Source organism: Eucalyptus grandis, chromosome 5 (genome assembly GCF_016545825.1).
Source record: "Eucalyptus grandis isolate ANBG69807.140 chromosome 5, ASM1654582v1, whole genome shotgun sequence".
Lineage (NCBI taxonomy): Eukaryota > Viridiplantae > Streptophyta > Magnoliopsida > Myrtales > Myrtaceae > Eucalyptus > Eucalyptus grandis.
The window spans coordinates 60,017,966-60,159,098 of NC_052616.1; the positions used below are offsets into that span (position 1 = coordinate 60,017,966).

General features: G+C 39.9%; 11 protein-coding genes and 2 non-coding genes across 20 annotated transcripts; 4 read left to right on the plus strand and 9 right to left on the minus strand.

Annotated features, from left to right (window-relative positions):
- Positions 1-2,934: 2,934 nt before the first annotated feature.
- LOC104445619 (inositol transporter 4) lies at positions 2,935-19,743 on the minus strand. The gene is given in 8 exon segments (XM_039313040.1): positions 2,935-3,612; positions 3,722-4,327; positions 6,091-6,198; positions 6,280-6,504; positions 6,506-6,616; positions 6,700-6,770; positions 7,401-7,586; positions 19,727-19,743. Coding segments are annotated over 7 exon segments (1,728 nt in total). The 5' UTR covers positions 7,534-7,586; positions 19,727-19,743; the 3' UTR covers positions 2,935-3,138.
- On the minus strand, positions 10,468-19,755 carry LOC120285860 (inositol transporter 4-like). The gene is made up of 7 exons (XM_039313041.1): positions 19,727-19,755; positions 13,917-14,102; positions 13,225-13,295; positions 12,807-13,142; positions 12,618-12,725; positions 11,203-11,808; positions 10,468-11,094 (listed from the first exon to the last, which is right to left on the minus strand). The coding sequence occupies exons 2-7, from the start codon at positions 14,047-14,049 to the stop codon at positions 10,621-10,623; spliced, it is 1,728 nt and encodes a 575-aa protein (XP_039168975.1). The 5' UTR covers positions 14,050-14,102; positions 19,727-19,755; the 3' UTR covers positions 10,468-10,620.
- Positions 19,756-21,761: 2,006 nt separating this feature from the next.
- LOC104431570 (inositol transporter 4-like) lies at positions 21,762-26,117 on the minus strand. Its single transcript, XM_010044182.3, has 7 exons — positions 26,002-26,117; positions 25,290-25,486; positions 24,563-24,633; positions 24,145-24,480; positions 23,956-24,063; positions 22,510-23,115; positions 21,762-22,402 (listed from the first exon to the last, which is right to left on the minus strand). The coding sequence occupies exons 2-7, from the start codon at positions 25,420-25,422 to the stop codon at positions 21,929-21,931; spliced, it is 1,728 nt and encodes a 575-aa protein (XP_010042484.2). The 5' UTR covers positions 25,423-25,486; positions 26,002-26,117; the 3' UTR covers positions 21,762-21,928.
- Positions 26,118-32,401: 6,284 nt separating this feature from the next.
- LOC104445618 (inositol transporter 4) lies at positions 32,402-46,009 on the minus strand. 2 transcript variants are annotated; one of them, XM_039311983.1, is made up of 7 exons: positions 45,939-46,009; positions 35,923-36,119; positions 35,203-35,273; positions 34,785-35,120; positions 34,596-34,703; positions 33,163-33,768; positions 32,402-33,055 (listed from the first exon to the last, which is right to left on the minus strand). In XM_039311983.1, the coding sequence occupies exons 2-7, from the start codon at positions 36,053-36,055 to the stop codon at positions 32,582-32,584; spliced, it is 1,728 nt and encodes a 575-aa protein (XP_039167917.1). In that variant the 5' UTR covers positions 36,056-36,119; positions 45,939-46,009; the 3' UTR covers positions 32,402-32,581. The 2 variants fall into 2 exon arrangements, with proteins under 2 accessions (XP_039167917.1, XP_010057828.1); XM_010059526.3 differs by lacking the exon at positions 45,939-46,009 and adding an exon at positions 36,640-36,936.
- On the minus strand, positions 41,698-46,067 carry LOC104445616 (inositol transporter 4). The gene is made up of 7 exons (XM_010059524.3): positions 45,939-46,067; positions 45,305-45,503; positions 44,581-44,651; positions 44,163-44,498; positions 43,974-44,081; positions 42,564-43,169; positions 41,698-42,456 (listed from the first exon to the last, which is right to left on the minus strand). The coding sequence occupies exons 2-7, from the start codon at positions 45,435-45,437 to the stop codon at positions 41,983-41,985; spliced, it is 1,728 nt and encodes a 575-aa protein (XP_010057826.1). The 5' UTR covers positions 45,438-45,503; positions 45,939-46,067; the 3' UTR covers positions 41,698-41,982.
- Positions 46,068-49,385: 3,318 nt separating this feature from the next.
- On the minus strand, positions 49,386-49,466 carry TRNAL-CAG. The gene has a single exon. It is a non-coding gene; the product is annotated as a tRNA-Leu (tRNA).
- A 1,083-nt stretch (positions 49,467-50,549) lies between these two features.
- On the plus strand, positions 50,550-53,736 carry LOC104445615 (ras-related protein RABA5a). 4 transcript variants are annotated; one of them, XM_010059523.3, is made up of 4 exons: positions 50,550-50,774; positions 50,855-50,970; positions 52,166-52,586; positions 53,031-53,736. In XM_010059523.3, the coding sequence occupies exons 3-4, from the start codon at positions 52,247-52,249 to the stop codon at positions 53,366-53,368; spliced, it is 678 nt and encodes a 225-aa protein (XP_010057825.2). In that variant the 5' UTR covers positions 50,550-50,774; positions 50,855-50,970; positions 52,166-52,246; the 3' UTR covers positions 53,369-53,736. The 4 variants fall into 4 exon arrangements, with proteins under 4 accessions (XP_010057825.2, XP_039168118.1, XP_010057822.2 ...); XM_039312184.1 differs by having other exon boundaries at positions 50,855-50,963; XM_010059520.3 differs by lacking the exon at positions 50,855-50,970.
- Positions 53,737-57,627: 3,891 nt separating this feature from the next.
- LOC104445614 (heterogeneous nuclear ribonucleoprotein 1) lies at positions 57,628-62,213 on the minus strand. The gene is made up of 4 exons (XM_010059519.3): positions 61,744-62,213; positions 61,233-61,455; positions 59,173-60,340; positions 57,628-58,181 (listed from the first exon to the last, which is right to left on the minus strand). Exons 2-4 carry the CDS (start codon positions 61,452-61,454, stop codon positions 58,168-58,170), a joined length of 1,404 nt encoding a protein of 467 aa, XP_010057821.1. The 5' UTR covers position 61,455; positions 61,744-62,213; the 3' UTR covers positions 57,628-58,167.
- Positions 62,214-66,601: 4,388 nt separating this feature from the next.
- LOC120294184 lies at positions 66,602-66,693 on the minus strand. The gene has a single exon (XR_005551675.1). It is a non-coding gene; the product is annotated as a small nucleolar RNA SNORD96 family (small nucleolar RNA).
- Positions 66,694-69,463: 2,770 nt separating this feature from the next.
- Positions 69,464-72,685, minus strand: LOC104445611. 4 transcript variants are annotated; one of them, XR_005550733.1, is made up of 7 exons: positions 72,483-72,685; positions 71,475-71,794; positions 71,174-71,338; positions 70,841-70,948; positions 70,549-70,694; positions 70,340-70,444; positions 69,464-69,835 (listed from the first exon to the last, which is right to left on the minus strand). XR_005550733.1 is itself a non-coding variant. In XM_039311804.1 (6 exons), the coding sequence occupies exons 1-5, from the start codon at positions 72,545-72,547 to the stop codon at positions 70,579-70,581; spliced, it is 774 nt and encodes a 257-aa protein (XP_039167738.1). In that variant the 5' UTR covers positions 72,548-72,685; the 3' UTR covers positions 70,196-70,444; positions 70,549-70,578. The 4 variants fall into 4 exon arrangements, 1 of the variants encoding a protein (XP_039167738.1); XR_005550734.1 differs by having other exon boundaries at positions 71,475-71,807; positions 72,483-72,684; XR_005550735.1 differs by having other exon boundaries at positions 71,475-71,901; positions 72,483-72,684.
- A 7,745-nt stretch (positions 72,686-80,430) lies between these two features.
- Positions 80,431-83,653, plus strand: LOC104445610 (scarecrow-like protein 13). The gene is made up of 2 exons (XM_010059515.2): positions 80,431-80,516; positions 81,559-83,653. Exon 2 carries the CDS (start codon positions 81,762-81,764, stop codon positions 83,397-83,399), a length of 1,638 nt encoding a protein of 545 aa, XP_010057817.2. The 5' UTR covers positions 80,431-80,516; positions 81,559-81,761; the 3' UTR covers positions 83,400-83,653.
- A 17,525-nt stretch (positions 83,654-101,178) lies between these two features.
- On the plus strand, positions 101,179-103,176 carry LOC104430540 (putative calcium-transporting ATPase 13, plasma membrane-type). Its single transcript, XM_039314008.1, has one exon. It carries the CDS (start codon positions 101,179-101,181, stop codon positions 103,174-103,176), a length of 1,998 nt encoding a protein of 665 aa, XP_039169942.1.
- A 14,309-nt stretch (positions 103,177-117,485) lies between these two features.
- Positions 117,486-121,199, plus strand: LOC104430675 (calcium-transporting ATPase 12, plasma membrane-type-like). The gene is made up of 2 exons (XM_039314009.1): positions 117,486-117,869; positions 118,260-121,199. The coding sequence occupies exons 1-2, from the start codon at positions 117,486-117,488 to the stop codon at positions 121,197-121,199; spliced, it is 3,324 nt and encodes a 1,107-aa protein (XP_039169943.1).
- The last annotated feature ends 19,934 nt before the right edge of the window (positions 121,200-141,133 follow it).

Below are 141,133 nucleotides of genomic sequence, written 5' to 3' on the forward strand. Positions count from 1 at the left end.
CTCTCTAAGAAACAATCGAAAATTGGCTGCAGTTTTCCAGAAAGGAGACTCGAAAAATGACCACACTCTTCTTTCCGAAAATGACAAGTATTTATATGAAACGGTCTTGCAACTCTTCGTGAAAATTGCGAACAAACACGTCTTTAGAAAATTGTTCGGATAAACAAATGCGACTCTTCGGAAGAAGTCGAAAAACGAATGATTGCAATCCTTCGGAAAAATTAAAACCGAATAAGTAATTTTCCAAAGGTTGTCTTGAAAAGACACAAATAAAATTCGGAATAATTATTATTTTAAATAGAATTTCGAATTTTCATTTATATTTCATTTCCGAAATTCTCAAGTTAAAAGGCAACCTTTGAACTAAAATATAAAATAAAATAAAATAAAAATAAATAAATAAAAAGCAAGGGATTAATGCTTAATTAAACCGCGGGCGCGCAGGCGTGCAAAGTGCTAAGTGCGCCAAATAATCGCGCCAAAATCGCGCAATTATCCGCACACCCGCACGCGGGTATGGTGGGTCTAGCCCCACCTAATCACTCATTTAATTACAAAAGGAAATTCCTCATTAATAAACTAATCCTCCTGCTCTCACCTTTTCTATACGGGACAAAGTAAAAGGCACTTATTTTGTTTTAACAAACAAAATTCCAACAGCTTCAACAATCCATTTCTAATTCGGACTGCAATTGAACTCCTCAACTACCATTTCCTACTTTAATCGGGGCTTCACTTTCGTTAATTTTCCCAAATGTTATGCTTCGCTTTAGAGCAGCGGTATGTATTGTCAATCAAGTCGATAATCAGATTTTCAGAAAATGTAGAGGCACTATCGATCCTTGAACTTTTATCAATTGGTTCAATTTAATCCCTGATGAAGTTGTACGGAAAAAGGAGGAAAAAGAATCAAAGATATCATTCACAGCTTAAACTTAGGTATACAACATCTATATATGATGTACTTTTATTTGGGCTAGGCTGAAGTGTCATCTGAGGCAAAAATAAAGCACCAACTAAAAGATGGCCTTAGCCACCTAAAAAAGATTGGTAGATAATGAAGATGATTATATTTTGTAGTTAAAAGATTGGCCAACTAAAAAGATTCCGTGAGGGGAAAAAAAAGAAAAACAAAGACCAATTCGAGAAGAAATGAATATATCCTAAATAAAAAAATTTGCTTCTAGAGAAGTACAAGGAAAATTTGGATTTAAACATATTTATATCCTAGTAACCATCATAATTTTTTTTTTCTGGTATGCCGATCCACTATCAGAGCGAATGAATGAAAACATGTATACATAAATGAACCTTATATATATAAAAGGAATTTAGAAGTCAAATTAGCTATGAACTCAAGACTGATGTCGACTAGAAAAATTATATATATGTCATAACTCTTTAATAGTATCTAGATAAAATTAAAACAAAATGATTGACGTTGAAATTACAACCACATATCTCAATTTTTATGTTGAACCGAATCAAATTTGAATATATCTATATTAGAAGTATAATGGTAACGATCAAGCTTACTTTACGAGAGAGAGAGAGAGAGAGTACAAGCCCAAGTTACAAGGAATCAAAAGCCCATAAACTGTTTCTGGCCTTTGTGACCCACTTAAACAAATCAGCAGAGAGAGAGAGAGAGAGTACAAGCCCAAGTTACAAGGAATCAAAAGCCCAATGATTAAAAGCCCATAAACTGTTTCTGGCCTTTGTGACCCACTTAAACAAATCAGCAATCGGGATCCTCTAGACAATTTGAAGCAAATGGAGACATTAATTCGATAGGATGTATCAATCTTAAATATGTGCAGTGCTAGACATATTAAGATTTTTAGAAAATTATATACAAAGTAATCTTACATATCCCATCAGACCTTGAGTATGGTCCACTTATTTAAAGCTCATATGATATTTGACACCTTACTTAATGTATTGAGTTTTTAGACAAGTCGCCTCCAAAGAACATAATAGGTCACTCTGTCAGTCATCCTTCGTGCCTTTCATGTATCTTGTGTGTATCGTTAATGAAAATATGGAATTCCTTCCCTAATCTAATCATCACTAACACCTAAAAAATTCATCTAATTCCCTTAAAACGCCATTAGCCCGGGTCTTAATGTTGGCTCAAGCTTTTTTTGGTCTCGCAAAAGAAAAAAATATCCATTTAAAGCTCCGGTTCCAATCTTTGTAATAACTTTTTTTTTATCTGATAAAAAAAAAATCAAATTTCAGTCACAACCTAAATTTGACTCCTCTATTAGAGATGTGACTGTGTCATTTCATGTGTAATCGATATCTTATCTAAGAACTTTCTCTACTTTCAGCGTCGTTGATTACAACCTTCAGGTTCTGTTTTTCTTAGTTTCCGGACATATTTGCATCTTGCCAATCACCCGCTTGTGTCTCATTTTCCATGAGTAAATCATTTCTTCAATCCACACTTAAATGTTCAAGCTTCCTCCTTGACTCGAAACTATTTAAATTGGAGCGGTAGCTTCGGTGATGAGAACCGTGAGTTCCCACGTACATGTGAGACAACACATCGCATCTTTAATGTCATCATTGAAAAGAAACCAAATAGAGTCACATTCAAGTATCAACTGAAAGTTTATACTTTTTTACGAGATAAAGAAAAAAGAAGTGAAAATTGACATTTTTGATGAGACATAAAAATTTAGGTTAGAATTGACACTTGAGTTAAAATCATTATTTTTTTAGGCCAAAGCTTGAATACTTATTATAGTTACCACTTCTTAAGAGAATTGGGCCTAAAATACTTCCATTGTTGAAAGTTGCACGGGTTCATAGAAAATCATTATCTCAAAATGCTTGCAATGACCAACAAGGAAGACCCTATAATCAGAAATGGTTTCCGAAAAATTTGCATTACGATAGCAATTACTTCAACTAGAACTACGAAAGTACTTGAAGGAGACAAATTCTACACTTGCTAAATTACCATAAAATTGAAATACCACGATTTCAACTAAAGCTATAGAATTTTACACCTTCCTTGCTAAATTGGATATTATTGTTCATTGACTAAAAGATGAAGAGATTTATTCTAAGAAGTCCAAACCAATACACTCAAGCTAAACTGCTCTTGATACAGAAGAAGAAGAGAACAATTCAAGAAGACCCTTCAAATTTGGATTTCCTCTTTCTGAAAGCCTTAGGCTTGTATCCCTCTTGCAACAGCTTCTCAATTTCCTCAATATGTAACCCCTTGGTTTCCGGCACCAAGAAGTAAATGGCGACAAGCCCGAGAAAGGAAAACCCGGCGAAAAGGAGGAAGGTGCCGGCCGAGCCAAGAACCTCTGTCAAGGTCAAGAACGTCTCGCTCACAACTAAATTCGAGCACCAATTGGCGACCGCTGCAATCCCTCCTCCGGTGCCTCGATACCTCAGTGGGTAAATCTCTGAATTCACGATCCATGGCACGGTTCCCATCCCAGGTGCGTAAGATATGATGTACAGCCCAAGGAGAAGGACGGCGAAAATTCCGAACTTGCTTGGACAGCCATTCTCAAACCATGTCCGTTGCTCGCCTCGACACATGCCCCTTATTCCTTTGTCAGAAATCAGGCATGCTCCAGGTTGATACTAAATAACCAACGAACAAAATGCGCAAGCTTAGCTTATGCAATTATAAAAAGGGACGAAAATGGTCGGGACAAATTGCATGAAAAGAATAATTGAAGCAAACTTTTACCTCATTTGTACCATCCGCACAAAATGCACATTTAGCATGTAAGCAAGACATGCAGTTCCATGAGGCTGCATCTGGAGCCGAAAAATAAGCAGGACATGTAGTGTTTCCACCAAAGTGGTTAGATCCCAACTTACTAACGGCAGGGGCGTGTAGAGACGCTTGCCAAAATAAGACGGATAACACAACCAAGCAAGAGATAATGCCAAACATGGAAACGATCATCAACCTTCTCCGTCCATATCTATCGACAAATGCCATGCTCACAACAGTACCAACCACATTGAGGCCGGAAGTTATGAGGGAGAGAGCCAAAGCGGTCTTGTTCGAAGCAAACCCAGCAAACTGAACTATCGTCGGACTGTAATACATGACTGTGTTAATTCCCACAAACTGCTGAGCCACTTGAACCGTAATTCCAGCATATAATCCTCTTCGAACTACCGGGTTACTCCAAGCACCCTTCACTTTGGCAATCATACTCTCTCCCACGATGCTCTCATCGGCTTTTTCAGCTTCAACAGATTCTTGCAAGGCATTCATTTCGTCCTCAACCTCATAGGCAGGATAAATCTTGGCCAAAATACTCCTAGCTTCATCGATCTTGTTCTGTTTTGCAGAGGATATATGTATATCAGAGACAATATAATGTACCAGCCCATGTCGTAGACACATGACTTTATGTTAGAATACAGAAGTAGGAAAATGGATTAAGTCATTCCCCATAGTCCGGCTAATTTGACAAAACTCTATTGCATAATATAAACATGGCTCGCATCAAAAAAAGTTCCAAGACGAACTCTCGACTCAATCACGACATGCATCTTATTTAAAAGAATCAACAACTGAACTTGATGAACATACCACCGAGATACATAATTATCAACAATGGATCAAACAACAAAAGGCACATAATTTTTTGGGTTCATGCTCCAAGTAGAGAAATAAGGGTTTGCATAGTGATGTTTCTATTTCTCCAAATTTTTGTTCTTTTGTTTCTCAGAAGAAAAAAAGAACAGAAACATATTTGATAATGCCAACTTATTTTTCTATTCCCGGAATAAAAAGTGGCTGGTAAATAGATTTGGAATAGAAACAAGAAATAAAAAAAATAATTTCTTGTTTTTGGAAATAAGTTTTTTTTTTTTTTAATATTTTTCTTTTGTTCTTCTTTCTTGTTGCGGCCACCGCTAGCTACTTGCCAACCATCGATCACCTCCGCCGCCCGTGGCAATTGTCGGCAGCCAAACACTGTGCCACCCGTAGCCCACCGATCGATGATGCCGCCTGCCACCGCATGACCGTCGATTGACGCCCCGATTGACGCCGCTGTCGCGGGCAGATTGCCGCCACAGTCCACCGGCCATAGGAGGTGGCCGCCGCCCGCTCTTGTGGCTGGTGGGCTGTGGGCTATGGCGCCACCGCAGATTGCCGCCCATAGCCCATCGGCCGTAGGAGAGGGCGTGGCCACCTCTCGTGGCCGGTGGGCTATGGGTGGCAATCTGCGGCGGCGATCAGCCGCGACAATTGGCGGCAACGTGCGCGGTTGTGCGATGGAAGTGTAGCCGTCGTGCAATCATGCGACGAACATGCAGCCATCGTGCGGCGATGTGTGGTAGTCAGCAGTCATCGGTAGTCGACGGTCCGTGAGTAAAAGAAAAAACAAATATATACAAAAATTATAAATTTTTACCAAACATATTTCTATTATTTTTCTATTCCAAGAATATAAATTTTGTATAATTACTAAGAACACCTTATTTTTCTCAGAAATTGTTCTTGGAGTAGAAATAGAAAAAAACTCTCTATTTCCCTGAAAATCGAGAAATAGTTCCCTGGAATAAAAACGTTACCATGCGCACCTAAGTGTCTAACATACAAACATTTGCAAGATGAAGCCTAGATAATTTTTGGAAAACTCAACAAAGTATATAAAACTGAAAACTGATAGTGAAAACAAAATGGAAGTCAAGAAAATTATACCAGGTCATGTCATGTACAATAGGGACTTCCCAAGACCTGCAAGAACATGAATTAACTGAAAACTAGTCCCTCTACACGATCTCAAATGGTAACCCCCAAGCATTTAATTCTCCACAGTTTGTCTTAATGCATAGCTAGCAAAACCATTATTCAAACAAGAAAATGATGCGTGACTTAACTACTAAACAACATGAAACCAGATTCCTAGTTTTAAAAGAAACTAAATATTAATCAGTAAATCGATTATGCCTCCAAAAGCTATGATTGTGATGAAAAGACTAGAATTTTCAATCAACGAATTCTCGGTGTACATGTCAGCTACTATTACAATCAAATACCGGACCAGTAGATACTAAAATGTGAAATAAGTTAAGAGCTTCGACCCTTACCTTTCTGTAGAGCCACCTTGGAGACTCTGGCAGAAATAACATGAGGATGAATTGAACGAGGGCGGGTAGTCCAGCTACCCCGAGCATCCAACGCCAAGTCCCAGGTACCTAAAATTCAAAGAGGCCAACTTATTCGCTTATCTTAAATCGCTAATATAGGAGAAGAATATTATGTTATATTACGCATACACGAGTGAAGGCCAGATTGATGAGATAAGACAAGAATTGCCCTCCGGTAATGAGGAAACCATTTGTGCTAACTAGCGCACCCCGTATCCTGGCAGGAGAAGCTTCGGAAATGTAGAGAGGCGCGGTCATGGAAGCCATTCCAACGCCTAAACCTACGAGTATTCTTCCGATGATGAGCATCCATGGAGCTACAGAGGTGGCCATCACAATCGCACCAATAAAAAAAAAGGGCGTCGGCCAGAAGTATCGATATCTTCCTCCCGAATCTATCGTTCATCCACCCACCAACAGCAGCCCCAACGATAGCTCCAGCAACAGCCATACTCACGATAGTTTCCTTCGAGCAGACAAGAACTTTTGAGAATTAACGTACTCAAAGAAACATAAGCAATTTACAGGAAATGAGGAAGAATCAGTTACCTGTAACCATGTTTTCTTGTCGACGACTTCGAAGTCCTCCCGAATATAGAGCAACGCCCCAGAAATGACCCCTTCAACCAGAGAAAATGAGGTATTCAGGTTTATGTACTATTCGAGGAGCGTTCGTTCCTCTTAACAGGTGATGCTTTTCTATTGTATGCCAAATCTCAATTAATAAAGAGGCAGACACTTAAAAAGGCAAAAGAACTGATTACTTGCTCCAACAAGCATAAGGACTGGGAGCATGTACAACAGGCATCGATAAGATTATCAATACTACTAAAGACTGAGTTATAGAATCTCATGTACATTTTGTCTTAAGTCATGGGGTCCGATTCTAGGTTGATAAGTGAACTAGGATGGAGGAAAAAGTAAAAGAAAAGGTTAAAAGAATTTAAAAGTCAGGAGACTACCCATTCTTCTCACTGGAGGTTCACAATAAGAGAGCAAAAAACTTGTTTCATACCTTACTAAGAAAACAATTAAATAAAAAAACAAAGTATTTTATTCACAAGTTTTTTGGCAAAACTCAGTGATTGGAACAATTCCGCTATCGCGACCTCGGAAAAGAATTTGATAGAACAATAGCGCCATGGCGAACTGCCAATCATCCCGATCAGGCTCAAACTTTCCTCTATCCACTTTAATTAGCTGTAAATCGTAGCAAATGGAAATAAAATCAAGGCAAGAGCTTGATCTACCTGTGTCATAGCCAAACAGCAAGCCACCGATTCCAGCCGACAGTGCGAGCCTCATAATATATGGCGTCTTCCATGTCGTGCGCCAACATTCGGTGAACTCCGTTTTATCGGGTTTGGTGTGACCTCCCTCCATCTTATCCCTTCCTGGCACACACACTTCAAAAAGAACCTTAAATCTAGGATTTTCTGCGAAAAATCAAAGAAAGAGTCACTGATCTACTTACCGGAAATGGACAATACGCGAAAATGATCGAAAACTTTCGCTTCCAAACATGAAAAAGGCGCAATTTTTTTATTTATCATCTCTTTTACTACACGCTATATTACAACTTTCAGCAAGATAAAAACATAAATCAGTCTTTCGACACTACGCTCCAAAACTTCCACCTTTTCGTCCGGCAACTTCAATTATTCTATTTTATCGAGTTTCAGCAAACAACACGCCAGGTAAAAAACTTTAAAAATGAAGCCCATTGATCCCGCCGAATCTGATCGACTGAACTCTCCATGAGGCACTGGAACAGAGAATCACAAATCCGAAACGACATGGACCCAAATATGGCGCTGAAATCCTGAACGCACGACAAAGAAACTGGGAAAAGCAGAACGAGAACAGAGCATACCCAGAGGAGAACCAGGAAAAGCCTCCTTTTCTCCTCCCACTCTCTCTTTCTCTCCCTCTCTCTGCTTTCTGGGTCTTCTGGACTCCTGCAAACTATGAATAAGATGGCGGATGAATGATGATTCAATCCAACACCGACGCAGTCTACACGTCCATATATAGAACCGGGTCGGGGGAGCGGGCTTCAGGGCCAGAAAAGATCCTGAGTATCTGTCGTGTAGATGTGGTCCTGAAGAACACCCCTACCTCGACACTTTTGCAAAAAAGCTGTGGCCACAGGCGAGAGCAGGGAATTACTCTGTGATTTCCAAGTAAAGGGTGGATGACAACAACCGAGAAAAAGGCGAGAGAAGTTGGAAAAGAACACAAGGGAATCAATTGAAAGATAACATCTGAGGGAAAGAGAGTTCAAAAGTCGAAAGCTTTATCCATTAGTCTAATCGGAAATTATCCAAAGCGGGGCCCACCAACCAAATCCATCGAGCGTGCCGTGCAGGGACATTAAATTGTTCACGGTTGCCTAGGCTGACTATATTCAGTGTTCAGTCTATGATTCGGTTTCTCCCTCTCTCTTTGATGCCTGGCACGCCGGCAAAACCTCCCCCGACTTCCTCCTCATCTCCAATTTAAATTTTGAACCCAAAAAAAAAAAAAAAATCTCCAATTTTGAATTCCTTTATATTATATCAGAAGTAATCCAATATCCACAATATTGAATTTGTACCGGACTGGATTAGATGTACTCTTATCCAAATGATATACATAGGAATTTGACAATTATGGTAATATCCTCTCTTTTTCTCAAAATAATTTCCTCAATTAAGCCATGTAAAATAGAACGAATATCTAAAGAATATTACTGTCAAGTTATCCCTTATGATATTTCTTTTAAGTCTTTTGTGTCAAAGTGTCATTATTAATTAATACCATATTTGTGAAGCCAACCATGAGTCGCCAAGTACACATGAAATGGCACACCGCATCTTTAATGACATTATTGAAAAGAAACTAAGGGCCTGCATGTAAGTTTTCATTTCTCCCGATTTCTGTTCTTTTATTTTCCGAAAAAAAGAGAGAATATAAATTAATGCTAACTTATTTTTCTATTCCGTAGAATAGAAAAGTGGCTCGGAATAAATTTGGAATAGAAACAAGAAACCAAAAAAAAAAAAAAAAAGTGCTTCTTATTTTTGGAAACAATTTCTAAAACTAAGTTTTTCTTTTTCTTTTCTATTTTTCTTTAGTTCTTCTTCTTTGTCGCGGCCACCACCAGCCGCCTGCTAACCGCCAAACACCTCCTGTCACCCGCGGCCATCGTCACAGCCGACTACCAGCGACTGCCAGCGATGGCTGCCACCACCCATAGCCCATTGACTATCACACACAACCCATCGGCCGACGACCGCCACCGTCCGCGAGCAACTTGTCGTTGCCAACCGCCGCATGACCACCACCTACCGCCGCACGACTGCCGATCGTCACTACCGACCGCAGTCGCAAGACCACCACCAACAACTCACCAGCCACTGCCCCTTCCCACGACCAGTGGGCTGTGGGTGGTAATCATGTGGCAATAGTCGGCGGTTGTGCGGCAATCGTGTGGCGGTTGCATGAAAATCGTGCGGTAATCGTGCGGTGGTCGTGCAACGATCGTTCGGCAATCGTGTGGTGGTCGTGCAGCGACGAGCGACGATCAACGGTCCGTGAGTATGAAGAAAAAACAAATAAATACAAAAATTTATAAATTTTTATCAAACGTATTTTTATTCTTTTTCTATTCTAAGAATAGAAATTTTGTATAATTACCAAATACCTTATTTTATTCAGAAATTGTTCCCAGAGTAGAAATAGAAAAAAACTATTTCTGAAAGGAAATAGAAAAAAATATTTTTGAAATGAAATACTTTCTTGGAATAGAAACGTTGCCATGCACACCCTAAATAGGATCACAATACCATATTTGTGACGACAATTGTGAGTTGCTAAGTATACGCGAAATAACACGTCGCATTTTTAATGACATTGTTGAAAAGAAACTAAATAAGGTCACATTCAAGTATTGAGTGAAAGTGTATGCTTTTTTATGAGACAAGAAAAATGAAAATTGACGTTTTTGATGAGACACAGTAAAAAATTTAGGTTAGAATTGAGACTTGAGTTAAAACTATTTTTTTATGAGATAAAAAATAGTTTAGACCAAAGCTTGAATCCTAATTATAGTTACCACTTCTCAAGGGAATTGGGCCTAAAATATTTCCATTGTCGAATGTTGCATGGGTTCATAGAAATCATTACCTCAAAATGCTTGTGATGACTAACAAGGAAGACCCTATTATCAAAAATTGTTTCCAAAAAAATTGCATTATGACAGACCAACTATTTCAACTAAAACAACAAAAGTACTTGAAGGTGACAAGATTCTACATCTCAATTGCTAAATTACCGTAAAATTGAAATACTATGATTTCAACCAAAGCTATGGAATTTTACACCTTCCTTGCTAAATTGCCATATGATCAATGTCCAATTATTGTTCATTGACTAAAAGATGAAGAGATTTATGGTAAGAAATCCAAACCAATGCTTGAAGAGAACAATTCAAGAAGATCCTTCAACTTTGGAGTTCCTCTTTCTGAAAGCCTTAGGCTTGTATCCCTCCTGCAACAGCTTCTCAACTTCCTCAATATGTAACCCCTTGGTTTCCGGCACCAAGAAGTAAATGGCGACGAGCCCGAGAAAGGAAAACCCGGCAAAAAGGAGGAAGCTGCCAGCCGAGCCAAGAACCTCTGTCAAGGTCAAGAATGTCTCGCTCACAACTAAATTCGAGGACCAGTTGGCGACCGCTGCAATCCCTCCTCCGGTGCCTCGATACCTCAGTGGGTAAATCTCTGAATTCACGATCCATGGCACGGTTCCCATCCCAGGTGCGTAAGATATGATGTACAGCCCAAGGAGAAGGACGGTGAAAATTCCGAACTTGCTTGGACAGCCATTCTCAAACCATGTCCGTTGCTCGCCTCGGCACATGCCCCTTATTCCTTTGTCAGAAATCAGGCATGCTCCAGGGTGATACTAAATAACAAACGAACACAACACACAAGCTTAGCTTATGCATTATAAAAAGGGACGAAAATACTCGGGACAAATTGCTCGAAAAGAATAATTGAAGCAAACTTTTACCTCATTTGTACCATCGGCACAAAATGCACATTTAGCATGTAAGCAAGACATGCAGTTCCACGAGGCTGCATCTGGAGCCGAAAAATAAGCAGGACATGTAGTGTTTCCACCAAAGTGGTTAGATCCCAACTTACTAACGGCAGGGGCGTGTAGAGACGCTTGCCAGAATAAGACGGATAACACAACCAAGCAAGAGATAATGCCAAACATGGAAACGATCATCAACCTTCTCCGTCCATATCTATCGACAAATGCCATGCTCACAATAGAACCAACCACATTGAGGCCGGAAGTTATGAGGGAGAGAGCCAAAGCGGTCTTGTTCGAAGCAAACCCAGCAAACTGAACTATCGTCGGACTGTAATACATGACTGTGTTAATTCCCACAAACTGCTGAGCCACTTGAACCGTGATTCCAGCATATAATCCTCTTCGAACTACCGGGTTACTCCAAGCACCCTTCACTTTGGCAATCATACTCTCTCCCACGATGCTCTCATCGGCTTTTTCAGCTTCAACAGATTCTTGCAGGGCATTCATTTCGTCCTCAACCTCATCGGCAGGATATATCTTGGCCAAAATACTCCTAGCTTCATCGATCTTGTTCTGTTTTACAGAGGATATATGTATATCAGAGACAATATAATGTACCAGCCCATGTCGTAGACACATGACTTTATGTTAGAATACAGAAGTAGGAAAATGGATTAAGTCATTCCCCATAGTCCAGCTAATTTGACAAAACTCTATTGCATAATATAAACATGGCTCGCATCAAGAAAAGTTCCAAGACGAACTCTCGACTCAGTCACGACATGCATCTTATTTAAAAGAATCAGCAACCGAACCTAATGAACATACCACTGAGATACATAATTATCAACAATGGATCAAACAACAAAAAATGAATAATATTTGGGTCCATGCTCCAGGTAGAGAAATAAGTGTCTAACATACAAACATTTGCAAGACCAAGTCTATATAATTTTTGGAAAACTCAACAAAATGGAAGTCAAGAAAATTATACCAGGTCATGTCATGTACAATAGGGACTTCCCAAGACCTGCAAGAATATGAATTAACTGAAAACTAATCCCTCTACACGATCTCAAATGGTAACCCCCAAGCATTTAATTCTCCACAGTTTGTCTGAATGCATAGCTAGCAAAACCATTATTCAAACAAGAAAATGATGTGTGACTTAACTACTAAACAACATGAAACCAGATTCCTAGTTTTAAAAGAAACTAAAAATTAATCAGTAAATCGATTATGCCTCCAAAAGCTATGATTGTAAGAAAAAGACTAGAATTTTCCATCGACAAATTCTCAGTATACATCCCTGCAACTATTACAATCAGATACATGACCAGTAGATACTAAAATGTGAAATAAGTTAAGAGCTCGACCGTTACCTTTCTGTAGAGCCACCTTGGAGACTCTGGCAGAAATAACATGAGGATGAATTGAACGAGGGCAGGAAGTCCAGCTACCCCGAGCATCCAACGCCATGTCCCAGGTACCTAAAATTCAAAGAGGCCAATTTATTCGCTTATCTTAAATCGCTAATATAGGAGAAGGACATTATGTTGGATTACGCATACATGAGTGAAGGCCAGATTGATGAGATAAGACAAGAATTGCCCTCCGGTAATGAGGAAACCATTTGTGCTAACTAGCGCGCCCCGTATCCTAGCAGGAGAAGCTTCGGAAATGTAGAGAGGCGCGGTCATGGAAGCCATTCCAACGCCTAAACCAACGAGTATTCTTCCGATGATGAGCATCCATGGAGCTACAGAGGTGGCCATCACAATCGCACCAATAAAAAAAAGGACGTCGGCCAGAAGTATCGATATCTTCCTCCCGAATCTATCGTTGATCCACCCACCAACAGCAGCCCCAACGATAGCTCCAGCAACAGCCATACTCACGATAGTTTCCTTCGAGCAGACAAGAACTTTTGAGAATTAACGTACTCAAGAAACATAAGCAATTTACAGGAAATGAGGAAGAATTAGTTACCTGTAACCATGTTTTCTTGTTGACGACTTCGAAGTCCTCCCGAATATAGAGCAACGCCCCAGAAATGACCCCTTCAACCAGAGGAAATGAGGTATTCAGGTTTATGTACTATTCGAGGAGCGTTCGTTCCTCTTAACAGGTTATGCTTTTCTATTTTATGCTAAATCTCATTTAATAAAGAGGCAGACACTCAAAAAGGCAAAAGAACTGACTACTTGTTGCGACAAGCATAAGAAATGGGAGCATGTACAACAGGCATTGATAAGATTATCAATACTACTAAAAACTGAGTTATAGAATCTCATGTACATTTTGTCTTAAGTCATGGGGTCCGATTCTAGGTTGATGAGTGAACTAGGATGAAGGAAAAGGTAAAAGAATTTAAAAGTTAGGAGACCACCCATTCTTCTCACTGGAGGTTCACAATAAGAGAAAGAGCAAAGAACTTGTTTCATACCTTACTAAGAAAACAATTAAATAAAAAAACAAAGTATTTTATTCACAAGTTTTTTGGCAAAACTCAGTGATTGGAACAATTGCGCTATCGCGACCTCGGAAAAGAATTTGATAGAACAATAGCGCCATGGCGAACTGCCAATCGTCCCGATCAGGCTCAAACTTTCCTCTATCCACTTTAATTAGCTGTAAATCGTAGCAAATGGAAATAAAATCAAGGCAAGAGCTTGATCTACCTGTGTCATAGCCAAACAGCAAGCCACCGATTCCAGCCGACAGTGCGAGCCTCATAATATATGGCGTCTTCCATGTCGTGCGCCAACATTCGGTGAACTCCGTTTTATCGGGTTTGGTGTGACCTCCCTCCATCTTATCCCTTCCTCGCACACACACTTCAAAAAGAACCTTAAATCTACGACTTTCTGCGAAAAATCAAAGAAAGAGTCACTGATCTACTTACCCGAAATGGACAATACGCGATTCACTTCCAAAAATGAAAAAGGCTCAATTTTTTTATACCAATCCAAAACATTAAACTTAAGCTAGTGGCCTCTTATCATCTCTTTAATACGCGATTCACTTCCAAAAATGAAAAAGGCTCAATTTTTTATACCAATCCAAAACATTAAACTTAAGCTAGTGGCCTCTTATCATCTCTTTTACTACATGTTATATTACAACTTTCAGCAAGATAAAAACATAAATCAGCCTTTTGACGCTACACTCCAAAACTTCTACCTTTTTGTCTAACAACTTCACTTATTCTATTTTATCGAGTTTCAGCAAACGACACACCAGGTAAAAGACTTTAAAAATGCAGCCCATCGATCCCGCCAAATCTGATCGACCGAACTCTCCATGAGGCACTGGAACAGAGAATCACAAATCCGAAACGACATGGACCCAAATACAGTCTTTGCGCTGAAATCCTAAACGCATGACAAAGAAACTGGGAAAAGCATAACGAGAACAGAGCATACCCAAAAGGAGAACCAGGAAAAGCCTCCTTTTCTCCTCTCCTCTCTCTCTCTTTCCCTCTCCCTGGGTCTTCTGGACTCCTGCAAACTATGAATAATGTTGCGATAGAGCGAGTGATCGAACAATAATATAGATAGAAAAAAAAAATCGGACACCAAATTTACTGGGTTCAATCTTAAGGACCTATGTTCGTGTTTAACCCAAAATTCTTCAAGAAATAATCTCTCAATCTCACGAATGAATTACACGCAAATCTTACCACAATATTTAATTGGCTCGAACACTAAATCTTCTTGGATGCAATTTACGAACAAGAACGATAAAGAAAAATACCTTTCAAGCACTCGACGACTAGACGGCGCTTCAAAACCAATTCTTCATAATCAACCTTCTTCTATCCATGGCCACAAGTCTATATATATAGTGAGACTTTTATTCAACTGCCAACTTCTCATAGGATTATATTTCCTATCTTAATCGATTTTATCTAAAACATATATTTATATATTTTAAACAAAATTCAAGTCCTAATCAAAGTTGGACTTTCCTATTTCAGTGGCCAGACTCTCCAACACACATTCAAACTTTGGAAAGTTAATATTCAGATATTCTTTGCTCAATTTCGAACGTCCACAACATATTCAATTCGAAATATTCGTTATTTCATATTGGGCTCAATCTCGAGACATATTTTAACAAATAAGATGGCAGATGAATGATGATTGAATCCAACACCAACGCAGTCTACACGTCCATATATAGAACGGGGTGGGGGGAGCGGGGGTCAAGGCCAAAAAAGATCCTGAGAATCTGACATGGAGATGTGATCCTGAAGAACACCCCTACTACCTTGACAATTTCTGGAAATAAAGGTGTGGCCACAGGCGAGAGCAGGGAATGACTGTGTAATTTCCAAGTAAAGGGTGGATGACAACAATCGAGAAAAACGCAAGAAAAGTTCGAAAAGAACACAAGGGAATCAATTGAAAGAAGACATCCGAGGGAAAGAGAGTTCAAAAGTCGGAAGAGTCGAAAGCTTTATCCATTAATCCAATCGGAAATTATCCAAAGCGGGGCCCACCAACCAAATCCATCGAGCGTGCAGGGACATCAAATTGTTCACGGTTGCCTAGGCTGACTATATTCAGTGTTCAGTCTACGATCGAGAAAATATTCGGTGGTCACTAACCACCACATCATCTGCACGCGTGGCACGCGTGATCCATTAAAATGATGACACGTGTCGAGTGAGCTGGAAATTAAAAGAAGAAAGAATGAGAACTTTGCAGGCGGCTTGTCAGCGCGAAGTCGTCGTCGTCCTCCATGCCGGCATTGTCATCTTCTTCGTTGCCCACAAGCCAATTTCGTCTCTCCCATTCCTCCTCCTCCTCCTCCTCCTCCTCCTCCTCCTATGCAGATGCTGCCTCCGTCCATACCGTGCTTGATTGTTGTTCATAGTTTGGATTAAAACATTGGCTTTGGTTTGAATATGAGACTTGTGTTGACGGTGCACATGACCTGTTCGATAAATTATTCATTAGATGTATTTGCAAAACAATACTTTCTATTGTCGAATCTAAAGATTAATCGTCGTAGTTTGCATGTTATAAACTGATTAGTGGTCATTTGGAGTAATTTTCATGAAATTTTTGTCATGAGATTCTCTTCTCTTTTTCCCCCTTTTTGAGAATGGAGAAAACATCGACACCAGTTTAGCTTTAAGCATTTTATTTCATCATGTTTTTATGATCATGCGGAACTTCTATAACCTAACAAAAGATTGCAAGAATGGAATTAATGCATGCTAAGCAGGTTGGAGAACACTCTTATTGCTTCTTCTTTTTGTTGTTTCATATCTTTTGCTATGCCTTTCATCTTTCAATCCTTCTTCCGAGAGAGAAGGTTGAGTTCATCTTAGCTCATCTTACATGTACCTGTTACTTCATATAGTTGCTGAAATTCAATACCATAAATTTGCTGAATCTGTTTGTACTATTCTTCAGCTTCATGCAATTTCCCTGTTCTTGGAAATTCCAAGTTGTTGAATGCTTGAAAGCCCTTGCCTCTCTGTATCTATTATCTGTTCTTCATCTAAAGCATGTGCAGTTTCTGACTTTTCCTGAATGTACATCATGTACTCCAATTATGCTAATTTAGGTGAGAGAAGTAGAAACAGGATGTGCTAAAATCCTAGTAGGTTACAATGAAATTGATGTGGGAAGAGAGGGCTTTTTTCAACTGGAAGACTCCCCAAATGGGAAATTATCACCTCATATTTGCCTTGATAATTTTGTATTAAATGCTGTATACGGGGTGTCTCAAAGGCCCCCCATCACAAATCTGGCAGTGCTAGAGAAGCGTGTGGTGGCCGGTAATGCAGAACTCAGCAAGATTGACTGTTCCCCGAGGGCCGAGTATAGCATGCAGCAATGCGAAGGCTATTGAGTGGGATGCCACATGATTGAATAACGTCGATCCTTTTGGTAGGGCTGCAGTCGGGGTTCACCTTTCACCTTTTGACAAGCATGTGACGGCCAGTAATGCCAGAATGATGCATTCGGAAATTGGAGGGGACGCAAAGAGTATGAGGGAATTTAATGCTCCGGGACTGGCAATCCAGAGCTAGTATTTGCTTTTCTATGGATGGTAGTACTATGCCACCTTCATTTTGCAAGCTTTACTAGTCAACTCATGTCAACATTATGTAAATAGTTGTGTTCTAGTTTGGATGTGATGTATTGGAATTCCGGATGTATTAGAATTCAGTGAGTTATATTCTCTAGCTTCTTGACGTTAGTTTCGAAATCCTGTTAAGTTTGCTTTAAGCAGCGAGAGATTTGTGTCATGGGATGATCAAAGCTTGTATCTGAACTTCAGTATAAACTATGTGCTCCTGTTTACGACAACTAGCTTGCCAAATCATTTTTTCTTCTTAGCCAACAATGTTCTTACCCTCCTGAACATGTAGTTTTGCATAATGATTTCACACTTAAGTTTTGCTTTCCAATCTTTACTTCAGTGATTTTTCCTATATATATGTGCGTGTGGTTATTGTTAAGAGAAGAAACTAGATCCAGCTTGTAAATTCCAGTCCTACCAAAATCATCAGGCTCAAAAGTCTCACACCATGAAATTGTGCAACAGAATATATGATTCTTTCATCATAAAAAGGATGATCTGCCAAAATCCAGCATAACCTAACTAGTTAACTAGGTAGATGCTATGGCAAAAAGGGTAAAAAAAAAAACTAGGTAAATGCTAAGTAGAAAATGAGCCACCTTAGTTCCGAGCAAAAGCAATATGCTTTTTAGTCGTCTTTACATGACAAAGGAGACATTTTCATATTCACACTCCCATAGAATTGTCAGGGGAGGCAGAGAAGTAAATTGTTACAATTGCCAGTAAGCGTACATTATAGCAAGTGAAAAATTAGTAAAACAAAGCCCTCTAAAAAAGTTGGTTCCAAGTATTAGGCAAGCCGGGAAGGCGCCGATGGCTGCAGTCAACATAACGATCTGGGCAAGCTCTTTACTTTGGGCTCAGTTTGCCGTAGTAGATAGAAGTGTGTCCGTCTTTCCGCAAAGCCGAGAGCATTGTTATGTCAAGAAGATATGCCAGCATTGATGGACTATGCATGTCTTAAGTACTTCATCTACAGGTCTCATCTGCTCTAGGTATTTGCCTAGATATGCAATTCTGCTCATCGGCACTGTCTCGCCATAACAGTTTTTGGTGACTGTGCTAGCTTTTGTTCCAGCGCTCCATTCAGCCGAGCTGTAGATGTCATACAATCACTTGATCAATCACGTTTGTTACTCAGAGAAAATCTCAGTGTTATTTTAGTTTTCAAATTAAGTCTATCTAAAACCAACCCTTGGAGATAACAGTAGTGTAAAGTCACAATCATGCCTCCCCTTCTTATGCACTATGTGTATTACCACCAAAAGCAGCATAGAGAACACAACAAGACACGATATGGCTATGGCAATTTTACCACCAGTAGACAAGTTGCCATTTGCCCAAAATAGAGGATAGGCAAAGAAGGTACAGCACATAGGATTGAAAGATGAAAGGCATAGCAAGAGATATGAAACAACAAAAAGAAGAAGCAATAAGAGTGTTCTCCAACCTGGTCAGCATGCATTAATTCCATTCTTGCAATCTTTTGTTAGGTTATAGAAGTTCGGCACAATCATAAAAACATGACGAAATAAAATGCTCATGAAAATGCTTAAAGCTAAACTAGTGTCGATGTTTTCTCTGTTCTCAAAAAAGGGGGAAAAAGACAGAAGAGAATCTTGTGACAAAAATTTCATGAAGATTACCCTAAATGACCACTAATCAGTTTATAACATGCAAACTACAACGATTAACCTTTGGATTCGACGATACAAAGTATTGTTTTGCAAATACATCTTGTGCACCGTCAACACAGGTCTCACATTCAAACCGAAGGCAATGTTTTAATCCAAACTATGAACAACAATCAAGCACGGTATTGCCTCTTCAACGTTTCCGGACACAAAACAGAGAAGAACGGGGATGGTTTCGTACCCACCCTAGACCCAATGGCTAACAACAACTGGCAAAGGCGAGCAACGTTCGACAGCAGCGACGAAAAAGGATCTGGAACTGGAATGTTTGTTTGTTTTTTTCTGCTCAAGCATTTTTCTCTCTCTAAATGCCCAAAACCAAGGGCAACTAATCGTCCCCACAGTAAGGGCAGCAAATTTTAAGCAGTAGGCAAGAGCAAAGGGCTTACTGATGGGGCGATGCTCAAACTAATCATCTCAATGGATGGAGGCAGCATCCGCATAGGAGAGACGGAATTGGCGTGCGGGTTACGACGTGCCAGTACGGAGGACGACGGCGGCGTCGACGTCGACAGGGAGTTCGACTTCTTCGTTCTCTTCTGGGTTGGCCGGCGGCTAGTGTAACGACTGCACAGACGCCGACATTCGTGTTTGTTTGCGTTTTTGTTCAAAATCTATTTTTGGGTTGGCCGGCGGCTGAAATCCTGAACGCACGACAAAGAAACTGGGAAAAGCAGAACGAGAACAGAGCATACCCAGAAGGAGAACCAGGAAAAGCCTCCTTTTCTCCTTCCCCCCCCTCTCTCCCTCTCTCTGCTTTTTAGGTCTTCTGGACTCCTGCAAACTATGAATAAGATGGCGGATGAATGATGATTGAATCCAACACCAACGCAGTCTACACGTCCATACATATAACCGGGTCGGGGGAGCGGGGTTCAGGGCCAGAAAAGATCCTGAGTATCTGTCGTGTAGATGTGATCCTGAAGAACAACCCTACCTCGACACTTTTGGAAAAAAGCTGTGGCCACAGGCGAGAGCAGGGAATGACTCTGTGATTTCCAAGTAAAGGGTGGATGACAACGATCGAGAAAAATGCAAGAAGAATTCGAAAAGAACAAAAGGGAATCAATTGAAAGATGACGTCTGAAGGAAAGAGTTTAAAAGTCGGAAGAGTCGAAAGCTTTATCCATTAGTCTAATCGGAAATTATCCAAAGCGGGGCCCACCAACCAAATCCATCGAGCGTGCGGAGACATTTTCGACGGCAACGTTTTTATTCCGGAGAACTATTTCTTTTGGAAAATAATTTTTTTCTATTTCTACTCTAAAAATAATTTTTGAGTAAAATAAGATTATTTTTTTCTTAAAATAGAAAAAGAATAGAAATGCATTTCATAAAAATTTATAAATTTTTGTATTTATTTTTTTCTTACTTATGAACTACCGACCGCTACACGACCATCGTTCAACCGCCGCACGATCACCGCACGACTGTCGACCACCATCGTAGGATTGCCGCCCACAGCCCACCGGCCACGAGAGGGGGCGGTGGCCGGTGAGCTGTGTGCGTCCATCCTACGACGGCGATTGGCAACAACGGTCAGCAATCATGCAGCAGCAAGCGGCAGTCGTGCAGCGGTTGGCGACGACAAGCTGCCAGCGAACGATGACAGTCGTCATCTGGTGGGCTACAGGCGGCGGCAACCATCACTGACAAAAGAAAAATAGAAAAAAAAATTATTTCTAGAAATTGTTTCCAAAAACAAGAAGCTACTTTTTTTTTTTTTTTTTATTTCTTGTTTCTGTTCCAAATCTATTATCTAGCCACTTTTTTATTTTGGGGAATAGAAAAATAAGTTGGCGCTACCAAACAAATTTCTATTCTTTTATAGAAATCGGGAGAAGTAAAGATGTTACCATGCAGGCCCCTCACGGTTGATTCAGTCTAGGATTCGATTTCTCTCTCTCTTTGATGCTTGGCACGCCGGCGAAATCGCCTCAACTTCCTCCTCATCTCCACAATATTGAATTTGTACTGGATCAGATTAGATTTACTCTTATCCAAATAATATGCATAGCAATTTGACAATTGTGGTGGTATCCTCCCTTTTTATTCAAATAATTTCCTCGATTAAGCCATGTAAAATAGAACGAACATTCTTGTTACTGTCAAGTTATCCCTTATGATATTTCTTTTAAGTCTTTTGTGTCAAAGTGTCATTATTAATTAATACCATATTTGTGAAGACAACCATGAGTTGCTAAGTACACGTGAAATGACACCGCATCTTTAATGACATTATTGAAAAGAAACTAAATAGGGTCACAATACCATATTTGTGACGACAATCGTGAGTTGCCAAGTATACGTGAAATGACACATTGCATTTTTAATGACGTTGTTGAAAAGAAACTTAATAAGGTCACATTCAAGTATTGACTGAAAGTTTATGCTTTTTTATGAGACAAGAAAGATGAAAATTGACGTTTTTGGTGAGACACAATAAAAAATTTAGGTTAGAATTGAGACTTGAGTTAAAACCATTTTTTTATGAGATAAAAAATAGTTTAGACCAAAGCTTGAATCCTAATTATAGTTACCACTTCTTAAGGGAATTGGGCCTAAAATATTTCCATTGTAAAATGTTGCATGGGTTCATAGAAAATCATTATCTCAAAATGCATGCAATAACTAACAAGGAAGACCCTATTATCAAAAATGGTTTCCAAAATTTTGCATTATGACAGACCAACCATTTCAACTAAAACAACAAAAGTACTTGAAGGAGACAAGATTCTACATCTCACTTGCTAAATTAACATAAAATTGAAATACTAGATTTCAACCAAAGCTATGGAATTTTACACCTTCCTTGCTAAATTGCCATATGATCAATGTCCAATTATTGTTCATTGACAAGCTAAGCTGCTTTTGATATAGAAGAAGAAGATAACAATTCAAGAAGATCCTTCAACTTTGGAGTTCCTCTTTCTGAAAGCCTTAGGCTTGTATCCCTCTTGCAACAGCTTCTCAACTTCCTCGATATGTAACCCCTTGGTTTCCGGCACCAAGAAGTAAATGGCGATGAGCCCGAGAAAGGAAAACCCGGCGAAAAGGAGGAAGGTGCCGGCCGAGCCAAGAACCTCTGTCAAGGTCAAGAACGTCTCGCTCACAACTAAATTCGAGCACCAGTTGGCGACCGCTGCAATCCCTCCTCCAGTGCCTCGATACCTCAGTGGGTAAATCTCTGAATTCACGATCCACGGCGCGGTTCCCATCCCAGGTGAGAAAGAAATGATGTACAGCCCAAGGAAAAGGACGGCGAATATTCCGAACTTGCTTGGACAGCCATTCTCGAACCATATCCGTTGCTCACCTCGGCACACGGCCCTTATTCCTTTGTCAGAAATCAGGCATGCTCCAGGTTGATACTAAATAACCAACGAACAAAATGCACAAGCTTAGCATTTGCATTATAAAAAGGGACAAAAATGCTTGGGACAAATTGCGTGAAAGGAATAATTGAAGCAAACTTTACCTTATTTGTACCATCGGCACAATATGCACAATCAGCTTGTAAGCAAGACATGCAGTTCCATGAGGATGCATCTGGAGCCGACAAATAAGCGGGACATGTAGTGTTTCCACCAAAGTGGCTAGATCCCAACTTACTAACAGCAGGAGCGTGTAGAGACGCTTGCCAAAAGAAGGCGGATAACACAACCAAGCAAGTGATAATGCCAAACATGGAAACGATCATCAACCTTCTCCGTCCATATCTATCGACAAATGCCATGCTCACAAGAGAACCAGCCGCATTGAGGCCGGAAGTTATGAGAGAGAGAGCCATAGCGGTCTTGTTCGAAGCAAACCCAGCAAGCTGAACTATCGTCGGACTGTAATACATGACTGTGTTAATTCCCACAAACTGCTGAGCCACTTGAACCGTAATTCCAGCATATAATCCTCTTCGAACTATCTGGTTACTCCAAGCACCCTTCACTTTGGCGATCATACTCTCTCCGATTATGCTCTCATCGGCTTTTTCAGCTTCAACAGATTCTTGCAGGGCACTCATTTCGTCCTCGACCTCATCAGCGGGATAAATCTTGGCCAAAATACTCCTAGCTTCATCGATCTTGTTCTGTTTTACAGAGGATGTATGTATAAAAGAGACAATATAATGTACCAGCCCATGTGGTCATGACTTTATGTTAGAATACAGAAGTAGGAAAATGGATTAAGTCATGCCCCATATTCCAGCTAACTTGACAAAACTCTATTTCATAATATAAACGTGACTCTTATAAAAAAAAAGTTCCAAGACGAACTCTCAACTCGATCGTGACATGCATCTTATTTAAAAGAACCAGCAACCGAACCTGATGAACATACAATCGAGATACATAATTATCAACAATGGATCAAACGACAAAAAATGAATAATTTTTGGGTTCACGCTCCATGTAGAGAAATAAGTGTGTAACATACAAACATTTGCAAGATCAAGCCTAGATAATTTGTGGAAAACTCAACAAAGTATATAAAACTGAAAACTGATATTGAAAACAAAATGGAAGTAAAGAAAATTATACCGGGTCATGTCATGTGCAATAGGGACTTCCCAAGACCTGCAACAGTATGAATTAACTGAAAACTAATCCCTCTCCACGATCTCAAATGGTAACCCCCAAGCATTTAATTCTCCACAGTTTGTCTGAATGCAGAGCTAGCAAAACCATTATTCAAACAAGAAAATGATGTGTGACTTAACTACTAAGCAACATGAAACCAGATTCCTTGTTTTAAAAGAAACTAAAAATTAATCAATAAATCGATTATGCCTCCAAAAGCTATGATTGTAAGAAAAAGACTAGAATTTTCCATAGACAAATTCTCAGTATACATCCATGCAACTATTACAATCAGATACAAGACCAGTAGATACTAAAATGTGAAATAAGTTAAGAGCTTCGACCCTCACCTTTCTGTAGAGCCACCTTGGAGACTCTGGCAGAAATAACATGAGGATGAATTGAACAAGGGCAGGAAGTCCAGCTACCCCGAGCATCCAACGCCAAGTCCCAGGTGCCTAAAATTCGAACAGGCCAACTTATTCACTTATCTTAAATCGCTGATATAGGAGAAGGATATTATGCTGGATTACGCATACATGAGTGAAGGCCAGATTGATGAGATAAGACAAGAATTGCCCTCCGGTAATGAGGAAACCATTTGTGCTAACTAGCGCGCCCCTTATCCTAGCAGGAGAAGCTTCGGAAATGTAGAGAGGCGCGGTCATGGAAGCCATTCCAACGCCTAAACCTACGAGTATTCTTCCGATGATGAGCATCCATGGAGCTACAGAGGCGGCCATTACGACTGCACCAATAAAGAACAGGGCATCGGCCAGAAGTATCGATATTTTCCTTCCGAATCTATCGTTCATCCACCCACCAACAGCAGCTCCAATGATAGCTCCAGCAACAGCCATACTCACAATAGTTTCCTTCGAGCAGACAAGAACTTTTGAGAATTAACGTACTCAAGAAACATAAGCAGTGTACAGGAAATGAGGAAGAATTAGTTACCTGTAGCCACGTTTTCTTGTCGACCTCTTCGAAGTCCTCCCGAATATAGAGCAACGCCCCAGAAATGACCCCTTCAACCAGAGGAAATGAGGTATTCATGTTTATGTCCTATTCGAGGAGTGTTCGTTCCTCTTAACAGGTGATACTTTTCTATTGTATGCCAAATCTCAATTAATACAGAGGCGGACACTCAAAAAGGCAAAAGAACTGACTACTTGCTGCGACAAGCATCAGGACTGGGAGCATGTACAACAGGCATTGATAAGATTAACATCAATAGTACTAAAAACCAAGTTACAGAATCTCATGTACATTTTGTCTTAAGTTATGGGGTCCGATTCTAGGTTGATAAGCGAACTAGGATGGAGGAAAAAGTAAATGAAAAGAAAAGGCCAGTGGAAACAGAGAAGCAAAATGGGAACAGAAAAGGTTAAAACAGTTTAAAAGAAAGAAGACTACCCACTCTTCTCGCTGGAGGTTTACAATGAGAGAGCAAAGAACTTGCTTCATACCTTAGTAAGAAAACAATTAAATCAAAAGACAAACTATTTTATTTACAAGTTTTTTGGCAAAACTCGACCTAGGAAAAGAATTTGATAGAACAAAAGCACCATGGCGGACTGCCAGTGCCAATCATCCCGATCAGGCTTAAACTTTCCTTTATCCACTTTAATTAGCTGTAAATCGTAGCAAATGGAAATAAAATCAAGGCAAGAGCTTGATCTACCTGTGTCATAGCCAAACAGCAATCCACCAATTCCAGCCGACAGTGCGAGCCTCATGATATATGGCGTCTTCCATGTCGTGCGCCAACATTCGGTGAGCTCTGTCTTATCGGTTTTGGTGTGACCTCCCTCCATCTTGTCCCTCCCTCGCACACGCACTTCGGAAGGAACCACAACAATATCTTAAATCTGGGATTTTCTGCGAAAAACCAAAGAAAGAGTCACTAATCTGCTTATTGGAAATGGACAAAACGCGACAATGATCAAAGGCCTTCCCCTCCAAACACGAAAAAGACATAATTTTTTATACCAATCCAAACCAGTAAAGTCAGGCTAGTGACTGTTCCCATCATCTCTTTTACCGTCTGCCGCATATTATTTTACAACTTTTAGCGGGATAAAAACAAGCCTTTCAATGTTATACTCCAAAGCTTCTACCTTTTCGTCTGACAACTTCAATTATTCTATTCTATCGAGAACCCGACAAATGATAAACCGAGAAAAAGCAGAACAAAAAAAAAAGCCAAAATAATGCAACCCATCGATCCCACCGAATCTGATCAACCGATCACTGCATGAGGCACTAGAACAGAGAATCACTATCCGAAATGACACAGACCCGAATGCAGTCCGAATTCCTAGCGTCAAAATCCATCACTCAACTGAACGCACGATGGAGAAACGGGGAAAACAAGAACGGGAACAGAGCATTACCCAGAACCAGAACCAGGAAAAGCCTCCTCCTTTTCTCCTCCCCTGTTTTCTCCCCCTCTCTCTGCTTTCAGGGTCTTCTCGACTACTGCAAATTATGAATAAGATGGCTGATGAATGATGATTCAATGCAATGCCAACGCAGTCTACACGTCCATATATAGGGCGAGAAAAGATCCTGAGCGTCTGTCGGGTAGGTGTGATACCAAAGATCATTCCTACCTCGTCACTTGTGGAAAAAAAATCTGTGGCCAGAAGCGCGTGCGGGAGTGACAATGAGATTACCAAGTAAAGGGTGGATGACGACAATCGAGAAATAGGCAGGAAAGTTCGAAAAGAAGGCAAGGCAATCAATCGAAAGATGACATCCGAGGGAAAGAGAGTTCATAATTTTGGAAAACTCTGAAAGCTTATCCATGAATCTAATCGGAAATGTGTCCAAAGCGGGGCCCACCAACCGAATCCGTCGAGCGTCCGTGCAAGGACATCTGATCATTTACGGGTGACTAGGGTGCGTTTGGTAACATTTCTGTTTAAAAATTATTCCATTAAACGAAATAGAAAAAGTGTTTATGTTCCTGGGAGCATTTTGAACAAAAAACGAGTTTGGTAAACTTGTTCAAGGAATAAAAAATGAACAGAAATACGTTTGGTAAATTTGTATAATTTTTTTATTTCTTTTAATTTTTTAATATTTTTATTTTATTTTTTCTATTTTCTTTCTTATTTTTCTTATTTATTTTATTTATTTTTCATTTTTCCTTTTTTTCTTTTTTCTTCTTTTGGCTGGTTGCTCTTCCTCCCCCAGGCGTCTCCTCGCACGACCGTGCCAGCGCGCCCGGCGCGAGCCGACGGTGACCTAGAGCCACACCGTCATCTCCCTCCACCGCATCGGCGACCGCGCTCGACACCTCCTCGCCGCCACCATACCGGCCGTTCGTCAGAGCAGCCACCACGCCCCCTGCACGTCGCGACGCCGAACCCGCGCCCAACGGCATCGCCGACCTCTGCGTCCCCAAATCCGTCGCCTGCCGCTCCGTGTTCTCCCCTCGCGACACCAGACCTGCACCCGAAGCCTCCGCCGACGACCCAGCGACGCCGGAGCCCCAAAGACCGCCCCTCCGCCTCACGCTCGATCGACGCATCTGCAGGTCTCGAGCCTCCGTTCGCCACCGCCGCATCAAATCTCACCGCGCCGTGACCCACGACTTCGAGATCCGCTCGATCGTCGACCCCGCGCCGGCCCACGACTCGACCGGCCGTCCTCGCTGCTCCCCCCTAGCCGCTGGGCGAGCTCGGCCTCGCCGGATCTGGGCGAGATCGAGCTCGCCCAACCAGGCGCGAGGTCGGCCTTGCCGCGCCGGGTGGAGACGCTCGCAAGTGGAGATGCTCGCAGGTGGAGACGCTCGCAGCGGTTGTCGGCGCCAGAGAGGACGACGGTGGAGAAGCCGGATGGTCTCGAGACAGAGGCGGCTGTCGGCACCGGAGAGTGGAAGGCGCCGGAGAAGACGACGGTGGAGACGCTCGCATGAGGAGAGGCTCGCAGGAGAACACAATTTTGTTCCTTTTTTGTTCTTCAAATATGTTTCAGAAATAAGAAACATAAATTTGTTGTTTCTTATTTCTATTCCCTTTTTGTTTCTGGGAACAAAAGAACAAAAAAAGAACAAAAATGTGCCCAAACGCGTATCTGTTTCTTTTTTGTTCCCATGAACAGAAAAACAAAAAAAGTGTTTAAAAACAGAAAAAAAAAATAACAAAAACAAACGCAGCGTAGGTTGACGATGTCGAGTCTTGGATTCGCTCTCTCTCTCTCTCTTTTCGAAATTAAATTATGAACCCACAAAAAAAAAAAAAAACCTCCAATTTGAATTCTTTCATATTATATCATAAGTAAATCCAATATCCACAAGTAAATCCAATATCCACAAGATTAATTCTGTACTGGACTGGATCAAATTTACTGTTATTCGAATGATATTGTGGCAATTTGATAATTATGGTAGTATCCTCCCTTTTTCTCCAAATTATTTTCCTTATTAAGTCATGGAAAATAGAAGGAATATCTAAAGAATATAATTGTTAAATTATCCCTCATGATATTTCCTTTTAAGTCTTTTGTGTTAAAGCGTCCTTATTAGTTAACACCATATTGAGAAATACCATGAAATCTTTTGCGCTTTACTAAAAGATTGTACTTTCATTTATAATGGAAATTAATGAAATTATTACCACGGGAGCACTTCAAACATGGAATTTTCAAATCGTTGTTACCATTTTGGTTTTCAAACGTGGTTATCCAATGATCCAAAGGTTTTGAAGATAAGAGTTTAAATAAGGAAAAGATACATTCGATTAATGTGTTACTCGATAAAAGATGAGAAATGTACATTAAAGTATGGACATCACTAAACAATTAAATATCTAGAGGGCATGCGATAGGATTAGACTAAGTAAAAAATATGAAAGATGATAAATATGGCAAAGTGCAAACTTATTGCGCCACCTCCTCAAGCCAATTGTCATCACTTTGCCCGAGGCAAGCAGCCACCCTACAATGGCCGCCCGAGGAAGACAACTATCTCAAGGCAATCACCATTGTAGTCCTAGAATTCACAATGACCTTAGACTTCGATATTTTACTACGTTTTGATCAGATAGAAGAAACTATTCATTGGATTAGCTTCATCCCTTCTTTCCCATTTAAAGCAAGAAACGTTGAAAACAAAGTCAGATTAGCAGAAAAAGAAAAATGCAGCGGGCTAATCAAAATCAAACCAAAATTGAAGATGAGGGGACAAGCTTTGCTCACCAAAATGAAGGGTTTTCGTCTTCGACAGATTCCAAGAACTTCCGTCAGTTGCAGACAACTGAGGGAAGCAACGAAAACCCCGTCGGATCGTCAAGGTGGGAGAGATAGGGTTGTGAGCAGACGAATTCCAACCCTGTTCACCCGCCTATCTTCCCTTCCTTCCCCTTTTTATCCTACTCTTCCCCTTCATTTTAGCCTGTCACACAACTGGTGTAATAATATCACGTTTAAAAGCTGGCCACAAGTGTTATGAATGGCAAAACAAATATATAAATAATCGTGTGACCTTTTTTTTTGATTTTGTGGTCAGCATTCAACCATGATGCTGTCAGACGGTTATGCTAGAGGTGCTCTATCTAATTCGAAGATTAAGGATTTCTTCAAAGGATGAGATGAAATTTAGTCCAGTTAATTGACGTATTTTGGAAGCATCTGCCTCGGAAAGTTAAGCCTTGTCGATATCTTTTATTAGACACCAAAGTACGGGGGTGGCAGCTTGTGTCACCTCGTGTTTTTTTTTTTTTTTTTTTTCAAGGGGACATGCAGGAGAATTTGCAGTCTAGGTCAGATAATTGCAGAAACATTGTAAGATTGATAAACTCCTTTTTTTTTTTTTTTTTTGTCATTGAAAGAAGACCGACAATGTCAAATCCCATTAATTATATTTATTGGTACAATGGGGTTATCCATCGTTCCATCGTGAGATTGTGATACTCTCCTGAAATTTTTTTTCTCACTCCATTTGCACCTTATCGCAATAATGGTATGCACAACATTGTCGTATTTTGAGGGGGCCTCTGAGGTCTCTATGTTTTCGAGTCTATGATGGATTTACAAGCAACATTTTCTTTTGTCCTCAAGGACACATTTGAGATTCTTTGAGCATCCAATTGATCTTTATGAACTTCTTCATTACATGCCCATCAAGTAGTTACCCGACAATCATACAAGTTTCAATTCTAAATGCTTGAGAGTAAAATACGAAAATTACCAAACTTTGGGATTGTTTGTTGTAATTTTTGTGTGAAGCCTCTCGATCGACACGGTTAGGGGTATGTAAAAGAACTGCGAACTGCCCGAACTTCCGATCGAACCGGACCAGAACCAATGGTTCTTAAAAAAGTCGGTTCGGTTCTCAGTTCCAATAAATTTGAACCATTGAGTACCGATCTGACTCCAAATTCTAGGTATGGAACCGTCCTTCCACTCGAACCAAGACAGTAATATATAAATATATATTTTAACTTTTAAGAAAAAATTCCCACAAAAAAAAAATAAGAAAAATAAAAAACTCTAAAGTGTCTAATTTGAAGCTCAAAATCCATTAATTGAGTACTTGTTTTGTCTCACTCTCATCTCATTTGAGTCTATTTCTCTATCTCTCAATCATGACCTCCACTCTCAAGCTCAATGTCCATCGATTCACGATCCCGTCTCCTAACTTTTAAAATGAATCTAATCTTTTTATTGATTTTACACTTAAGAATATGAAAGTTCTTTATTTTTTTTGCTGTACTTTGGCTTGTCTTAAATTTTTGTATTGAGTGTGTGAAACTCGATGGGAACAGTTCCATGAACTCACTTGGAAAACAAACCGCACTCGTAGTTCAACTCCCAAGTAGTTCCCGATTCCAATTTTCCAAACCAATCCTCGGTGGAAGGTTCTCGATTTTAAAGTAGGAACTACCCACCCGAATTATACTCACCCCTACGCACAACTATACCTTCACTATTTGAACCAAAACAGTAATATATAGATATATATTTAATATTTAAGAAAAAATTTCCCACCAAAAAGAAATTTAAGAAAAATGAAAGTTCTAAAATCCCTAATTTGAAACTCTATATCCATTGACTGAATACTTAATTCGTCTCACTCTCATCTCTTCTAAGTCCATCTCTCTATCTCTCACTCACAACCTCCACTCTTAAGCTCAATATCCATCGATTCACGATCTTAACTCTCAACTTTTAAAATAAATCCAATCTTTTTACTAATTTTACAATTAGGAATATGAAAGTTCTTTTTTTTTTTTAGTTTACTTTGGCTTGTTGGAAATTATTGCACTAAGTGTGTGAAACTCAATGGGAATTGTTCCATGAACCCACCTAGGAATTGAACCAAACCAACAGTCCTATTCCTAGGTGGTCCCAGTTCTAATTTTTCGAAATCGATCTTTAATGAGCAATTCTCAATTTTAAAGTATGAAGTGTCCATCCAGACTATACTCACCCCTATGCACAAATGGTATGTTTGGGAGTTGCATTTGAAAAGGACTTTAGATACCCAAAGCCCTTTGGGCCAAATATTGGATATTTGGCAAATATTTTGCAAACCCCCTTGAGAAAAAGTGCGCATTGAGAAGGCTGAAAGCTCAAGGCAGGTGTGAGGCTACATTGGGCTTTCAGCTTTCTCAGCATGCCTTATGGTACTGTACATTTTTTTTTTCCTGAAACTGTCCTCACCAACTTTTTTTTCTTGTTTTGACCCTTGTTTTGCGACACTGTTTATCTTCCCTGAGTGGTGAGGGGCTGGCAAAGGCTCGAGAGACGTTAGCGAGTCGCGGCGACTTAGGTGACCATCTTCAAAGGGTCAAGCGACCTTTGCAGGTCGCCACAACTCGAGGGTCGCCTAACCTAGATCGACGGCCCCTTCTCTATGGTCGCACGGCACGACAACTGGCAAAGGTTGCCTTCTGAGTTGCAGCAACCCAAATCTAGGACGCCGCAACTCAAGGGGGGTCACTCCACCTAGATCAACGGCCCCCTCACCGTAGTCGTGCGGCATGGTGACCCGCGGAGGTCACCTAAGCCGCCGCAACCCAACAAGCTTGTGGCACTTGGAGAAGTTGATAGAGCAGAGGGAGTCTTGCGGGCAGTAGCGACAACGGCAAGAGAGTCAGCGGTGACGCGGGGGTAAAGGGCGTGGTCGGGGGCGGCGGCCTTGGGGTAGTGGGAGAGGGGGGTGGAGAGGTGCTAGACCACCGGGCTTATGCTTCTTCGTGGTCCTCAAGAAGAGAGATGGAGGAAAAGATGATGGTGGAAGAGGAGGAGAACATGTTGTGGTGATGAGTTTGACTCAAAACTATTTAAATTGGGGCGGTAGCTTTGGTGATGAGAACCATGAGTTCCCAAGTACATGTGAGACAACACATCGCATCTTTGATGGCATCATTTAAAAGAAACTAAATAGGGTCATATTCAAGTATCGACCAAAAGTTTATACTTTTTTATGAGACAAAGAAAAAGTGAAAATTGACATTTTTACATAGACAAAATAAAAAAATTTAGGTTAGAATTGACAGTTGAGTTAAAATCATTGTTTTTTATGAGATAAAAATAGTTTAGACCAAAGCTTGATTACTTGTTATAGTTACAACTTTTTAAGAGAATTGGGCCTAAAATACTTCCATTGTCGAAAGTTGCATGGATTCATAGAAAATCATTATCTCAAAATGCTTGCGATGACTAACAAGGAAGACCTTATAATCAGAAATGGTTTCCGAAAAATTTGCATTATGACAGGCCAATTATTTCAACTAAAACTACGAAAGTAGTTTAAGGAGACAAGATTCTACACCTCTTGCTAAATTACCATAAAATTGAAATACCATGATTTCAACTAAAGCTATAGAATTTTACACCTTCCTTGCTAAATTGCCATATGATATTATTGTTTATTGACTAAAAGATGAAGAGATTTGTTCTAAGAAATCCAAACCATTGCAGTCAAGCTAAACTGCTTTTGATACAGAAGAAGAAGAGAACAATTCAAGAAGACCCTTCAACTTTGGATTTCCTCTTTTTGAAAGCCTTAGGCTTGTATCCCTCTTGCAACAGCTTCTCAACTTCCTCGATATGTAACCCCTTGGTTTCCGGCACCAAGAAGTAAATGGCGATGAGCCCGAGAAAGGAAAACCCGGCGAAAAGGAGGAAGATGCCGGCCGAGCCAAGAGCCTCTGTCAAGGTCAAGAACGTCTGGCTCACAACTAAATTCGAGCTCCAGTTGGCGACCGCTGCAATCCCTCCCCCGGTGCCTCGATATCTCAGTGGGTAAATCTCTGAATTCACGATCCATGGCACGGTTCCCATCCCAGGTGCATAAGATATGATGTACAGACCAAGGAGAAGGACGGCGAATATTCCGAACTTGCTTGGACAGCCATTCTCGAACCATATCCGTCGCTCGCCTCGGCACATGCCCCTTATTCCTTTGTCAGAAATCATACATGCTCCAGGTTGATACTAAATAACAAACGAACACAATACACAAGCTTAGCTTATGCATTATAAAAAGGGACGAAAATACTCAGGACAAATTGCTCGAAAAGAATAATTGAAGCAAAGTTTACCTTATTTGTACCATCGGCACAAAATGCACATTTAGTGTGTAAGCAAGACATGCAGTTCCATGAGGCTGCATTTGGAGCCGACAAATAAGCGGGACATGTAGTGTTTCCACCGAAGTGGCTAGACCCCAACTTACTAACCGCAGGGGCGTGTAGAGACGCTTGCCAGAATAAGACGGACAACACAACCAAGCAAGCAATAATACCAAACATGGAAACAATCATCAACCTTCTCCGTCCATATCTATCGACAAATGCCATGCTCACAACAGTACCAACCACATTGAGGCCGGCAGTTATGAGGGAGAGAGCCAAAGCGGTCTTGTTCGAAGCAAACCCAGCAAACTGAACTATCGTCGGACTGTAATACAAGACCGTATTAATTCCCACAAACTGCTGAGCCACTTGAACCGTAATTCCAGCATATAATCCTCTTCGAACTACCGGGTTACTCCAAGCACCCTTCACTTTGGCAATCATACTCTCTGCCACGATGCTCTCATCGGCTATTTCGGCTTCAACAGATTCTTGTAGGGCATTCATTTCGTCCTCGACCTCATTGGCAGGATAAATCTTGTCCAAAATACTCCTAGCTTCATCGATCTTGTTCTGTTTTACAGATCAGAGACAATATAATGTACCAGCCCATGTGGTAGACACACGACTTTATGTTAGAATACAGAAGTAGGAAAATGGATTAAGTCATTCCCCATAGTCCAGCTAATTTGACAAAACTCTATTACATAATATAAACATGGGTCGCATCAAAAAAAGTTCCAAGACGAACTCTCAACTCAATCACGACATGCATCTTATTTAAAAGAATCAGCAACCGAACCTGATGAACATACCATTAAGATACATAATTATCAACAATGGATCAAACAACAAAAAATGAATAATTTTTGGGTTCATGCTCCAGGTAGAGAAATAAGTGTCTAACATACAAACATTTGCAAGATCAAGTCTATAATTTTTACAAAACTCAACAAAGTATATAAAACTGAAAACTGATAGTGAAAACAAAATGGAAGTCAAGAAAATTATACCAGGTCATGTCATGTACAATAGGGGCTTCCCAGACCCGGAAGAATAGAATTAACTGAAAACTAATCCCTCTCCACGATCTCAAATGGTAACCCCCAAGCATTTAATTCTCCACAGTTTGTCTGAATGCATAGCTAGCAAAACCATTATTCAAACAAGAAAATGATGTGTGACTTAACTACTAAGCAACATGAAACCAGATTCCTTGTTTTAAAAGAAACTAAAAATTAATCAATAAATCGATTATGCCTCCAAAAGCTATGATTGTAAGAAAAAGACTAGAATTTTCCATAGACAAATTCTCAGTATACATCCATGCAACTATTACAATCAGATACAAGACCAGTAGATACTAAAATGTGAAATAAGTTAAGAGCTTCGACCCTTACCTTTCTGTAGAGCCACCTTGGAGACTCTGGCAGAAATAACATGAGGATGAATTGAACAAGGGCAGGAAGTCCAGCTACCCCGAGCATCCAACGCCAAGTCCCAGGTGCCTAAAATTCGAACAGGCCAACTTATTCACTTATCTTAAATCGCTGATATAGGAGAAGGATATTATGCTGGATTACGCATACATGAGTGAAGGCCAGATTGATGAGATAAGACAAGAATTGCCCTCCGGTAATGAGGAAACCATTTGTGCTAACTAGCGCGCCCCTTATCCTAGCAGGAGAAGCTTCGGAAATGTAGAGAGGCGCGGTCATGGAAGCCATTCCAACGCCTAAACCTACGAGTATTCTTCCGATGATGAGCATCCATGGAGCTACAGAGGCGGCCATTACGACTGCACCAATAAAGAACAGGGCATCGGCCAGAAGTATCGATATTTTCCTTCCGAATCTATCGTTCATCCACCCACCAACAGCAGCTCCAATGATAGCTCCAGCAACAGCCATACTCACAATAGTTTCCTTCGAGCAGACAAGAACTTTTGAGAATTAACGTACTCAAGAAACATAAGCAGTGTACAGGAAATGAGGAAGAATTAGTTACCTGTAGCCACGTTTTCTTGTCGACCTCTTCGAAGTCCTCCCGAATATAGAGCAACGCCCCAGAAATGACCCCTTCAACCAGAGGAAATGAGGTATTCAGGTTTATGTACTATTCGAGGAGCGTTCGTTCCTCTTAACAGGTGATGCTTTTCTATTTTATGCTAAATCTCAATTAATAAAGAGGCAGACACTCAAAAAGGCAAAAGAACTGACTACTTGCTCCAACAAGCATAAGGACTGGGAGCATGTACAACAGGCATGGATAAGATTATCAATACTACTAAAAACTGAGTTATAGAATCTCATGTACATTTTGTCTTAAGTTATGGGGTCCGATTCTAGGTTGATAAGCGAACTAGGATGGAGGAAAAAGTAAATGAAAAGAAAAGGCCAGTGGAAACAGAGAAGCAAAATGGGAACAGAAAAGGTTAAAACAGTTTAAAAGAAAGAAGACTACCCACTCTTCTCACTGGAGGTTCACAATGAGAGAGAGCAAAGAACTTGTTTCATACCTTAGTAAGAAAACAATTAAATCAAAAGACAAACTATTTTATTTACAAGTTTTTTGGCAAAACTCGACCTAGGAAAAGAATTTGATAGAACAAAAGCACCATGGCGGACTGCCAATCATCCCGATCAGGCTTAAACATTCCTTTATCCACTTTAATTAGCTGTAAATCGTAGCAAATGGAAATAAAATCAAGGCAAGAGCTTGATCTACCTGTGTCATAGCCAAACAGCAATCCACCAATTCCAGCCGACAGTGCGAGCCTCATGATATACGGCGCCTTCCATGTGGTGCGCCAACATTCGGTGAGCTCTGTCTTATCGGGTTTGGTATGACCTCCCTCCATCTTGTCCCTTCCTCGCACACACACTTCGGAAGGAACCACAACAATATCTTAAATCCGGGATTTTCTGAGAAAAACCAAAGAAAGAGTCAGTAATCTGCTTATTGGAAATGGACAAAAGGCGAAAATGATCAAAAGCCTTCCCCTCCAAACACGAAAAAGGCATAATTTTTTATACCAATCCAAATTAGTAAAGTCAAGCTAGTGACTGTTCCTATCATCTCTTTTACCGTGTGCCGCATATTATTTTACAACTAGGATAAAAACAAACCTTTCAATGTTACACTCCAAAGCTTCCACCTTTTCGTCTGACAACTTCAATTATTTTATTCTATCGAGAACCCGACAAATGATAAACCAAGAAAAACCAGAACAAAAAAAAAAAAAAACAGAGGCCAAAATCACGCAACCCATCGATCCCACCGAATCTGATCAACCGAACTCTGCATGAGGCACTAGAACAGAGAATCACATATCCAAAATGACACATACCCAAATGCACTCCGAATTCCTAGCGTCAAAATCCATCACTCAACTGAACGCACGATGGAGAAACGGGGAAAACAAGAACGGGAACAGAGCATTACCCAGAACCAGAACCAGGAAAAGCCTCCTTCTTTTCTCCTCCCCTGTTCTCTCCCCCTCTCTCTGCTTTCAGGGTCTTCTCGACTACTGCAAATTATGAATAAGACGGCTGATGAATGATGATTCAATGCAATGCCAACGCAGTCTACACGTCCATATATAGGGCGAGAAAAGATCCTGAGCGTCCGTCGGGTAGGTGTGATCCCAAAGATCATTCCAACCTCGTCACTTTTGGAAATAAATCTGTGGCCGGAAGCGCGTGCGGGAGTGACAATGAGATTACCAAGTAAAGGGTGGATGAGGACAATCGAGAAAGAGGCAGGAAAGTTCGTAAAGAAGGCAAGGCGATCAATCGAAAGATGACATCCGAGGGAAAGAGAGTTCAAAATTTTGGAAAACTCCAAAACTTTATTCATTAATCTAATCGGAAATTTGTCCAAAGCGGGGCCCACCAACCGAATCCGTCGAGCGTCCGTGCAAGGACATCTGATCATTTACGGGTGACTAGGTTGACGATGTCGAGTCTTGGATTCTCTCTCTCTGATTCCTGGGACGCCCGCACAATCGCCCCCAACTTCCTCCTTCTCATCTCGAATTTAAATTATGAACCCAAAAAAAAAAAAAAAAAAACCTCCAATTTGAATTCTTTCATATTGTATCATAAGTAAATCCAATATCCACAAGATTAATTATGCACTGGACTGGATCAAATTTACTGTTATTCGAATGATATTGTGGCAATTTGATCCCTTTTTCTCCAAATTATTTCCCTTATTAAGCCTTGGAAAATAGAAGGAATATCTAAAGAATATAGTCCTCAAATTATCCCTTATGATATTTCCTTTTAAGTCTTTCGTGTTAAAGCGTCCTTATTAGTTAACACCTTATTGAAAAATACCAGGAAATCTTTTGCGCTTTACTAAAAGATCGTACTTTCATTTATAATGGAAATTAATGAAATTATTACCACGGGAGCACTTCAAACATGGATTTTTCAAATTGTTGTTACCATTTTGGTTTTCAAACGTGGTTATCCAATGATCCAAAGGTTTTGAAGATAAGAGTTTAAATAAGGAAAAGATACATTCGATTAATGTGTTACTTGATAAAAGATGAGAAATGTACAATAAAGTATGGACATACACTAAACAATTAAATATCTAGAGGGCATGCGATAGGATTGGACTAAGTAAAAAATATGAAAGACGATAAATATGGCAAAGTGCGAACTTATTGGGCCACCTCCTCAAGCCAATTGTCATCACTTTGCCTGAGGCAAATAGCCACCCTACAATGGCCACCCGAGGAAGACAACTATCTCGAGGCAATCACCATTGTAGTCCTAGAATTCACAATGACCTCAACTTCGATATTCTACTACGTTTTGATCAGATAGAAGAAACTATTCATTGGATTAGCTTCATCCCTTCTTTCCCATTTAAAGCAAGAAACGTTGAAAACAAAGTCAGATTAGCAGAAAAAGAAAATGCGGCGGGCTAATCAAAATCAAACCAAAATTGAAGATGAGGGGACAAGCTTTGCTCACCAAAATGAAGGGTTTTCGTCTTCGACGGATTCCAAGAACTTCCGTCAGTTGCAGACAACTGAGGGAAGCAACGAAAACCCCGTCGGATCGTCAAGGTGGGAGAGATAGGGTACTGAGCAGATGAATTCCAACCCTGTTCACCCGCCTGTCTTCCCTTCCTTCCCCTTTTTATCCTACTCTTCCCCTTCATTTTAGCCTGTCACACAACTGGTGTAATAATATCACGTTTAAAAGCTGGCCACAAGTGTTATGAATGGCAAAACCAATATATAAATAATCGTGTGACCTTTTTTTGATTTTGTGATCCGCATTCAACCATGATACTGTCAGACGGTTATGCTAGAGGTGCTCTGTCTAATTCGAAGATTAAGGATTTCTTCGAAGGATGAGATTAAATTTAGTCCAGTTAATTGACTTATTTTGGAAGCATCTGCATCGGAAAGTTAAGCCTTGTCGATATCTTTTATGAGACACCAAAGTACGGGGGTGGCAGCTTGTGTCACCCTGTGTTTTTCTTTTTTTTTCGAGGGGACATGCAGGAGAATTTGCAGTCTTGGTCAGATAATTGCAGAAACATTGTAAGATTGATAAACTCCTAATTTTTTTTGTCATTGAAAAAAGACCGACAATGTCAAATCCCATTAATTATATTTTTTCGTACGTGGGGTTATCCATCGTTCCATCTTTGTGAGATCGTGATACTCTCTTGAGATTTTTCTTCTCGCTCTATTTACACCTTATCGCAATAATGGTATGCACAATATTGTCGTATTTTGAGGGGGCCTCTGAGGTCTCTATGTTCTCGAGTCTATAATGGATCTACACGCAACATTTTTCGTTTGCCCTCAAGGACACATTTGAGATTCTTCAAGCATTCAATTGATCTTTATAAACTTCTTCATTACATGCCCATCAACTAATTACCCGACAATCATGCGAGTTTCAATTCTAAATGCTTGAGAGTAAAATACGAAAATTACCAAACTTTGGGATTGTTTGTTGTAATTTTTGTGTGAAGCCTCTCGATGGGCACAATTAGGGGTATGTAAAAAAACCGCAAACTGCCTGGATCACTTGGACTCGGATCAGACCGGACCAGAACCAATGGTTCCTAAAAGAGTGGGTTCGGTTCTCGGTTCCAATAAATTTGAACAATTGAGTACCGATCTGACTCCAAATTCTAGGTATGGAACCGTCCTTCCACTCGAACCAAGACGGTAATATATAAATATATGTGTTAACTTTTAATAAAAATTTCCCACCAAAAAAAATTAAGAAAAATAAAAACTCTAAAATGTCTAATTCAAAGCTCAAAATCCATTAACTGAGTACTTGTTTCGTCTCACTCTCATCTCATTTGAGTCTATCTCTCTATCTCCCAATCATGACCTCCACTCTCAAACTCAATGTCCATCGATTCACGATCCCGTCTCTTAACTTTTAAAATAAATCTAATCTTTTTATTGATTTTACATGAATCTAATCTTTTTATTGATTTTACACCTAAGAATGTGAAAGTTCTTTATTTTTTGCTTTACTTTGGCTTGTCTTAAATTGTTGCATTGAGTGTGTGAAACTCGGTGGGAACGGTTCCATGAACTCACTTGGAAATCAAACTGCACTGGTGGTTCAACTACTAGGTAGTTCCTGATTCCAATTTTTCAAAACCAATCCTTGGTGGAAGGTTCTCGATTTTAAAGTAGGAACTACCCACCCGAATTATACTCACCCCTATGCACAACTATACCTTCACTATTTGAACCAAAACAGTAATATATAAATATATATTTAATATTTAAGAAAAATTTCCCACCAAAAAGAAATTTAAGAAAAATGAAAGTTCTAAAATCCCTAATTTGAAACTCAATATCCATTGACTGAATACTTAATTCGTCTCACTCTCATCTCTTCTAAGTCCATCTCTCTATCGCTCACTCACGGCCTCCAGTCTTAAGCTCAATATCCATCGATTCACGATCTTGGCTCTCAACTTTTAAAATAAATCCAATCTTTTTACTGATTTTACAATTAGTAATATGAAAGTTCTTCGTTTATTATTATTATTATTATTTATTTACTTTGGCTTGTTGAAAATTATTGCACTAAGCGTGTGAAACTCAATGGGAATTGTTCCATGAACCCACCCGGGAATTGAACTAGACCAACAGTCCCGTTCCTAGGTGGTGCCAGTTCTAATTTTTTGAAATCGATCCTTAATGAGTAATTCTCAATTTTAAAGTATGAAGTGTCCATCCAGACTATACTCACCCCTAAGCACAAATGGTGTGTTTGGGAGTTGCATTTGCAAAGGACTTTAGATACCCAAAGCCCTTTGGGCCAAATATTGGATATTTGGCAAATATTTTGCAAACCCCCTAGAGGAAAGTGGGCATTTAGAAGGCTGAAAGCTCAAAGTAGGTGGGAGGTTGCATTGGGCTTTCAACTTTCTCAGCATGCCTTATGGTACTGTACATTTTTTTTTTCCTGAAACTCTCCTCACCAACTTTTTGTTTTTCTGTTTTGACCCTTGTTTTGCTACACTATTTATCTTCCTTGAGCGGCAAGGGGCTAGCAATGGCTCGAGAGACGTCAGCAGGTCACGGCGACTCGGGTGACCATCTTCAAAGGGTCAAGCGACCTCTGCAGGTCGCCGCAACTCGAGGGTCACCTGACTTTGATCGACGGCCCCCTCTCCATGGTTGCACGGCCCGACAACCGGCAAAGGTTGCCTTCTGAGTCGCGGCGACCCAAACCTAGGCCGCCGTAACTCACGGGGGGTCACTCCACCCAAATCAACGGCTCCCTCACCGTAGTCGTGCGGCATGGTGACCCGCGGAGGTCGCCTAAGCCGCTGCAACCCAACAAGCTTGCGGCACTTGGAGAGGCTGATAGAGCAGAGGGAGTCTCGCGGGCAGCAACGACAATGGCAAGAGAGGCGGCGGTGACACAGGGGTAGAGGGCGTGGTCGAGGGTGGCGGCCTTGGGGTAGTGGGAAAGGGGGGTGGAGAGGTGCTAGACCACCGGGCTTATGCTTCTTCGTGGTCCTCAAGAAGAGAGATGAAGGAGAAGATGATGGTGGAAGAGGAGGAGAATATGCTGTGGTGATGGGTTTGACTTGAAACTATTTAAATTGGGGCCCGGTGATGAGAACCGTGAGTTCCCAAGTACATGTGAGACAACACATCACATCTTTAATGGCATCATTTAAAAGAAACTAAATAGGGTCATATTCAAGTATCGACCGGAGGTTTATACTTTTTTATGAGACAAAGAAAAAGTGAAAATTGACGTTTTTAGTTAGACAAAAAAAAAATTTAGGTTAGCATTGACACTTGAGTTAAAATCATTATTTTTTATGAGATTAAAAATAGTTTAGACCAAAGCTTGATTACTTATTATAGTTACAACTTCTTAAGAGAATTGGGCCTAAAATACTTCCATTGTCGAAAGTTGCATGGATTCATAGAAAATCATTATCTCAAAATGCTTGCGATGACTAACAAGGAAGACCATATAATCAGAAATGGTTTCCGAAAAATTTGCATTATGACAGACCAATTATTTCAACTAGAACTATGAAAGTACTTGAAGGGGACAAGATTCTACCCCTCTTACTAAATTAGCATAAAATTGAAATACCAAGATTTCAACTCAAGCTATAGAATTTTACACCTTCCTTGCTAAATTGCCATATGATATTATTGTTCATTGACTAAAAGATGAAGAGATTTGTTCTAAGATATCCAAACCAATGCAGTCAAGCTAAACTGCTTTTGATACAGAAGAAGAAGAGAACAATTCAAGAAGACCCTTCAACTTTGGATTTCCTCTTTTTGAAAGCCTTAGGCTTGTATCCCTCTTGCAACAGCTTCTCAACTTCCTCGATATGTAACCCCTTGGTTTCCGGCACCAAGAAGTAAATGGCGACGAGCCCGAGAAAGGAAAACCCGGCGAAAAGGAGGAAGGTGCCGGCCGAGCCAAGAACCTCTGTCAATGTCAAGAACGTCTCGCTCACAACTAAATTCGAGCTCCAGTTGGCGACCGCTGCAATCCCTCCCCCGGTACCTCGATACCTCAGTGGGTAAATCTCTGAATTCACGATCCATGGCACGGTTCCCATCCCAGGTGCGTAAGATATGATGTACAGCCCAAGGAGAAGGACGGCGAATATTCCGAACTTGCTTGGACAGCCATTCTCGAACCATATCCGTTGCTCGCCTCGGCATATGCCCCTTATTCCTTTGTTAGAAATCAGGCATGCTCCAGGTTGATACTAAATAACCAACGAACAAAATGCACAAGCTTAGCATTTGCATTATAAAAAGGGACGAAAATGCTCGGGACAAATTGTGTGAAAGGAATAATTGAAGCAAACTTTACCTTATTTGTACCATCGGCACAATATGCACAATCAGCTTGTAAGCAAGACATGCAATTCCATGAGGATGGATCTGGAGCCGACAAATAAGCGGGACATGTAGTGTTTCCACCAAAGTGGCTAGATCCCAACTTACTAACAGCAGGAGCGTGCAGAGACGCTTGCCAGAATAAGGCGGACAACACAACCAAGCAAGCGATAATGCCAAACATGGAAACGATCATAAACCTTCTCCGTCCATATCTATCGACAAATACCATGCTCACGATAGTACCAATCACATTGAGGCCGGCAGTTATGAGGGAGAGAGCCAAAGCGGTCTTGTTCGAAGCAAACCCAGCAAATTGAACTATAGTCGGACTGTAATACAAGACTGTGTTAATTCCCACAAACTGCTGAGCCACTTGAACCGTAATTCCAGCATATAATCCTCTTCGAACTACCGGGTTACTCCAAGCACCCTTCACTTTGGCAATTATACTCTCTCCCACGATGCTCTCATCGGCTATTTCGGCTTCAACAGATTCTTGTAGGGCATTCATTTCGTCCTCGACCTCATTGGCAGGATAAATCTTGTCCAAAATACTCCTAGCTTCATCGATCTTGTTCTGTTTTACAGATCAGAGACAATATAATGTACCAGCCCATGTCGTAGACACAGGAAAATGGATTAAGTCATTCCCCATAGTCCAGCTAATTTGACAAAACTCTATTACATAATATAAACACGGGTCGCATCAAAAAAAGTTCCAAGACGAACTCTCAACTCAATCACGATATGCATCTTATTTAAAAGAATCAGCAACCGAACCTGATGAACATACCATTGAGATACATAATTATCAACAATGGATCAAACAACAAAAAATGAATAATTTTTGGGTTCATGCTCCGGGTAGAGAAATAAGTGTCTAACATACAAACATTTGCAAGATCAAGTCTATATAATTTTTACAAAACTCAACAAAGTATATAAGACTGAAAACTGATAGTGAAAACAAAATGGAAGTCAAGAAAATTATACCAGGTCATGTCATGTACAATAGGGACTTCCCAAGACCTGGAAGAATAGAATTAACTGAAAACTAGTCCCTCTACACGATCTCAAATGGTAAACCCCAAGCATTTAATTCTCCACAGTTTGTCTGAATGCATAGCTAGCAAAACCATTATCCAAACAAGAAAATGATGTGTGACTTAACTACTAAGAAACATGAAACCAGATTCCTAGTTTTAAAAGAAACTAAAAATTAATCAATAAATCGATTATGCCTCCAAAAGCTATGATTGTAAGAAAAATACTAGAATTTTCCATCGACAAATTCTCAGTATACATCCGTGCAACTATTACAATCAGATACCGGACCAGTAGATACTAAAATGTGAAATAAGTTAAGAGCTTCGACCCTTACCTTTCTGTAGAGCCACCTTGGAGACTCTGGCAGAAATAACATGAGGAAGAATTGAACAAGGGCAGGAAGTCCAGCTACCCCGAGCATCCAACGCCAAGTCCCAGGTGCCTAAAATTCGAACAGGCCAACTTATTCACTTATCTTAAATCGCTGATATAGGAGAAGCATATTATGCTGGATTACGCATACATGAGTGAAGGCCAGATTGATGAGATAAGACAAGAATTGCCCTCCGGTAATGAGGATACCGTTTGTGCTAACTAGCGCGCCCCTTATCCTAGCAGGAGAAGCTTCGGAAATGTAGAGAGGCGCAGTCATGGAAGCCATTCCAACGCCTAAACCTACGAGTATTCTTCCGATGATGAGCATCCATGGAGCTACAGAGGCGGCCATCACGACTGCACCAATAAAGAACAGGGCATCGGCCAGAAGTATCGATATTTTCCTTCCGAATCTATCGTTCATCCACCCACCAACAGCAGCTCCAAAGATAGCTCCAGCAACAGCCATACTCACAATAGTTTCCTTCGAGCAGACAAGAACTTTTGAGAATTAACGTACTCAAGAAACATAAGCAGTGTACAGGAAATGAGGAAGAATTAGTTACCTGTAGCCACGTTTTCTTGTCGACGTCTTCGAAGTCCTCCCGAATATAGAGCAACGCCCCAGAAATGACCCCTTCAACCAGAGGAAATGAGGTATTCATGTTTATGTACTATTCGAGGACTGTTCGTTCCTCTTAACAGGTGATACTTTTCTATTGTATGCCAAATCTCAATTAATACAGAGGCGGACACTCAAAAAGGCAAAAGAACTGACTACTTGCTGCGACAAGCATCAGGACTGGGAGCATGTACAACAGGCATTGATAAGATTAACATCAATAGTACTAAAAACCAAGTTACAGAATCTCATGTACATTTTGTCTTAAGTTATGGGGTCCGATTCTAGGTTGATAAGTGAACTAGGATGGAGGAAAAGGTAAATGAAAAGAAAAGGCCAGTGGAAACAGAGAAGCAAAATGGGAACAGAAAAGGTTAAAACAGTTTAAAAGAAAGAAGACTACCCACTCTTCTCACTGGAGGTTCACAATGAGAGAGAGCAAAGAACTTGTTTCATACCTTAGTAAGAAAACAATTAAATCAAAAGACAAACTATTTTTATTTACAAGTTTTTTGGCAAAACTCGACCTAGGAAAAGAATTTGATAGAACAAAAGTACCATGGCGGACTGCCAATCATCCCGATCAGGCTTAAACTTTCCTTTATCCACTTTAATTAGCTGTAAATCGTAGCAAATGGAAATAAAATCAAGGCAAGAGCTTGATCTACCTGTGTCATAGCCAAACAGCAATCCACCAATTCCAGCCGACAGTGCGAGCCTCATGATATACGGCGTCTTCCATGTCGTGCGCCAACATTCGGTGAGCTCTGTCTTATCGGTTTTGGTGTGACCTCCCTCCATCTTGTCCCTCCCTCGCACACACACTTCGGAAGGAACCACAACAGTATCTTAAATCCGGGATTTTTTCTGCGAAAAACCAAATAAAGAGTCACTAATCTGCTTATTGGAAATGGACAAAACGCGACGATGATCAAAAGCCTTCCCCTCCAGACACGAAAAAGGCATAATTTTTTTATACCAATCCAAACCAGTAAAGTCAAGCTAGTGACTGTTCCTATCATCTCTTTTACCGTCTGCCGCATATTATTTTACAACTTTTAGCAGGATAAAAACAAGCTTTTGATGTTACACTCCAAAGCTTCCACCTTTTCGTCTGACAACTTCAATTATTTTATTCTATCGAGAGCCAGAAGAAATTAAAAAAGCAAAAAAAAAAAAAAGCAAAATCATGCAACCCATCGATCCCACCGCATCTGATCAACCGAACTCTGCATGAGGCACTAGAACAGAGAATCACATATCCGAAATGACACGGATCCAAATGCAGTCTGAATGCATTACCCAGAACCAGAACCAGGAAAAGCCTCCTCCTTTTCTCCTCCCCTGATCTCTCCCCCTCTCTCTGCTTTCTGGGTCTTCTCGACTCCTGCAAATTTTGAATAAGATGGCTAATAAATGATGATTCGATGCCATGCCAACGCAGTCTACACGTCCATATATAGGGCGAGAAAGATCCTGAGCGTCTGTCGGGTAGGTATGATCCTAAAGATCACCCCTACCTCGACACTCTCGGAAAGAAATCTGTGGCCAGAAGCGCTTGCGGGAGTGACAATGAGATTTTACCAAGTAAAGGGTGGATGACAACAATCGAGAAAGAGGCAGGAAAGTTCGGAATGAATGCGAGGGAATCAATCGAAAGATGACATCCGAGGGAAAGAGAGTTCAAAATTTTGGAGAACTCGAAAGCTTTATCCATGAATCTAATCGGAAATGTGTCCAAAGCGGGGCCGACCAACCGAATCCGTCGAGCGTGCAAAAACATCGGACCAATTACGGTTGACTAGGCTGAGGATGTCGAGTCTTGGATTCGGTCTCTCTCTGTCTCTCTCTCTCTCTGATGCCTGGGACGCCGGCACAACCGCCCCCAACTTCCTCCTCATCTCGAATTTAAATTATGAACCCACAAAAAGAAAAAAAGGAACCTCCAATTTGAATTCTTTCGTATTGAGTAAATCCAATATCCAAAAGATTAATTTTGTACTGGACCGGATTAGATTTACTCTTATTTGAATGATATGCGTGGCAATTTGACAATTATGGTAGTATCCTCCCTTTTTCTCCAAATTATTTCCCATATTAAGTCATGGAAAATAGAAGGAGTATCTAAAGAATATAACTGTCAAGTTATCCCTAATGATATTTCATTTTAAGTCTTTCGTGTTAAAGCGTCCTTATCGGTTAACATTATATTGAGAAATACCATGAAATCTTTTACGCTTTATTAAAAATCTTCTGCCACCCTACAATGGCCGCCCGAGGAAGACAACCATCTCGAGGCGATCACCATTGTAGTCCTAGAATCCACAATAACCTCGACTTCGATATTCTACTACGTTTTGATCAGATAGGAGAAATTATTCATCAGATTAGCTTCATCCCTTCTTTCCCATTTTAAGCAAGAAACGTTGAAAACAAAGTCAGATTAGCAGAAAAAGAAAATGCAGCGGGCTAATCAAAATCAAACCAAATTGAAGATGAGGGGACAAGCTTTGCTTACCAAAATGAAGGGTCTTCGTCTTCGACAGATTCCAAGAACTTCCGTCAGTTGCAGACAACTGAGGGAAGCAACGAAAACCCCGTCGGATCGTCAAGGTGGGAGAGATAGGGTTGTGAGCAGATGAATTCCAACCCTGTTCACCCGCCTATCTTCCCTCCCTTCCCCTTTTTATCCTACTCTTCCCCTTCATTTTAGCCTGTCATAAAACTGTGTAATAGTATCACGTTTAAAAGCTGGCCACAACCGACAAAATAAAGAAAAAAAAAAGGCTGGCCACAAGTGTTATGAACGGCAAAATAAATATAGAAATAACTGTGTGACCTATTTCTGATTTTGTGGTCAGTATTCAACCGTGATACCGTGAGACGGTTATGTTAGAGATGCTCTGTCTAATTCGAAGATTAAGGATTTCTTCAAAGGATGAGATTAGATTTAGCCCAGTTAACTGACTTATTTTGGAAGCATCTGCCTCGAAAAGTTAAGCCTTGTCGATATCTTCAGTTAGACACCAAGGTACGAGGGTGACAGCTTGTGTCACCCTGTGCTTTTTTTTTCTTCAAGGGGACATGCAGGAGATTTTGCAGTTAAGGTCAGATAATTGGAGAAACATTGTAAGATTGATAAACTCTAATTTTTATTTTTATTTTGTCATTGAAAAACCGACAATGTCAAATCACATTAATTATATTTTTTCGTACATGACGTTATCCATCGTTCCATTGTTATGTGATTGTGATTCTCAACTGAGATTTTTCGTCCCACTCAATTTGCACCTTATCACAATAATGGCATGCCCCACATTGTGGTTTTGAGGAGGACTATGAGGTCTTTATGTTTTCGAGTCTATAATGGATCTACAAGCAACATTTTCTTTTGCCCTCAACAACGAATTTGAGATTCATTGAGCATCCAATTGATCTTTATAAACTTCTTCATTACATGCCCATCAAGTGGTTACGCAACAATCATGCAAGTCTTAATTCTAAATGCTTGAGAGTAAAATGTAAAATTACCAAACTTTGAAATTGTTGTTATAATTTTTGTGTGAAGCTTATTGATGGGCATAACTAAGGGTATGCAAAAGAACCGTGAACTGCCAAATCACTTGGACTCGGATTGAATCATATTGGAACCAACGATTCCCAAAAATGTTGGTTCGATTCTCGATTTCAATAAATTGGAACCATTGAGTATCAATTTGACTCCTAATTCTATGTATGAAACCATCCACCCGTCCACTCGAACCAAGATGGTAATATATAAATATATATTTAACTTTTAAGAAAAATTTCCACCAAAAAATTAAGAAAAAAAAAACCTCTAAAATCTCTAATTTGAAGCTCAATATCCATTAATCGAGTACTTGTTTCATCTCACTCTCATCTCATTTGAGTCCATCTCTCTATCTCCTACTCATGGTCTCCACTCTCAAGCTCAACGCCCATCGATTCACAATCTCGACTCTTAACTTTTAAAATGAATCTAATCTTGTTATTGATTTTAAACTTAAGAATATGAAAGTTCTTTATTTTTTGCTTTACTTTGGCTTGTTGGAAATTGTTGCATTGAGTGTGTGAAACTCGATGGGAACGGCTCCATGAACCCATCCAATAATTAAACTAGATTGATGGTCCGATTTTTAGGTGGTTCCTAATTATAGTTTTTCGAAATCAATTCTTAATGGGCGATTCTTGATTTAAAAGTAGGAAGTGCCCATCCAGACTATACTTACCTTTACGCACAAATATACCTTCGGTTTGAGTAGTATCCCTTCAATTGATCAGCTACTCATTTGGAATTGGTGCATCAAATCAAGTACATGGTAGGCTTTTGGAGCTATCATTATTATAAAAGAAGTCATCATTGACTTATAGATTAGATCGACTCAACTTATTTGAATCCCAAGAAGTCCATAAATAATTCAAAAGAGAGAGAGAAAAAAAAAACACATGCTTTGTCATCAATTTAATAGAAAGAATCAATATGAGTACTTGATTGAGAAGCCATCAAATGATGTCTGATAGGCTTCTGGAGCTGTAATTATCATAAGAGAGGTCATCATTAACTTCTAGTCAAAGCCCAACTCGACCAATTTTGACTCCGCAAGAACTCCACAAATAACTAAAAGGAGAAAAAGAAAAACCCCTCGTGCTCTGTCGTCAATTGGATGGAAAGAATCAATATGATTACTTCATTAAAAAACCCAAAAAAAAAAAAAAAAAAGGTGGTTTTGTCAAGAATGGGATTCGAACCCATGCCCTTTCGGACCAGTACCTGAAACTGGCGCCTTAGACCAACTCGGCCATCTTGACGACTGTGGCTAGAGCTGTTTACTAATTTTATCTATAGTATTAAAACATCATGAGCTGTCCTCTCCCCCTGTTTACTTCGGGCAAGTAGAGTTGCCGAAAGAAGCTTGAGTTTGGTCTGCATTCCGATCGATAAAACGCTTAAATCAAGGGCAAACCCTATTTTTGCCATCGTTTATTTGTTAAGTCATTCATTCATGGGGGAGAAGAAACTCACAGGTCATCATCAAGAGCTTGTTTTGCTTGTTAGACCTGCAAAGCGCCAAGTCTTGACATGAGAAATTAGTGCCGTTTCTTGTCCAAGCACTCGAAAACGTATTTTAAGACCTTTTCCAGACAAACTCCCTTGATTGGAATTGCCAAACACGAGTGATAAAAAGAAATTTTTTCAAAATTTGCTCATATGGTAAGCTTGTGTCTTTCTCATTTTGAATGCTTGCATTTGCACATTCTCTCGAAAAGGACCGCCTCGAGGAGCATAGACTTTTACACCATTGACAATTACATCATGTCTGTAGGATTGGAGTACTAACACGCTCAATGTAGAATAGTAATATGCTTCCCATGGCTAAAATAACACAATGGGAATTCTCCACGTCATTCGGTACCTTCATCAGTCTCTTGATATATCATCAGTAAATCAATCTTCCATAGCTATTATTATTTGAATGGATCAATACACATTTAGATAATTGGTAAATCATTGGTAAATCAATCGTGTCTGTAGGATTGGAGTACCAACACGTTTGATGTAGAATAGTAGTATGCTTCCCGTTGCGAAAATAACACAATGGGAATTCTCCACGTCATTTAGTACCTTCGTCATTCTCTCGATATGTCATTGGTAAATCAATCTTCCATAGCTATTATTATTTGAATGGATCAATACACATTTAGATAATTTGCCAAGTAGGAGACACCGTTGAGAGTTAAAGGATCTCACTCCTTAAAAAGAGAAACCGAAAAAAGCCCATCAAAAGTTGGGCCCACAAGGCCCATTGAATCACACCATGGGCCAGAGCCCATTTCAAGCCCATTTTCTCTCTTCCTCCCGTCGTCTCCCGCTTCATCTTCGTCTTCCTCTCTCTCTCTCTCTCTCTCTCTCTGCGCGAATCCAAGTCCTACCCGTGACATTGCAGAGAAATTCATCGAAATTTCTCTGCAAGTGACCGGCTTTTCGATTGCGGCGGATTCCGCTGCTGCATTTCCGATTCGGGTCGTCGTCGATCTTCGGGAAGAATCCAATTTCCGCCGGCGATTTGATGAAATGCTCGGGCAGAACGCAATGCCGGGTGCCGGAAGCTGAAATCCGTGAGTTTTGCGCTTCAATTTGTGGTTTTTGCGTCGTTATTTCGATGCAGAGAACTTATCCATCGGGTGTTGGGGCTTAGTTTTGGTTCGTCGGATGGATCGTTGCGTATTCAACTCGCGAATTGTGGATTCTCTTTGATGAAAGTTCGAGCCTTTGGCGTTTTCGAACTGCGTGTCGATTTCGGGCCGGTAAGAGGTACGGAAAAAGGAGGAATTTCGCTTCTGTTTGTAAGTCAATGTTACTGTGGGTTAGAGTTGACCTTCCCCATGCTTGGTTTTCGGCAAGGTTGGTTTGAGTTGGGTATGATGTTAGAACAAAGGCTCTTTAATGCCGAGATCATCCGCAAGAAAGCGCAGAATAGCAATGCGGTATCAATAGCTAAGGGATGGGGTGGAATGGAGGGTTGATAGACAATGATGGCATTGCTTATTGAATTGTATATAGAATAGATTATGGCCTTTGACGTGCGCGTTGAAAAGGTCTGGAAGGAAACAAAACTACTGGGTGAGGACCCATTTCGCATTAACGACAATTTTCAACTTGTTCGGCTGGGTTGAGGGTAAGGCAGTTAGGGCTAGAGTTAAATATCTGTTGGTTGCAGATACATAGAGGATGGTGGTCACAATATCAGGGTGCCTAACTTTGAAAGAGTGATGAGGGTTCGACTGTTTTTGTTGTAGTTTATGTAATACAGTACTAATGTGAGCTTACCAATACAGTACTAATGTGAGCTTGCCAGTCATTTTTTATGCTATATCATTCATCTTGCTGCTTAGACTAGGAAAAATTAAGACAGAACCTGGTAAATGAATTGCTGTCATGGAGAACACATGGTAGGGCTAGTGACCAGTATAACTCTTGTCGCATTCAGATTATCAAAGAAACTGGTTTGGCAAAATACAACTTGTAGTTCTACAAGGAACATCATCTTGGCATTAAAGCATGCCTGGTAAAATGTGGAACCGTAATTCGGTTTACCAATCAGATGTTCTCTGGTAACGTCTTTCTGTCATTCTCTGTACCATTGATGGATTGAAGTGGGTGTAGTGTATCCTGGGCCGTAATCTTATAGTTTTTTTTTTTCACAACAAACAAAAGGGTTCTAATTAAAGGATGCAGCTTTACAGCTTTATGCTTGCTTCTACCGACCTTCCCTTTGGAAGCTGAGGCTGGAGAAGAACTTGCCAGAGAAAGGAAATATTTGAATTTTTTCAAAGTTCTTCTTCACTGCATGAAGTCATTGAAGATTCTTTGCTTCATGTCTTGTCCTTCTATGTTCCTGCCCTGCCTACTAAGTTTACTTTACACTTGCCTTTAATCAGTTGGGCTCTGACTCTTTTATCGACTCACCTTGTGACTGATAATATTGTGTTTTATCTGGTGACATTAGTATCAAGTGAGATTTGCAGCCTTGGAAGTGTATACTCCATCAATATGGCACTCTAGAACCTAAGAACGTGGCAGTTGGAAGATGGCTTTGAATTCTGAGGACGGACAAGCTGAGGATTATTTATTCAAGATAGTTTTAATTGGCGATTCAGCGGTTGGGAAGTCAAATTTGCTTGCAAGATTTGCCAGAGATGAGTTTTACCCTAATTCGAAGTCCACAATCGGAGTGGAATTCCAAACACAAAAATTAAATATCGATGGCAAGGAGATTAAGGCACAAATCTGGGATACAGCAGGTCAGGAGCGGTTCAGGGCTGTCACCTCTGCATACTACAGAGGCGCAGTTGGAGCGCTGCTTGTCTACGATATTAGTAGGCGCCAGACATTTGATAGCGTCGGTAGATGGCTTAATGAACTTCACAGTAAGTTCCTTTTTTCTCCCTTTACCTTGGCATCTTGCTCTTCTTGCTTCTCTTCCTTGCCCATTGGCGTGTTGATTTGATTTTGAAGTAATTACTTGTATCCTCACAAAACCAGTGGATTTAAGAACTTAATAGTCTTTAGTCCTTGCTGAAAGTTTGCTGAAAGTTTCCTGCATCGCCCTGTCCCCGAGGTGTCGGCAAACAGGTCTTATAGTCACTATTCACTACCTTCAAATCATTTTTTAAAATTTGGAGGCATGGAACCGATTTAGTGACAATGAACATAAACTACAACAAGTTGATGGACGTTAATAAATGACGGCAGTTCCTACCTATGCCTGGTTTTGAAGTTATCTTATGTTTAGGCAGATGAAAACGATTTTTCCTGGATCTTTAAGCAAAAACAATGAGCTAAGCATTGATGTCTAGCATTTCTATGAACAGCTTATTCCGATATGAACGTGATAACAGTTCTGGTTGGCAACAAGTCGGATCTAAAGGATGCGAGGGAGGTGAGCGCTGCCGAAGGCAAGACATTGGCGGAGGCACAGGGCTTGTTTTTCATGGAGACATCGGCCCTCGATTCCTCGAACGTGGCTGCTGCATTCCGAACCGTGGTTAAAGAAATATACGGGGTACTGAAACGGAAAGTGGTGCAGTCCCAGGAACTCAATAAGCAAGACCTGGCATGGTTAGGGAACGGGAAGACCGTTGTCCTAGAAGGAAAGGGCAAGAGCACAGAAGCCACGGCCCCTCAGAAATCTTGGTGTTGCGGGACATGAATGAACCATAACATTAACATAGGAGGTTGGGAAACAGTCGTTCCCATCTTTGCGGTGCCTGTTCTCAGGGATTTATTTGCGAGTCGAGCTCCTGGTATTTCCTTCTCCTCCAGGTATCAAATTCTTGAAAGAAACACGTTCATTAAATTACTGACCTCTTCTTCTGCATTTTTTTGGGAAATTGCCTCTGGAATAGAGAATGTATAGGGCATGAATCCTTTCCAAGAATCTATAAAATTTGATGGAGAAACTGATGTATGTAAACTCCCTCTCCACCTTGTTTTTTCCCCCTTCAGGTGCAGCATGTATCTAATTTTACACTTTTTATTTCCTTTCCCGATCTATTCTATCATATAACTTTAAAGAAATTAGTCTGATTCTAAATACGCCAAAGCTGTTGCATAGGTTGCTTCCCGATGTGGCACCCTGACAGAAGCCAAAGAAAGAGACTATTTTTATAATTATTATTATACTGTTATTATCATTATTATTTATTTGATTTTCTGGGGGTTCTTGTGGTCCAAAGCGGCTGTCAATTATATCTTTTCTGATGGGGACTTGAATGTGGAGGACATTCTGGATGGGGACTGGCCGAAAGCTACATGGAATTGGCACTTCCCCTTCCTTTCTTCTTTTTCAATTCGATTGGTGACAACGTGGTCCCTCATGGGGCCCCAATCAGAAAAAGCTTTTGTACTTGCTTGCCCCATGTTGCCCATACCTTTTTCTTTTTCTTTACATTGATGGATTGGACTGGCCAATCTTTTTCTTCTTTTTTTCTATTTGCTCTATTAGATTGGGCAATAAATGAAAAGTCATGTTGAGAATTTAGTATTTGCTAAAATGGTCAAGCCATCTTTTTTTAATGCAACAAATATGGGGTCAAACTTTTGTTTTTGCTATTTGAAAAAAGTTACTACCATCTTTGGAAATTGATTTTTTTTTCTGATTTCAAGCTGCCTTATCATATGGGGAAAAGTTATTCATGTTTCTTTTTCCGATGGAATTGATATCGGACTTTTTTTAGCTCTACTAATGGTTAAAAAAATATATATATGTAATGACTTGTTTCGTGTTTATTGGAAAAAGACACGCGACGATGATTGATGTAGCATTTGAGATTACTTTAAGTAAAAGCTAATGTGATTTGATCGCATATTTTACCATATTCAAATGAAAGATTCCTAGAGGGGAATTACTTCCTTTATTATATTGTAATTTTTTTTAATTGAAAAAAAGTACTGACCACGTGGTAATTTTTCATTGATCAAAGCAAATCTCAATAGGATACAAGAAGAAATCTTTTTACATGGTTTATTTACTGTATTGCGGAAGTGACCTCTCTAATCAACTCTTGGTAACTTTTCTAGATCTATGGTAATTTACCATAAAGCTTAGTTAGAAGCTTCAAAAGACTGTTTGTAGGCTTGTAAATGAATGATTTTATCAACTTGTTTAGTAATTAAACAAAAACATATTAATTTTTTTTACACACCAAATGCATGATGATATGCAAAATCAATACTTTAAAAATTGAGTATTTCTTCATTAGCCATGTCTAATAAGTTCCTCGAAAACACTCATTCCCAAACCCTGTAAACAAAAGGCAAGTTTGAAGCTAAGTTTTCACACTATTAGTAAGTTCATATCACGAATTTAAATTCTTCTCTATAAGTCATGAGTGAATCTTCCACATTTTTTTTTAAAAATTTCCCCAAGCCACAAAATAACTCACAATCGTATACCAACTAATATCTTTTCAAAGGATCATAGTAAGTAAATTTAAAAGATTTTCTCTTCTTTTTTGGCAACTTTCGAAACTAAAAGTAAATTTAAAGTTCATCAATTAGTACTTAAGATTCCCACGTTCTTAATAACTTTTCAACTCAATGGGTAAATTGCAATATACTAGAATAACTTTATTCTTATCTTTCCCTATTCATAGCAATAATAATGAGTATATTTATAGCAAGATCGGTAACTTTTTGAATGCGGATATTAATTTTCAATAATTCCTTTGATGTTTAGTATCAGCAAATGTTGTAAATAATAAATCGGTTTCTAGTATATCTTTCAGCAAACGTTGCTCATTTTTTTTATTTTTATCGAAACTTCCCTTGAAATCGGGATAATACAATTTCCAGTTAAATTCGTAATTTTCCCAATCGTACGATTCTCCTCCCTTTCCCTTTTTTTCTAAACCAACGGCCCGGATGATCCGAGCACGACAATCCGTGCAAGCGTGGTGGGAAAAGGAAATCGGTGGACGGCGCCGTCCCACGTGGAGCTTCCGTGGCCCTGTCTTCTGTCGGAGTGGGGACCACACGCGCGACAGACAAACCTCCGACCTCAACGACAATTTTTTTTTCCATAAAAGGCAAGCGGGAATGACACGTGGCCCCCGCCCACGTGTGCGCCCGCGTGTAATTTTAGGAAAACCTGTTTTCCGAAGGTGATTCTCTGGATAAGAGTCAAATCCAGCCAATCCGTGGACGCCACGTCTGATGGCCGAAGGCCGTATATGTTTCACGTGCAAATTTTTCCACGCACATCCCCTGAAAAACGCGTCACGCAATGTTGTGGAGACTCGATTATCTAAAGCGAATTTGTATTTGGACTCGAGCTCTATATGAACCGACTCATCCATCGGGATAGCTAATTGTGTAGGTTCCACATAATCAATAGTGTATCGATGTATTTGATTTCAATGTCGATTAAGTGCTCGAGGTTTGGCAAATGATAAATAATTTTGAAAGTAAACTTCAGTGCCTAATTTTTAGTTTTACTATCACATCTTTGAATAGTCAAAAAGAAGAGTAAAGTCATTTATCAATACATCGTCCTTGCATTAGTTATATACAAAGTTTATGATTGTATCATTTTCCCCATTGAGAGAAGTCTCGTATTTGGAAATTAGTGTGGTATGGAGCAATTAAAATATCTTAATTTACTCATAATTTATTGGCATAAACTTTTGAGTGGAGTTGAGTTAATAGTTCGGACTTTGACTCCTAATGCAATTTTCCCAATCGAGCTTTTATTTTTTCCACCGATTGATAGGCCCTCAATTTGCTCCGATATTTGGTGAATATCTCAACATTAAGTGGTTTCACGAAAAATAAATGGCTTGGAAAATGTTTTCGTAAAAATGATCATTTATATTGTTTGTATAATTAGTCAATAGGAAATATTTTTATAATCGACGACCATTTATATCTAGATATTTTCATGGATGACGAAAACATTTTTTGTTCATTCATTTTTTATAAGAGATTCAAATCATCATTTTAAAGAAAATGTTTTTTAAACTATTCATTTTCCACAAAACAAATGAAGTCTCAAAGAAAAATTCCAGTGCTTTTTAGGCGGTGAGCATTGTGGCATAATAACGTGATCTCAATGGTAGTCTTTGTGGTTTAGTCCTTAGAAGATCAGGGATGAAGGTAGACATTGGAGATTCAAATTGAAATAAGTTGATGTAGAAGGATACTTTAATTAAAAGAAAACATGGAGAGTATTGAAATGCATATGCAAGTTATGTTAGAGAATTCCATATCAGAGAATTGATATCGCGTGAAGCAATTAATATATCCAAATTTATCCATAATTTATTAACTTAAAATTTTTGAGTGAAAATAAATCAACCTTGAGAGTGATCTTCCCATGCAAAGATATCAGGCTCTGTTGTGCACTCCCAACATTCCCAAAAACCTTTGGTTAAGCAATGCTACTGAGTACAAAGTAATCTTAGATGAAAGCTAATAATTCTTATATATGTGCACAAGTTATCATCCGATTTGTAGATTGGTTTGAGGCTAACAAACAAGAGTTGAACCAGTCCAAATTTTTTTTTTATCCGGGAAGCAAGTCGATCCCTATGTGAACCAATTTAGAATTGGCTAGTTCAGTTCGGTTCCCGATTACCCACCCTATAAAGAACCAATTCAAGAACTTTTTCTTTATTAGAATAAGTGGAAAATCTAGAAGAGTGGGAAACAACCAAATGTCTTGTAGCCCAACCAGCTGTAATTAAGAAGAAAACAAGGCACAAAGTCAACAGGTAGGATCAGGTTTCATCAATCAGTTCCAACCCTAGTAAGATCCCTCCAACAATATGATCAACCAACAAATCTGCTCGGCAGTCATGCAAGCCAAGTAGCAGCATGACTTAGTATTCAAGAGTCACATACCATGACAAGAGATGAAAACCTGGGCCCATCAGAAAAATTTATTTATATTAGTTGTCTTATGGCAGAATGTGATCAGAATTCAGTAATCATCTCTTGGGATTTCACAAGAGTATTCCATATCAAACTAATAACTTGAGCATAACTCTCAGTGTACATTTTTCTGAAACAAAAGCCTCAGGGAGGGTATTAACCACAAGAAGCAGTATGGTTGCTGAATAATACAGTGAAGAAAGAAAAAATGTAAAGAACACTTGGAAGAAAAGAGGAAAAAATGTGAACAGAAAAAGTGTCAGCCTTCTTATGTATTGCCGGATCACCAGAAAAGCATGATACAAATTTCTGGAAACACCCTACCAATGGTTTTTCACTGCAATCAAACTCCACGAAGCAAAACCTATGTGAAAAATTTCAAAGCCTGAACCTTGCACAAGATTCCCACTATATCTGGTCGATTTACAGGCTTTCGTAGATGGGCAAACCAATCATCTGTAGACGTACTTTGAACTCACAGAAACAACTTGATGTGGAAATTACACAAACACAGAATACTCCAAGTGCTTCGAAAGATACAATTTGCCTACCGTAACTTTCTGACGTCTATATAATGTACTAGGTAACAATTCCTGTAAAAACAAAGAAAGAAGTGTCAATAACAATATTTAAATATTTTGATATCAACTTTTCTCTTAAATATGAATGCAGCTGACAGTATAACATCGGAAAAGGAGACTTATTAGTTTTTTTGTGAACGTTTCAAGGGCACAAAAGCTTTAGACGATAAATCAAATCCTCTCACTTGTTGCAGTGAGTCGAATTTTGACTTTGCAAAGAGAATAAAGATGAGCCAAATTTAAGAGGAAGAAGTCAGTGATCCCATTCTTTCAATCCTTGAGCTGCCACCAAAATATGAGCAGGAATGCCAATGATCGTCGAGGCACAGAATGGGGAGAGAAGGATCAATTCATTGTACCACCAGACATGCTAACAAAGTATTGAATGGAAAATTTTGTTTTACCAAAGGTTTAAAAACCACAAGAAACCTACTGCCAATGTTCTGCAACAATCTGTATTAGGCATGAGAAATTATTCTTCTTTTCTATTTGAGGGTAGTGGAATGACTGTTATTTTGTCATGGGAAGAATATGCTTCTCAATATATGATCAATGTACTCAAATAGATCAATGCTTACCAATTTCTGAGCAGAAATGCTAATCAGTGAAACATAATCAAAGATGACTATCCCAGATCAAACACTCACAACATGAATGATGGCCATCGAATCTTTAACTGCTATGATGGCCTTTCTCATGCAAGACGTATCGATCGGCTAGAAATGAATCCATCAACTTGAATTTATTTTGCAGGCATGATGTGGAATGCCGGTTTACTGGCTATGGGGCAACTTTTCCTATCCCAGGTAAAAAAAAGCGAAAGTAGAGAACCTACAGTCTTCTAAAAGCTGCAACATATTCCTTATATCAACCTTGTTCTTGCTATATCATTGCTTATACTACCAATGATCCTGACAAAGGATGCAATTAAGGAAGAAGGGAAGAAGTATAACTAGCTTATGCAATGTCAACAATTAAGAGTATGTATCATCAAAAATCGCACCTCTAGTCGATTGTCTATTAGTAACCCCATAACCAACATAACCAGCAGAGCTTTTGGTCATAACATCTGATGTTGCATTTCCAAGTCCATAGCTAAATGGTCCAGATGTTTCTGGTTCTGGAGGTGGTGATTGCCAAGTGAGATCTCCATAAAGTGAACTACTTCCATAAAGATCTGGAGTGCCAGTGCGGCCAACACTTGTTGCAGGATATGACAAAGCTTGTCCAGCTCCAACCACTCCGCTGTTTCTTCCATATCCTCCAGCTCCTGAAATATAACTACCATCCATACTGCCAAGGCTATAGTTTTCTCCACTTAAGGTAGAACCATTTCTTCTAACTTGTGTGGAATTGGAACCCCAAATTGTTCCTGCATTATTATAAGAGCCCAATCCCGCATTTTCACTTCCAGATCCCATAAGATTGTTGGTAGTTGCATTGCTTGAAGAATAACTGAGACTGCTGTTGCCCCATAAACTCCCCCCTGCAGGGCTCAAGATGGAACCACTTGCTCCATGGTTCCCAGAGTTGTACCTGCTTGTCCCATTGTAGAAAGAATTATACATCTTCCCATAACCGAGGTTCGAAAGTATGTTTGCATTTGCCCCAAAGCTTGGGTTAAAACCTGGCTCGTTATTCAATCCCTTTGGATAAGGAGGAGTGAAAGGAGGAACTCCACCCAGACCAGTTGTCACTGGACTAAGTCTCCCATCCATTCTGGCTCCAAAATCTCCAACAGAGTTTGGACCATATCCCTGAGCATAACCATTGAAGCCACTGACCCTACTCATACTATGGTTATAGTTCCCTATTGGGCTTCGACTTGGCCCAGGAGATAATTCTTTCGGGACTGCTCGCTTTACCTCCACCATTTTACCTTTCAGTTCATGGAATGTCTTGTACAGGACTCTATCCACAGCGTCTTCTGAATCATAAGTAATAAATCCAAATCCTCTGGGCCTCTGGGTGTTGTGGTCATACATCACCACAACATCAGTTATTATCCCGAACTGATCAAAGTATTTCTTAAAGTCACTCTCTGTGATTGTTGACGGCAAACCTCCAACGAAAATTTTCTTTGTCCGGGTAGGACCAGGTGAGCTGATGCTTCTATTGTTTCTGATGAGAATGTTGTGATCATCCCTTGGGACAGCCTTTTTTGCCTCAACCTGATCACATTAAAGCACCTAATCAACAAGAATTCGACGCTTTTCATATTATTCAACACTCAACTATTAAATTGTCCTCTGAAATAAAATTATGACCTCCAAACTCTAAATTGAGTATCTTCAACAATATATTAGTCATACACCTTCACCATTCCTCAATGGTTAATGGCATTTGAGCCCCTTGATATTTGAGCTATACTAAGATTTAGATGGCTCACACTGAATCAAAAGAAAAAATAGTCAACTATTTGTCTCATCTATATCTTTTCACTTGTTTGTAGCAATAAAGTTAAATGAATTTAAAAAGGAAAGGACCAATGTAAAGGCAATAATCATGAAACAGCTGCTGATCACAATGCAGAAATAATTGAGATCCTTCTAATGCATAACAAATTGCCATACATTCTCCTCTGCACATGCACACTAGTTGCTATCACATTTGCACTCTTGTTTATTTTCACCAATCCGCAAAAGATGCATGCTTAGTAGAAAATGGCTAAATTACAATCTGCTTTAGTAAGTTCTTTATTTGCCAACACCAATCTCAGGTGCATCCCTTTGGAATGTTCACGCTGAACATGGAAATTAGCTGAAATCCGACATATAGCAATGAGAACTCACCCACCGATGGAATAGAATTTTGGTGCTGTTATCTTAAAAAGATTTATACTGGGCACATAGATGCACATATGAAACCCTTTTAGCAAATATCATATTATAATGCATCTGACATAAGCAGCGTTGCATTTGTGAAAGGATAAACATCTCATACATTTCACCTGTTCAGTGTTCACAGGTATAGTATGGATAAACTAAATGCACTTCTGCTGAAAATGCAATTTTCAGCAAGGAGAAAAAAAAAACCAAGCGTGTTAGAAAGAACGAAACTTACAGTTCTACCGTCAATCACATGCTTTTCCATAACAACTCTTTCCGCCACAGCAGGATCGGCGAAGACGACGAAACCGAAACCACGGGCCCGCCCAGTAGCTCGGTCTCTCATAATCACAGCTTCTACTACTTCACCGAAGTTTTGGAAATAATCCCTCAGGCGGTCCTCATTCGTGTCCCACGAAATCCCACCGACGAACAGCTTCCCGTGATCCATTTCCATCCTGCAAAAAATCCCATTTCACCACAAACCGCATCGATCAATCCGCTATCCAATCTAAAACCTACCCACCCACTTACTAATCTCAACCATCTAACCGATCGAAAAGCGAGAACAACACTCGAGGCAATCTCCATTCCTTCCCTCGATAAAACAGTAAGGCACAGCATCAATAAAAGACTCCAATTTCCCGGATTCCCAACCTACCCAAGTCCCCGAATTCGACCCCGAACAGACAATTCAAATCGGGCCCGACAAATCGTAATGCGGATTGCACGGGGACAAGGCTCACCTTCCCTCAGAGCTTCTACCAACAGGACCCGGAAATGCTTCTGGTTTCGGATGATGAACACGGCCTCACGTCCTATGGAAAAAATTTCAATCCCGGATCATCGGATCGTTCGCCGATCGATTGCCGATCTGGAACAACCCGGAATTCCCGAATCCCCACGTCGGAAAGAATCGGAATTCAGCACGGAATCAGCTCAAACATTCAAGAAACGGCCAAAAAAACCAAGAAAATCTCAGTCCTCGCCCAGCTAATCAACGGCGAAAGTTGGGGCGAAAACGGATACGGGCGAGATGGGTTTTCTCTCCTCCGCGAGATGGAATCGAGATCGAATTGAATCGGAGGAGGGATCACGAGAAATGGGAAGATCTGAGAAGAGGAGGAATGATAAAGAAAAGAGAGGGCGAGAGGCCCTCTTTTTCTCTCTTTTTTCCTTTTTTTTTTTTTTTTCCTCTCCTTCTTTTTGTGTTTGGGGGAGCAGCGGCTTTTTGGATTCAATTTATACCAGCCCAAGATTAATGAAATTAATTTATTTTAATTAGATTATGTTTTTTTTTTTTCTGTATAATGTTTGAGTCGTTTAATTCTTTTTCTCTTCTTGAATCCAAATGGGGGAGAGAGAGGAAGGAGGTCTGTAAGAGAGCAATGGATTTTGCCAATTTTTGGGAAAATAATATATATGTATAATACCAAAAATATAATGTTGAAAGGGACCCGGGGGGGTAGGCAGAGGGGTAGAGTTGCCATTGCTGTCCTGTTGTGTGAGAAAGTTACAAGAAGAGAGAATGAGGGAGATGCTGACGTCATAATTTTTTAGAATCTCTTTTTTATATAGTGGGGAAAAGGAATAATGATGCCGCTTTTGTGATAAGTACAAAATTAATATAAAAGTCACCTCGGTTATGCCAGGGCAATTTCAATCAACTTGCAAGTGGTGCAGTGAGTTGACGACGGACCAGATTAGATATTTTTCTTAGAGATAAAAAGAATAAATGGATGAAATCAATTGATGTGCGAACATTACACCGTAATGATCGGGTTGAAATGCATTTATCTTTTTTGAGCCGTAAATTTAAATAGTTAATTATGAATATGTACTTGGAGAATGTTGTTGAGCAATCGGCTTGATCAAATTTGTTCATTTCAATTATGCTCTAATGGGTTTTCATCTTCTTGTTTTTTTTTTTTTTTTTTTTACAAGTTTGGACACGACTCTTTTTCTTCCATCTTGGCATTTAGACTACTGGTTGTTTTATGATTAATTTGTTACTAGGGAGAGAAAGGTGAAATATAATTAACAGGTTATTACAAGTTGGTGAAACAAGATGCAAAGTGAATTCGAGGGATCAAAATCATGTACACTTATTCCCACCAAAGAACTATTCTTGGTTAAAATTGACTTCTCTACAAGAAAAGGGTGGTTGCCAACTCATTATTCTTCAAAGGTTAAACTAATTTTAAATGTGGCTTGCCACCACCTAAAAGGGATTCCTTTGCAATTATTTATCCTTTATGTAATATAATATATCGACAGTCACAGGGTCATTACCCAATTAAAAGAAAAATTGGATGATTATCCAAACAAATAATGCACCATCCAAACAAATAATGCAACCCCATCTTCCACTCCTCGCTCCTTCTCCCTCCCTCCCTTGAGATCCACTTAACAGGAAATTTCAGCATAATTATTTATTTTCAAGTAGAATAAAGTGATTTAATTTCTCAAATAAATTATAGATACATAAATATATAACGGTACCGCAACTTCCTAGTACGTTTGACGATGCATCATGGGTGATTACTTCCTTTAGAGGCAAAGGACGTAACATTTGTTTGCATTATGACTTGCTTTATTAGCAAGTCAATCCAAAATTAGTGGTGTAATCCAGAATGTTTGCAGTTTGATTGCAAGGTCTAGAATTAGCACGATTAGATGGAAAAAGACCAGAAATTGATCTAATCATCTCCTTAATCCTTTTGGCTTCTTTATTTTAAATTTTCTTTTTCCTTCCATGTGAATTTTGGAATATAAAAATAGGAGAATAAAGTGGGAGATGTGTGAAAGACAGAGGGGATTGCTTGTGACATGCCATCAAAGATTACATGATCTGAGACACAAGCCACATGCACGACGTTAGGGGCTGGACATGGTCATGACTTAGTACCTTTTGATTATAGAGAGGAGAGGAATCTATTGGGGTTGCCTTTGATTAGGCATCAAACAAAGTGATCTTGTGGAAATTCTTCTCCCAACAAGTCTAGCTACTTTTTTTATCCTTTTGGCGGAAATTTTTTTCACAAGCTGGCACATTCACGGATGTAAAAAGTCAATAGGATCACCCACTTTTTTTTTTTTTTTTTTTTTTTTTTTGTGATTAGGTTTGGAGTTGATAGATGACTTAAAAAAAATGTTCTAAATAGGGCGGTTAAAGGTTTGTGCCCGGGCCAAAGTAGGGTACGTCTGGCCTAGGAATGTTTTCACTATGAAAAGAAGATTTAAAAAGAAATATTTAATATTATGAAAAATTCTAAATTGACACACATATGACAGATTCATCACAATTTATTTTTTTTATCATAAAAAAATCCTAAAACCGGTATTCATATAGTAAATTTACTCTCTATTTATTTTTCCGTCAAACTGTTGAGTTGGATGATATACAACAGTTGATGGGTATATCAATATGGAATTTTACTCTTCATTTGTTGCAAGTTTTCCAGTTTATGATTGTTTATGATATTAATATAATTTAATGTAAATTAACAAAGAGATCATACATGCTCCACTTGATGGCAGTGATGCTTTTTTGTGCTGCTGTAGATGTCTCATCCCATTCATTGAATCATATGTGGATTGATTACCCAACTCAGGCATATGTCGTTCTATCGTTTGAGTGCTGTGTAAGAACTCATCAAACTTGTTAAATATTATTTTAGAAGATAGCTGATAATCATGTCTCCCTCAGGTACTCTACTTGTAGGAAATGGTTGTGGAATTTTTCAATTTTGTTTTCGATGAAAAGTGGGCGTTGGCCGCTTTGTACCAGGTGGCAATGGAACGTCCGTTCCTTTTTTTTATGAGGAAGAAATCTTCAAATGAACTTTGCAAATCTAATTTAGATTATACACCACACAAACCTCTTTAGATGAAAGACGAATGGAATACAAGTACATCTTTAGGCGCATGTGGTGTATATAAAAATACACGCGCTACTTAAAATGAAAAATAGTACACCGATTTAATTGTAAACAAATTACACCAAAGCCACATTGCGTTAGTTCAATGACTTGAGTGCCATCGCCCTCATCATGATTCGGATGGTAAAGTGCTATAGTTGGATAATTCGTGGTGTTGGACACGTTCGGCTAGAGACAATCCTCACGAAATCCAATCTTGACCGCAATAGTCATCCGAGATTTTTTGTTCGGCACTCAAGATTCACCTAGCAATCCACCAAAATACGTGGTGGAAAACATCGGCAAATGCGAAGCGCTATTCTTCCGCTACTTCAAAGCGTCGATGTTGTCTTCCCTAATTCTTTCTATGTATTTTGGGTCGTCCATTATCAAGTATGTCAATGAGACTCGAACGTTACTTTTGTACACGAACTTCCAGTCTCTTAGGTTCGTCAACACTATACAATCTAGGTATTTTACACGAAACCAGAGTCGTCTAGCAACAAGATAACAAGGTGTAAGTTCGCTGTGTTTTTCTTGACTCGTCCTAATTGGACAGGTTTCCGATGCGAGTCAATTCCTTGAAGAGCTCCCCAGACCATTTCCGTGTCATGTTTGGCTTGGCATCTTCTCAAGTGGCCCGTCCAACTTGTGGACTTGCAAATTGGGCACGGTCTCATTGTCACCACCGGACTCGACCTCAATTCGGAAAGTCTTTCCAAGAGCCCGGAATGCTTCTCAATGAAGCCAAGCAACCAAGCCGTAGTTGCTTCGGAGGTAGTGGTACACCAAAGATAGCACCTTGACTGGGAGCTTACGGCTCTCACCCTATTTATCCGTCTTGTCTTTCTGTGTTTTCGGTCAAGCTAGAAGTTCGAATCTCTGAAAATAGCTACATATCTGTCTTATACTTTCCTTCTTTCCTCTTTCCTTCCCAAGTTCTTTGTGGGCACCTTTTAATTATTCATTTTCTCACGTTGCTACCTGTCCTTACAAAGCGATGGAATAGGCACCAATGGGCCAGCAGAGCTTGACAAAAGCCCAACTGTGCCAAGTTGGAGGTGTCCATTTTTTCTATTATAAACAAAGCAAGACGGGTCAACGGTAGAAATTAGAACGTAGAACTTAATGGGCCAGCAGAGCTTGACAAAAGGCTAACCGTGCCAAATTGGAGGTGTCTACTCTTCTTATTATAACCAAATCAAGACAACCAGGGACTAGTAAGGATGTACATGGTTCCACGGTAGAAATTAGAATTTAGAAGCTGAGAGAATTCAGTCGCTTCTAGATTCCAAAAATAAAAAAACTTATGTCAATGAGTAAGTTTCCAATTTTAGGATTGACGAAATTTGTCCATAATATTAAATGATAAGTATATAATCTAAAATGAGCTTTCGTTTTCGTGTATCTAAATATAGCTTATGATAAATACTAATTCACTCCAATCGCTTAATTAATAGAATTCCCAACAACCCTTTAGTTACTTGTGGGAAGGAAAAACATTCATTACAAACAGGGTACTCGGAAACAGCAATTTCCTAACTCCTCAAGCTCATGCAAATATAAAATCAAATGGCATAGAGCAAACTCTCCACTCTCAAATGACTTCAAAAGCAAACTTCAATGCAGGCAAAGCTAGAGTCATCAAAAGAACTCAGAATCAATCCTATATCAATCATCAGAAAGGCCTCAGAATTTGCGGAATGACAGCAAGGCTTTGACAAGCCATTCAGTCCCGAAAGATGGTATTTTTTCAACTGATCTCATCACAGGCCAGACACCATCTATCCAAAACCTCAATTCAAACGAAAAAAGAACAATATTTTTCAAAGAAAGACAGCCACCATTCGAGATGGCGAAAGAATGTATGTCTCATGGCCAGTCCCAAGAGGTAAAGGCAGCGATGCTGCTCCACAAGGCGATGGAATATGAGACCACCTGCCCGCGGAGAAGCTCCCCCTCCCCCCAAGAGGAGGGCCGGGGAGCTCCATCAACGCCGGCAGGCTTTCGTCTGTGACGTTCGCTTATGGACTATGCAAGCACGAGAAATAGCTTGCCCCAACAGCAGCAGCAAGGGACGTTTGAGTTGAATCCCCCGTCACGTAAATTCACAAAAACTTCAAAACCCAAATGAAAAAAATGCAAAAACTAATCGACTTCTTAGCAACCTCGAAGAAAAAACCCTAACTTTCATATACCACGCTTAAAAACGCATCCGGGCATCCAGCACGCTCGAAATTTAGCAAACCCAATCGGGATTTCAACCAAAAGAGAAACTCTAGACAGATAAAAACGGAAACTTTTGACTATCGATGCATCAATCTGATATGGAAAACGCATTCAGGCATTCAGCACCCTCGAAATTAGCAAACCGAATCTGAATTCACGAAACCAATCGAAGAAATCATGACATGAAAAACCGAAACTTTCGACTATATCGATGGATGAATGTACGTCTCATGGCCAGTCCACAGAGGTAAAGGCGGCGACGCCGCTACAGAAGGCAATGGAATATGAGACGCGCCGCCCGGCGGAGGAGCGCTCCCCGGAGGGAGGACCGTCGACGCCCAGGCGGGCATCGATCTGCGACGTTGGCTTCCGGAATCTGCAAACACGGGGATCCGTTTGCTCCGGTATGTGGGAAAGCCGAGGACTTCCTCGCAGAAGTCCCCCGTCGATTCGATTGAATCGAAAGCGAAGGGCGGAACCTGGAGATCTCGAGGAGGATCGGCGGCGGACGAGAAGGTTGCGGTGGTTCTGCAAAACCCTAGAGATGGAGGAGGATCTGGAGAAAGGGAAGGGTTTATGGTGGGTATATATAGAGGTACGAGCTTGGATCTGAGCCGTCGGATGGGGAAGAGATCGGGCGGCTAGAAAGGGGCGGTTTCTCCGTGAATTTATATATTATTTTGCTTTTGGTGTGTTTTTTTCCTCTCAACGCTGATTTGTTTCTCCTTTTTAAGCCCCATTTGTTTTGCGGGGCGTTTGGTTGACTTAGAAATTGATATTCTCTTTAAAAAATCATAAATTATTTTCCAAAAATACTACTAGATTTAGTTAAACCCAAAACTCTACTCTACGCTTAATCATAGAAAACTTGATGGTAGTTCTTGGGTCCCCAACGTTTGGGATCAAGTTTCCAATGTCCTTTGAGATCGAGCCTAGGAGCTTACTGCAGGTCCGTCAAGCTCAGGCTTGAAGCCTTGGTGCCTCGGGCCCAGGCTCACAAGGGTTGTGCACTAATTCTTGACTTGGGCTTGAGACCTTAGTTAATGAAACATTCGTTCATATAAAAATATCTTTTTGAAAAATTGATTTTTAATTTTCTATTTCTTTTTTTCTCCTTATGAAATGATTGACAATACTCAAGCTCACTAAATTCCAACAAGCTCGTGCTCACCAGATTGCTGAGCTCAAGGCTTGGTCAATTGCCGTAAGCTTGAGGAGGTGGTGATGAGCTTGAAGCTCAACCTCGCTAGAGCTCAACCTTGCTAAATCTAGCGAGGTGGAGCCTTGCCTGAGGTGGGCAACCTCGTCCCTTACCCATGGTCAATCGTTGGGCAATACCATGGTCGGCCACAATCAAGGAAGATGGAAAAAGAGAAAAAAAAATAAAAATGAAGAAAAACAATTAAAAATTAATTTTTTAGTAGTTTTCCTTGGAAAAATATGACCAAATGACATAAATATTTTTTAGTTCATTTTTAAATTTTTGCCAAGCATCAAAATATATTGTCATTTTTCTAAAAATGATTTTTTGCAAAATATCTTTAAAAATATCCCATTTTCTGTCTGCAAAACAAACTGAGTACAAATTAGGATTTTTATTACCCAATGGTAATAGCAAATCCATTTTCTAGTGAAATTAGAAAGCTGAAAAACATTTTGAGAATTTCTTTGATGATCTATATTTTGCAAGTAAAGCACATCGAGTGTCAATTTGATTGGAATTTCTTTTGTTTCATACATAACCACTGACTTTAGATTAGATTTCAATTCTGCCACAAATTTGTTTGGTCTCATAAAAAGTACCAATGTTATGTTAGGACCCTGACTGTAGCCCAACCAATCCGACACATTTCATTTGTACATTTCTCTCTAACGGCATCATCGGACGACTACTTGACAAAGACAAGGTGTGGACCCTTACCCAAAGTTCGTGCTTTTTAATGAAATAGAAAAAGTTTCGGTCAAAATTAACACTCAACTAAAATTTGTGCTTTTTTGGTATCAAAATTGAGACCCTATGTAAATTAGCATTTTTCATGAGATAAAAAACATTCGAGCCAAAAATTGAGATCCAACCTTTGGTTTGTTTTTTAATATCAACTAAAATTTGTGGTAATGGACCATGAAAAATTTTTTATGAGATAAAAACATTCTAACCTTGGTTTGTTTTTTAGAATGATTCAACACCACATTTTTTTGTGCGTGGGCCGGTGGAGACACCGGTCGGCTCTAAACAACATTTGGGGTCATAGATATTACAACTCTCACAGCTCAAATCAGCAGCCTGGACTCGGTATAAAATGGAGGAGAGAGCATGTAATGTAATCATTCAAGTCGTGTATATCATACTGCAATTCACGACCAAGGCGATCTGAACCGAAACAAAGCCGTTTTCAAGTCAGCAGGAATAATGCAAAACTTCTGAACTTTTCAAATGAGAAGAACAGCTCATGAATGATCCACATTCTCAACTGACCCAATTGCATATTCCTAATGATATTTCAGAGAGGAAGTATATGAAAAGCCATAACCTGTAGCCCTGACCCAATGAAAGAATAGAAGTAAGCTACCTAAACAGTTTTTCCTAGTACTGTGCATTCCTATTTGTCAAGGAGAGACTTGGCCAACACTGTAAGCATCAGGCTGTTCTATCATCCAAAGTTTTGCATTATTCCTGCCATAAAAAGTCCTGGAAAAGGGAACAAAAGATTAGGACGAGCCTGGGCTCCGCGAATGCATTTTGAGTCAGATAACAAGAAATGAAACTGACAGCATCAACAGATGCCTTGATAAAGACAGAACCTTGGACAGACAGCAACCTCTAAAACCAAAGTTAGGAATTAAAAAAAACAAAAAATAGATGCCAAGCAGTGAAAGTTTCTAGAAGTCATTATCGGACATGCAGTTTCAAATTTTGCAGAAGTGATGAATGACTACAAAATTTCAATGTATCATCTCTAGGAACAAAGTGCACAGAACACCAACATCACATGCCGACTAACCTCATGTGAATGATTATAATAGACATCAAATACTTCGGAACAAAAGGGCAGGATAAGGACTTGATAATTCAACAATTGTTAGAATTTACTAACTTCAAGTGCCAATTTTTTAATAACCCAGGATCTTGTTTTGGTTATATTCACTACACTCAAGTCCTATCCTAAGAATAGTTGCAATACAGAAAACTTACAATAACTACTCTCTAGCTTCCACCACTTCCATAGAAGAATCAAGCAGAACAGAAAATCAACTAATTCATCTTTTCTGGCCAAGAAACTCCCCTCGATTATCAATCCTGCAACAAAAATTCAGAAAGAACTTGCTCATACCGGATCAAGCTAAAACAGTAGTCAACAACTCCAAATGAAGGTTGGAAGAGAATTGGCTGCACATAATTACCATTAGAACATGGTATGACTCAAAGTCGAGTCATTCATGATTTCCATCTGAGCAGTTTTTATCTTCAATTGCAACATTGTCACTTGACATTTTTGTCATTTTATCCCCATTTGGCTGAACCTCTCCAACTTCTGGCTTCTGTTGCCCTGTACCACATGCATGGAAAAAAGTTAAGCCACATGAAATACTGATTATTCTTATTTCCCACTTTCCAAAGTATAAACGTCCACATGGGTGAAGCTATAGGATTGTAGATTATGCATTAGCTGAGAGTACATGTATGTGTATGCACCTTGTGTTTCATCATGGTGGTTCTTCTCAGAAGCTTCATTTGGCGCAGAATTAGCTGTCCGAGCGAGCCGTTTGAGACGATTTAGACGTACTCCTGTCGTTGATTTACCTGAAACAAATGCCAAGATATCAAACAAAAACTTACAGCTTCCATTTCTAGAATTTATCACAAGACTCATAATTGTCATCTCTAGAACTATACAGACTAGCACCACAGCTGCAGCATCCTAAAGAGCAACTTATATGACATCTCTAAAATTTGTCACAAACTCTACTTGGCATACCTATCAGAAAAACAGCCAGACTAGAAAAAGAATTAACATAATTAACTTACAATTAGCCTCTGTAGTTCCTTTCAGGATGAGATTTGCTACAATAGGGATATTACTGCTAGTAAGCTCACCCAAGGGACGCTTTAAGGATCGTGCAAAATGCTTAACGTGAATTAGACGCAACCTTTTCTGAATTTTAGCTAAATCATAAGTAAGAGACTCTGTGCCTGCAAAAGTGAATCAAGAAATAGTTGTAACAATCCAGGACAAATACTAGTACTTTAGCAGGATTAACCACGACTAATAACCTATTCACAGCAGCTATACATGGTGAAATCTATTGGTGAACAGAAAAGTACACACCACCGTTGGACCTCAAGCTTTCAGCACTGATGTTTTGAAGAACTTGATTAAATCCTGCAGGATCAGCACGATCATATTGCGCAGTAAATTGCGAAACAGAATGATCCATCTGTCTATCGTTTCTTCCGGTATTTCCATGTTCAATAGCTGTATCCGTTTGGCCAGATTGATGATCCGATCCCTGATTTTTTCTCTCCCTCCGGAGCTGATAATTCCTGCGGCGTCTAGCAAGATGCTTCTCCTTCTGTTCATGAGTCATAGACTGTCTCCTTTGCCTATCACGCATCCGGCGCCGTTCTCTCTCTTGTTCCCTTCGCGTTCTATGCAAAGTAGCTAATCTCTCTGTTAAATCTTCCATAGCCATGCCTATCATTCACACGACTCACGTCCCACGCTCCGTAATTACTCCTCTACATTTGGCTAAGATCTACTCACGGTATGAAGAGAAGACACATGTCATTATGAGCAACAACACGACCCAGAAGCAAGTTGATCAAATGGTAATGCCCCCTACCCCAACACACACAAAAACACTCACTACCCACGCATCACAGCATCTAAACCTCGACCGAAAACCAAAAACACCAAAGTAGTACAGACCCAATTCCCATCCATACATAAGCACAATTCAGCTTGCAAATTAGAATCAAACCCACATACATACAAAGCTGATTCACGAGAACTAAAAATAAAAACGACAGCTTGTCACTGGACGCAGCTGTTTCGAAGTCACTGATGCTCCCACAGAAGCAAAGCGACAATCAGGAGGAGCAATCAACGGAAAACGACAAATTCCCGCAAATGCCAACCCAAACCATTTCCATTTCTCGCCCGAAATCGCTCCCCACAAAGCTCGGACCAGCAGACAGAACACCCAAATCGACGTCCCCAGAGGTGGGAACGCCCGCCGACCCAACACCCAACGCCGGGATCGCGACCGACGGAATGCCGTAGCAAACCAACACCACAAGAATCGGCAAAAAGATCGAATTTTTACAGGGATTTTACCGCGATTCCGGGGCGAGGGAGGGGATCGAGCCGCAAGATTCATCTGGGTCGTGCACGTTTACCATGGAAGAGCGAACCCAATTCGAATTTCGAACCGAGAGAGACGCGAACGGCGATGGCGATGGCGGAGGTGATGGTGATGATGATGATGGCGGATGGCGGATGGCAGAGTGAAGGCTGGTTTTTTCTTTCCTTTTTCATGCGAAAGTTCACGCCTTTAAAGAACAGGGGCCGAAACTTGAAAAGGAGCGTTTCGGGTTTCGCGGCAACTGACGAATTGGTCATCGACACGTATTTGCTCAGTCTTTGAGATTTTTTTTTTTTAAATTACTTTGGTTTTAATGTTAAGAATTTTATTATTATTATTATTATAAAAATGGATTATTCCTTTTTTTTTAACTAGTGGTTTTTGTGACTCTCGATCCGAAACGTGAGAAGGATTGGACCTGACTGAGTGGTCTCCTCCGCAAAATGATGTCTCTAGATCTTCTTGAAGGCATGATGCCGTCAATTTTGGCTATTGATTTTGAGGTCCGTCAAATCTACTCTATGGTTATATGAGACTAATTTATTTATGTATCGGTCTAAACATAAGCAACTTGCGATGAGATGAAAATATATTTGAATACCAACATTCTCACCCTGACTTTGATAGTAATGAAGGCAAATAATTTGACCTGTTGTCGGCACAACTTGTGGTTCCCCCATCCTTGGAAGGTTTCGAATTGAACCCATAACCTAGTTATAAGCAATTCCAATTAGAGACATGTACAAATCCCAATATTTGATATAACCAATCAAGTTAGGTATATTTCTCTCATGAATAGTATCATCATGATGTGAAAGATTTCCTTTTTTTGGTGCATCATACATTGGACTAGATAGATTGAATTAGTTTGGGTTTTTGTCAATTTTATGAAGTCTTGATATATATGAGTGCCATTGATCACTTGCAAGGTATATGCCGGTATCAATTTCCAATTGATTGATTACATATAACATATAGAAATCAATTCATTCAAACCACAATTTTTTTTTTTTTTTGTTTGTTTAATTGTAGCACAAAGAGATGTATCCATCGTATGGCTCGACATGGGAGCTCATAGTTAGGCCAATCATGGGCTAGAGGCCCATGAGCCTGGCCAGGCCTGCCTATGGCCCAAAGACAAATTTGCATCGACATGGGCGTCTAGTTATAAATCCCATTCTTGCTAACTTTGAGCGTGGTCTGACCAATCTCAAAGTTTAAGTTTTTTTAATTGATGAGTGGCTCTGGACAACAAGTTAGGCCCGATCCAAGGAATTGATCTGGGCCGCCAATAATTACCTTTAGTACTCTACTCAATGGTCATAACTAAATACTCTACTCAATGGTCATAACTAATTGATGAGAGGGCCTGCTTTTTCCTCTCTCCCTCTTAACATTTCAGCCCAATTTCAACCATATCTTCTAGTGATGAGTTCTAGCTAGCACTTCGTTTTCTCCAGTTTCAATCCATAAAATTTTACTTGGTGGATGTTCTTGTGCGATTAGATCATTCAATATGTCTACAAAATCAGCTGCATTAGGTAGGTCACTGTCGCTTCAGAGTCGAAGTTTCACGCGTGATGTTCCACGCACCCTTTTTTTCTATTCGATTGATGAGGATAGGATTGTTCTACGCCGATGTCCTTTTCGAGTCCATTAATTGATATGATATAAAATCTAATTTATGAAAGCTCATCTCCACGGACTTAAATCTATGCCAAGTTGCAAAGAATATACAAGTTCAATTTGTTGCCTTGTCATGAATTGCAATTAGCTCGCCCGCGAGCGCAAACTTCTCGAAGACTTTCTTGGATAGAACTCTCATACAAAGAAGAGTCAACCTTTGACCGAGCTCAATTTTACAAGAGGAAACCATGCCCATCACTAATCAAATACAATTCAGACCTTTTCAAGTCAAAGGAAAAAAGGGTCGTGGTGATCATTAGTAGGGGTGGGTTCCGGAGTTGAAACCTAGAACCTACCCTATTATAATCAATTCTCAGTTTTTGGACCTTGGAACTTGCTTTGTTTGCTTGGAATTGATTTTGGAACCTGCCCTGTTTTTCTAATCCAATTCCAGAGTTTATTTGAGAACTTGTTTTATTTTTTAGTTCATTTTTTTTATGGCAAAATCATATGAGAAATGAGTAACAAAACGATTTAAAGTAGAAAATGAACAACGAAAATCCTAATATGCCAAAAACAATAATTCAAAAGATGAATACATAGTAACGTAAAATTATAAATGATAAAAAGTTCAAACACGTAATATAAAACATAAAATTATAAAACTCCATTTTCCATTCATCCATAAAAATTTAAGGGAAGAGGAAAGACTAGTGAGGAGTTTTGACGAAGGTCAAAGGATGAAGGAGTGCTGAGGTTAGAATTTAGAGGAAGAAGAAATAAAGGTTTTGGCTTTTTAGCTTATAAAATCGATTTCAAAACCGAATCCAAATTAGGGCGGTCTAGTCCGGTTCTTGGGTGGGTATCCACTTAGAATCTATTTCCAAACTAGTTACAACCCATTCCAAAAATTCAGAACCTGTTCCTAGATCGATTCAAATGGGAACTGATTCCTGGACCTATTTTATGGGTGGTCTGGTCTAGTTTTGAGGTAGAACCGGTTTGGTTGTATACCCCTAATCATTAGAGAGATTGATCATCATTTTTATGAGAGTTTGGTACCTTAATCACGTCTCTCTTGTGCTCTACCAATTAACTTTAGAACATAACATACACTTATTTTGCAAAAAAAAAAAAAAAAAAAAAACGAAAGATTTGAAAAATATCGTTTAGAAAATAATTGCTTATATCATTTGAAGAAATTTATTAATGAAAAATGCTTATATTGTTGACAATAATTTATAACATATCTGTGAATGATGAAATTTTTTTTCCTTCATTCTTTTTTGCAAGTGATAAATTTAATAGAAAAGCAGTTTTGCAAACTATTTATTTTCTACCAAACAAATAAAGTATTGGATTACAAAGGCTTTAAAGAAAATTTATAAGGTACTACAATGCAACTAAACCCTACAAATTATGTAGACTCCGTTCGTTTCGCAGGAAACGAATGATTTATAAAACATTTTCTTAAAAATGGATTGACTACATCGCTTAAAATAATTAGCTAACGAAAACCCTTCTTCTTTTTTATGGCCGACAATAATTTATATGTAAGTATTTTCATGGATGACGAGTTTCTTTTATTTATTTTTTGTAAGTGATATAAGTCATAATTTTAAGGAAAATATTTTTCACGCCACTCATTTTATTTGGAACAAACGCGCCCTTGAATAGCTTCATGATGTGAGTCAACTTGCAGCACGCAATAATGGAATTCCAAATGAAAGACTAAGTATTGCAGCACTCAAGTTTGCGCCTCTCCAACTCCTTTCTACATTTTTCGTTTTACTAGTTCTTTTTTTGGGTTTTGAAAGTCAATTTCTTTGACACCTTATCCTATTTGATTGGAAACGTTTCGTGAAAAGTATTGCGCAGTTCTTTAAGACTATGAAAATGAAAATTACGGTGTGCTTTTCAAAGCGGAATTAATTTGTCTTTGTCATGATTAAAAATTGGGTCAATGCCATTAAAAATACCAAACTAGTACTCCTAAGACACTTTTATTCTTAATATATTATTCATCTTATATAAAATTTCAAATTAGTACTTAATGGTATATCTACCTCAACCTAACCTCTTTTTACAAAAAAACTTCCGAACTTGTAGCTAACCCATATATACCCTTTGCTACAATATATGCTTGTCAATATACGTAAATTTTCTACATTAGATTTGTCATTCTCCATGTTTGATTCATCTTGCAGTCACCTATCACGAGTGTTTTACATGTGTGCATTTTAACAATACATTGGATGGAATGTTAACAAAGGGTAGATAAAGGGCAAGTGTATCACAAGGTACCAATCAAAATTCAAGGTACCAATCAAAATTCTTAGTTGGTATTAATTTTTAAAAATTTATGGAGGCGTTCTAGGGTTTTATCATCTGTCATTTCGCAAGAACAACAAAAACATTAAATGGCCCACGACAAAACGTTTTGAAGAAGTCTTCCATTGAGGGCCATTTCCTTTGAATTCTAGAGCAACATCTCAGGTCAAGGCGACTTTAAGACATCCTTTGATTTGTAGTGAAATGAAAGATGCAACTGGGTAGGTCACACTCACATTGTCTAACTTTTAAGCTTTTAAGTCTTCAAATCTTGTCATGTATCGGAGATTTCTAAAAGTGCAATAGGATTAAAGTAATGTTGCTTGAGACATCTTTCTTCCTTTTTTTTTTTTTTTTTCTGTTCCTATTATTTTTAAAAGAGATTCATGAATGCGAGATGGATTATTTTAGGCCGTCCTTCGCTCATCATTACGTTGTAAATTGATAGATCAAATTATCAATTTGCCTGAATACATATTATCTAGCATCGATGACAATCGATGACCGTGAAGATTTTATTGGAAGGAAAAACCTTTTCTTATTCATAACATAAAAGAGTTACCAAAAAGAAGAAAAAGAAACCTACCACTTTTTCAATACTTTCTACTTTACAACTAACGTTGCGTGTGATCAAGACCAAGAGCGAGGTGACTTGGAAAAGCGAAAAATTGTGATTCCAAGGCCAAGTTAAAGAATATTGGCTGCATAGTGACTCACAGTGAGGAGCCGAGACTTTTTCTATAGTGGCTCTACTTCTCTTGCGAAAAACGATTTATTTAGAAAACACTTTTTAAAAAATGATTGTTTTTTTTTTTGTGCCGAATAAACCGCTTTGGCCGACCACCGTCACGTAAACCCTCGGGTGACGCTAGCCCAAGACCCACCACCAGGGCGCTACGCATAATACACCTAATGGTCTGCTAACCTCTCTGCAACTTGCGTTGCAGGGGCTTCGAACACCTGACATTTCCCTTCAAAGGCAAGAGCCTATCCAGAAGAGCCACCACGGCCGGTGGTTTTAAAAAATGATTGTTCGTATTGTTTAAAACAATCAGTCAATAAAAAATATTTTCGCTATCGAAATTATTTATTTCTGAACATTTTCGTGAGTGGTGAATATATTTCTCGTTTACTATTTTTGCAGGTGATATGGGTAATCATTTTGGGGAAAATGCTTCTCAAATCATTCGTTTTTCACGGAACAACACGCTAAATCAAAAACTATGCACTTTTTTTTTTTCGAACTTTTTTTACTTGCTAACATTAGCCCTAACATATAAACCAAGAGAATAGTCCACTTGGAGGTGGCTTGCTGCATCGTCCGACCTAAAGTAGTGGCCTAATTTTTTTGGATGGAAATGACATGGAAGGTGCTTATTATCCCACGTCATCACACCATTGGTCAATAATAAAAATTGGAGCGCCAATCCGCGAACAACGCGGGCAGCTTCCTCGGGCCGTGCCTTCGCGCAGGGTAAACGCGGTCCCCGACAAATGCCCCCGCGGTTGGGCGGAAATCACGAGACTGCCATTTGACGCACCCCACCCGCACGTCCTGTGCGACTTTGATTTGACTCGCACGTGTTCTTCGCACCTTACTTAATTAAATAAATGTATATATAAAAGATAAAGTCACTAGTGGCTTCCAACTACTACACGATATGCGCGTTGGACCAAAAGTAGCCAGCAGTTCTCCGGATCTGAACACGGTGGAAAATAATGGTAAATCGCCCCTCAAATTTTGCGGCGGCAAAATCAATGAGTCACCGATATTTATTATTGTTAGTACCACAAAAAAAAATTCAAATTGATAGACGCGTAATTCATTTTCATATTATGAAAAATTACAACTTGGTACTCCTGTGCCATATTTTCGATTGTTATTATGTACTTTGAATATCCTTATGTGAAAAATCCTGAACTAGTATAATTATGACAAATTTATTTTCCGTTTTGTACTTTTGAATGTCCTTATGAATTGCACAATATTTTTTAGGGCTAATATTATGAATAATCATAAACCGGTATAATTATGATAAATTTATTTTCCGTTTATTTCTATTAATTTTTTTTGTCAAATTACTGAGTTGAATGATATGCGATAACTGATAGGTGTACCAATTTGGAATTTTACTTTTTGTTTGTCACATTTGTACCAATTTGTGATTTTTTATGGTATTAATACAATCTAACAAAATTAACGGATAATAAATTTGTCACAAATATACCAATTCAAAATTTTGATGATAAAAAAATTAGTTTAGAATGAATTTTTACAAGTATACTAATTCGAGATTTTTTATAGTTAAAAAATTAGTTTGAAATAAATTTATTATAAATATACTAGTTTGAGGTGTTTTTGTGGTATTAATCATATTTACTACCCTTTGAAAAGAATATGATAAATATTACAAAAAAAAAAAAATCCTAAATTGATACATATGTGTAACTAATTCTCCTATAATAAAAAATTCCAACTTAATACCCTTGTGCCATATTTTGGATTGTTATTTTTGTACTTTGAATGTCTAGCACAATATCATTATTATTATTATTATTATTATTATTATTATTATTATTATTATTATTATTATATTTTCGACGGAGTTGTCAATGCTCCCCACATGGTCCACATGCTGCCAGTATATTGTCGATGCTCCCCACATTGTCCACGTGCTGTCAGTATTTTGTTAGTTGAAATGCTGTCAATTGAAAAACGCTGATTTTGCCGTACTACAATCGACCATTTTTTATGCAATCCAATTTATTCTTGTCTGACGAATGGCAACAATCGTAAATATTAGCTAAATGTTTGTATTATTTCTTTGGCTTACAAAGAATAATTGATGGTGAACGTTGGATTACTCCTGTGCATTTTACTTAGTTCATAGCATATTTAAATTGAATTATGAAATTACTTCATTATGAGATGAGTATGTGATTGGAAATACTGTTGGTCCTCGGGATAATTATGCCCTGGGTGATAGTAGGAATGTCTAGAGAGATAACTAGGTTCTTACGGATGCTTGGGGGTTGTAGCATGGCTCCCCCGTATGTCCTCGCAATGCTAGATGGGTGTGCTAGATTCTCGTGGTTAACGAGATTCCTCGGAAGATATTGGCATTCAATTCATAGTAAAGATAATCAAATGCATTTCTAGATTTTATTCAAGTTTTATGGGGTTTTTGTTTTCAGAGAAAACGTTTTCTATTTGTTATCCTAATTTTGAAAAATGATCTCAGGCAAGTTGACTTTAAAATAGTCTTCTATATTCTATATTTAAACTTCCTCGCATGTACCATTATTGACGGTTGTGGTATAAACTGGTTAGTAGTTTGCTTGTTGAGTTTTGTGCTCACTCGTGATTGATCATTATTTCTCAAATTAGTAGCATTTTGGGAAGATTGGGCCAAGATTTTGGATGTGTTATGGGAGAGAGATAGATGATACAGTACATACGTAGTATCCAGATCGGGATGACGCAGCTACTGACGTTTTTGGGTGTAGTATTGAGTAGTAATACTTTTTGCTCGTCTTCTAGTGTACTTCGATCTTGTCATAGAAAATATATAAGTAAGAAATGAAGTGTTCATTTGAATTTTTATATGTCCCGAGTGTTATTTAACCGTATACACTTCTACAAACTTAAAAAGGTGAAAAGATTTTAGTAAATGCGTTAATTGTGACCTACTGAAGGATGTCACATATTATTATTGTTATCATTATTTTTTTTTTTCGACAGATTTGTCCATGCTCCCGGCACAGACTACGCGCTGTCCGTATTTCGTTGGTCCAGACGCTTTCGGTCGGAAACGCTGATTTTGTGGTACGAGAGCCCAGCATCTTTACGCGCTCCGATTGACTCTTTGTCCGAAGAATGGCAGCCGTCGTAAATATTAGCTACTCGAGTGGCACAAATTAACGCGCGCCAACTATAAATACGCCACCTTCTTTCTCGGTCTAACAGATCAGGGAACTCAACGGCTGGCCGGTCATCGTCGAACAGGTGTTTCTCCAGGCGACTGCTGCGAGTTCTTCTTCAGCTAAAGGTGTGTAAGAGCTCAAGAGCAAGCTCCTGCTCGTTCGTTTCCGCTGTTTTCTTTGTCAATTCGTGCGAAATGCGTGAGCTTTTAGAATTTCTTTGGGGGTTTGGCTGGAGGGTCGTTGTGGATTTCTGGGTCGAGATTTCTGGTGATTTCCGTTGGTGGGTGGTTGATAGTTTGCTTGGATTGCGTTCTTGGCGTGTTGATTTGAGTCCTGCCTCGGTTCTTGATTTGTAGAGGCGGGCGGTTGTTAAAATTTTTGCAATTTCTAAATATAGTAATCTTTCTGCCCGTTAGAATTGATGGTGTTGAGGTTGTCGGTAGCTAGCTTTGATTCGAACGTCCGGTGGCGAACCCACTGGAGTAAAGGATGGAGTTTTGCAGAAAGGGTCGTTGATTTGAGTCTAATTGTTGTCTGAGAGATGGTAAACGTTGAGAAACCTGTTCTATGCTTCAAAGTATCGCCTGTCCTGTTGTTTGGATGGTTCATGAGTTGGCTTTTTCTGAGGTGGTCAATTAGTTTCTTGTTTTCCCCTTTCCTGTCACTAGTACCCGTTCTTTCGGCGTCTCTGCTCGATCTTTTTCCTGTCTTCTTTCGCTTCCTTCGTTTGTCGGTCCCTTCTTTCTAATTTTGTGTCTTGACCTAGAAACCCCATACTGTGTAATTGTTTAGCTTCTCGATTGTCCCTTCTAATGTCGTACTCTCCAAATGGGCTTGGCCTTGGGTATGCTGAAAGGTGCGGTTTTTCGCTGTTGAATATTTGACCAGACTATGAGTGATGTCCGTAGAGAAAGAAGGGCTCAAGCCAAAATGGATGTCGGAAAGAAGCCATAAGAAACTTCAACTGTGTTGACTTTACATGTGTCTATCTACCGCAAGAGATGCCAAATGTTCATAGAATTAACATTTTTCCGCAAACTGTTTAGTCTCTTTCGTCGCTTTAATGATTAATTTTTCCTCTCGTAAGCATGACTTTTCCCTGTTCAGTTCTTTCCAGAAAAAACTGGGTCGCTGACGCTTTTCCATTTTACTTTCTTTCTTGTGCAGATAGTGTTGGATCTTTAAGTGATTGGTCTTGTGGTCTCAGCTAAATCATTAATCATCGTGTTGCATGGAGAACTTAGTGGGTGTATTGTTCTTGTAGAATCACTGGGGTCATTTCGCATTAGTCATTTTCGATTCAGTGATTCGTCCCTGTCTGTGGAACACAACTCTTAGATCGGGCAAGTTTCCATCAGTATTATCTCCAGATGCCAAGTTTTCAGAAGCAGCATAGTTCGGCGAGTGTCCTCAGTTTTTATCAGCAGCCTCCGCAGATGATCGAACCGCGTTATTTGTCCAACTACGAGCAAATAGACAGCGGCATGAAGAGGGGTTTGGCTGGCCAAGGATTCGACTCATCCTTTCAGAACTACGACGAACAAATTTTCACCCTCGATTCTTCCACATCAGCTTCCGGCCTTGCTTCCTATGATTCTGGTTCCAATATCAGCACCTCACCTGATGGGACTCCCTTTGTGAAGTCCTTTCACTCAGATCAACATCTTTCTGTTGAAAATGTCTCCGGATCGCCACTAAGTGTTTCTTCCATTACTGACTATGGCAATGATGAGCTTCGAGACAAATTGAGGGAGTTGGAGATGTCACTGTTGGGACCGGAATCAGATATCTGCGATTACCAGAGCAGTTGCTTTAAGAACAGCTCCCACAATATTTTTCCCACATCAATGTGGCATTCGAGCCGAGTTAGAGATATGATGCCCAAACCTGACCTGAAACAAGTGGTAATCGCCTGTGCAAGGGCAATCTCTGATGCCGATACTTCTAGTGCAGCAGCTCTAATGGATATGCTGGAGCAAATGGTGTCGGTTATGGGCGACCCGATTCAGCGTCTTGGTGCTTACCTCTTGGAAGGGCTTAGGGCGAAATTGAAATTTTCCGGGAGCATAATTTACCGAAAGCTCAAGTGCGAAGAACCTACGAGCTCAGAATTGCTGACTAACATGCAGGTTCTCTATCAGATCTGCCCCTACTGGAAGTTTGCATATGTGTCCACAAATGTCATCATCACCAAAGCCATGGAAAACGAACAGAGAATTCACATTGTCGATTTCCAGATTACACAGGGCAGCCAGTGGGTCACTTTCATCCAGGCCCTCGCACAGAGGCCTGGTGGCCCCCCCCTCCTCCGCATCACTGGCATCGACGATTCTGATTCAGTTCATGCTCGTGGTGCGGGACTGGAGATTGTAGGGCAGAAGCTTTCGGAAATCGCAGAGTCATGTAACGTGCCGTTCGAGTTCCATGATGCAGCCGTTTCTTTATCTGAGGTTGAGCTACAGAATCTTATGATTCGGCCTGGGGACGCTTTGGCAGTGAACTGTCCTTACATATTGCATCACATACCCGATGAGAGTGTGAGCACTCAGAATCACCGAGACCGGGTGTTGAGACTGATCAAGAGTTTGTCGCCGAGAGTGGTGACCCTCGTGGAGCAAGAATCCAACACCAACACATCCTCATTCTTTCCGAGGTTCATCGAGACCTTCGACTATTACAAGGCCATGTTCGAGTCCATCGACGTCGCTCGGCCGAGGAACGACAAGCAGCGGATCAGTGCAGAGCAGAACTGTGTGGCCCGGGACATTGTGAACATGGTAGCCTGTGATGGGCCTGAGAGGATGGAAAGGCATGAGCTTTTCGGCAAATGGCGGTCCAGATTCCAAATGGCCGGTTTCAATCAGCTACCAGTGGACGCATCGGTTACTCGTGCTGTGCTCGATATGCTGAAGCAGTATCACGGGAATTACAGAATCGAGCAGAGGGAGGGGGCTCTATATCTTGGCTGGATTAATAGAGCCATGTCGACTTTATCGGTTTGGAGGTGAATCTTGACATCCTGTGCTAGCTGCTGGCTTTGTAAATTTTGCTGTCAACACCGTAGTTGCTCCCGCCTATATAAGGAAGAATGTTGTCTATATATAGTTTGATTGAATGCTCACAATTCATAGTGCACCAGTACACAAGATCGCTTTTCTTTTCTTGTTTTGCCAATTTCTTTGTTCCTCGCTCTCTGGGAATGCGAACTTTGCAAATGTCCACACATCCAAAAGGGACCAGAGTAGCATGGTTTATCTGCAAATTTGTACACAGCTTAGCGTATGATAAAGAAAAAGCTCGTTCGAAGTCCGACACTGCAAAGTTGCCGAAGGCGTTCGAGGTCATTTTCAGCCGAAAAAGCTGCTTTGTAGACTATGTTTCAGGCCATTTTTTCGAATTTGCCTCCTACCAGTACCCCACATATTGTTTCTCGTTCATTTAACGTAGGTACGACAGTCCGGCCCAGGCCTGCTGGGGCTCTGAAAAACTGGTACAAGCAGAGCTGGGCTCGGCATGGGGTTCTTTTTTGAGCACTCCGAAGGGGTGGTGGTGTGAATTGGACAAACGCATCCCAAAAAAACAAAAAACCGTCTTTAGATGATCTGTTCCATTTGCTGTTTCTTTCCAATGGAGGACATTGCAGAATGTAATCAAATTGACACCATTCAGTTCCTGGTGGGTTTGCGGGCCATTGACTTATTAGGTTATTTAACAGGTAAAGTATTGCACATAAATTTGCCTATGGGGTTATAAGAGCCTTATATTCAGTAGTCACTTTTCATCTATTGGCATCAACTTTGAGGGAAAACGGTTTGTCTAATGTGGTAAGAGAGCCCATGTCAACCAATCAAATCTTGTCAATCCCTCTCAAACTCATTTCTTGTATTGGGTTTGTATTGGGTTGACTGGTCGTGTTGAATTTTTTTTTAACCATTATCAATTTAAGCCGTTAGATAACTGTGTGAATATACTGGATTCTAGCCTAAGATTGAAATATACAAATTTAATTAGAGGCAAATAAAAGGTCAAGACAGATTTGAATTTAGAATATCTTACTTTGATATCATGCGAAATCTTTTACTCTTGCCACCTACTTCATGTGGTGTGGGAAGATAGGGGACTAGGTGCTGTAATTGGACAGTCGATTGTTATTGGGCCGAGTGTGACCGGGAGCTTGAGCGAACGTCGTCAGGTGCCTCGCCTTCTAGAAATGCTAGTGCGTATAGGCCATGTAGCGCGCTGCTGACCCATTCTAGTAAGGTGCTCGAGTGACACAGAAACCTCTAGGACTAGGAAATTAAGCTAATAATTTGACCTATTTTTTAACTTACAAAGTAGAACATTCAAGAGGAGTTTTGAGGTTTCCCCTATGAGAGGTTGTGCGGAAACACTTCTGGTGATTGCTTGGTTCTACGATTGGAAAACACTCGAGAACTTGTGCAACTGTATTTATAATGGAACTTTTACGGGTGCTCACCCTGTTAAGTACTAGATTGAAATGCACCATGTAAATCTTGAAGTGTTCTCTCAATTTTGTTTCTACTTTTCTATGAAATTGTTTCAGATTGTCATTCATCGGTCAATTGCATGATTCACCGAAGAGCGTAAACTTTGGCAACATGCTCTTGCTCTAAAAGATTAAGTTGAATCTTGTGATTGTCGGCAAAGTAGAATAGAAACGAACAGCAAATTTGAAAAAAAATTCTTAGTTTCACAAAGTGGCAATTTGTTTGGTTTCAATCTACGCAAATCCTGTACTTTTCCATTTGGAGTTAAGGGTGCATTTGTTTCGTGGAATACATTTTTAGGAAAACATTTTCCTCATTTTCCGGTGTTTGGGTCGCTTTAGGAAAATGAGTAAATGAAAAACGTTTTCCTAGTCAATGGAAAATGTTTTCCTAGAAAGCTTAAATTTAGGAAAATGATTTCCCTTTAAAAGGACTGGTGTTTTCCAAATCTGCCAAAGCTTAGATTTGATGCTTGATTTACAAACAATTATTCTTATAAAAATATATTTTAAAAAAATGAATTTGAATTTTTTATTTTTAAAAATTAAAATTTGGAAAACATTTTTAAAATAAAAATAAAAAAATCGAATTTGCTTCTTTTTCTTTTTCTTTTCTTCCTTTTTCTTTTTGTTTTTCTTCACCGTCACACCCCACAAGGACGACCGGTGAGCTTTTGCTTCTTTATTTTTTCCTGTGATGAAATGTGATTATTTTCTAATGGGATACAAATGACAGAAAACATTTTCAATTATACATTGCCAAACGAAGTAAAACAAATTGTAGGAAAATACTTTCCAGTCAAGCATTTTCCTTTATCATTGAGTTTTCCGTGAAACAAATGCATCCTAAGTAGCTATCAAGAATCTAGCTACACTCCTAGTTACGCGTTAAATCATGTACTTTTCCACGCGGAGTTAAGCAAGAGAGAACAGAAAGTACCAAGAAAATCCTTGAATCTAGAAAACTTTCTCTACACGCGCTTATCTTCGTCTTGTTTCATTTGTCATTGTGCTTTCCAATTCATGCCCTTGTCCTTCTTTTTTAAAATTATACTAATATGTTTTTGTAATTCACCAAGCTAACTTAAAACAAAAAAAAAAATAAATTTGTGAACTATCAAAAATCACGTGCTTCTTAATATTCTTCGAGCTAGATCATTACCTTTGTCTATTTAGTTGGGGATAAAGATAAAAATGGTTTTTGAACTTTGATCCAATATGTAAGGTCTTCCATGAACTTTGAATTTGTTTAATATAGTTTATGAATTTTGGCTCAATATGCAATATCATCTAGGAACCATGATCCCTCATGTTTTTGTAATGTTCAATTTATCCTTAAACTATATGCAAACATGCAATCTTATTATTGTATTAATTTAAATTCAAAGACAAAATCATATGTTTTCATATGGTTCATGGATTAAATTCAATATTTACTAAAAGTTTAGGGATCACATTGAATAAATTAAAAATTTAAGGATGATATTGCATATTGAGCTAAAGTTTAGAGATTATATTGAATGAATTATAACTTTAGTTATGACATTGTACATTGAGCCAAATTTTAGAGATCATTTGTGTCATTTCCTCATTTAATTGTGATTTTTTTCTTTGTTAAAGGAAAATAGCATGTGATTTGATGAGAAGGGCCATGTTAAATTTTGTAAAATGATAATAGCAATATTCACAAAGTGAGCAAGGAATTGACTCCTTTACATGTAACCACCACGGTCTACTATAAATAATTAAAAAATTTAAGTGATCATAATGTTAACCTTTTTCTTTTTATAATAAAAATAGATATATTTTTCTTTGCATGGGCTATTTCCTTCTTGGAGATCGATGAAAGTGGGTGGCCAGTTGAGAGGAACCGTTTGTAATTGATATTGGTTCAGTGACAGTGGTACCGGTGTCATGGTTGATGCTAGGATTAGTTGATTAAGATGGAATTAGCTTTGAGGTCTTTGTTGGTGGTCCTTTTGGAGCTAGACCTTGTGTCCTTTTCTTACTACATTTAATTTGATCGAGATAGTCCCATCATGGGAGCCTTTGTTGGTGTTTTTGGAGTTGCCACTTGTGCCCTCTCTTTTGGAGTAGCATTTGATTGCTTATTCTTAAATTGTGCTCAAGTTGCCATTGCTTGGATTGTGCCCCTTGTTTGGGTTAGCCATGGGTTCTTCTTTTGATTTTATCTTCTGCGATATTGTTTGCTTTCAATCACATGTCACTAGATAAACTTTTATGTTTTCGATTAGCCAACCTAAGTTCTAATACCATATGTTAGGAATCACACACTGATTCCAGAAAAAAAAAATACACAAATAAACAATTCACACACAGGGAAAAAATAATAATAAATAACAGAATCGAAAGAATATAGTAGAAAATATGTTATCGAAATTTAACCAAATCTGGGATAAGTCTCCGTACAAAGGTACCTTGCGAATTCACTAGACTTCGAACAAAGTAGGAATACAATAATAGTCTTCTCTCAAGAGAGCAATGAACGAAGAGATTGAGAATAGTCACAAAGAAAAACTCACTTTTTCTTCTATCATTTTCTTTTCTTTTTATTTTTTTCTTAACCCCTTTTTTTAGCTGCTGCCTCTCAATGGTTGATATATAAGGTGTGTAACTCTTAACATGAAAGCAAAATGAAGCGAAAAAGGCAAAAAAGCCCTTAAAAAATATGGCTTCACTCGCTAACATCTCGTTCATTAGATGTAGGTAGAATAGTCCAGTGTAGGCCTATTCGGGCTTTGAAAAAACTGGTCTAAGTTGAGTCGTGCTCAGGATGGGGTTCTTTTTTGGCACTCCGAACGGTTGGTTGTGTGAATGGACAACGTATCTACAGAAAAACAATATCTTTAGAGGATTTGGTCCATTTGTTATTTCTTTCAATTGGACGACCTCGTAGAGTATTACCAAATTGACACCATTTTGTTAATTGAGGAAAACCCATCTTGCACCCTTGCATGCTTTTCACTGTCCATAGTTAGTCATTGAATTTCTTGTCAAAACAAGTCTCTTAACAAATACTCATCGTTTCACCTTTTTCAATACTCATTATTTCAAATTAAATTCAAGCACCTAAAAAGTTTTAGTCAACCATTTTCGACAAACCACCAAACAAATGAAAACTATTTATTTTCTTTGATAAGTAATTTTCATGAAAAATATTTTCCTTTAACAATGAAATTTAACGCAAAACAAACACACCCTAGAAAAGAATTATATCTACATATACTTAATACATATCTAGCGCTACAATACACTAGGGTATTGACACGCAAATTGAATCTCGGCAAATGTAAGTTGATAAACCTCCACAGAATGAAATGAAGCAGAGAAGCAAGATTCATCCATAAACACGTTCGCAATCTTATGTGTATTGCTTTGCTGTGAAGTTGCAACTATAGCGCACCGCTCATGCACACAACAAGATAGAACTATTTGTTGGGGAAATTTGATTGCTGATGAAGATAGATAAGTAATAATAGATCCTTGATGTTTTGATGAGTGATGATAATCACTATCCTTAAAGTATTATTTGCTCATACTATTGTTGCTCCTAGGTTTAGAATAAATATAACTCTAGGATATATACCAAACCGCAAAGAAATGAGTTCAATAATTACTCAATTCTCTTTTGGAATTTTATCTTAAATGTGTTAAAGTTGCGTGTATGAAAAGAGAAGAAGAGATAGTTATGAACAAGTAACATTTTTTCAATAGTTGTGGTTATTATAAATGATATGTGAATTGATGTCAATTTACAGATAATCAATCAACACATCCTTTGGAAATAGGTATATTATCCCTAACCATCACCACTTTTCATGTCAAGAATAACTTCATTTGATGACTACCGATAACTCCTTTTAGGACCAAGAGTCATCTTTTTTGGTAATCAGAGTCATGTCTTCTTTTGATCAAGAGTCACGTCCTTTCTTAATCAAGAGACACATTTTCTATGATAATAAACTATTTCAACAATCCTCCACTTAGTTTGTTATCTACATTAATTTACATAAATTCATGCATACAAGAAGGCATCTATTAACATTTGAACCTTCAATAAGTGTAAATAATTCCATTAACAAGTTAGTGGTGGATAAAACTTTGAACCATGGTTCCACTTGTTAATCAAATTATCAATCAGTTAGAAATTTCCTATGCCTAAGCACTTTTATGGCCTTGTGCTTCTCCTGCATTCATGAATATTTACAAGGGAAAAGCCATGAAAAATCTTGAACTTTGCCCAAAGTGACACATTTACCCCAAACTTTTTTTGTGACGGAAAAGCCCAAACTTTCCAAACCGTGTCACATTTACCCCAAACTTTTTTTGTGACACAAAAATCCTGAACTTTCATTATGTGACACATTTACCCCAAAATTAGAGGGCATTTTGGTCTTTTCATTTTTAAAATTTTTAATTTTTTTTTCTTTTCTCTTCCTCCGCCGGCGTCGGGCGAGGGCCACCCTTGCTCGCCATTTGGCGAGGTGCCCTCGCCGGATCTGGCAGTGGCCGCCCTCGCTGGCTCGAGGTCACTGGGATGTTGAGCTTCCCTCGGGCCGGCTCCATGCCATGGCGGAGGGAAGAAGAAGAAAAAAAGAAAAAAAAAAGAAAAAGGAAAAAACATAATAAAAGACAAAAATGCCATTGATGGGGGTAAATGTGTCACGGTTTGAAAGTTTGGGGTTTTTTCACGTCACAAAAAAAAGTTTGGGATAAATGTGTCACTTTGGGCAAAGTTCAGGATTTTTCGTGACTTTTTCCCTATTTACAAAAATCCATTAGACTTTTGTTAGAAGTGGCACCACTTCTTATATACATATAGGTGAATTTCCTAAATTTGTTACCTAGCATTGATTTGCTAAAGCCTTGAACTTCATTAAGAATATTTTCTTACACTCATCCTCCTAACTTCCATAAGTCCTAACCTTGTGCCCTAGTACTCAATCACCGTCAAGTTACAATAGCTTATTATTACCCATTTAACTTTAATAATTTAGTTAAAAATTATAAAGTTAGATTTCCATTATGCTTGACTATTATCAATTGGTCTAAGACCCATTCTCTTGGTAGTATTGCTTATTAAACCTCTTGAGAATCCCTTAATGAATAGATTGGCCAAGTGATTATTTGGTTGAACATCAATGACTGAAATAACTCAATTAGTAATTAGTTGTCGAACATATTTATGTCGCAAACTAATGTCTAGGTTTATGCCTTAAACATAGCTGTCTCACTATCACAATATAAAGATATGGCTGCAACTGGTTGTGGCCACAGCTCTTTGCTCAATAACAAATTCTATAGCCGTTCACTCTCTTTACCAATCATCAATAGTGATATAAAGTCATATTCCTTCGTTGAATGAGTTATACATATTTGCTTCTTCGATGCCCAACATGTTGCACCATTAGCAAGCTTTAAAGAAAAACTCATTCAAATGTCGACTTGTTATCAATTATGCTAGTTGGAACTAGCATTTGAATATCTCTCTAGTACTGTTGGTTGTCTTCCATAGAATAGATTAGATTGTTTTCTTCAAGTAATCAAGAATTCTACTCATAACTCTTTAATGCACAATACTATGATCACTAGTAAATTTCAATAATTACACATAATAACTGCTATATCTGATCTAGTATGATGCATAACACACAATAGGCTTCCAATTGCACTAGCATATCTAATTGTGCCAAATGTTGTCCAATATTTTTCATCATTTTCATTGCACATCATATGATACATTTGACTCTTTAATTCTCAAATGATGATATTTTTGAATGATTTTCTCCTCATGGTAGTGTTGACTTAAAAGCATAACCCCACTATGTTTAATCATTTAATACCTAAAATTGTATCAACTTCTCCTAAATCTTTCATTTTAAAGTAAGAAGATGGATACCTTTTAGTTTCATTTATGCCAAGCATATTTGTACCAACAATCATCATATTATTTATACGTAAGCAGATTATAACTCCATACTCTTTGGTAAATTTTGAGTAAATGCACTTATTATCATTGTTATACTTAAATTCATATGATAAAATCACCGAATCAAATTTTCTCATGCCATTTTTATGGTGCTCTCTTTTTTTTTTTTTTTTTTTTTTTTTGGTCTTTACTCATACTACAAATCTCAACAAAATGCTCCTCATGTACAATTTTTTTTTCACACAATTAGCCTTACAATCCCAAGAACCTTCCTCAATTCGAATGCATTTTATCACATTATCCACAATCATGTTCTCAATTGTGTGAAGAAGTTTATTTTGACAATCATTCCGAGTTTAAGATAATTTTGAAATAATTGCAGCAACTTGAAGAGGTAGATAAACTTCAATAATAAGATATTTGAGTTTGGCAACACATATTTAAATTTCATCCACTTGCTTATAGATAGATTTTCCACTAATCATGGCAAATTCAAAATATTTCAAAGGTGTAATTTTGTCTGTACCTTGATTGTCAACATTGTAATCTAGTCTCTTCCAAATGTCACTGGTATATGTGTAGGATTGAAACATTTAATATAGAAGATCTAATAGAGCATTCGAAATCCTTCATTGGCACTTCCTTTTATTATCCTTTTCTTGTCAAGATTATCGCATAACTTTTATTCATATAATTCAAAAGACTATAGCCAACATGAGGTAATCTAGTATGCCGCAAGGAAGATGACTCAAACATATAAATAGAAACAAAACTTTCATTGATACTTATCTGTCAAGATTGCAAACACTTGATACATCCACTATCTCCATCTCCTTGAAAATAATAGCACCTTAAGATTGTTGGGGAAATTTGATTGCTTATGAAGATTGAAAAGTAATAATAAGTCCTTCATATTCTGATGTGTGATGACAATATCTTTAAGATATTGTTTGCCTCCACTATTATTGTTGACATGTTTAGAACAAATATACCTCTAGAATATACACCAAAGTCACAAAAAAGGAGTTCGACTTTTATTCAATTCTCTCTTGGAATTTCATCTTAAATGTGTTAAAGTTGTGTGTATGAAAAGAGAAGAAGAGAGTTCTGAACAAGTAGTATATTTTCAACAGTTGTAGTTATTATAAATAATTAGTGTCTATTTGCATACAACCAATTAACACATCTCTTGATAATAGATATCTTATCCCCGATCATTACCACTTTTCATGTCAAGAATGATATTTTATAATTACCAATAACTTCTCGTAGGATCAAAAAGTCACCTTTTTTCATAACAATAATCACAATTTTTTTATTTATTTATCAAGAGTCACGTCCTCACTTAATCAAGGGATACTTCTTTTGTGATAACAAACTATTTCAATACTATTATGGGTCTTGAATTTGATTTTTGCCCTACCATCATTTCTACCGACAAAACCGTCCAATTTCACCGGATAGTTCCATTAAGATATTTGTGATGTTTTCGATCAACTCTCGCGACATTGTACAAATGGAAAACTACGACCATGGCATCGGGAAATGGGATTTTCTGACGAACCCGATGAGATCTTGAGCACTTGGACGAGAAAGAACTCGAGGGCTAGTGTCTAGGGTTTTGACTGATTGCATGTTTGTTGGAGTGAAACATAAAGAAATGAATATCCCAAGAGGCGTCTCCTTAGAAAAGGCCACATTGAAGAGAAAAAGTCAAAAGTGATTGACTGAGGGTGGATTCCGAACTTTCTGGGAACTTTCTTGGAAATTATCACCTATGACCACATAAATGATCTGACATTTAAAGTTAAGTAGTTTCCTGGAAGAGACCTTCGAAATCAGTTTACAATTTTGCCATTTGAGTTTCCTCTTTTAGCAAATGAGAAAAGGGAAATAAGCAACTTGGAAATTTCAAGATAAGGACTAGAAGAAGAACGATTGACTTTGCTTCATTTTACTCCCTAGATTTCGTTAGATATGGATGGATATTTAGGGCGCGTTTGGTTGTGTTTCTGTTTAAAAATTGTTCCGTGAAAGAAATAGAAAAGTGTTTACATTCCTAAAACACCAACAAAACAATGCGTTTGTAAACTTGTTCTAATAAAAAATAAACAGAAACATGTTTGGTAAATTTGGATAATTTTTTTATTTCTTTTTTTTTTCTATTTTTTCTATTTTTTCCTTTTTTTTTTTTTTTTTTTTTCATTTTTTTTTTCTTCTTTTGGCCGAGCTCGCCAGGGCGGCCTCGCCGGCCACCGCAGTAACGCCGACGCTCTGCATCCGGCGAGGCCGAGGCTCGCCGGCCCCCGGGCGAAAGCTCGGCCTCGCCGGATGGGCGAGATCGAGCTCGCCAGCCGGCGTGAGGTCGGTCTCGCTTGATCCGGCGAGGCCGAGCCGCTTGATCCGGCGAGAATGAGGCTCGCCCAGCCGGGCGAGGCGCGGCCTCGCCGGCCACCGCCCGCGAGGTCGAGGCTCGCCGCCGCCGGGCGGGTCGGCCTCGCCGGACTGGGCGAGATCGAGGTCGCCCGGGCCGGCGGCGGGTCGACCGCCATGGCTGGGCAAGCTCGAGCTCGCCCAGCCATGGCGAGGCCGACCCTCGCCCGGCCACGCGAGCTCGCCGTGCCGGGAGGGGCCGCCCCTCGTCGGCTCGGCCGCCGGCCATGGCCGAGGCCACACCCAAAAAGAAAAAAGAACAAGAAAATAAGAGAAAAAGAAAAAACAAAATAAGTGTTTCTCAAAGTGTTTGAAACAAGAAACACAAAATTTGTGTTTCTTGTTTTCAAGCTTTTTTTGTTCCTGGGAACAAAGAGTACAAAGGAATAAACGCGTCCAAACGTTTAGTTGCTTTTTTGTTCCAGGAACAAAAAAAAAAAGTGTTTAAAAACAAAAAAAACACAACCAAACGCAGCCTGGGATAGGCGATCCACGTTGCGTCCGAATTCGATATTTAGTATGATTCACGAAATTTTTCTTATTTAGTTTAGTTTCTAAACTTTTATTGTTATATTAATTATAATTTTTCGGTAAGTTGAACGGTATATCATGTGTATTTTGTCGATATAAATCACCGAGTCAGTAAAGTGGGTCATTAAAATGATGTGTAGATAAGCCCAACTAAAATAAATTTCTTTTTCACAAAAATATTTGTTTCTTCTCTCTCTGTTTTTTTGGTTATTTCCTTTTCTTTTTCTTCTTCCTTCTTCTGAACCATCAAGCCATCCCCCCAACCATCATCGCCGGCCATCCGGCCATCCTGGTCTCCAATGTAGTTTTGCTTCCCTACTTCCCACCACAAGCCCCACTATGCAACCTCAAATCCCTAAATTCATGTTTTCATGCACGTATCTCACAAGAAAAGATAGTGACAACATTCCCTATTCAAAAAGCGATACATTGGAACATAGATGAACATAATCATTAACCTCATCAATGACGTTTGCTCCCAAATATGGTTAAACAGTGTCACAACGAGATTGAGTTGAAGAACTAAGCTGGTTTCATAGCCAAAACCATCGAGATCGCTATAGGACAAGAAAGAGCCAATACGAAAAAGAAGAAGATACACCTCACAACAAAATCTTCCAAAGAAGCTAATTCCAAGTTTCAAGCTTTGATAATCGATTTTTTCTCATCCATTTTGGGCTAGTGATGAGTAATCAAGGAACATGACCAAGATAACGGGAACATAGATTTTCTATGAATAGATAGTGACACATGATTTTCTGTCATCCTCCTCCTGTCAACTCTATCTGGCGAGACAAACCCCTTGTCATTTTCTTAGGGAAGTCGTGCAGAAAAAACTTGTAATTTTTATGCAATGAGACAACGAGTGTGATATCATAACAAAAAGCGATCCTGTCCCATCAAAAACGTACATTCTTGGGGATTTGGACCGAGAATTTGGGACAAATTCTGAAATGTGCTCTGATTTGATTAGCTTGTTTAGGCGACATCGTCCATGATGATATATGCTTTTTCCTGTGTTTAGGTAATGTTTCTTAATGTTATTAATATGCTAATGGTTCTTCAGATGTCATTATTAGTGAACAAATCAAGATCAATCATTTTTGTGATGGTAGTTTTGCCATTTTGAGTTTTCTCTTTTAGCCCAATACTAATAATAGTAAAAAGAGAAGAAGTGACTGGGATAGAAGAATGATTTTGACTTTGCCTCATTTTTTATTCCCAAAATTCATAAAATAGAAAAATAAGGATAATCTGATGGATAATTCGAAAATTTTTGTTCTATTTTTTATGTAACCCGTGGATTTTTTTTTCAATTTAATTCTTGAACTTTTAGGATTGCACTCAATATGATCCTTCTGTAAAGTGCAACGCCATGGGATGAGTATTTTACTAATGTGGATTGCTAAGTTAGGGTGCGTTTGATAAGATTTCTATTCCTGAATAATTTTTGTTTAGAAATAGTTTTATTTTTTTCCATTTTTATTCCCTAAATGAGTTTATGAGGAGAAAAATGCATTTGATATGATCCTTAAATTTCTATTCTCAGAATAGAAAAATAGCATAAAAGCGTTTGGTACGACTCTCAAATTTTTTTATGATGTAAAATTAGTTTATTTTTTTAACAATTTTTTGAGATTTTTCTTTTTTTTTTTTGAATTTTTATTTTCTTTTTTCCTTCATTCTTCTTCCACCTCATTGGCCCACCATGGTTGGGCAAAGCCAACCTCGCGATGGCTAGAGAGGTTGAGCCTCACTCCTCGATCTTACCCACCCATGGTGAGGCTCAACCTCGCCTTGCGGAGCTTACGGTGGCTAGGAAAGGTCGAGTCTTGTCGGGGCCAACGAGGCTCACTTGAGGATGGCAAGATTCACCTTGTCAGCCCCTCAACTCTAGCTCGTTGCTGGCCATCGCCAAGGCTCGGCGACGGGTTGGAGGAGGAAGAAGAAGGAAGTACAAAAAGAAAATGACCTTGTTTCAAAAATTGATCTCGAGAATAAAGAAGTAGATCTTTATTACATTTTGTTTATGTTCCAATTTATCCCTTGGCCATTGATTTGTTCCAAGGAATTAAAAAATTTGTCGATGTTACTAAACGAATTTATGTTCTTATTACATTTTGGAAAAAAAAATAGAAAAATAGAAAAACAGGATGATTAACAAATGGTATGTGGTTCCAAAAAAATGTTGTGTAAATTTTTGTATGTAAAAATACTCATTTTGCCCGTCTTTTCTTCTTCTTTTTTCTTCTTCCTCCATCTCAACCAACATTATTGGCCATCCCTCCACCATCGTCACCGATGTAGCTCCGCTACCACTACTTGCCATCACAAGCCTCATTGTCCAACCTTAGATTTGATTTGCACTTTAAGTCATGTTTCCATGCACCTTCCCATAACAAAACATACTGATAACATTCCCTACATTAACGTTCAAAGAGTAATACATTGGAACCTAGATGAACGTCATCTATAACCTCACTAGTGACGTTTGCTCCAAGATATGGTTAGACGGTGTTGCAATGAGATTGAGTTGAAGAATCAAGCTGCTTTGTTGTAATGATCCGGTTTGATGTGGACAGAGGATTCGGACAAGGAGTGGCTCTTGACAAATTTCTAGGATGGCAAAGGAGCATGAAAGTGATTCTCATATATATTATATATATGTATGTATATATGTATGAAAATTAGAATTAACTCATAGATACGCTTTTTGATGTAATGGTAATGCTTAACTTTAATCATGCTCAAGTACGAGCACGCTTAGGATGTGTGACCTCTAGAGAAGGTGCTTGCCTCCATGCAAAGGACAAAACCATGAGACTAGGTACCCAATTGGCCATGGTGGATTGTTAGAATATTTAAATGATAAATTACACCTTCATTTTACAGCTCAAGTTTTTAAACAGTTGATAGTAGTTCCATAAATTTTCACAAGGTATTAGAGTTAGGAGATTTTGAGTTTGAATTTTTTAGGCCCCTATTTGCCTCCCTAATCACATATTTCCACCCTTTAGGGCAGCAGTAATCCCACCAAGTTTTACACAGATAATACCTCAGTAAGTTAATTTAGGAATATCATGTTTTTATAAAAAATAATCAAAGTCTCCATTAAAAAGAAAGGGAAATAGCTAATAACCAAAAAAAAAAAAAAAAGAACAGATAAAACCCACAATAATTTAAGGCCACGAAGGCTGCATTATGCTTAATCTGTCAAGCGGATGATGACCCTTGGACGATTCCTGTGATTTCTCCTCCTCTGTCCACTCGCTCAGCAGACACTCCTCAACACGTCCCTGGTGGTTTCTTGGAAAATCACTGTGAGACTTTCGTGAAACGCGTATACTGCCGATGTGTACCCTTTCTCTCTCTCTCTCTCAAGGTGTTGTTAATGCAAAACTCGAGATCGTGAAGAAGCGGCAGGGATGGGAAAGGGAGCACATGGCAGAAAGGACAAGAAGCAAATCCTGACATGGAATGACGACGATGGGACGTTGCTTGGGCAGTTGGAAGATTCAGACGAAATTTAGTCAAGCGTTTCCCCGAAACTTAAAACGCGCTTCTCAGTTTCAACCAACCGCCTTCTCTATAAAAAGGGCATAACCGCAATCTCCATTGCTGTATCCTAGTCTTCATTCATTTTCTCCTTTGCTACTGAGAGAGAGAGAGAGAGAGAGAGAGAGAGAGAGAGAGAGAGAGAGAGAGGAAGTGTGGCTATTTCTCTTTTTGCCAGTTGATCTACGTGAAAACTCCTTCAGAGCCGTCACAGAAGAGCTTTGCCGATGAACCATGACCCATCATCTCCATAAGGAGGAGCTCACATCGAGCTCCATTGCTATATACTAGTCTTTACTCAGAATCCCATCTGCCACTTCCTGCTTTTCTTCCTTCGTTATTGTGCTTCAATCACATCTACTTCTTTTGGATTCATTGAACAGGTAAATTTTCCTCCCTATCAATTGGTCAACGTTCGATTCAGTGGAGAGAGAGAGAGAGAGAGAGATAATTCTAGAGTCATGATTCTTAACAATTTGACTAGTTTCCTTTTTGCCAGTTGATCATCGTGAACCTCCATCCAGATATGTCACAGAAAACCTTTGTAGATGACCCGGACATCGAGTCTCAGCAAGAGAACCTCCCAGTCCCAGTTGATGCCGGCGGATCCCCAAGGAGACGGTGGCAACGGGTCTCCTTGGTCCTGAGGGCAAATTCGATTCTCATTTCGACAACAAAAAAGACTGCGATTAAGGCATATACGGCTGATGATCAAGATGTCGAGTTGCAGCAACCTACTCGACTCAATACTGGCGAAACCCTGAGGAGACGGTGGCATTTCGTCTACTTAATCGTAAAGGCTCTCCGGGCCTTCGTTTCGACAGCAAATAACCCTGTGACGGAGAGACAACTTGAAGTGAGTAGTCTCAAATAATTGCTTTTCCCTCACAAGACCACAAAACACTTTTTTTTTTTGGGTCAAAAGGACCACAAAACACTTCCATGACAACTCACCACCAAAACATTTAATAAATGATCTTTCATATCTTTGTTTTGCTCTGAAGCTCGCCAATCTCAGAACGATCTTTCATGTGATGGCGACATTACCGTTTTGAGGCCAGACTGGTTCTTCATCCACATCCTATCGAGTCATAAAGGTTCCAGCGTAAATAACCCATATTCGTTCACATCAATACGGTCTTCACCATCTAGAGCAATTGCGTGCCAATGAACACGATGCATTCGTGGGTAGGTAGCTAAATGAAATTGGTAGAACTGTCCCTTAGGCTTCCCAGCGGCAACATGGTGGAAGCCCTTTCTATTCAGAAGATGAGCTGGTCTCAGTTGCATTCCATGGCTACTAGGGTAAAAAAAGGCACTAAAAGATGAGTCTCTTAGTCGATGAATCAGTTGATTGAGAACTTGAAAGCTACTTTCACGTTCTTACTCATTAGTACCAAAAATATAATCTTTAGATCTGCTGCAGCTGATTTCACATCTTGCCATTCGAGCTACAGTGCTTGACGTCTGAAGAAGTGAAATAACCGCAGGTGACCACTACTACAGTGCTTGAATTGGACTGACGACGATGGGACTTCGCCTAGGCAATTGGAACATTCAGACGGAATTTAGTCAAGCATTTCCCCGAAACTTAAAACGTGTTTCTCAGTTTCAACAGCCTTTTCTAAAAAGAGGGCATAACCGCGAGCTCCATTGCTGTATCCTAGTCTTCACTCATTTTATCCTTTGCTACAGAGAGAGAGAGAGAGAGAGAGAGAGAGAGAGAGAGAGAGAGCAGAAAGTGTGGCTATTTCTCTTTTTGTCAGTTGATCTACGTGAAAACTCCCTTCAGGGCCGTCACAGAAGAGCTTTGCCGATGATCCATGACCCATCATCTGCATAAGAAGCTCACATCGATCTCCATTGCCATATACTAGTCTTATACTCATATTCTCATCAGCTACTTCCGGCTTTTCTTCCTTTGCCTAGTGTTCTTCAATCACATCTACTTCTTTTAACTTCATTGAGCAGGTAAAGTTTTCCTTCCCATCATTGCTCAACGTTCGGTTCAGTGGGGAGAGAGAGAGAGAGAGAGAGAGAGAGAGAGAGAGAGAGAGAGAGAGATAATTCTACTGTCATGATTCTTAACAAACGTGGAAGTGTGACTAGTTTTCTTTTTGCCAGTTGATAAACGGGAATCTCCTTCCAGAGATGTCACGGAAAAGCTTTGTAGATGACCCGGACATCGAGTCTCAGCAAGAGAACCTCCCAGTCCCAGTTGATGCCGGCGGAGCCCCAAGGAGACGGTGGCAACGGGTCTCCTTGGTCCTGAGGGCAAATTCAATTCTCATTTCGACAACAAAAAAGACTGCGATTAAGGCATATGCGGCTGATGATCAAGATGTCGAGTTGCAGCAACCTACTCGACTCAATACTGGCGAAACCCTGAGGAGACGGTGGCATTTGGTCTACTTGTTCGTAAAGGCTCTCTGGGGCTTCATTTCGACAGCAAATAACCCTGTGACGGAGAGACAACTGGAAGTGAGTAGTCTCAAATAATTGCTTTTCATGTTCTTACTCACTAGCACCAAAAATATAATCTTTCGATCTGCTGCATCTGATTTCACATCTTATCTGCTTTGACTTGTAGCATGAACTTCAAAAATCTGAGATGACTTTTAAGACACCTTAAACAAAACTCTCTCTCTCTCTCTCTCTCAAAAGCTTGCGCACACAATACATCCAAGAGTTGCCATATGCATTATTTAGTCCATATATATGTATATGTTGCTAATGGAACTTGTCTAATTCACGCATTGATAGGCTACACACATTACCTATTGTTTCTAACCCTGAAGTAACATATTTGTTTATCACAGAGCACAGAATTACCAGATTCTGGGGAACCGGAGCGGACACATGAATTGCTCATCAGTTGTGGGTACAGCAATCACGAATGTACTGGGGTGGTGCTCCAAACTGAAAATATCCCTAAGATGATAAAGGAAAACGATTTGATTGCCTTACTAGAATTTGGAGGTGTCCAACGGGTAGCAGAGGCTCTCAGCAGTGATATGGCGAAAGGAATTCCAGGTCACAAGGAGGACCTCCAACACCGACGCACTGCACTCCTTAAACCCGAGTCAGATATTCATGACAGAAGCTTCATCCACTTCCTGAGCAAATCTTGCAACAGTAGCACCATTTTCCTTCTCCTGATTTTCGCCATTCTGTCATTTGCCTTTGGGATCAAGGAGAAGGGACCGAGAACGGGTTGGTATGAAGGGGCTCTTACACTAGGTGCTGTCATTCTGATCGTGATAGTCCAATCAATTTGTGAATTTAGGAACGAAAGTTCACGTCAGCTGTCAGTAAACCAGCTTTGGCAAAATGGGGACCTGAAAGTCCATGTTTTAAGAGGGGGATGCCGTCAAAATATTTGCGTCTCTGATGTCCTCTTGGGAGATATTGTGCTTTTAGAGAAGGGAGACCAAGTTCCTGCCGATGGTTTGCTCGTACCCACTGGATCCTTGGAAGTGGATGACAAAATTGACCCCATCATCAATAATCAGAATCCATTCTTGTTTTATGGTTCCAAAGTAACTGATGGTGCTGGCAAAATGCTGGTGACCTCAGTTGGTGCCGAGACAAAGTTGGGCAATATGTTGAGGAGAGCTCAACTATCAAAAAAGACACCAGTAGAGGAGCAACTCAACAAGCTGAGCACGCGGAAGCAAATAATTGGCGTTGCCATCACAATAATCATTACTGTGGTGTTGTTTTTGCGGTTCAATCTCAAGAAGGAATATAAGAATTCAGGCCTGCCGGACTTCTCAGGAAAACACATCCTCTGAAGCAATTAATTGAAGCTATGAAGAGAGTTGCCCAGAGACCAAGAGGGATGTTAAACACGTTGACTTCATTTACTTTGCTACTAGCTGGAATTGCTGAAGGAGTACCATTAGCAGTTACTATTGCCGTCACTTGCTGGAACAAGAGGATGCTAGGTGAAAAGACCTTTGCTCCAGAACCATCGATTACTCTCACCATGGCTTCAGTCACCATTGTCTGCACTGACAAAACAGGGGCACTGCCATTGGCCCCACAAGAAGTTGAAAGGTGCTGGATTGGTAAAGAAGTTATCAGTGAAGATTCCAAGGTATCCAATCATGTTCTGGAAGCATTTTGTGACGGAATTGGCATACTATCGTTATTTCCAGAGAACAGCCAAACCCCAATGGATAACTCAATCCTTGCTTGGGCTGCAGAGAAATGGGACTTGAAAACGGAAATCTGGAAGCAACTTCACAGTTTCATTGAGTTCAAACAGTCAACTCACAATGAGAACATAGTTGTAGCATTGGTTGGAAAGGATGGAGGTAACTGGCCAAGGTTCTTGCACTACAAGGGTCCTGCAACGCCAATATTAGACCTGTGTTCACAATTTTATGACATTGAAGGGATAACAAGGCCCATGGATATAAGTGAAAGGATGATTTTTGGAGACATTGTTGGGCAAATGCTGTCAGAAGGTTTTGAACCCATCACATTTGCTTGTAAGCAAGTTGATGAATCCAGGTCTGATGAAGGCAATCTAACAATGGTGGCACTGTTGGGGCTAAAGAAGACTGGCTGGGAGGATACAAAGGAGGTGATAGAAGAATGTGGAGAAGCTGGAATTAAAGTAGTAGTAGCGTCAAGTGAGGAGGTCTTGAAGCTACAGAGCATTGCTACAGGGTTTGGAGTCACACGGCCTGGTTCAGATGCACTAGTCATAACAGGCGAAGAATTTCGAAATAGCTCTGATGAAGAGAGGATGGACATGGCAGCCAGAATTTCTGTGATGGGGAACTCCCTCCCGTCCGATCGGCTTCTTCTGGTGAGTTGCTTGAAAGATCAAGGACACACAGTTGCAGTGGTTGGAAACAGAACAAATGACATTCCGATGCTAATAGCTGCCGATGTGGGAATCACATTTGCTACTTGGAGCACTGACATTGCAAGAAAGAGCACTGACATCGTCATCACAGAAGGCAATTTCAAATCCATCTTGGCCATAATGAAGTCCGGAAGATGCATATACAGCAATATGCAGAAGTACATTCAATTTCAGCTGACTATGACCTTAGCCGGGCTGTTGATACCCTTAATCACAAATGCCTCTTATGGAAGTTCACCTATAACCACGATTCAGTTCCAATGGGCAATCTCAGTTTTGACTCTTCTAGGTGGTTTGGCTCTTTTGATGGAGCCGCCCTGTGAGATGCTCATGAAGAAATTCACACCGGGACGAGAAGGACAACTCATTACCAAGGCCATGTGGGTGAATATTTTCATGCAAACAGCTTACCAGGTGTCTCTGTTGGCAACCATGCAGTCTAAAGGGCCTACCATTCTCGGGCTTAAGGAGAAGGTAATTGAGACTCTGATATTCAACAGCTTTTTTGTATGCCAGGTATTCAACAAATTCAATGCACGAGAGCCCGAAAAGATGAATATCTTCAGAGGGGTCTATCGCAGCAAATGGTTTTGGGTGGGTACAGTTACCGCCTTCTTGTTGCAGTTGGCATTTCTCGAGATGGCACATATCATTGCAAAAGATTCAAGATTGAAATACGCAGAATGGGGAATGTGTCTGTTCCTTGGGGTTGTCTCATGGTGCATTGACTTAGCTGGAAAGTGCATACTCCGCGTAATGAAAAAGTGGGTGACAAAGCCACCGGGTGCAGTTGTGCAAGACAACGGAAACCTAACCTCAGCCGTCCCAGAACCCGCTTGCAATCTCAAGCTTCTTCCGCTCATGCAGAAGTTGAAGGCCGTATACATCCGAGTTAAAACTATCTTCACAAAGGATGGAGAAGCTGATTGATGGTAGGTGGCATCGTAAATAAGGTGGATTAGGAGGATGCATGATAGAAGCGAGTCAGACAGAATGAGTCAGTTCATTAACTTGGTTTTGCAACTTTCACCGAGTAGTTGTCTAGAATTGCCTATTCAGATTGCCTTCTACATAATATTAGACACCATAATGACCACCATCTCTGTCTCATAATCAATTCCTTTTTCTTCCAATTCCTCTCTTTATTTCATTTTTTTTTTCACATTGATCCGTGGAGCCGCCCCTCTTTCATTTTGATACCATTTATATTTTCTGCAAATTGCCTCTTGTCAGCACTTCTTTCGGGTTGTAACAGCTCGTTTCTGGTAAAGTCTTACTAATTATTGAGAAATCTACGTAAGAGATCATCAGAAATGTGCAGTTTCATTCACAAATAAGCAAGTAAAATAGCTGCAATTTGAAGAACCAGAGATCATATCGATATGTAGAGAGCAAAGAAATAATAACAGAAGGTGATCATAAATTTTTATTCAGGCATCTTCGATCACAAGCTCTGTATCTAACAGAAACTAGTGGAAGAGACTATTGAGACATTTGAGTTTCGAGCCTGAATTGATGCTTACAAGTAAGTGAAGTCATTAAGATAAGGGGAGCACCTGCAAACTGAGCTTGGCTGAGAGTGTGAGACAGTAATTGGTTTGGAACTTCCTTGCTATTCAATTCTATCCTGTGAGTTCTTGACGGCTCCTTAACGCACATCTTCAGTGCCAATGGCTCGACGAATTTTCCATTAGAAAAATTCTTCAACAATGCTGTTCCACACGAGGCTCGAACAAATTCACAGCTTGCCTCGTCACCTAATTGCCAACAATCATCAAGGAAACTCCCGAATTAACCCTAAATGATGGTGCTCAACAAGGACCCAAAAAGCTTTTAGTCAATGAACACTACTAATTCATCTAACCGTTACGAATAATGACGTGTACAGAACAACACGATTCCCCATTGACATTCAATCCACTTCAGTCCTGTACTCACATCCCCCTTCCTCCTTCCTATCTTTGATTTATGCAACCATTCTTCTTCATTTCAAGTGAGCATTAACTCTCATATACTCGTGCAAGATCAAATGCAGATCTTGAACAAAACCCAGAAGAAGGAACGGTTTGGCAAACCCGCAGCAAACGAACTTCAACGGAAGGAGACCAGAGGCGTTGGTTTTGAGCTTAGCTTCGATTGAACTCACTCACTAACTGAGCATAGCATGACATAGCAGAAATCTCGAGAGAAGAGAAAGTGCAGACATGAAATCGAAACTAGCACCTGCAAGCGAGCTCCGTAGAAGCACACCAGTCGGCCCATGAAGCTGTTCAAAGTCAACGGTCTCCCCATTTCTGGGGAGTTTGGCCATTATCGGTCGCTCATTTGTCGTTTCAGTGAGCGAATGACGAGTCATCTTGCTATGTAGAAAAGAAAAACCAAACCTTATTTCATGTATTAGTTTAATAATCCCAAATCCGACGGTCAGTATTTCATTGATTAACGGCCACATGAGTAATGCGAAGTTTAGCATGGCAATCATGTTAACAGTTGTCCACTTTAATCGCCATGCAAAAGTTCGAACCTTCTTCTCATATAGAGTCCAAAATTATCCACACAACAATTTGTGATTCTTTCGGACCCGTGGCTTGATTTCCTTTTCTCATATTGAGTCCAAAATCATCCACACACAATAATTCGTAGTTCTTACACATGGCTTGATTTCTTTTTTTTGTCCCCACGTAATTGGTACGCTTGGCTTACTGCTAGGACCATAGAAAAATTGTCCAGTCCAAATTGGCCCATGCCAATGCAATCTAAGTTTAGCGACCATATCCAAACCCAATCAATACCCAACCCAACTGGGTGGCTTTGCACCGGGCTGGTGAAGCTGAACCTTGCCAAATTTGACAAGGTTGAGCATTGTCAAGGGCTTGGTGAGACTCGACCTTTGCTAGATTTGGCAAGGTTGAGCCTCGTTAGGGGTGGGCAAGACTCAACCCTCACTATGGGTTAGTCCTTAAACTATATGAAAACATATAATGTTATCATTGCATTAATTTAAATTAAAAAATTGAATATTTTCATATAATTCATAGACTAAATTGAATATTTATCAAAAGTTTAGGAATCACATTCAATGAATTAATAGTTCATGAACAATATTGTATATTGTGCTGAGATTTAGGGATTGCATTGAATAAATTAAAAGTTCGGGGCTAACATTGCACATTAAGAAAAAGTTCGGGATCATTTGTGTCATTTTCTTATTTAATTGTGATTTTTTTCTTTGTAAAAAGAAAATAGCATATGATTTTTTGAGAAAGGCCGTGTTAAATTTTGTAAAATAAAATAGCAATATTCACAAAGTGAGCAAGGAATTGACTCCTTTACGTGTAACCACCAAGGTCTACGACAAATACTTAAAAAAAATTTAGTGATCATATTGTTAATCCTTTTCTTTTTAGGGTTAATACCATGAAAAACCTCAAACTGGTACATTTGTGACAAATTTACCTCAAACTATTTTTTTTTACCACCAAAAACCTCAAATTGGTATACCTTTGACAAATTTATCCCAAACTAATACATTTGTGACAAATTTACCCTCTGTTAGTTTTTGTTAGATTTTATTATCAAATTATTAAGTTAAATGACACGTGACAATTGACTAGTATACCTTTACCAATTTTTTTTTTTAAACTTTACCAAAAAAAAAGACAATTGACTAGTATACCAATTTGGGATTTTACGATCCATTTGTCAAAGTTTACAATTTTTATGATTTTTTTGTGGTATTAATTCAATTTAGCGAATAATATATTTGTCACAAATTTATCAGTTTGGGGTTTTTTGCGGTCGACTAAATTAGTTTAGGGTAAATTTGTCAAAAATGTACAAATTTAGGGTTTTTTTATGGTCAGTCGGGGTAAATTTGTCACATGTATACTAGTTTGGGATTTTTCATTCGAAAAAAATAGTTTGGGATAAATTTGTCGCGAGTGTATATTCTTCGGGTTTCGGGATATTAACCCTTCTTTTTATAATGAGAATAGATATTATTTTCTTTGCATGGGCTATTTCTTTCGTGGAGGTCGATGAAAGTAGGTGGTCGGTTGAGAGGAACCGTTTGTAATTGATATTGGTTAAGTGACAGTGGTCCTAGTGTCGTTGTCAATGCTAAGATTAGTTGATTGAGATGGAACTAGCTTTGAGGTCTTTGTTGGTGGTTCTTTTGAAGCTAGACCTTGTGTCCTTCTCTTTGGAGCTACATTTGATTTGGTTGAGATAGACCCACTATTGGGGCCTTTGTTGGTGTTTTTTTTTTTTTTTTTTGGAGTTGCCGCTTGTGCCCTCTATTTTGGAGTAGCATTTGATTGCCATTTTTAAATTGTGCTCAAGTTGCCATTGCTTGGATTGTGCCCCTTGTTTGGGTTTGCCCTTGGGTTCTTCTTTTGATTTTATCTTCCGCAATATTATTTGCTTTCAATTGAACATCACTTAAAAACCTTCGATGTTTTTGATTAGCCAACTGAGATTCTGATACTAATTTTTAGGAGTTGCACACCGATTCTAGAAAAAATACACAAATAAACAATTCACACAAACAAAATGTAATAATAGATAACAGAATTGGAAGAATATACCAAGAAAATTTGTTATCGATAGTCACCTAAACCTAGCTAGATCTCCATATAGAGGTGCCCTGCAAATTCACTATATTTCGAAAACAGTAGAAATACAATTATAATCTTCTCTTAAGATCCAGACACAAAGAAATTGAGAATATTTACAAAGAGAAAACTCACTTTTTCTTCTCTCATGTTCTTTTCTCTCCATTTTTTTCTCACCTCCTTTAGTTTTGGCTGTTGCCTCTCAATAGCTAATATAAGTGATGTAACTTTTAACCTCAAAGCAAAATAAAGAGAAAAGACAAAAAAAAGGCTCTTAAAAATATTTGGCTTCACCCGCCAACATCACGTTCATTCAATGCAGGTATTATGATAGCCTAGCATAGGCCTATTCGGACTCTGAAAAAACTGGTCCAAGCTAAGCCGTGCTTAGCATGAGTTTTTTTTTTTTTGGGCACTTCGAACAATTGGTTGTGCGAATGGACAATGCATCTACAGAAAAACCTGTTCCATTTGCTGTTTCTTTCCAATAAACGACCTTGCAGAGTGTTGAAAGAAGATATGATTTGATTGAGGATTTGGATTGATTGTAATTGATAGAAGATGTGTTTATCTTAGGACTAGAAAGATTAGAAGAATTTACTTACTTTTCTTATTCAATTCTTTTGTACAATATATACATCATTGTATCACATCTAGAAATCAATGAAGTATACACCATTTTCCTCATTACACATATTCCATATTTCTTTTCTTCTTCTTGGATTCGTGACATGGTATTAGAGCGGCTCTTGATCCTGAGATAAGCTTCCGCACTAAAATCAGCCTCTATTACTTCTCTGGTTTCTGTTGCTGAATCCTTGCAGAACAAAACAGCTTCCAGTCCTCTCTGTTTCTCGTTGCTGCAATTCTTGCAGAACAGAATAGCATCCGAGAAGAGATCCCTCGACCGTCTTCACTTACGTGTTTAAAATTAACCTGCAAAACAGTGTTGTTGCAGATCTCTTAGAAAAAAATTGTCACCATGACAAACCCACAAGAACTTACCTCAGGAGTCGGTGATTAGCCCGCAGGAGAGACAACGCCACAAAACCTCGCAGATCCAGGAGCCATCAGAACAGATTCAGAGCCACACTCAACAAGCACAGTGGATACCTGTTCCGGCTCAGGCTAATTTGGGGCAACCCTATTCGGGCCAACCTTACCAATGGGTACCAAATCCTTGGTACTATGGGACGGGCCCAAATGCATCATTGCCGGGATTTCAAAATGGTGTACAGACTGATGGAGGCCTACCAGCCGGTGGTGGGGGCGCACAAACACCAGTTCACAGCAGACGGGCGGATAATCCGAATCGGGTATGGGACCGAATCCCTACCCGGGTTCGTTTTTTTCTAATGCGGGTCATTCAACCGGACCTGGGGGGTCGAGTTTTGGGGGAAATCCTTACCCGAGTCCGCCACCAAGGTTTCTCCCATACTGCATCTACGCCGCTAGCAACCGGCCAGAACCCGGCGACCCCCTTTTCACAACCAACACCGACCAGATTTAAAGCTTGTTGCCCAGCAACTAACTGGACCCGATAATTACTCGAGGTGGTCGCGTGAGTTCCGGCGCGCTCTGGTAATGAAGGATAAGGAGGGTTTATCGATGGAACGGTTCCGATTCCGGCCGACGAACGACTAGCGCAACTTTGGAAAAAATGTAATAAGCTAGTCAGAACGTGGATCGGAAACATCATCGCTTCCGAAGTCGCGGCTGGTCTTCCTCCAACGGAGGACTCGAAACAAATGTGGGAAAACATCAAGGAGATGTATGGAAAAATGGATCAAGTTAAAAATTTTTCTTTGACGCAACAGATCTCGGATTTAAAGCAAGGAAACATGATTGTTGCTGCAGTTTTCAACAAACTTTCGAATATGTGGAACGAATTGGAAGCGGCCGAAGAAAAATTTGACTAGCTGGAGCAGATTTTGCAGCAGTACAAAAAAATGCGAGACAGGAGAAAGCCATTCGATTTCTCCTCATATTAAACGACTCTTACCTTTCGTTTAGATCGCAGATCTTAACCATGGAGCCGATGCCAAGCCTTGGCCGTATCTACCAGCTCACAATCTAGGAGGAAAGCCAACATATAGTAGCAGATCTTGGCAAGGAAGGCGACAGGGTGGCTCTGGCGACGAGGGTTTCCTCTCGCCCGCTACAGAGACCCACAGGAGGGAGAGAAAATCAACGATCTAATCTAGGGTTTCACGAAAACCCTAGACCTTATATACGAACGATGGATGGCCAGCATTTTACCGATCGATCGGACGGCTCACGATCGATCTTTGGAGCTATTGGATCCGACGGCTCACAAAGTGGCGCGGCCATTGAATCCAACGGTCCACGTGCAGCGGGTTTCCACGGATTCGAAGGCCCACGCGGACTATTTTTTTCTGGGCCCGAAGGCCCACAGGCGTCATTCGGAGCATCATCCGAGGGCCCATATGCAGGAACAACGGCCCATGCTGTTAATAGGCCTTCCTTATTTGCAAAAAACAACAAAGGAAAGGGTAAGATATATTGTGAATACTGCAAGCGCCCGCACCACAGTTGAAAGTTGCTAGAAATTACGTGGTAAGCCAGGTGAAAAAGAAAAGGGAAAGTTTTCAACTGTCTTTCAGGTAATGGGTAAAACAGTAGACAAACCAATCACCCATGGGGAATATCAGGAGTTGATGGAAGCTCTTAAAAAATTGGATCATTCTGACAAGGCAGGCAGTTTCACAGGTATTTCTTATTGCCTGACAAACTCAATTTCAAGGGATGCATGGATTATAGATACAGGAGCTAGTGATCACATTGTCTGCAATCCAAAATTATTTTCTAGTGTCAAAAGGCTATCATTTCCAATATCAGTCCAACTTCCAAATGGAAATACCACATATGTTGGAATGACTGCACTGTGAATCTTAGTTCACTCATCACTCTAAAAAATGTCCTTTATGTCCCTACTTTCCACTTTAATCTCATATCAGTCTCTCGAGCTTGTAAAGAGAATTCTTGTCATGTCTCTTTTGACTCTGATAAATGTCTATTTCAGGCCCTTTCGACTGACAAACTGATGGGCTTGGGTAGAATCTATCAAGGGCTTTATTTTTGGAATGATCTTCCGGGCAATTTTAAGTTATCCTCTGTTGCATTCAATAAACCATTGTGTAACATTGTTGCCAATGAAAGAAATTTTCTTCATAATCAAAGATTGGGTCACACTGCATATTTCCCTTGTCCTCAATGTCCAATTTGTCCTTTGGCAAAACAAGCTCGTTCACCCTTTCAAAATAGTAAGACTCGAACATATGAGATTTTTTCTTTGATCCATGTTGATGTCTGGGGGCCATATCACACAGTTTATCATGATGGTTCGAGATTTTTTCTTACAATCCTAGACAATTTCTCACGTGCCACTTGGGTCTTCCTCATACAATCAAAAGGTCAGGTTCTTTCTCACCTAAAAATCTTTTTTTCCTTGTCCAAAACTCAGTTCGGAAAATCAGTTCGTCGCATCTGCACTGATAATGGTAGGGAATTCTTCAATGGTGATTGTGCTTCCTTTCTCACTTCAAATGGTATTTTACATGAAAGTACCTGCACCTATACTCCACAACAGAATGGGGTAGTTGAACGAAAGCATCGTCATCTCTTAGAGGTGGCACGTGCTCTTAAGTTCCAGGCATTTATACCAGAACAATTTTGGGGAGATTGTGTGATTACTGCGGCATATCTAATAAATCGTATGCCATCTCGCATTCTAGAATGCAAGACCCCGTTTGAACTATTGTATGGAAGAAAACCGGATCTGAGTCATCTCAGAGTCTTTGGTTGCAGTAGGTCCTCGGGATAAAATGTCTCCTCGTGCTCGACAATGCATCTTCATGGGGTACCCTAATTTAAAAAAGGGTTATCGAGTTTATGAACAATCTACCGGGGATTTTTTTATCAGCAGGGATGTGGTTTTTCATGAACATATTTTTCCTTTTCGGGATACAACTTCTACACCTGCAGATGACGCAAGAAATAATCAGCAATTCCTGTCAGAAGAAGATCTATCTACTGGAGAATCATACTTTATTACTCCTTCTCCAAGAAATCAGATAGTAGATATAGTCTTGCCTTCACCAGTCGATGATTCTTCTCATGATAATTCTGTTGAGCAACAAATTATGGAGCAGGAATCCCGGGAGATAATTCACGAAGAACCTCCAAGTGTTGAGGAATTACCTTTGAAGGTGCTTTGGATGAACCACCACGAAGATCTGGCCGAAACCTTCGCCCACCAGCCTGGACTAAAGATTATGTCTGCTCCTCATCACTATTATCAGGTACTCGTTATCCTTTATCCTCATATATATCTTTCGACCGCTTGTCATCAGACCATTTATGTTGCATTAGTCGAGTTTCTGAGGAAAGGGAGCCTTCTAGTTATAATGAGGCCGTACATGATGAACGTTGGCAAAAGGCAATGGAGGCAGAACTTAAAGCTCTGATTGATAACCATACTTGGGATGTTGTGACACTACCGCCTGATCGCAAACCCATTGGATATAAATGGGTCTATAAGATCAAATATAGAGCAGATGGCTCTGTGGAAAGATACAAGGCCCGATTAGTGGCCAAGGGTTTCACCCATCGAGAAGGTTTTGATTACCATGAGACATTTTCTCCGGTAGCCAAGGATGTCACGGTTCGATCTTTCTTATCAGTTGCTGCTTTTTGCAACTGGTCTCTACATCAAATGGATGTCCACAATGCTTTTCTTCATGGCGATCTAGAAGAGGAGATTTACATGGATCTTCCACAAGGATTACGGAGACAGGGGGAGTTGAAGGTATGTTGTCTCCGCAAATCTCTTTACGGATTGAAACAGGCATCTCGACAGTGGTACGCCAAATTTACTACTGCACTAACAGGAGCTGGATTTATACAGTCCAAACATGATTATGCTTTGTTCACTTGGGCAAAAGGTACGTCAGTCATACTTGATGATTTATGTTGATGACATACTTATTATGGGAAATGATAATTCTGCTGTGAAGAAGTTTAAAGACCATCTACATTTGTCTTTTCATATTAAAGACTTAGGACCACTTAAGTATTTTCTTGGAATAGAGATAGCCCGTTCTGATATAGGGATTTCCCTTAGTCAGCGAAAATTTGTGATGGAGATTATATCAGAAGCGGGATTATTAGGTTGCAAACCGTCAATTATTCCTATTGAGCAGAATGCCAAGTTGACAAGCATTGATTATGATATTGGGACAACCTCCTCTGATGATCCATTATTGAAGGACCCGACAAGCTATCAAAGACTTGTTGGGAAACTTATCTATCTCACTATGACCAGGCCAGACATTTGCTATGCTGTACAAACTCTCAGTCAATTTATGCATAGTCCAAAGCAGTCACACATGAATGCAGCCTTGAAAGTAGTGAAATATCTGAAGAGATGTCCAGGATTAGGGATACTCCTTTCCAAAAGGTGCAACATGGAGATGACAGCCTATTGTGATGCGGACTATGCTATATGTCCCATGAGTAGGAGATCTATTACTGGATTTTGCATCAAATTTGGGGAGTCGTTGCTTTCATGGAAGACAAAGAAACAATCCACTGTATCATTGTCATCAGCAGAAGCTGAATATTGATCTATGGCAAAAACCGTCTGTGAGATAGTGTGGCTCCGAGGCTTACTTCTGGATCTTGGAGTACAAGTTAGAGGACCGACATTACTTTTCTGTGATAATGATTCGGCGCTCAAACTTGCAGCAAATCCTGTGCTACATGAAAGGACAAAACATATAGAAGTTGATTGCCATTTTACTGGGAGAAGATCAAAGAGGGGATCATCGAAACCAGAGGAATCAGGACTACATAACAGCCTGCAGATATCTTCACCAAACCCCTTTGTCAAAGACAGCATACATATCTTCTAAACAAGCTAAACGTCTTGGACATATACAAGCCACCAGCTTGAGGGGGAGTGTTGAAAGAAGATATGATTTGATTGAGGATTTGGATTGATTGTAGTTGATAGAAGATGTGTTTATTTTAGGACTAGAAAGATTAGAAGAATTTACTTACTTTTCTTATTCAATTCTTTTGTACAATATATACATCATTGTATCACATCTAGAAATCAATGAAGTATACACCATTTTCCTCATTACACATATTCCATATTTCTTTTCTTCTTCTCGGATTCGTGACACATAGTATTATCAAATTGACACTATTTTCTTACTTGAGGAAAACTCATCATGCACTTTTTTTTAGTGGAAAAACCCTTGCGTGCTCTTCACTGTCCATAGCTAGTCGTTGAATTTCTTGTCAAAGCAAGTCTCTTACCAAACGCTCACTTTTTTTTACCTTCTTCGATACTCATTATTCCATATGAGATTTAAGCACCCAAAAATATTTTCAATCACACATTTTCAGCATACCACCAAACTAATGAAAATCAATCATTTTCTTAGAAATAGTTTTCATGAAAAATATTTTCCTCAATCAAAATTTTACGTGAAAACACACCTTGAAAAAGAATTCTATCTACATATATTTGAAGTGTATCTATCGGTACAATATGATGAAGTTGTGGAGTCTGATAGAGAAAACTAATAATTAAGTGTAGAAATAAAATGTTCTAAACAGACATTTCCCAATAGGTCACCCATCTTGCTAATAGCATACGTGTAATTTTCATGTTAAAGCAAATAATAGAGTTTTTATTGCAGTTAATATATCAAGGCAATATCTTTTATAATTGCAATGTTAAAGCTTGTAACGTTCGAGCTTGTAACACTGATACTAATAGCGATAGTGGAGAGATTGCATAGTGCGACAATGTGGTTTTTCCCTTTCTGATTTTGAGAAGGGTTTTTCATTTAAAAATTCTCGTTTGATTTTTTTCTCTTCAAGGATTCACGTGAGTTGATATGGATCACTAGATTCACATAGTATCAAAATGGATCAAAACAAGTTAAAATACGTCATGATCATTTTCGATCCAATCCCAACTCATCTGTCCAATGGGTCCAGCAGGTCCCATGCACATAGAAAAAGGGTAAAAGGAAAAACAAAAAAGCAGAACTGATATGCACTCATTGCATCTCCTTTATAGCTTAAAGAGTTTATACGCGCAAACGCAAAGGCTACCTAGAGACTCACGAAACACCCTAAAATCCATCACCTTCTCGAAGGCCTCGTAGTGTAAGTTGGACGGGAGTCATTGTTTATTACGTTGAGTCCTACCAAGGATTAGAGAAAAACTGAAGAGCAGCGTTACTTCGTGCCCCTCCACGCGCACCACCATGATGTCCACTTGTCCTCCCTACCGATCGATCGATTAAAAGCATCCGGCTTTTATTGCACGCGGTTTGTTGCATCACCTATGACCGCATAGGTCATATGGCATTTACGTAAGTAGTTTCCTAAAAGAGTCCTTCGAAATCGGTTGACAATCTTGCCATTTGAGTTTTGTCTTTTAGCCAATAGGGACTTGGAAACTTCTCAATGATGACCAGAAGAAGAAAGATTGGACTTTGCCTCAATTTACTCACTAGATTTCATTAGGTATGGGGAATATTCAGATGGATGATCCCTTATGTCCGATATTTAGTATAAGTTCTGAAATTTTCCTTATTCAATCTAGTTTCCATTTTTTTAGAATTGCTCTAAATATGATTCTTTGTAAAAAAATTGCACGAAATATGATTCTTTGTAAAGCTGAATGGTATATCATATGTATTTTGCCGATGTGGATTGCCAAGTCATCAATGTGGATCTAAAAAGATGACGCGGTTAGCTCAACTCAAATAAATTTCTTTTTCAAAAATACTTGTTCCTTCTCTTTTTGTTGTTGTTCTTTTTTTTTCTTTCCTCTGAACCTTCATCACCGACCATCCAGCCATCACGGTCTCCGATGGAGTTTTGCTTCCCTGCTTCCCACCACAAGCTCCATGGCGTAGCCTTAGATTTGATTCACACTTAAGTCATGTTTCCGTGCACGTATATCACAAGAAAACATGGTGACAAAATTCCCTACATTGACATTCAAAAAGTAATACATTGGAACCTTGACTAACATAATTAATAACCTCATTAGTGACTTTTGCTCCCTAATATGGTTGTGCGGTGTCGCAACAAGGTTGAGTTGAAGAATCAAGCTGCTTTCATGGCCAAAACCATCAAGATCACCATAAGGCGGGAAAGACTCGATGCGAAAAAAAATCAAAATACATCGATTTTGTGTCATCCATTTTGTGCTAGTGATGAGTAATCAAGGAACATGACCAAGATAACGAGAACATAGATTTTCTGTGAAGCGGCTAGTGGCACTCGTTGATCTTCTGTCATTCTCCTCCTGTCGACTCTATCCGGTGAGACAAACCCCTTATCATTTTCACGGGGAAGTCAGAAAAAAAAAAAACTTCTAATTTATGCAATGAGACAATGATTGTGATATTATAACAAAAAGCGATGCCTGTCCCACCCAAAATTTCCATTTTGGGGATTTGGAATGAGAATTTGGGACGGATCCGTGGGAGAAGCACGGTTTTGGAAGGGACAACGTTGGAAACGGGTTTGTCGGAACGCAATCCATCCTTTCATTTTAAAAAAAGTTCTTTTTAAGTACTGAAAGAAAACAAGATGATGTTCCCATTTGTTAATCTTTGATTAGTGTCGTTTACTGAACCGTGCTTTGATTTGATTAGCTTGTTTAGGTGACATCTTCAATGACGACATATGCTTTTTTTCCTATGCTTCGGTAATCGGTACTTAATGTTATTAATATGCTAATGGTTCTTATCTCCAGATATCATTATATGAACAAATCAAAATCAGTGATTCCGTGACGATAGTTTGCCATTTTGAGTTTTCTATTTTATCCCAATAATAATAATAATAATAATAATAATAATAATAATAATAATAATAATAATAATGATAATCTTTACCAAATAATAATAATAATAATAATAATAATAATAATAATAATAATAATAATAATAATAATAATAATAATAATAATAATAATAATAATAATAATAATAATAATAATAATAATAATAATAATAATAAAGAGAAGAAGCAACTTGAAACTTACGGTGACGACTAGAAGAAGAATTATTTTGCCTTTGCCTCATTTTACTCCCTAGCTATCATAAAAAAAAAAGGGATAATGTGATGGATAATCCCAGAATTTTGGTTTGATTTTTTATGTAACTCACGAGGTTTTTTATTCAATTTAATTCTTAAATTTTTAGGATTGCACTCAATATGATCCTTACATAAAGTGCAACGCCATGCAACGTGTGTTTTGCTGACGTGATTCGCCAAGCTAGCGTGTGGATCCAAGAAAATGATGCGTAAAGCCAGCTCACCTAAAATATTTATTTATTTTTATCAAAGTACTAATTTTTCTCATCTTTTCTTCTATTTCCTTCTTCCTCCATCTCAACCAATATTACTGGCCATCCCTCCACCATCATCGCCGATGTCGTTCCGCTATCACTACTTGCCATCACAAGCCTCATTACACAACCTCAGATTTGATTCGCACTCAAGTCATGGTTCCATGCACCTATCCCTCCTGTCCACTCTCAGCAGACACACCTTCCTATCATTTTTTCATGCAAATCATGCAGAAACCAACTTTGGAGCCAAGCAACGAGCCAACTGAGTGTGATTTGGGCTGAATATGAGTCAAAACCGTAGAACAACGCGCAAACTCTTGTGGAAGTTGCGAGCGGCTAATGTCCTGTGTAGTTCCTTGGAAAATCTGACAGTCCGCAACACGCGTGTGCTCCATACTTCATTCAGAAATCCAAAAATAGGAACCTAAAAATTCGACGTGAAAACGGATGGCAGTAAAGATGCAAATCTTAACGACCACGGTACGTTGCTGAGGCCGTTGGAAGATTCAGACGACATCAGTCAAGCATTTCCCGAAACTTAAAATGCGCTTGTTTTCTTGTTTTACCCCGAAAAAAAAAAAAAAAACGCGCTTCTCAATTCCATCAGAAGCACAACCAGTCTCCACTCGTTTTCCGACGAAATTACTCAAGCATTTCCCCGAAGGCGCTTCTTTTAATCCCAAAAAAAAAAAAAAAAGAAAAAAAAAGACTCTATAAGAAGGGGAATTCGAGCTCCATTCTGTATCCCAGTGTGCCCTCAATTTCTCCTTTGCTAGTTACAGAGAGAGCCTCGTTTTCTCCTTTGCTAGTTACAGAGAGAGAGAGAGAGAGAGAGAGCGTTGCTATTTCTCTTTTGGCTAGTAGATTTACGTGAAAACTCCATTCGTCATCTCCATAAGAAGTTGCTCACAGCGAGCTCCATTGCTATATACTAGTCTTTACTAAAAAATACCGACTGCTACTTCCAGCTTTTCTTCCTTTTGCCGGTGTTCTTCAATCACATTTACTTCTTTTAAATTCATTGAGCAGGTAAAGTTTTCGTCCCTATCATTGCTTAACGTTCGGTTCAGTGGTTTGGGGGGGGAGAGGGTGAGAGAGAGAGAGAGAGAGAGAGAGAGAGAGAGAATTCTACAGTCATGATTTTAACAAATTACCTGGAAGTGTGACCAGTTTTCTTTTTGCCAGTTGATCAACGTGAAAACTCCATCCAGAGATGTCACAGAAGAGCTCTGCCGGTGACCTGGACATCAAGTCTCAGCAAGAGAACCTCCTCATTGATGCCGGTGAAGCCATGACGAGACAGTGGCTAAAGGTCTTCTTGGTCCTGAAGGCAAAGTCGATTCTCATTTCGAAAACAAATAAGACTGCGATTAAGGCATGTGCAGTTAAGAATCGAGATATCGAATCGCTGCAACTGGTTGACGATCGAGATGCCGAATCGCAGCAACTGGCTCGAATCTATACTGGCCTGATAAAAAACCTTCATTTCCTCTACTCGGCTTCAGAGGCTCTCCAGGGTTCAATCCAAAAGATAAAAAAGGCTCTCCGGGGCTTCGTTTCGGCAGCAAATAACCCTGTGATGCAGACACAACTTGATGTGAGTAGTCTAAATAGTCGCCCTTCCATAACAAGACCACATAACCCTTTTGCCAGAACTCGCCAACAAAGATTTTATTTCAAGTCATAAGCGATCTTTCGTCTCCTTTGTCTTGCTTACAAGTTCGTCTGTCTCCAAATGACCATACACCTCATTTAGCTACTGGGGTAAAAAAAATCACCACGTGTCTTTCGGTTAATGAATCAGTTGATTAAGGACTTGAAAGCTACTTTCATGGTCTGCTGCAACTGATTTCCATCAACTGATTTCAGATGAAAATCTAGTATTTGTTCTTTTGCGATGACTTTTTACGCTGTGAAATAGTATAGCTGACAGGAAAACATTGGGAAGAAGTTTCTAAAACTGAGGTTGCATATTCATTTGTTACAGAGCACAGAATTACTGGATACTGGGAAACCAGAGCCGATCAGTGAATTGCGCCTCGATTGCCAGGACAACAATCATGAAGCTGCTGATGTGGTGCTCCAAGCTGAAAATATCGCTGGAATGATAAAAGATTTGAAGAGCTTGCAAGAATCTGGAGGTGTCCAACGGGTAGCAGAGGCTCTCCGCAGTGATATGGATAATGGAATTCCAGGTCACGAGAAGGACCTCCTTCACCGACGCACTGCACTCCTTAAACTCAAGCCAGGGGCTCATAACAGAAATTTCATCTACTTCCTCATGAAAGCTTGCAACAGCACCACCATTGTCCTCCTCCTAATATTAGCCATTCTGTCATTTGCCTTCGGGATCAAGGAGAAAGGACTGAGGATGGGTTGGTATGATGGGGCTTTTGTACTAGGTGCCGTCGCTCTGATCGTGATAGTCCATTCAGTTAGTGAATTTCGGAATGAAAATCCACGCCAGCCGTCAAGAAATCAGCCTTGGCAAAATTGGGAAATGGAAGTCCACGTTTTAAGAGGGGGATGCCGTCAACCTATTCGCATCTCCGACGTGCTCTTGGGAGACATAGTGCTATTAGAGAAGGGAGACCGAGTTCCTGCCGATGGTTTGCTCATACCCACTGGATCCTTGAAAGTGGATGACAAAGCTCATCCCGTCATCAATGATCAGAATCCATTCTTGTTCTATGGTTCCGTAGTTACTGATGGAACTGGCAAAATGCTGGTGACCTCAGTTGGTGCCGAGACAAAGTTGGGCAATATGTTGAGCAGAGCTCCACCATCAAAAGAGACAAAAGTAGAGGAGCAACTCAACAAGCTCGGCACTTTGATACAAATAATCGGTATTGTCAGCTCAATAATCATCGCTGTGGTGTTGTTTTTGCGGTTCAAGCTGGAGAAGGAACATGAAAACTCAGGCCTGCCGGACTTCTCAGGGAAGCCACATCCTCTGAAGGAATTAATTAAAGCTATAGAAAGAGTTGCCCTGAAACCAGGAGGGATGTTGAATACGTTAACTTCATTTACTTTGCTACTTCTGGGGATAGCTGAAGGACTGCCGTTAGCAATCGCTATTGCCATCACTTGCTGGAACAAGAGGATGCTAGGTGACAAGACCTTTGCTCAAGGACCATGCAGTATTGTCACCATGGCATCAGTGACGACTATCTGCATTGACGAAACAGGGTGGCTAGCATTGATCCCACAAAAAGTTGCGGAGTGCTGGATTGGTAAGGTGGAACTTATCAGGGACGATTCCAAGGTAACCATTGATGTTCAGGATGCACTTCGTGATGGAATTGGCATATCATCTCTATTACCAGAGGAGAGCCTAACCTCAATGGATAAGTCAATCCTTTCTTGGGCTGAAGAGAAATGGGAATTGAAAACAGAAATGTGGAAGCAACGTCACAGTATCATTAAGTTCAAACAGTCAACTCTCAATGAGAACATAGTCGAAACATTGATTGCAAAGACTGGAGGCAACGGGCCTAGGTACCGGCACTTCAGAGGACCTGCAACAGCAATATTAGATATATGTTCACAATTTTATGACATTGAAGGTATACCAAGGCCCATGGGTACAAGTGAAAAGAGGTTTTTTGAAAACTGCATTGACCAAATGCAGTCAGGAGGTCTTGAATCCATCGCTTTTGCTCGTGACCAAGTTGATGACTGTGAGTCTGATCTAAGCAATCCGACGATGGTAACACTGGTGGGGCTGAAGAAGACTGGTCAGGAAGATTACAGAGAGGTGAGAGAAAAATTTAGAGAAGCTGGAATTGAATTATTATTACCATCGAGCAAGGACGTTTCAATGCTTAAGGACATCGCTACAGCAATTGGAGTGATGCAGCCTGATTCAGATGCACTGGTCACAACAGGCGAAGAATTTCAGGACTCTGGTGAAGGGAGTATGGATATGGCCACTGGAATTTCTGTGATGGGGAATTCCCTCCCATCCGATGTACACTGTCTGGTGAGTCGCTTGAAAGATAATAGACACACAGTTGCAGTGGTCGGAAACACAACAAATGACATTCCCTCACTAAAAGCTGCTGATGTGGGACTCACGTTTGCTATTTGGAGCACTGACATTGCCAGAAAGGGCAGTGACATCGTCATCATGAAAGGCAATTTTACATCCATCTTGGCCATAGTTAAGTGTGGAAGATGCATCTATAGCAATATGCGAAAGTACATTCAATTTCAGCTGACTATGACCTTAGCCGGGTTGTTGATACCCTTAATCACAAATGCCTCTCATGGAAGTTCCCCTATAACGACGATTCAGTTCCACTGGGCAATCTCACTTTTGACGACTTTAGGTGGTTTGGCTCTTTTGATGGAGCCGCCCCGTGAGATGCTCATGGAGAAAGTCGCACTGGGACGAGATGGACAACTCATTACCAAGGCCATGTGGGTGAATATTTTCATACAAACAGCTTACCAGGCATCTCTTTTGGCAATCATACAGTCTCAAGGGCCTATAATGCTCGGGCTTAATGAGAAGTTAATTGGGACGCTGATATTCAACAGCTTTTTTCTATGCCAGTTATTCAACAAGTTCAATGCACGAGAGCCCGAAGAGATGAATATCTTCAGAGGGGTCCATCGCAGTAAATGGTTTTGGGTGGGTATCATTATTGCCTTGTTGTTGCAGTTCGCATTTCTCGAGATAGAACATATCATTGCAGGTGATTCAAGATTGAAATACGCAGAATGGGGAATGTGTCTGTTTCTTGGGGTTATCTCATGGTGCATTGACTTAGCTGGAAAGTGCGTACTCCTGATGATTAAAACTTGGGTGACAAAGCCACCGCGTTCAGTAACCTCAGCTGACCCAGAACGTCCTCGCGATCTCGAGCTTCCACTCATAAAGGAACATATCGGGGTTAACACTGATGATCTCATGGTGCATTGACTTAGCTGGAAAGTGTGTACTCCTGATGATTAAAACTTGGGGGATAAAGCAACCGCGTTCAGTAACCTCAGCTGTCCCAGAACCCGCTTGCAATCTCGAGCTTCTTCTGCTCATGCAGAAGTTGAAGGCCGTATATGTCCGAGTTAAAACTATCTTCACGACAGATGCAAAAACTGATTGATGGTGTGTGGCGTTGTAAATAAGGTGGATTAGGGGGATGCATGATGGAGGCGAGTCAGACAGAAAGAGTCAGTTCATTAACTTGGTTTTGCAACTTTCACTGAGTTGTTGTCTAGAATTGCCTATTCAGTTTGCCTTCTACATAATATTAGACACCACAATGAACGCCATCTCCGTCTCATAATCCATTCCTCTTTATTTCATTTTTTTTCACATTGATCCATGGCGCCGCCCCTCTTTCATTTTGATACCATTTATATGTTAGATGTATGCTCTAAAACTACTATATAATAGTTACATATTAGGGATTTCAGTTGTACTTTCATTATTATTATTTAATTAATGGCAATGGCGTATTCATTCATATGTCCAATTATTTTATATTTATGAATGATTCCATAAGATCAGTTGCAACTAGATTTATTTTTGAGACGTCAAGAATATATGTGACGGGTTTATAGTTAGATTGAATCTTTAAATTGTTCCCGGTTGATGGATTATTGAGTGGATATTAATAATCCTGTTGAGACCGGTGTATTATTAACTTCACCATTAAGTATTGGATACTTAAGGGAATGATAAGTCACAAGTCATTGGATATTGTGATGCATGAGTTAAGAACACGAGTGTTTGTATCACTGAACGTGACGATATGGAACGATTAGCAACATGGAAGCTTTTAGCGCGATCAATGTCTAATTGTTCATGCTTTGGTCTTGTGTAAATAATCCTTAGACCTAAGGCACAGTGTTAACTTATGTGTCGAACAACTATGGTTCACGGGTGCACATAATGCTGGGTCGTTGATCCGTCTTTATACTTGATGGTCATGGTTTGTTCATATACGAAGTTACACGTGTGCGCAATATGGAAATTGTCTCATTGTTAAATGCAAGGTATAAAAATGATGTCCTATGCGATCTAATTATGACACTGCATTGAAATCCTCGGCTAGGGTTGTAACCAAGAATAAATTGTTTGTCTTGAATAAAATGCATGTCAATTAGATTTGTGCATATGATCGAATTAAAGACTTGACAAATATTCCATGGTCTTTATTTGATTGGGACATAGTAAGATAGAGGGATTGAATTACACTATAGCAAAAGCTGACGGGTTCATTATGTTCTTAAAGCATTCACACTATCTGGGTAGTCATGACATATTGCTAGATGTCAATCATGATTTGTAGGACCCAAAGATTAATCGGGACAATTAATTCTTTTGGAAGTACTAATGTGTTAGTACAAGTCTTACTACCAGCTTAGTGATGAACCTAGGGATGTCACACACCATAAACAATTGGGATAACGTGGACCAAGAGAGAAATGATGTTGCAAATTTGTTTGCAATTACTGTAATCGAAATGAGTCGATTTGAAATTAAATTAAATGAGATTTAATTTAATTTGTATTATAGTCATGAGCCTATTTGCATATGATGCACATACATGCCCAAAATGAATATATGTTAATGTATTCCCAATTGTACATATAAAGATTATATTCTTTTTTTTATTTTATTTTTTAAAAAAGGAATTGATTAATTAATTAACTAATTTTTAAAAAAATTAAAGCTTCCTGCATGTGCACGAGCGTAATGGTCAGCGGTTGCTGACCATTATGCACGAAGCATGGATGGTCAGCTGACCATCATGCACAAGATCGTGCATCAGCAGACGATTAGCGACGGTTGCTGATCGGTTTTAATTTTAAATTAAAATGCGGTTTTGAGGACCAAAAAGAGGGGCTGCTAATATAGAGAGAAATGGGGTGTTTGTTTAGTGTCTGATAGACGCGAAAACGAAAAGGAATTCTCTCTAGTTCGGGCTGTGACTAAAATATCAAGGATACGGCGGATTGTCTCCACGAGATTGCTAGCACGATCGTGGTGGTGATTATCCGAAAGTTCTCTCTTCTGTTCGACGTCCATTGTTAATGTGTCTGAACTAGGTTTGACGTTTGTGGGGCTTGAATTGTAGAACATCTGAACCAATTCATGTAAAGCGCGCTTCGAGAGGTAATTCGTTTAACTCCCTTTTTACATTCATATTTTTGATTAAAAGACACGAACAACGCATTCGGAGAATCATGTAAAATATATCTTCTTGTTTGCGCTGCGTTCTTTTTGTTAAAATTTACCTATACATGATTCATGAAACCCCAACATTATATTTTCTGCAAATTGCCTCTTGTCAGCACTTCTTTTGGGTTGTAACAGCTCATTTCTGGTAAAGTCATACTAATTATTGAGAAATCTACCTAAGAGATCATCAGAAATGTGCAGTTTAATTCACAAATAAGCGAGTAAAATAGCTGCAATTTTAAGAACCAGAGATCATATCGATTTATAGAGAGCAAAGAAATAATAACAGAAGATGATCATAAATTTCTATTCAGGCATCTTCGATCACAAGTTCTGTATCTAACGGAAGCTAGTGGAAGAGATTAATGAGACATTTGTGTTTGGAGCCTGAATTGATGCTTGCAAGTAAGTGAAGTCATTAAGATAAGAGGGGCACCTGCAAACTGAGCTTAGCTGAGAGAGTGAGACAGTAATTGGTTTGGAACGTCCTTGCTATTCAATTCTAGCCTGTGAGTTCTTGACGGCTTGTTAACGCACATCTTCAGTGCCAATGGCTCGACGAATTTTCCATTAGAAAAATTCCTCAACAATGCTGTTCCACACGAGGCTCGAACAAATTCACAGCTTGCCTCGTCACCTAATTGCCAACAATCATCAAGGAAACTCCCGAATTAACCCTAAATAATGGTGCTAAAAAAGGACCCGAAAAGATTTTAGTTAATGAACACTACTAATTCATCTAACCGTTTCGAGTAATGACGTGTACAGAACAACACGGTTCCCCATTGACATTCAGTCCACTTCAATTCTGTACTCACATCCCCCTTCCTCCTTCTTCCTATCTTTGATTTATGCAACCATTCTTCTTCATTTCAAGTGAGCATTAACTCTCATATACTCGTGCAAAATCAAATGCAGATCTTGAACAAAACCCAGAAGAAGGAACGGTTTTGAGCTTAGCTTCGATTGAACTCACTCACTAACTGAGCACATCATTACATAGCAGAAATCTCGAGAGAAGAGAAAGTGCAGACATGAATTCGAAACTAGCACCTGCAAGCGAGCTCCGTAGAAGCACACCAGTCGGCCCATGAAGCTGTTCAAAGTCAACGGTCTCCCCATTTCTGGGGAGTTTGGCCATTATCGGTCGCTCATTTGTCGTTTCAGTGAGCGAATGACGAGTCATCTTGCTGTTACGAAATCCTCTCCATTGAACTTATCGATTCTGATTTTACTTTAAGAGCATAGACCCAAGTCTTTCTTGTTGCATCATCAATGAATGTGACAAAATATCTCTTACCACCATAAGAGAGTTCTTGAGCAGGTCCCCATACATCAGTATGAACCAACTCTAGCTTCTGGCCTTTATTTTGTCGCCCATTCAATTGAAAACTAACAGCCTTCTGTTTTCCATAAATGCAACTCTCACAAAAATCTAACTCAACTTTTTGTAAACCCGGAAGTAATTTTCTCCAGTGTAACTGCTTTACACCTTTTTCACTAAGATGTCATAAACGATAATGCCAAAGAGTAGATAAATTACCTGTAGCCATTGTAGTTGCAATCATATCACTGATATTGTCTCCTTGGAGAAGGTAAAGTGTACCCGTACGCTTTCCCTTTGCTATTACTCTTACCCCTGAGGTTATCTTCCACTCTCCGCAACCAAAGGTTATTACCAAACCTTCTTGGTCAAGTTTACTGGTTGAAATCAGATTTTTCTTTAATTCCGGAATATACCTAGTTTCACGCAAAACTAGATGTCCTCCACCTGAGATGTTCACAGTCACGGTTCCTTTCCCAACAATTGGACACATGTGGCTGTTTCCCACAACCACTTGTCCAAAATCTCCACTAGCATAATCATCAAATATGTCTCTTTGCGAGGTGCATGAAAAGAAGCGCCAGAATCAATAAACCATTTATCTGTTGTCAAGTGAAACCCTGCAGACAAACACAAGTTATCTAGCAAAGATTTATCGCTAACTACATTAGCACCTTGATTCTCATCTTGCTGCTTCTTTTTGTACGCTTCACACTGAAACCTCCGGTGTCCGGTTTTGTGACAAAACCAACACTCATCTTTTGCAACCTGTCTCTTACCCCTTAATTGTGATCTACCACGACCGCTGAAATTTCCTCTACTTTTACTTCTTCCACGGTTCTTGTTGTCACGAAATCGCACGTCGATTCCAGAAAAATAACGCTCGCAAACAATTCACCAGACATAATATAGTAATAAAAGAGCAGAATCAGATGAACACGCCTGAAAATTTGTTATCGAAGTTCACCCAAACCTGGGCTACGTCTCCGTGCAGAGGCACTCTGCGAATCCACTAGACTTCGGAAAAAATTGGAATACAACGACGATCTTCTCTCAAGATCAGGGCACAAAGAGATTGAGAACTCTCATCAAGAAAAAACTCACTTTTTTCTTCTCTTTTCTTGCCTCTCTATTTCCTTTTTCAGCGTCTTGACGGCTAGGGTTTTGCCATCGCTAATATATAGGTACCACTTTTAACCTAAAAGGAAATCTAATAGAAAAGATAAAAAAGCCCCTAAAAACAAATATTTGGCTTTATCTATAACACTTGCTATGTAGAAAAGAAAAACCAAACCTTATTTCATGTATTAGTTTAATAATCCCAAATCCGACGGTCAGTATTTCATTGATTAATGGCCATATGAGTAATGCGAAGTTTAGCATGGCAATCATGTTAACAGTTGTTGTCCACTTTAATCGCCATGCAAAAGTACGAACCTTCTTCTCATATAGAGTCCAAAATTATCCACACAACAATTTGTGATTAGAAGCACACGCTCAGCTTGGTGTAATTCTATCATCATCTCCTAAGTGTAATCTCTTTTTCTCTCGACATGAAGAGCTTTTCTCTACCATCAATGGTAGGTTTACTTCTAAACCCTAACGGTTTTATCTCCACCCATGTTTTCCTTCTCTGATACTCCGCTAAACCCATAATTTCATCGCACACCTTTACCTCTCAATTACCTTTCATTGGTTCGATTTCCTTTCTTTTGTATTGCTGGGTTTTCCTTGTTCGCGTTTCAGTGAAGATTTCTTCCTCTCCCTGCACCAATTGCTCTTCGGCTAATCATACTACCTTCGTTTATGCCTATCCACTGTCGTGAATGATAATTCAGCTCCACCATCAGCACAATTCCGTTTTTTCTCAACATCACCCAATTATATACCTGATGCCCACATCTTCAAGCGACTGCATGCCCAATATCTTCTTTTGATTCTCCACGGTGAATTCCGCTTGAGGTCACCATCTATGGCGGATTCTTGGCGTTCTACCTGTATACTCTCCTTGGTTGCATGTATTGGTCTGCTACGCGCTTGCATTTCAAGGTGACTTAAATTAACTGTTGTCCTAGTGTCTCTCTGTTTCATCCATCGTCTCCTATCATTTGTCCGACGGCATGGTCTTCTGTTTGAATCAAGGCTTTGGCCCTGTTTACTTTGATTTAGTTCTACTTTTAACATCTACAGATTCTGGCTATGGATCCTGAGGGAGAATCTGTGCGTCTGGTTGCTTTGTGTCAATGATTGGATCGCCTATGCTCTGCATAGGAAATAGAAATATGGGAGGACGATCCAACACCATACATATTAGCAGAATGTCGTTTAACCCTAGTGGGTAAAGTTCTCACTCAATCCCCTGTTAATTTCCCAGCATTACAGAGTACATTAAAGAGAGTATGGAGGAATGATCATGTTGACTTTGCTCAAACAGAAGGTGGTTTATATTTGGCGAAATTTCGGTCAAAAGCAAAGAAACAGAGTGTTGGAGGGTGGTCCATGGCTCTTTTCTAGTCACTTAGTCTGCTTCAAGCCTTGGATTCCTAACATGCCGTTACACTATTATGACTTTACTCGATGTGCATTTTGGGTGCAAGTTGTTGGTCTACCCTTGGAATGGACTACGGAACAGATGATACGAAAGGCAGTAAAATAGATTGGAGAAGTTTTAGTAGTTCGCGTTGATTTTAAAGAAAATTCGGCTTTAAGGGCTGGACGGGTAAGAGTAGAAATTCCACTGAAAGAACCTTTAAAGACTGGCAAACTAATTAGGATTGATGGGTGAATGCGGTGGTTAAATTTCCGTTATGAATGGTTGTCTCATTTCTGTTATTCGTGTGGGAAACTTGGCCATTATGCTTTGTATTGTGAATACTATCCTTTTGATGAAGCTAAAATAGATGGTAAAGAAAAGATGGCTTTTGGTCCTTGGTTAAGAGCGGAGGTTAGACAATTTTAGTCCTTATTGGCAAGCATTCTACAACCCCCCGGAAAATCAAACTCAGACTGAGGAGATTGTACGTGAGACACCTCCAGCTTTATTGTCGACTATCCCTCTACTGCCCACTACGGCTCATACCACTGAAGTTCCAAGTGCTCCACCAGCAGTGCAACATCATCCTGTCCTGAGTGAACCACTCCAGCACCCCCGGCAGCCTTCTCTACAGCCAAGTCATATCATTACGATGGCATTAATCCCTGCACAAGCAAAACAGAAGGGCCAAATAAGTACTATTATGGATAAACCACAACAGCAAAAACTGAAAGGTACCCAAGTTAATCCAAAGTTGGGCCCAGCAAAGAAGCATAAAAGATATTCTCCCTATGAAACGAAGAATGTCATGATAGAGAACTTTGATGATACTCAATTATTGGACACACCTGTGTTAGACGCATAAGAAAGGAATACATGGGCTTTGGTGGCTGGCCCTAAACAGCCACCGACTTACAAATGAAGATGATCTGTTGGAACTGTTAAGGTTTGGGCAATCCCCTGACAGTTCAAGCTGTAAAGGCCATGACGGCCGAAGAAAAGCCTGATTTTTTGTTTTTAATGGAGACTAAGAATCATGAGAATGTACTTAATCGTTTGCAACGTCGCTTACAGTTTAGTTACTCTTTTGTACATAATCCAGTAGGTCTTGTAGGAGGCTTGTCTCCTTTTTGGAATGACACTTTATCGATAGACATTGACTGTTCTTCGGCGGAATATTTTGATATCATTTGTTGGGATTTAGTAGAAGACAAGCTTATGAGAATTACCTGTCTTCATGCACTATACTCCTACCATAATAGACAGTTACTTTGGGACAATCTTTGAGTGATCAGCACCTCCAAGAATCTCCTTTGGATATGTGCCGGAGATTTTAATGAAGTCCTACACTCTTGGGAAAAGGTAGGTAGGCGGGCTTCAGAAAGGTATCGAATGCAGTCTTTTTGAGATGTTATCAATGACTGTGCCTTTATGGAGTTTGAAAGCAAGGGTTGCACTTTCACATGGTCAAATAATAGGGATGGTCTGGAACAAGTCAAAGAAAGGTTGGACCGTGTTATGTGCACAACGGAGTGGCGATTTCTTTACCCTGAAGCCCAAGTCTTTGCCTTACCGGCCATGGGGTCTGATCATAGCTCACTTCTTTTGTCCACAATGATATCCTATCCAAGAAGCCAATGCCCTTTTGTCTTTGAGGCATATTGGAACCAAGATCCGGAGTGTAGAGGGGTTATTTCTGATACATGGAACTCAATCTAGGTACGCAATTCCCATTTATTGCGTAAACTCAAAATTGTCTCTTATAATCTTCGAAGTGGAGTCGGTCAAAGTTTGAGAATGGTCCCTTGAGGGTGCCAGCCTTACAACAACAGCTCCAATCTCTTATTAACAAGCCATATATTTCCCACACTGATATCGAAGAAGCATATCATCTACGTGGGGAAATCTTGAAACTATGGCAGCAGGAAGAACAATTTTGGGTTATGCGTTCCCGCGTTAACTGGTTACGATGGGGCAACAAAAATAGCAAATTTTTTCACGCCACTACAGTGTAGCGGAGGCAGGGAAATAGGATTGGGATGTTAAGGGATGACAGCCTTAACTTTGTGAGAGATATTCCGATATTAAAGGAGATGACTTCTGAATTTTTCTTCAAATTATACACCTCTGTTGGTTACTGGGACTATAGACCAATCCTAGATCAATGTCAACCGCTAGTGTCTGCTGAGATGAATGAACATTTAACTGCTGAGCTTACAACAGAGGAGGTTAGAACGGCGACTTTTCAGTTGGGCGCGATGAAAGCTCCAGGTCCTGATGGTCTGAATGGACTCTTTTATCAAACCCATTGGGATATCATTCAACATGATTTATTCCGATTAGTTCATGAGTTCTTTTTTTTTGGGGATCATGCCGAGAGATCTTAACAAGACAGTACTAGTGTTGATTCCTAAGGTCAACCACCCTGAAAGCCTTGATCAGTTTAGACAAATTAGCCTGTGTAATTATGCTTATAAGATTATCTCTAAGGTCTTGGTGAATCGTCTCAAACTATGGCTTGGTGACCTCATCTCAATGGAACAAGCTACCTTCGTGAGTGGATGTCAAATTCAGGATAATGTGTTAATTGTTCAGGAGGTTATTCATCATTTCAAGACAAGGATCATGAAGCGTCATTTTAATGCACTCCTAAAGATGGACATGTAAAAAGCCTATGACAAGATTGAATGGGATTTTCTGTAGGATTATCTACTTACATTGGGTTTTCATCACTCATGGGTCAGGCTGGTGATGCAATATATCACAACCTCATCTTTAAGTGTACGTTTTAATGGAGAACAACTGCAATACTTCCAACCATCAAGAGGATTATTTCAAGGGGACCCTCTTTCCCCTTATATCTTCATTTTAGTGGCGAATGTTCTTTCAATCCTTATTCATCAAGCTGTTAATATGGGCCATCTAAAAGGAATCCAGCTTAACAGGTTTTGTCCTACTCTTTCCCATTTCTTTTTCACTAATGATTCAGTCTTCTTCCTTAAAGGAACCCTCATAGAATGTCAGAATCTAGCAAATATCTTGAATCAATATTGTCTAGCTACTGGCCAAGTCATTAATAGGAATAAGTCTGGAATGTTTTTTACTAATCCCGTCCTTGGAGTCTTCAGCACAATTTAGCGGCAGAATTTAGGGTACTGGTATTACAGAAATATGGGAAATACTTAGGCATTCCGTCTGATTGGGGACGATCCAAAACATAAATGTTTAGTTGGATATTAGGTAGGGTAAATGCCAAACTTGAGGGTTGGAAAGAGCTTTTATTATCAAAAGGGGGTAAGGAAATTCTACTTAAATCTATTGTACAGGCTATTTCGTAGTATGCTATGTCCATCTTCAAACTTCCTATATCACTGTGTCATAAGATTGAACAGAAAATCTCCAATTTTTGGTGGAGAAATGATAAACGAAGGGTCGGAGTTCATTGGCAGAATTGGGATTTGTTAAAAACCAGCAAGGTGAATGGTGGGCTAGGTTTCCGAGATTTGTTAGCCTTTAACAAAGCGCTACTTGGCAAGCAGGCATGGTGTCTACTTCAACAGCCAAACTTGTTATGGTGTTGGCTTTTCAAAGGATTATATTTCCAAACTAAAGATGTTCACTCAGTTGAACTTGGAACGCGCCCATCCTAAGGCTGGTGGAGTCTCCTTTTTGGAAGAGATGCCATCCTACCTAATGTACGATGGTCTGTTGGGGATGGGAAGCACATCAAAATACGTGAACATAGCTGGTTACCCTCTGGCCCTATAGGAGGACCAGCTACAAGAGAGGAACCAGGGATGGTGGCAGATCTTATTGACCCTGTCCAACATACCTGGAATGTTCCTCTTATAACATGTTTATTTGATGTCAACATCACAATAGAAATACTTAAACTCCTTATCAGACCGCTACATGCTGCTGATCAGTTAGTGTGGATAGCAACAAAGGATGGAAACCATATAGTAAAAAGCAATTACAAGACTCTTGTCAGCAAGCCAATAACACCTTGGGGTCGCCACACATCATCATCATACCAACAATCTAGCATTCTTTGGCGCAAATTATGGAAAATCAACACAGCACAGAAAATCCGTCTATTTTTATGGACAGCATGCCACAATGCCCTTCCTACCAAGGCTAATATGTTTTCTAGGCATATCATCTCTGATCCTATTTGTGAAATCTGCAATCAGCACTCTCCAGAAATAATTGAACACTTACTCTTCTTTTGCTCATGGACAAAAGGGATATGGAATCATCCGCAGCTTAACATTTCAGTATCTCCTCTCAACATTCATTGTCTCAACGAGTGGGTTACAGACAGAGCAACAAATACTAAACTAGTACCTGGATTGGAGATTATCGTCCATGTATTCTGGTAGATTTGGTGCCAACGCAACAATAGCATCTTCAGACGAATCCGTCCTAATCCAACCTGAGCTGTGGTAGACGCTCTTGCCCAGACACGGATCCACAGTCTTTCTTCTCCAAATCATCAGCGATCGGAGGACTCGCGATCAGGGCATCCCACTGATCGTAGATTAGCTTTACTATGAAAACCTCCGGAGCGGGGAAACCTCCGGAGTGGGGTTACCTCAAATGCAATATAGATGCATCTCATCAACCGGGCAGTCAAGAAGGCACGGTAGTGTGTATCAGCAGAAATCATCAAGGGGTTCTTCCTAATGTCTACACTCGACGATGTCCCGCAAGTTCACCGTTTCAAGCCGAAGTACAGGCGCTAGCTTTTGCTCTTCATCATTTGCAGCATTGGGGCCTCAATATGGCCAATCTTATCATCGATCTAATTGCTTGGTCTTGATCGAGATCCTTCATGCGAAACGGCAACCCCCATGGGAAGAACGAGCGCTTTTTGCTGAGATTGAACATTTGCTTTCCCTGTGCCCTAATTTGCGTATTCAGCATTGCAAGAGGGAAGCTAATGGAGTTGCTGATTGGGCTGCCAAGGCCCACGGCAGATGTGATCTAGCCCATAACTAGAATATATTTCCTCCTTTTATTTTACAAAGCTCGGTAACTGCCGAAGCAATAGCTTCCGGTTGTAATGCCTAGTTCCTTTGTAATGATGTCAACTAGTAATGAAATACCTATCTTTCCGACCAAAAAAAAAAAAATTGTGATTCTTTTAGACACACGGCTTGATTTCTTTTTCTCAGATGGAGTCCAAAATCATCCACTCGCAACACACGCAACAATTCGTGATTCTTTTGGATACATGGCTTGATTTCTTTTATTTATTTTTCTATTTTTGCCGGCATAATTGGTATGCCTAGCTTACCATAAGGCCCATAAAAAAATTGTTTGGTCCAAATTGGCCCATGCTAATGCAATAGAAGTTTGGTGACCTATATCCGGACCCCATCAATACGTGACTCAACTAGGTGGCCTTGCGCTGGGTTGAACTTGCGATGGTTTGGTCAAGCTTGATCTCACCAGATTCAACAAGGTTGAGCCTTGCTAGTTGCTAGGCGAGACTTGACCCTCGCTAGATTTGGCAAGGTCGAGCCTTGTTTAGCGCTAGGCGAGACTTAACCCTCGCTAGGTGTCACGTCCCGAATCTCGAGCACGAGCACATCTCTCGGTAGTCGATAAAATTGCGATGTTCCCAGGACGCGTCGCCGACCCATTCATTTTATACACACGTGAAAGTGAATTAAACAATCCCCTGACAACAAACAATATGTGATAGAGAAGCAAGACAACCAATTTTCACAAAACGTATTTTATAAACAAACCGGGTTTATATACATAACTAGTCTATAAACAAGGGTCTAATTCCAAAAAGGAGAGCTACTGAGCCATCTAGGCACTAGACTCCTCATCCATGGGCTTCGTGTCCACCATGACACCGTCAGGAGTGTCGAGGTCCATAGGATGACCTGCTTCCCACTCTCCGATCCCAATAGGAGGCCCGTTGAAACCCTGTAGGGGACCCTCCCGACCCTCTTGAGGAAAGCCGATGAACCATGCTATGAATCGATGAGGTACCAACTGGGGTAGGCCCTCATCGATTCAGATCGTGGACTCCACTAGCTCTCAGGTTAGGTTGGTCTTGGGGATGGGGAAAAATGTGAACTCAAAATCCATCACCTGTGGGACCCTGTATCGCTGTGACGTGCCTCCATCTAAGAACTTGAAAAATTGTAAACCACGACGGGGTGAGACAATATCTCGGCGAATTTACACTTTAAACCTCAATTAGGAGGAAATTCACTTAGAGGTAGCCTAAATACACATCATATAAGACTTACCTCGCCTTAGCACCTCCCTGTATGTTAGTACAGTTCATATTACATATGCATACAGTAAATACAATTGATAATTGGAACACTTCAACTCATATACCAATCAATCACAAGGGTTTCAATTATGAGGCTAAACGTTATGACACGTCTCATTCTGTGCCACATAATTTTGTCCCATAATCAGGCACGGTTATCTCACTCAGTCAATCGTTCCAATTAATTACGGCCCAACGGCCACGGCCAACTTAACAGTCGGTGGTCATCTGGCATAATTGGGCATCGTCTCGCTCCATCGAGTATGACAACGTTTACCTCTAGACGACATTCCCGAAGGAGCATCGGTCAGACCTCTATTGCGATCTGGCATCAGTTGACATGGGGCATTCCATATAGGAGCATCGCTCACTCGACCTTCATTGGGTGATGGGTTCTTATAGTGATCACACAGTCACACGCACATCCAATCTCAGCCAATGATATCGTAATTTACACACAAATGCCTCAATTTCAAATAATGTACTTGGCCTATTTTCTTCATATTAAAAACACCTAGTAAAAGAATTGTGCGTGGACACATAGTAATGTGCCATACTTTCTTTTCAAAATTCTACTATTTTATATAGTACTTAAAATATTTTTGGCGTAAAAAATCAACACCCGGTATTTTTCTAATTAAATACCAAAATTCCATATTTTTGGAATAATAATTCAAAATCATCAATCAGCATCCAATTACATAATTTAGCACTCAATTGTACAAACCAATTGCACCACGACGATCACCCCGAAATTCGACAACCGGCTATCTCGGTATAATTTTTGCTAATTAATAAATAATTAAATAAATATCATTTAATTAAATAAATTGTAAAATAATTAAATTAAAACACTAATTAATCTACTTACACTAATCTAGCCACCTAATTGGACTAATTAAATTAATTCACTTAAACTAGCTACATTTAATCTAACTAAACTATCTAATTGAACGGGATAAATACACTAATGGTGCCATAAGTTGTGTACGTCGCTCACTTTGGTGCCAAAAGTTTCCGTCGGATTACTTAAGTGCCAAAAAATTTGAAAAACGCTCATTTTGGTACCAACACTGATCTAATCGGCCAGAAATCCGACGTAGCCTTTTTTTTTATTAATTTCTTATGCTAATGTGGCTCGCCGGAGTTTCCTTGGATCACTTAGGTCTTCAAACGACGTCGTTTTAGCGTCCAAACACCAAAACGACGCCATTTGGTGTCTCACCCAATTCAAACCCTAAATCTTGACGGCCCCCGTGCTCGGTGGCTTCGGCCCTAACCCGACCCTGACCCTGACCCTGACCCCGACCCTGACCTCGACCCTAACCCCGACGACAGCCACTCGGCGGCCAAGTTGAAGGTTGTGATCTAGCCGGTGCTCGGGGAGGCCGCCAACGAGTGCGCCTCCATTGATGTCTCCCTCTCTATCTCCGATCTCCTTGACGAGTGCCTGGCTTGCATCTTCCAATACCTAGGCTCCGGCGACTAGGGCTGGTGCTCCCTCGTGTGTCGTCGAGGGTGTCTGAACAGCGCCGAGCAATGGCGGCTGAGCGAGTGACGGTGGCCCAGCGACGACGAAGGCCGAGCGACGACGGCCGAGCGAGCTAGGTTGGAAAAATCCCCAAATGAGTTAAACGGCATCGTTTTGTAAGGCCATCCGTGTAGGACGGAAAAACGACGTTGTTTGAAGGTCTTGTTGATTTTTTTTTAAAATAAAAAAGCCATATAATCATTTTGGCCGGAATATTTCGCCAATGGCCGGACTATTTCGCGCCGATGGCCGGACTATTTCGCTGGTGGCACCAAAGTGATCGTTTTTTCTCCGATTTGGCACTTAAGTGATCCGACGGAAACTTTTGGCACCAAAGTGAGCACTGTACACAACTTATGGCACCATTAGTATACTTATCCCCTAATTGAACTAACTAGCCACCAAATGGCCTAATTAAATAATCTTAACCAATCTAATTAAAATAATTAACCCTACTAATCCTAATTAACCTAACTAAGCCTCTATTAAGAGTAATTAACCCCTAATTAGAGTTTAGGAGGCTAACTCACCGGATTAACGAATAAAATGGTTTATGGCGATGCCAGCGCGATGGAGACCATAACTCGGGTCTATGGCGACACCCAAGGAGGCTTGGACTTGGCTGAAAACAACCACAAGGCCCATAGCTTGGAGCTGGCCTTCGATTCTATGGGCTGAATCAAAGGGCTAGATTGGGCTGGTGATGGGTTGGTTGAGCGACAGGATGGTCAGGTGGCGATGGGGACAAGCTAGAGCAAAGCTAGGATGGGCTGAGGCGGTTGGTTGGCTGCTCGACAGAACGGTAGGGATGGCAGGATTGGTGTCGGGTTGGCGCGGGATGTGATGGACGCGCGGCTCAGGGACGGCGAGCTCAAGCGTAGGGAGTTGGCTCGTGGCGATCGACCAGGACAACGGCAACTTGGGCGGATGGCAGAGGGCTGGCGACTTCAGTGAGGGGTCGGCTGGTTTATGCTCTAGAAATGGAGATTGAGGGAGATGGAATGAAGAAGAAGCTTAAAAAGAAGAAGAAGAAGAGGAAGCTGCTGCTGGTTGGGGGAATAAGAGGCCTCAAAAGTCAAGATAAAATATCCAAAACACTTGAGAGCAACCTCATAAGTTCTTAGCCAAGACCAGCAGCCATTCCCCCCCTCCCAATCTTTTCCAAAAAGCCAAGTTTTTAGGTGCAAATGTTGCAGCCCCCCTTAGCCTGCGAATTACATGTGTCCCATCTTCAATTTCACACTAATTCTCCAATTAACCTCCATTTAATGGCCAAATTTGTTGAAAAGGAAACCTACACCGCTTTCCACAATCTCCCTCACCATTTGATTCAACTTGAAGGCAAAAAATGCACTCAATTTTGCCTATCCGAATTTCCCGGTTTTAATTCGCCCAATTTTGATTTTTCGCCAAAATCCCATGTGACGTCCTGAAATTTGAGTCTTTGAGGGATGAATGAACGTGAATTTCGTCAATGCATTGTTGGTTGATCTCACTTGAATTGATCACTCTTAAGATACTGACTTTGAGAGGAAAGGCTAATGAGGATAGAACTCGTGCAATTAAAGAACTTGACCTGAGAAAATGATTTGACCGTGAGACTTGCGTGAGGGCGATCTTGTAGATAGGTAGACCGATTTCAGGGATGACTAGAAGTCGATTTGTGGACATAATATAATGGAACGACGGATGATTCCATTTACTATTATCGAGCCCGCGAACGACCCTATGTCGATTCTCGGTAATCGTTTACTTTAAAATAAGAATCTATCATCTACAATTTCATGTAGTCAAGGACATCCATGTGTCGAGATATCTTGAACGTGGTTTGGCATGAGTCGGTTATGCGTGAATCCTCGAAGCTGCCTGTCAGTTTGAGTTGTACCAAAATGATATTCGAACGAAATTGACATGGCATGAGACTTCAAGATTGGCCTTTGAATTTTCGGGAATGTCTAGGACAGACTTTTGGACGGTGCTACTTTGACAGTCGACAATGCTAGTTAAGCCGAGTATTTGGAGAAAGGATTTTTACGGACCGAGGAAGCGAGCCTATGAGGATGTGGGCCGAGCAAGGCTAGTGTGGGCTTCATGCCTAAGGTGGGACAGCCACCATGGTAGACTGAGACAAGCAAGTGAGCCCGTTGGACCCAACCGATCAGTCTACCCTTTCGAGCCCATTGTCTAGCCTTGAACCATTTTGAGCCCAACCAATTTTTGAGCTCGTTCCTATTAATTTCCTAACCTATTTCTTAGGCCCGCCCTTCATTTTCAGCCCAAGGGCAAATTGGGAAATGTGCAAGGTGGACATGACCATTTTTTCTCTAGATATTTTGAGGGAAAGTCAAAAGAAGAGAGAGAAGATGATGTCACTTTCATGGGGAGTTGAAGCAAGCCTTTAATGGCCTTAATGAAGAGTGTAGCCAGCCCTCCCATCACTCTCTCTCTCTCTCTCTCCTTTTAGACCAAGAAATTTGCAGCCTTCTCTCTGTCCTTATTTCCATTTCTTCATTCTTCTTCTCCAACAGACCTTCCTCCAAAAACCTAAGTTGTTTGTTGCTTTCCTGTGAGAATCACTGTTCGTTCCACTCACCACCGTGCTCAGGACATCTAGTTTGTATGGACCATGGCAACCGTTCGTCGGTTGGTGCCACCGGCCGACCTATCGGTTGGCCAAAAGCCAGCGCTGGTCTTATCGCTTGGTCCATGCATTGCTTCACCTTTCCAGCTGTTTTCCTTCTGTTTCGACCCAACCTCCGCCCAACCCAGCCACCAGCCACTCCCCCTCGACTTCCAAGTGCTGCCGATCACTGGCCAGCCGCTCGCCGGAGCTTCGGCTAGCCCGTTCAATGTATTTCCTCCTTCGGCAGTCTAGTTTTTCAGTGTTGCAAAGGGAATCTAAGTTGTTTGCTGCTATTTTGACCCCGGGACCGCCTTGGATCGTCGTGGTTGAGGTCCCCGTGCGTCACCTTCGTTGCTGCCACCGCGTCCGTGTCTCCGGCCCGCTTAAACTTTCTTAGGGTTGGTTTAGTTAGGTCTAATTAAGTTGTATTAGCCCTAAGATAAGTGGTTAGATAGACGGTTAAGATTAGTTTAGGTTAATCTTGCTTTTTATTAATTAATTATGGTTTATGATTAATTAAGCACGTTTAGCCTTAATTAATTGATTGTTTGTTTTAATTAATGATTTGCTTAATTTCTGAATTTAGTTTATTAATTATTGAATTATGAAATTATACTGTTCACAAATTACTGTTTACGCGCACTGTTCATCTGAAAGTGAAAAATGGTCTAATTTCATGTGTTTTAATCTTATGATGTGAATTGGATGTGTTATTGCATGGACATCTGCATGAATCGTGTGGTTTTCACAAAAAGAGGAAAATGGTTTGTTCGAGGGACACCAAAATGGATCGCTTTTATGAGAAAGGATTTGAGATTGTATATGTAAGCATGTGTGTATTGGCTAATACTTAAAGATAAAAAGTGGGTTGTGGTTGTACGCTTGCGTGATCACTAAGTTGAACCCGCCGCCCTGGCAGTAGTTTGAGGGGTGATGGTCCGATTTATCAAAATACCTGGCGGTATCCAGATGCGGAGTTGCGGTAGAGGCCGAGCCCATGTTCCTTCGGGATTGTTGTCTTGAGGGGGGGACCTTGGACATCGCCACACCTCACGGGAGAGGGTGATGCCTGGTTATGCCAGTAGGCACCGGTGGGGGTTCGATTGTAGCCCCGAGGGGTAGTAATAATCGGAACACGTGTGGATGCAAGAGTGTATGAGAAACATAGCATCATTGGTTCTGATTATGCATGAGCTAATCACATTGTTTATGGCACGCACACATGAATTGATAATGTGTAGAGTGTGGCAATGGCTAGGTAAGATCGCTTGTGACCCAATTCGTATGTGATTGATGAACTACATCATCTAATGGCCATGTGCATTGCGTGTATTGTGCTGAGATATAACGTGTAAGGCATGGCATACCGGGTAAGGTTGTATGCGAACCGACTAGTTGATTGTTGGTTGGCCCTGGCTATTGTTATTTGTTGGCTGATGGTCGTTGGTTTATTGTGGGGGTGGTTTTGGAGAGATACCTCGAGTTGAGTTGGTGTACTAACCGGAGCTTAGGGAGAGGACTCGCTGATATTTTATCTCATTGGTTATTATATAACCATTTTTAGACACTTAGAATGGCGCACCCATTGGTGCGATTCGAGATCTCTAAGGATTAGGAGACCGTCGTGACGCGCCACTGCTTTCTAGGTTGGGTGCATCTTTACGAGAAGTATCTCTCCACTATCTGGGTGGATGAGGGACCGGAGCAATGGATACCCCATCGGTTTCTGGTGTGGTTAATTTGGGAGGATGATATGCTGATCGATCCTCTTGGCGGTTTTGACGGGCCGCCTGGTCAGGGCCTTGAGGACGCCACCTGGGATCCCATGGAGCTGGACCCTCCTGACGGTGTAATGGAGTATCTTTCCCCCGCTTCACCAGTGATTGACCCGAACGCCTCTGACTACGACTCGATGGAGTCTAAGTCTGATGGGTTCAAGTGATAGTGGTGCCAAACCTGAGGGTTCTTTTTGTATAGTTAGATTAGTTTAGTCTAGTTTCTTTTTGGTTTGGCTTAGAGGATGGATCGGCCCCTTTGGTGGGCTTGTAAATTGAAAACGATCATTCATTGGTTAATTCAATGAAAATGTATATATGCGAGTAGTTATTGTTGTTCTTGCTGTTCATCTCTCTATCCCTGTTTGATTGCTTGATTGTTTGTTTGACTGGGGGATGGTTCGTTTTTCACTTACGCATAATGAAAGATTAAAATGAATGGTCGTTGACGAGTCTTGGGATGTCACTTTCTATCGACCAAGGGAAGGGGTTGTTGCGTGCTTGGGGTTCGGGGCGTGACATCCCGGGCTTGCCGAAAATTCTTCAAAGGATGAGTCGACATCCTAAAAATAAATTGTGACACGTTGAAACTTTCGATTCCTGAAACTGAGTTCAATTTCGTGGTTAATTTTGATCAGACGCGATTTTAGCGTGATCTAATGTAGCCCCCCTGAGATCTCATATACGTTAATTTCACTTGACTTGCTTGTATTTCAAGAGTTGTAAAATAAATTTCAGTTAAGCTGAATCATAAGAAACTAAGTTACTCGGCTCTATTTATCATAAAACTTGGCTTCTTTACACGTGGAGAGATGAGATTAAGAGGGGGATTTCTACAAAAAACACTATGAACCACAAACACTAAACATCCCGCCTCTTGTTGAGTATGTACATGCTGTCAGACAACCAAAAACAAAATTCTCTCACATGTCTAGCACTCCTCTGCCACCTCCTACTCCATGGGACTACTACCCTTCCGTGGTCCATTGTCGTACAGCACTAAGGGTCCCACCAGCCGACCATCTAGCCAATCATAAAGGGCTACGAAAACCATGTATGCCGGCTCGTTAGGCGCCCCCGTATCTACCGTCAAACAAGATGTGCATTTGACGAAAACTACTCCCGGGAAATGTCAGTCCTGGATGTCCTCTTGCTGCCATACAAAATCGGCGGAGGAACCATATAGGATGGTCATTGTGGTAGCAAGCGGTGTAGGCGGTGCAGAAGACATCTTCTACTTTGAAGAAATAACATAATACACAAGTGTGAGATTTTAAAATAAAAACTCAGCAAGTGGGTGGTTAGTCATAACTTGGATTTGGCCAATCGTAAGACAAATAGGTAAACGGAATCATCAAATTGCTGAATCTACAGAAATCTAGCTGCAACAATCATCCAGGGGGAGACGACACTCCACCCTGAACTCCCTCACACCCTACTTGGCATCACGAGGTCCCCTGAGAAGCTATTCAGCCCTTCTTAGACCTCTGGAGAGAATACTGTTATTCTTCATCACCCCTCTCCAGGCATCCCAACACCCGGGGTCTCACATTGGCTCTTAGCCAACTTCACACATTCACAA

Coding starts and splice junctions, on each gene's coding strand:
- LOC104430675 (XM_039314009.1), top strand. CDS start 117,486: ATGTCACAGAAGAGCTCTGCCGGTGACCTGGACATCAAGTCTCAGCAA. Junction 117,870..118,259: donor TGATGCAGACACAACTTGAT/GTGAGTAGTCTA, acceptor CATTTGTTACAG/AGCACAGAATTACTGGATAC.
- LOC104445616 (XM_010059524.3), bottom strand. CDS start 45,437: ATGGAGGGAGGTCACACCAAAACCGATAAGACAGAGCTCACCGAATGT. Junction 44,082..44,162: donor TCAATCTGGCCTTCACTCAT/GTATGCGTAATC, acceptor TTCGAATTTTAG/GCACCTGGGACTTGGCGTTG. Junction 42,457..42,563: donor GTGCCGATGGTACAAATAAG/GTAAAGTTTGCT, acceptor TTGGTTATTTAG/TATCAACCTGGAGCATGCCT.
- LOC104445615 (XM_010059523.3), top strand. CDS start 52,247: ATGGCTTTGAATTCTGAGGACGGACAAGCTGAGGATTATTTATTCAAG. Junction 52,587..53,030: donor ATGGCTTAATGAACTTCACA/GTAAGTTCCTTT, acceptor TTCTATGAACAG/CTTATTCCGATATGAACGTG.
- LOC104430540 (XM_039314008.1), top strand. CDS start 101,179: ATGAAGAGAGTTGCCCAGAGACCAAGAGGGATGTTAAACACGTTGACT.
- LOC104431570 (XM_010044182.3), bottom strand. CDS start 25,422: ATGGAGGGAGGTCACACCAAAACCGATAAGACAGAGCTCACCGAATGT. Junction 24,064..24,144: donor TCAATCTGGCCTTCACTCAT/GTATGCGTAATC, acceptor TTCGAATTTTAG/GCACCTGGGACTTGGCGTTG. Junction 22,403..22,509: donor GTGCCGATGGTACAAATAAG/GTAAAGTTTGCT, acceptor TTGGTTATTTAG/TATCAACCTGGAGCATGCCT.
- LOC104445614 (XM_010059519.3), bottom strand. CDS start 61,454: ATGGAAATGGATCACGGGAAGCTGTTCGTCGGTGGGATTTCGTGGGAC. Junction 60,341..61,232: donor ATGTGATTGACGGTAGAACT/GTAAGTTTCGTT, acceptor TAATGTGATCAG/GTTGAGGCAAAAAAGGCTGT.
- LOC104445611 (XM_039311804.1), bottom strand. CDS start 72,547: ATGGTAAACGTGCACGACCCAGATGAATCTTGCGGCTCGATCCCCTCC. Junction 71,795..72,482: donor TCCCTCGCCCCGGAATCGCG/GTAAAATCCCTG, acceptor TACTTTGCATAG/AACGCGAAGGGAACAAGAGA. Junction 70,949..71,173: donor AGGAACTACAGAGGCTAATT/GTAAGTTAATTA, acceptor CATTTGTTTCAG/GTAAATCAACGACAGGAGTA.
- LOC104445618 (XM_039311983.1), bottom strand. CDS start 36,055: ATGGAGGGAGGTCATACCAAACCCGATAAGACAGAGCTCACCGAATGT. Junction 35,274..35,922: donor GCTGTTTGGCTATGACACAG/GTAGATCAAGCT, acceptor CTCTGGTTGAAG/GGGTCATTTCTGGGGCGTTG. Junction 33,769..34,595: donor CAAGGTGGCTCTACAGAAAG/GTAAGGGTCGAA, acceptor TCTGTAAAACAG/AACAAGATCGATGAAGCTAG.
- LOC104445610 (XM_010059515.2), top strand. CDS start 81,762: ATGCCAAGTTTTCAGAAGCAGCATAGTTCGGCGAGTGTCCTCAGTTTT.
- LOC120285860 (XM_039313041.1), bottom strand. CDS start 14,049: ATGGAGGGAGGTCACACCAAACCCGATAAAACGGAGTTCACCGAATGT. Junction 13,296..13,916: donor GCTGTTTGGCTATGACACAG/GTAGATCAAGCT, acceptor CTCTGGTTGAAG/GGGTCATTTCTGGGGCGTTG. Junction 12,726..12,806: donor TCAATCTGGCCTTCACTCAT/GTATGCGTAATC, acceptor TTTGAATTTTAG/GTACCTGGGACATGGCGTTG.